Source organism: Puma concolor, chromosome C2, assembly GCF_028749965.1.
Source record: "Puma concolor isolate L17-30 chromosome C2, mPumCon1.1.hap2, whole genome shotgun sequence".
Taxonomy (NCBI): domain Eukaryota; kingdom Metazoa; phylum Chordata; class Mammalia; order Carnivora; family Felidae; genus Puma; species Puma concolor.
The window spans coordinates 57,952,544-58,096,722 of record NC_141675.1 but is presented as its reverse complement, the minus strand read 5'-3'; the positions used below and the strand labels follow the sequence as shown (position 1 = coordinate 58,096,722).

At 35.0% G+C, this 144,179-nt stretch overlaps 1 non-coding gene across 1 annotated transcript; it reads right to left on the bottom strand.

The window, feature by feature from the left end:
• Positions 1-21,554: 21,554 nt before the first annotated feature.
• Positions 21,555-21,768, bottom strand: LOC112850642 (small nucleolar RNA U3). The gene has a single exon (XR_003222731.2). It is a non-coding gene; the product is annotated as a small nucleolar RNA U3 (small nucleolar RNA).
• Between the last annotated feature and the right edge of the window lie 122,411 nt (positions 21,769-144,179).

The following is a 144,179-nucleotide window of genomic DNA, read 5'->3' as shown; positions in this document are numbered from 1 at the left end:
TCAGGTAGTAATTACTGATTACTAGTTTTGGGTGGGTCATTATCTTCCAGCTCTGATTACTTTCTTTTCTTCTAGAAGTTTCTGTCCCAGGAATATCAAGACAGGCCTGTTCTCTGTTCCTAAGAGGTGCTCTAAATTCTGTATCTCTCTCACACTAAGGCAAATTAACTAAATTATTCCAGTCACACAGTATCAATGATTTCTTTCAAAGTCCCCAGGCATAATTATCTCCCTAATTATACAAAACAGAAAGTTTCAAGCTTTTTATAACAATAACAAACACTGACATTTACTGACCTATTTGCCAAAATGATGTTCAACGAGAATATACTTTCTGACTTAATTCTTAATCTGTGAGATAGATGATATTATTAATTTCTCTTATATAGACACTTTAACATATAGTTAACAATTTTTTTAGTCACATATATAAAAAATATCAGAATTGTCATCTAGGGGCGCCTGGGTGGCGTAGTCGGTTAGGCGTCCGACTTCAGCCAGGTCACGATCTCGCGGTCCGGGAGTTCGAGCCCCGCGTCGGGCTCTGGGCTGATGGCTCAGAGCCTGCAGCCTGTTTCCGATTCTGTGTCTCCCTCTCTCTCTGCCCCTCCCCCGTTCATGCTCTGTCTCTCTCTGTCCCAAAAATAAATAAACGTTGAAAAAAAAATTTAAAAAAAAAAGAATTGTCATCTAAATCCAAATATTTTGACTCCAGATTTTGCTTTTTTATCACTATAATGTATTATCTCCCAGCATATTGACTGTTATGCATTATCCTGGTTCCTCTTTAAGACTATCAAACTGATTCTCTTAGCTATGGGCTGTGCTGCCAGTTTTCTGGAAATTGCTCTGGGCTTGAAAGAATCGTTTCACTCAAGGTCATACTACCTTCCCAGAGGCAACTAGTATTCAGTGTCATGCTAGTCTGCCTCATCATAATAAGGGACAACTATAAGGACCATACAAGCTCCAGCTCTGCATGGGGCCAGCTGAGGCACTGAAGCCCAATTTATCCCTCCATCCAACCCCATTTCCTTCTCTTCTTTCCATACCAGTTGATCTGAAGAGCTTCTTAATAAATTTACTGCATGTTAGTCTCAGTCTCAAAGTTGGCTTCCTGGAGAACAGGACTTCCAAAACCCAGGTGATTTAAATAAAGCCAAATTTGTTTAACATAATTTCATACAGACAGAAGGTTTATGGACTAAGGAATGAAAATCTTACTATTAACACATAAATAAATTAAGAATACTTTTAAAGTGCTAACCCTAAGTCAGTTATTAAGTTTGGTGTGGAACATATTTTCTCTAACATAGCCATGAAATAAATAGAGAATCTTCTTGTTTCAAAAGAGGGTAATTAACTTGCATAAGGTTACGGACAGTTATAGGGCTGGATTTGAACCAAAGTCTTTTTACTCCAAAATCTATTATACTTCCTATTGTATTCTTAGACTATAAACTAGCTTGGTAAAGAAAGATGACCATCTGTTCATTAAAGTTAAGTTAAATATATTTAAAGTTCAAATTCAAATGTTCACTTGAATATAGCTAGATTTCATCTGGCGGCACTGTAAACACTTATATGACCACAATTTAAAAAAAAAAGCTATATAGGGTATTTTATTTTGTTAATTTGTTTTCCAGAAATGAGAAAAAATGAGTTCAAAAATCAGACTGTTAATTTCTAATTTGGCAATGCATTCTGTGATGGGTATATTGCTGTACAAATGAGTTGCAGGGGGAGAGAGTTCTTTAACATATTGAAATATAACACTGTAATACCTCATTTTTTTTTTCTCAATTCAGCTCGTGGTCTCTTTTCAGTCAACTATTCTTGAATTTAATCTGCTATTAGCCTTTCTTTCATTAGTAAATACAGTACTAGGTTGGAATTCTGAATGTAAGAACCTCAAGTCAGTGGCTGCTACCAAGCCCTATAGCTCAAACACTTGACAGGGTTTCCAGTGGGGATGCTAACAGCAGTTGGAATAAGTATCATTCCCTATCATTTTCTGCTCTGCAACATCCCCACCATCCTCCCATCCAATTGTGCTTAATTGTCTAAGGATCTCTGGAATGTGTTTAATTAATGTTAACTATTATCATCATTGTCTTCTTTCTCTGCATCATGTAAGCTGCTGCCTTAACACATAATTAGAGATATCCTCAACCTTACTCCATAAAAGTCAGGTTAATTGGGAAAACATTAGTTTCTCTAGGCTAGGTATAATCAAGTCTCTCTTGGGTCAATGGCTAGGAAAAAAAAGGGACTTTTCTAAAAGAGTGTTTCAGCTTATATTAAAGCTGGCTTCTTGAATATTTTATTTATTCTGTGTAAAAATGCAATTAAAATATATATTCAGTTACCATTTTGTCAAGTAAATTCTCCTTTTGAAAAGTAGATACTAAAAGGACCTAAGTGGGAAAGTACATCTACAAGAGCCCCACGCAAGAATATGAAGTCCACCTGAATTGCACTGGCTTACTCGACACAGATAGTATGTTTCTCAAAGCAGTTCAGCACTACCATCATTCGGTATAAAATTAAAGTAGATTTTATATCCATGCTTATTTATCTGTATTCCTATTTAGAATTCTAGCAAAGGATTTGACACAAAGAGCCATTTATTCATTCCATAAGTCTTCAGTGAGCAATCGCACAAAACACTAGAATGCAAAACGTGTCAAATAGGAAGATGCAGCAGATACAGGCACTTTGATTACTCAATTTAGAAGAAACAGTAAAACTTCACAAATGTACATAAGAGAAGATGCTTCATATCGAGAGCCATGGGAAATGTCAATCGCACATGCCACAGGAATACCTAGGAGCTTGATCATGAATCCAGCCTCTTCATTTTTAGATTGGGAGAAAGAATCGGAAAAGGTATGTGGAGTTCCGGAAGCACCCAGTTAATTTAGCGTTTCCAAGTTATTTGAACAAGACTAAACTCTAGGAATCCACTTGTCATTCTATCTTGTAATATGCATGTATTATGAATAATTAAATTTCTTTGCACAGCATATGATAATGGAGAAGCTTCTGTCTCACATGATTGGAGACTGGGCTTAAATTTCACCAACGTGGTCTCTCAACCATCTGTCTTACCTGAAACTAACAGCTTTTCATTGTTTTCCAAAGCCTCAGAGATCAAAGGGAAGCAATTATCTCATTAACCTTATCTTGGGTCAAAGAGAGAGAGAAATGTATACCCATACTGGGGGTAAATATAATCATGGAAAAAAGTAAGTGTCAATAGTAACATTTGTATCAGAGTTTTTACTTTTTTAAAGTTATGATAACGGTATAGCAGAAAGTAACATTTGTATCAGAGTTTTTACTTTTTTAAAGTTATGATAACCGTATAGCAGAAAGAAATTTATTTTCTGAGATCCTGAGTTCTCCCATGTATTAATATAATCATTACTGTATATATTATTGTATTTAGGCTCTATTATTATATATGAGCTAAACAGCTTTTACAAACAGCCACAAAACATCACAAATCAACACAACAGACATGCATTTTTGCTCAGAACTGTCTAAGTAGATTCCTGATCTGTGGGGAGGGGGTCTGGTTGTGGTGTGTGTGCTCTGTTTCTTGAAGGTACTGGAGGACGCAGGCTAGTGCAGGCCCAGCAATCCTGATTAAGTGGCTTCCAGTATAATCCTAAGCATTGCCATTCCAGTCACCTGAGCAGAGGGAACATGGTAGAGCAAAAATAGGATGCTTTAGAGGCAGACATGAAAGTGGCACCGTCACTTTGTTCATTACTCCATAGGCAAACATGTAGTTACACAGCAACACCTAAATGCAAGAGCGTGTGCAAAAGGTAGTAGGTCTATTGGTCAAAGTGAAAGGCTAGAATGGGTCTAAAGGCCAGTTAGCACTCTGTAACCCAATCTGACACTTTCTCTACCAAATGTCCATGTCACCCTTTTCCCCACATACTTAGAACCCACTCAATCCCTCCCAGAGCATGACAGCCTAAACTCCTATATAGTTACTGCATCAGGATCATATTCAGGATCTGTGGTCTAGATGAATCTTCCTATAATCCAGCAATGTAAAAAATCATCAATGAATAACTAAATATCTTTTGTTCCTCCAAGTGTTCACACACAAAACAACTGTGGAGAATAGAACAAACACCTGCATTATAATCTTTCCGTTTGGAACAAGGGAAAAGCAGTGCAATTATCATTCAATAAAAATGAGAAAATCCTCTTGAGATAGCAGTATGAAGACTCCTTTACTAGCAGTGGATCTGTTCTCAGGCGGCGAACTCCCTATATATCATTTTTCCATGGTTCCTGCTTCCAACCTCTGGAAAGTCCTTTCTTAACTATCATCCCCCATGACCACAACTGATTAGGGTTATGGCAAGTATGTCCTCCATGAGTGTGGTGCATTTTAAACAGCATTGTTTTCTATTGCTATAAGTTGGTGGCTCAAGTGGGATTACTCAGCTCATAGAGTCCAATGCTTTCTGAGGCCATACTTATGATTTTCTTCAGTAATATAATTTCCAGTAACCTTTTTATACTTCTGCACTACTGCCTTTCCTCAAATATATCTTTCTATGTTACATCATTATTTTATGTACCATAGTTTACTTAACTCTCTAAATGCTTACTTGATATGCATTGAAATAGACCTTTTAGAAAGAGGAGGGTTATTGTATAGGATGACTTTCACTATCACTAACAGATGTTGATTACAGTAAAGTATTAATAAATTGTTATCATATACTGCATTTAATGTAACAGGCTATAAGAAAGTAGAGGAAAGGGTCTCTATCTGCAGGCAGCCTGATCTAGAATGAAGCGAAGCGTTCCTAAGCTTACTCTTGTATGGAAAAGGAAAGGGCTGTCCATAGGTGCTTTGAAATGACAAAAACTATACTAGTGCCAGTTGTGGGCACCTTCCATTGTTCTGCAAAATCACTGATTTCTGCCAAACACCATGGGCTGAGACTGAGCATCTGAGTATGGGAGACAATCACCCACAATCCTGCAAAGAGAGAGTGAGAGAGAGAAGGAGACAGAGAGAGAGAGAGAGAACCATTGGCTCATTTGTGATCATGTGACATCTGGCATCATGTACTACCATATTGCAAGACATCACTCGTTTATCAAGTTAAAATTTATTAGAAACATTTGATCTTCTTGTGGAACACTCACAGAACAAGTTACAATCCAACGTTTTACTGTACTTCTCAACTCAGAGTCATTGATGGTGATATTTTTCAATACAATTACCATCCTCTATGTCATCAGGAACACTAGAGGAGAAATCTATAAAATAATTTAAAGCTATTGGTACTAGGTTCTTTTTTTTAAACTTTATTTACTCATTTTTGAGAGACAGCACTTGCATGTGTGGGTGGGGCAGAGAGAGAGGGAGAGGGAGAATCTCAAGCAGACTCCACACTGTCAGTACAGAGCCTGACATGGGGCTCAAACTCACATGAGTTTGGGAGGGAGGGAGATCATGACCTGAGCCAACATCAAGAGTCAGATGCTTAACTGACTGAGCCACCCAGGCACCCCAGTACTAGGTTCTCAAACTGGCTTTGCATTTAAGTACTGCTAATCTACTTCCACTCCAGGAGTATTTATTCACCACCTCTCCCTCCCTCTAAAAAAAGCCAAACAACAGCAACGAAAAGCCCAAATATGTTCCTAGAGTTTAAAAGTTTTCTACTGTTTACTTCCAGATGATTTTAGTGATTATAAAACCCCATTGATTTTATGATGAATCTCAATATCAGAGATGGTAAACTATGAAAGAGAAGGACATCTTAGAACCATGAAATAAGATATCTGGTTCCAGGACATTGCCTGTGTTGATAACCACAATACAAATCCTTTGCTACATAATTTGGAAATCTGCTTTATTCACCACCACCCACTTAATGTGGCTATGTTAATACCGTTTGAAACAATAGATTTGTTAGTAGGCAACACCCTTCATCTTTTTTTTTTTTTTTTTTTTTTTGGCAAAAAGACTGATTCTTTGTTAATTGAGAGGTCTTGATCCTTTGTCTTTTTAAATACATTTTAATCCTAGTTCCCACTGTTTATGGTCCAGAAGCACTTGGTTTCTCCAGTACTGTGAATTCATTAATCTATGCTTAGAAATAAGCCATTTTTAAATTTCTGAGACCATTTATTTTTCTGTAATAACTTCCTAAAAGTAGCAAGTAATTATAAAAACAAGTTGTTACTCTAACCTTTTCCAACTCCTTGGCCTAGAGTAGTGGGCTCAGGATCCATCTTTCAAGTTATAACAAGTAACAGTTTTACCAAATGTTTTGCCACAGCATAAAGCAAACAAAGCTTTCAATTTTTCCAATTGGTAATATCCTTCTTTGATTTTAATTGCTAAACTGCTAATTCAATGTCATATATATATATATATATATATATATATATATATATACATATATATATATGACATACATATATATGTGTGTATATATATATATGACATACATATATATGTGTGTATATATATATGACATACATATATGTGTGTGTGTGTGTGTGTGTGTGTATATATTACATATGGCATACATATATATGTGTATATATATACAACATATAGAGAGCATTAGTCCACTACAGGGTACTAATGGGTTTATTACATTGCATTGATTTATTCTTAATAATCAGTTCAGATAATGGCTTGATACAATAAACGTTTACCCTTTGCTCACAAGAGAGTGCAAGGTGGCTTCAGATTACCTGGGCAGGGTACAACGTGAAGGCTGCAGGTAAGGCCCTGCTCCACAGTGATTCAGTGACCCAACATGATAGAGACTCTTATGATATCTAATTTGTAGTTCGAGAGCCACCCTGTGCATTGCCATTCCCTCCAGCTGGATGAGGATAAGAACATGGTGAAGTAGACATGGGAAGTTTTATGGAATTTGCACACATCATTTCTACTCATATTCCACATCTTAGAATTCAGTCAAGTTAGATTATAAGGAAGCCTGTGATATGAAGCCTGTGTTCTTAAGAAGAAAGGAAGAACAAAATTCAATGGACAGCCACCAGTATTTACAAAGCAATACCATTTTGTTCTATATTACTTGAGTCTAAAATTTTTAAAAAATGAGATTAATCGTCCCAGTGTAACTTTTATAGTTGTGATGAGCAAAAGTGGTAACAAATGTCTTAGAGTTTTTTGTAAACCATAAAGCATCAACAAATGTTAGGTATTACTACATAATGACCACATCACAAAGTTATACAGTTGCAAAGAGGTTACAACTCTATTAGTTTGCTTTTGACACCAACATTCTCTGAGAATCTTAAATAGAGCACTCAGTTATATTATTTATTTACTCTTTCAAATCAATGAGATTATCCCTGACAAGGTTTGAAGAAATTTCCTCTATATCAACAACATGTACAAAAACAAAACTATACAACCATATACGCTTTTTTAATTTTGCCAGAAGGGGAGCTACACAAGAATGTTATAATGTTTCCACATGTTTGATAATTTCTTCATCCAGAGGAAAATGGACAAGTACCTATATTTTTCAAATACAGCCTACAAAAGTATTTCCCTCAACACTGGAAACTTTTCAGAGACTGTCAGGCTCTCCTAGAATGGCACCACGCAGACAATACTGACTCTGTGGTCTTTAATTGAAAAATATTTCCCATTGTATTGATTATAATCTTTCAATTAATTTTGAATATCAAACTTCCATTTGACATGATATATTTTAGCAGTCAACATTAAAGGTTCTGAGCTAAGATCTCCTTTACTCACAAAAAATAAAATATTTGTGCATAAATTGAATCAAGAGAGCCCTACCACAAACCCTGAAATCCAGCAATCATCTATAAAACTGACAACTACCTATCCTGCTCACATTGCTTAACAAAATCTCTTGAACCAGTATGGTTCCAAGGCTGAGCTAAGAAGGTGACAATTATCTATTCAGTATTTTTGAAAGAGTCTTCAACACCAGTGAATTGTCACGTAGAAAACAGTAAGTCACGGCATGTACAAAGATTCTTTCTAGCCCAAGCTATATGCATAGCTATATACTTCATGTGATTTAGTGGACCCATAATAGGCCAAAATCCAAGTTTAGCCGCAGTGTCACACATCAATGGTTTCATCTAGTTGTACATTAAAGGTAGATCTAGCAGCTATCATAAACGACTTCGAAATATTAAAATGAATGTTATCTATTTTGAAGTGAACAATGTTATTGATAGAGTCACTGAAGCAATGATTTACTTTTCTAAGAGTAAAACAAATCCATGATATAAAAAATTTCTTTTTTCCAGGGGCTCCTGGGTGGCTCAGTGAGTTAAACCTCTGACTTGGGCTCAGGTCATGATCTCAGTTTGTGAGTTTGAGCCCCACATTGGGCTCTCTGCTGTCAAAGTAGAGCCCACTTTGGATCCTCTGTCCCCCTCTCTTGCCACCCCTCCCCCACTCATGCACATGCTCTCTCTCTCAGAAACAAATAAACATTAAAAAAAAAGCACTTTAAAAAATTCTTTTTTCAAATTTAAGTCAATGTTTTCTTTTACTTGGAAATGTAAAAAGTAATTTTTTGAGATACTTCTATTCAAGGCTTTTATGTTAGTGACAAATTCAAGATTATTTTTTAAGTATTAGTATTTGAAAAATAAGTCATATGTTTACGATGCACTTTACCATGGATACAATTTTAATATAGACATTAGGTGATTTTTTTCTGCTTTTACTAGTAAGAGCTCTGCCACACAAGAATGACTGGGCCTTGTGTGTCTCTTTAATGTCAACATTTATAAGAAAACAAAAGTCTAAGGAACTTTATTATGCTTTCCATTTTTGACATTTTCTCTCTTATACCAGGGATTAATATAAGGAACAGCAAATATGCATACCGTCAAGGAAGCACTACACTTTTTTTTTCAATGTTTATTTATTTTTCAGAGAGACGAGAGTGTGAGCAGGGGAGGGGCAGAGAGAGAGAAAGACACAGAATCCGAAGTAGGTTCCAGGCTCTGAGCTGTCAGCACAGAGCCCAGTGCGGGGCTCAAACCCACGAACCGTGAGATCATGACCTGAGCTGAAGTCAGACGCTTAACCGACTGAACCACCCAGGTGCCGCACTACACTTTCTTTAATTTCTATCAATAGAAACTCTGAGCATAATGTCTCTTGTATGCCACCTCAAAATAGCTTATGGTAAAATAACTTCATAATGTGATATATCCATAGTTATTTTAATGCAGAAAAATTTTTAAAAAGGACTTGAAAGAAAAAGGTTTTTATGACTATTTTACAGAGAAATAAAACTAACACAAACAAAAATTCCATAATTTGTACTCCATATATCAAAGAATATAAAAAAAGAAACTTGTACTTTCTTGGAGAAATTAAGATATTTCTTTAAAATGCCTAAAGTTTAGCAGCAAAAATCTTAAACATTTTAAATATTATTTTGTCCCTTTTATTTTAATGAATAATTAATCTTCCTATATTTAAAACCATCAAAAGTGCAGACATTAAGGAAAGAAAACACTTGAGAACTTTATCAGGCCATTTGAGATTTCTCAGAACGACAATGATCATACAGTTTTTAAAAAGTGCCTCAATCAAATATTTTGTTGTTGCTTTATCAGCTTTTACTTTTAAATGTGGCATTTCTTCAATTGCTAATGTGCTTTTGGCAAATACATACAAATGATTTTCTTTAATGGTATGAGTATTGGGATATTAATACCCTAAAATTAGTTTAAGTATTTCCTTTACAGACTATTATTACTCTTCCATTTAGGGGAACATTTCTTCTCTAGGATTTATAAATGCAACTTATCTTGATGAATCCTTTACATATTATAGAAAAAAAAATGAAAATAAGCATGCTAGGGACTAAATCCCCATCCTTTAGATTTGGGTTAATGATATAAAATATATACTTCATACACCCATGGAAGAAATCATGTCTCTTTTTCTTCCATCTCTAGTAATACAATTTTGGGATCTGTGTATAAAATGTATGTAGTGAGGACATTTATTTTAAACTTATTTAGTAACTTTATCATCAGTTGCCATTCCTGGTCTTGAATCCTTTAGGACCATTACATCCTCTAAAATGGTAATAATTTTGCAACTACTCAATATTTAAATTAATATAAAAAATAAATATGCAGGATGTTTTTATCAGAGTCATTACTATTACCTATTCAAAATATAGACTTTGTATGAATAAGGCAGCTGCATTATAATGGAAAGAACACATAGGTTGAAGTTACAGGGCTTAGGCCTAAATCCCATCTATTCCCTTACTAATTCTAGTAGCTCTGGGCAGTTATATATACTATACCAGGAAAATATGTCAGGAAAACCAATGAACCATGATGTCAGACAAACTCATGTTCAAATTCCATTATTTTTTTCCAACTCGTGAAAAATAATGACTTTGGGAATTTTTATAAACTATGCAGAGTTTCTCTTTCTCTATCTCCAAATGGAGATAATAACATTTGTATTACAGTAGAAATGAATTTAGATAGATAAATGAACTATCAAACACTGGAAGCATGGTGAGCTCTCAGCAGATGCTTCTTCCATCATTCAGTTCTGTTCTAGTCCCTCTTTGAACCTCTGTATGGATCATAAAACTTTTGTAATTTAGAGCATTAAGTTAATTTTCTGCAGAACTTCTAGAATTATAATATATTTTTACAGGATCTGAATATTTTTTATTTGTTTTAAAGAACATTTTACAGGGGCGCCTGGGTGGCTCAGTCGGTTAAGCATCCGACTTCGGCTCAGGTCATGATCTCACAGTCTGTGGGTTCGAGCCCCGCATCAGGCTCTGTGCTGACAGCTCAGAGCCTGGAGCCTGCTTCAGATTCTGTGTCTCCCTCTCTCTCTGCCCCTCCCCTGCTCATGCTCTGTCTCTCTCTGTCGCAAAAATAAATAAAAACATTAAAAAAAATTTTGAAAAAAAAAAGAACATTTTACAGAACAAATCATATGCCTAGTCTGACTGAAAAATGATTCATGTATAAATTTAATGGGTGTTTATTTAGAACCTATCATGTGCCAGGCACCATATTTTGTCCAAAGAAAATAACGATAAACAAGTGAGATACATTCTGCTGTGTTTTGTGGACCTTTAAATGGGACAGGCAAGTAAAAACTGAAACATAAATTACATTTAAGTTGTGATGGGCTATGAAGTGAAGCAAAGAGAGAGAAAGAGAAAGAAACTGTGGGAATAAAAGAATATGTCAAATATGGTTAGATAGGCTTCATAGAAATGCATACTCAGAAACTGTGCTTGGAATGGAGAAGAACCAATGATATAAAGAATGGGGGGAAAGAGCATTGCAGGCAAAAGGAACATCTTATGAAGAAGCCATTGAAGTGAGAAAGGGTTGAGTTTGACAAGCTTAAGGAACTGAAAGAATATCCCTGTACCCGTAGCTTATTATACCAGAAAACACTAAAAGCACAAAATTGAAGGACGAGGAAGAACATACCATCCTGAGACTTATGTATTATTGAAAGATTTATGGATTTATCTTTCAGTGCAATGAGATGCTAGTGAAGGATTTCAGGTGAGTCAATGACATAATGTGATTTGAATTTGAAGATTTACTTACCAATAAATATAGAAAGGTCTGAAGGAAGACAAAAGAGAGAAGAAAGAAAACAGTTGGAATGCTAGTTCACTAGGTCTATTAGTGGCCTAGACCAAGATGTTAGCAGTAGAGACAGAATAAAAAGAATTTGTTTATGGATTAGCAAAAGAGAGGAAGGGAAAGAAAGAAATAAAAGATGATTCCTAGATTCCCACCATGAGACATCTGGATGAATGGTAATGTCATTCATTTCACTCACTGATGTGGGAAATATCGGGTGATGGAGCAGAGGGTATATATTTAGATTGGAAAAGCTAGACACATTAAGTCTAATTCCAAACAGAGATTTCAAATAGATAAATATTTTCCTTGAACATAAAATTTATAGTGACTACCATATTTATAGATTATTCCTAACATACGAGCTAGTGAATTCTTCACATTTCTTATTATATTTCAAAGAAACTATATGAAAAAAAAAAAAAGGTAAGCTGTCTTCAGAGAATGCTTATAATATTCTGGGGCATAAATATTACTTAATTAAAATTTTTATATTAAGGAGTTTAACACAGTATAATGGAATTCCTGAAACTTCTATTTTATACCCATACCTGCCTCTAAATTTGCCTGCAACTTTAATGTTATTTTATCTATATTATTTTTTTAAATTCCTGAATTGATGCTTTTGTACTAAATGTATTACACTTCCTTTCCCTTCCTGTTCTCACATCCTGAGAGGGCATGATTTTTATCTATATCTGCCCATCTGCTTAACTATAGACCCATCTGTCTGTCTGTCTGTCTGTCTGTCTTTATATCCACTTATACACACACACACAAACACACATACACTCTTACAATGTACTATATTATAGTATATATAATTGCATGAACTATGTGATTAGGGCACGTATAGTATTCTCAGTATTCACCGTGCAAAATTTGACATAAAGTGAATATATTTGAGACCTGGACAAAGAAACCCTAAGAATGACAAATACCAAGTTTATCAATACCAGTTAAATCCAATTAGAAAGGTTAGAGAAGTAAGTAACTTGTCCACTGTTATGAAAATTATAGACAAAGGTTATCTCTCTAATTTAATTCTAAAATTGATGGTACTAATCATTATACACTACAGATACTGAATTTAAAGTAATCAGATAAGCTAGATCTGCAGTGATATCTAATTTTCCATTATACTTATATATGCATGTGTATGTATATGTAGACATATACATACATATACTTAAATGTATACATACACACATATATATACATACACTAATGAGACTTATTTGGCAAATACGGGATCAATTTTAGACTCTGACCAAGGAATATAATTACTGACAAATCAAATACTCTATACAGAATATATCCAGTTGGATGTCATACTTGAGTTACTGGTCTGATACTTCCTGGATTAAAATACTATCTTCAAGAGAGTGGGGTGTTTGAACTCTCCATAGGACTTAGTACATAAATTCTCTTCACCATGGAGTACTAAACAGGTCATTAATTAACTTCTTTTCAGGTTATTTTTGTCAGCATTATAAGAAAAACAATTAGCTAAGCATAAACTACAAATGCCAGTAGAGATGGTTTACAGTGTAATAGCAAGAAAGCCAGTGGCATAGAGACAAGCACATTTTCAATGATGGCACTGTGTGGATCCACAGTCACATAAATGTGCTGACAAATCTACACTGAAGTTTTATAAACATGGAAACTAAAATGTCACTGAATTATACACTAATTGTATTTATAATGTTACATTGTAGGAAATAAAATGTGTTCTGAGGAATACAGGCCATATCTTCATGTCTAAGGCATATCACTGATACTATGTCTACCCATAGTCTTTGCACCCTCTTTTCCCTCCCACAGAGGTATTACAGTTTTGTTTATTATACTTATGTTTATTTAATATTCTTTACAATTCTTCTCCCAAACACATTTACTTGAATATAATGCTTTCCCATTTTGTCATTAGTCTGTATTTCATTTTAAGATACATGACACAAAGTTTCTAATTGGAATCTTAGACCCCAATTAATGTGGAAGCCATCTGTTTTAAGCTGGTTAAGTACTGAGAAAGAAAGATAATATTCTCTAAAGTACCTAAGAAAATAGATAAGGTTTAAGGGCTTATCTTTACTTTTTCTTGTAAAGATACATATTAAAGAATGATCATCTCCTTAAGAGATAAAAGGTTAGCTATCATTCTTTGTTAATTGTTAACCATTGCTCTTTTATATGAAGGTTCATTTATAGCTAACTCCATGCATTTGTCTCTTAATTTAGAGTTGTCAAAACACACAGAAGATTCATTATTTTCCATCTGACCAGAAAGCAAGAAGTAACTTTTGAATCTTGTCTGAAGCTTTATAGGTACTAGTATCACAAGGAAGGGAAGGGTTACTAACATTAGCTGAGAGCCTACTTTGTATAGGATACTGTGCTAGAAACTTCTACAGTCATTTTAATAAACCAGTGAAGTGGGATTTTTAATACAAATTTTATGATAAGGAAATCTAGAGTGAGAATGGGAAACTTTCCCAAGATCATACGGTAATATCAGAACATGGTTTCCTGATTTCAAAGCTATTTGGTCCCATAATATTTCACTACTACTCCATGTTTTTATGGCAATTTGTTCAAATAATTCTTTTTTTAAAATTTTTTAATGTTTATTTTTGAGAGGGAGAGAGACAGAGTGTGAGCGAGGGAGGGGCAGAGAGAGAGGGAGACAGAATCTGAAGCAGACTCCAGGCTCGGAGCTGTCAGCCCAGAGCCTGATGCAGGGCTCGAACCCACAAACCATGAGATCATGACCTGAGCTGAAGTCAGATGCTCAACCGACTGAGCCACCCAGGCGCCCCTAAATTATTTCAAACAGTAAGAAGTTAGTCATAAATTATTCATGTTAAAATATACCTTTTATTAATTTACATCCATTACAGGCCTTGTAACTCTCTTTTGTATCCAATGGTCTACTAGTCTTCTAGTACCAAATTTTTGGCTTTCTGAAGAGAGTAGAATCCTGAGTTCCCAAGACAGGGCTACCCCATAGTAATGCTCATTTTTAAAAAGTAAAAGAAGTATTATCATTGTTCAAAAGTAAGGAGTGATGGTAATTAGATATTAAGTTTCACTAGTAAAAACTGTATTCTCAACATTCATAAACAGCACCTGCTTTGACTGTCAGAAACTTAGAAGATAAATTGTACGGTTACATTAGCTCTAACAAAAGTATAATCCTGTGTTACAGGACTATAAAGAATAGCAGCAAAACTGACTATGGATCAAGAAAAGCTTTCTAAAAGGTACTGCTATCTTTATTTAACTAATAAAGAAATCAGAATCAATCACAATTGTTTTGCCCAATGTGACAAAGCTATTGCCAAGTGGAGTCTTCATCTGAGTGTAAGCCTTTACATTCTACACAGTATTGCTCTTTCTCAGTATGTAAAGTCTGAAGATTTTCAGTGCAGGGCATAATTGAAGACCTAAAACCATAGCTATTCCTATACTGGAAGAGAGTGTTGGTTCAAAAAGAATATGCCAGAGTAAATAAACTAAAGCATTAAAACCTCATTAATTAGTTCCCCTGATCAATATCTGTGATAGCTGATGCAAAAATACATTTGCAATTTAACCTCTACATAGTTTATAAAATTATTTTATCTGTATCCTGCTTTATATGATGCCTTGAATAACATTCTGCAGGAATCAGTTGGGTCCTTTGTTCCTGAATTATGGCAAGCTTCCCTGTTCATTGTAAATTCCATTAGCCGTGGTCAGTGGAGAGCCTTGTGTAACTCTAAGTCAATTTACCAGTGCTCCAACAAGGGTCAAAGTCAAATCCCTGGTACTAGATCAAACACTAGAGCTAGCTACTTCTATTCAACACCGATGACACTGTATCTGATCAAAGAGGGTTCATGATCCTAGAGCAACAATGACCTTTCCAAAAGTCCATATTTTTGCAACAACTACCTTTCCAAAAGTCAATCTTTTTGTTTCAATTTCCAGGGATCAAGAGAAAGCTCCAGATTCCCACTTCTATTTCCTAATACTATAAATATCATTAGCACTATCTTCCTTGTCTAACACAAATTGTATTAACTTTTTGGTCCCTATAGATCTAGTCACCACATGAAAGGTCCAAGATTCCAAAGTCATGTCTTCATGTCTTAAATTCTAAACTAATGAATTTATCTAGTTACCTTACCTAAAACCCATCACATCTCTTCACTTTTTAAAATATCCCCAGTGTCCTCTTTGAAATTGCCAAAAGATCATTACCAAAATCTCTACAAATATGGTCTCTTATCTGAACGTTTCTTTCCTGAGTGATCCAGTTTTTATGGAAACCTACTCTCTCCTGAGAACACCAATTTCCCTGTAACCTTTTCAAGTGCCAGTAGGTTTTATCCCTGAGAAACACCCTTCTTCCTATAATCTGTCCTCCACTATACCCCAGACTCTCATTCCTTTGTTTATAACCCTAAATAGAACATCACTGATAACTGCCATCTGTGACACACATCTCATTCTCTTCAACACCTTCTATTTTCCATGTTGACTCCCTGATGATAGGGTGCCAATCCATTGGTTCTGTTACCTATTCACATACGCCAGCCATTTCAATTATTTCACCACTTAGGTAATTTCTTTCCACTGTACTTAAACGCCATAGAGTCATTATAATCCCCCTATTGCATATACCCTGAACTCTCTTAACCCTCTTTCATTTTTTTTTTACCTCAGTAAAAACATAACACTGGTTAAATCTAATTCTCCAGTTACACTACACTTGTACCACTCACAAAAATCAAACTGTTAGCAAAACAATATGTAAAGCAATATAGTAACCTGGATTGGACAGTCATCTGCTTAACATCATCAAATAGTTTACATTCAGATGCAAAGTGAGCAGGAGTAGTATAAGCATAACAGTCAGACATATAATGGAACGCTCGATTGTCAAAGCACTGCAGGCGACAAGAACTTGTGCTCAACCAACCACAATGTCCTCTTTGCTGATTTTAAAATACGTGAGGTATTGTTTCATCTCAGAGCCTTTGAACAGATTTGTCCCACTTTTTATAGTGCTCTTTCCAAGGAGATGGCTCCATTACTACCTCAATTTTTTTTCAAAGGCCACCTCTTTAAAGAGGGCTAGCCTCATTTAAATTTGCAAGTGAACTTCCTAGGGAATTGCAGAATAAATATGGCCTTTAATAGCCCTATGTTTGGGTCCCATTCACCCACATTGCTGAATGCCACTTCAAAGCCATATGACAACAAATCAATTTTTTTAATGGCATTGGATGGCAGTTTCTCATTTGGCACATTTTGTGATATCTGTTTTATGCTTCCATCTTTTTGATAGTTCATATGTATGCAATGTGACACAGTATTCTGTAAAAATGGTAGCAAAATGTCAAGGTGTTAACAGTGTTTAATTTTAGATGGACATAATATAGATGATTATTATTTTATTTTACCCTTTTTCTATGTTATTTAAAATTCAAAAATAATTGCAAAATCTCCTGTGACTATATAAGTGCTCAAACACATTTTGTTAATTTTAAGTCTTGTTTTCTTGTCCTAATTATGTGACATTATTTATGACTAATCTTAAGGAGTCATTTCAACGTTCCAGGAAAACCTTTCCTCACCTATAAAATCACGTGGTTTTAGTGATGCTATCTTGAGTCTCTTCTAGCTCTGATCTCTGACCTTAGGATCTTGCTACAGATACTGCACACAAATGAAAATAAAAATACAAGTGAATAATTTTAAATTTTGAACATGCTTGTTACTAAATGAGATTGACCTCTTCAGATAATAACTTACTGGGGATTTTCTCAATAAGTGTTTTTGACCACTTGGAAGGAATTATTTGAAAGTGATAGAGCTACAATTTCAGGTGTCAGGACTCCAATACTTAGAAGGGTTGGGGAGTAGATGGCTGAGGAAAGAAAGTAATGCATTTCTGTCATTCTTAATTTTACAAAACCAAGCACAAAGTGAATAATAATCCTATATCACAGATTATGCCTATAACACTAGAAAGCTTTAGTTAATACCTGTCAGGAGAGTTACATTCTCCATTCCTCTTTATTAATTGCTCCTGTAGTGAAAGAGAGAAGAGAGGAGAGAGAGAGAGAGAGAGAGAGAGAGAGAGAGAGAAAGTACAAAAATACCACTTTGAAATAAGCCAAAAAAAATAACTTCTCCACATTCAGGTGAGTTTTGTTTACTTATTTCTATGCGTTTTTGTTGTTGTTGTTTTTCCAATCGGCAAAATTTCCAAGGAGACACAAAATTTGAAACTGGTTTCCTGTATTCATTTTCGACTGCTGGTAGCACAGCAACATACATTATCTTAGTTTTGTGAGTCAGAGGTCTGGGCATGGGTTGGCAGGATCCTCTGGTTGGGGCCTCTACAAGGTTGTAATTAAGATGTCAATAGGGCTACATTTCTCATCTAAAAGCTTGATGAGTGAAGAATTCTCTTCTAAACTCATTGAGGTTGTTGGTAGAAGGCATTTCCTTGCCATTATGTGACTGAGGACCCAGTTTTTTACTGACTGTTGGATAAGGGCTGTCCTCAGGTCATAGACACCACCTAGCATTTCTGCCACATGGCCCTCTCCATAACAATTTCACAATCTAACTTTTTGCTTCTTCAAGGCCAACAGGAAAACCTCACACTCCAGTAGGCTAAGGTGAAGTCTTACACAATGTAATGTAATCATAGAAGTGATATCCTATCTTTGCCATTTTCTACTGGCTAAAAATAGGTCATAGATTCCATATGCACTCAAAGGGAGGGATTACACAAGAATCTGACACATTGGCAAATCACCATAGTACATGTTCACTGCAATCTCCCAAGATGCCAGAAACCAGAGTTTTAGTTTGGACGATATTAGAGAATTAAGGAGAGGAGACGAAGACCTTACGGATCATCTAGTCTAAATGCTAATATCTCAGAAATTGGAAAACAGGCTCAAGGAAATAAACAATAGTCTGAAATATCCTGTATTGGGTAGCAGAGCTGAATTGAAATCATAGTTGTCCTGAATCGCCTGTCTGACCCTTAGATAAAGGCAGCGATTAAATTATGTCATTGAATCAAATTATTTTCTATGGTAATGCATCACAAATTTTTCTTTTTTTTTTTATTTATATATGAAATTTATTGTCAAATTGGTTTCCATACAACACCCAGTGCTCATCCCAAAAGGTGCCCTCCTCAATACCCATCACCCACCCTCTCCTCCCTCCCACCCCCCATCAACCCTCAGTTTGCTCTCAGTTCTCAACAGTCTCTTATGCTTTGGCTCTCTCCCACTCTAACCTCTTTTTTTTCCTTCCCCTCCCCCATGGGTTCCTGTTAAGTTTCTCAGGATCCACATAAGAGGCATCACAAATTTTTCAATACATACTACTGATGGAAAAACCAGGTTTCTATATATAGCAATTTACTTCTAACCAAATTTTGGAGTACAGAAAATTAATCGGCAGTCATTTGTATTGCTGAAGGATTTTGTTCTCATATGAACCTGACCAGTGGTCATTTTAGCTATGTACTATTTATCCTACTATTCTGGAACACAAAGCTTAAGCACTGAAAGAAACTATTATTTAATCCTTCCTCATTTGACGCAGATAAACAGATGCTCATTATTTGAATATAATGCTGTAATAAGTACATAAATTTATTCCATGGTTAAGTATATTGCTAAAGGAATTACGGTTTGGGTTTATGCATGTAAAATTTGATTTTTACACCTTTTGAAACAGAAATCACTTACAATTTTCAGTAAACAATGAAGATGATGACTTTAACATTGATATTACTAGCCAAAATATTATCATTTAATTTCTCCAGTGTTCTTTGTTTCTCTCAAAAGCAGTTTGTTTTTACGTCAACTGTTGTGCAATGGGATGAGACAAGGTCACACTGGTAATTTCGTCTGCAAGAAACGCTTTATTCTGCAGTATAACAGAGGAACCAACAGAAAAGTAGCACATGGTAAAATGGACAAGCAATACACAATCCTAAACACAGTCAAATTAAGGTTTCCCTATGTCAATAACCCATATGACTTGCTGAAATTTAGAAATAGCTATAACCTACACTATTGTCTCTACTAAAAAAGGAAACAGGGTCTCGTCTTGTTCACTAGTCATCTGGAGAAGTTCTATGCTCACTAAAGTTCTATGGTAACAATTTTGTCAAATAGTGAAAATGCGCAAAATTTTACCTTTTTTTCTGTATGGTCTATGAGAATTAAATTTATGTTGAAATTCTCCATTCAAGGAATGAATACGTAATATCTTTTGTGTTTTAATTTGCAGACATTGGCATTTTTTAAGGACCAGTAGTGGTCCTTCAATTTTTATCTTCAGAGCTAAGCAAATCTGTCTTTCATTTTTTTTAATAGTTTATGCTATAGTATGATGGGAAAAAAGAAAATCTTAGACAAACATTTCTAAATATGGTAAATGTCCAATATGTCTTTACATTGTTATGCCTTCTTTTTTAAAAAAATGTATCTGTGAAAGTCAATGGTAAGTTATGTTTAATTACTCAAGTACCTGTCTTTACTAGATGTTATTCAGGGTGATTTAACCTGTCACATTTCTTGCCTTCAATTATAGTCTGGAAACACTATTAAAATCCATGCAGCAGATTCAAACAATTCTTATAATAAAATAAAGGAAATTAGCTTGAAAAATGTTAGAGAGATGTCAAAAATAACAGCTATACACTCTAATTTAGGATTTAATGGTAAATTTAGCATGAGTAGAAAGTTTTAAGATTCATTTCACTGGGATTGATTTGAATATTTGAGCACCTTTTTCTCCTTTAGTGGAAATTATTTGTTCCTGAGTACCCTCACAAAAACAATTAGCTAGTGTGATTGCAAAGCATATGTTTACTGGCAGATGTTGAGAATTTAATGCATCGGTCGGTGTAAATAAATAAGGAAAATTATAATTTTATTATAATTCTAAATATGAAAACATTAAATTGAGTTCTATGGCTCATTAATTGTCTTATCAGTTTAATTTGCATATTAAGAATTAAAAATAAAGCCAGGCTATTAAAAGTGGGCTAAAATGAAGTTTTTATATAACAGTTCATATCATTAGAATAAAAATAACAACGGTTTTATTAAAATATCCAAAAGTCAGAATATGCAATTATTCATGAATTTTTAATAGTACCTTTGTATCATAAAAATTGTTTTTCAGCATAATACTGTAAAACATGCATATTCTAGGAAGTAAACTAAAGCATAACAAAGATGTATAAAACAAAACTATTCATTGCCTTCCTGTACCCCACCATCTCAATTTCCAGCCCCTAATTTAACCAACTTTATACCATCTAGTGCATTTTTTTCTGACAACTTTGTTTTCAGATCTTTGTACATGTGTGTGTATACACATACACACACAAACACACAGTACACACACATATAATTTAGAATTTTAGTGGACAACATCATGGACTATTACTATTTCCTCATTCATGAATAAACTCCTTTACCCCTATAATGATTTCTACATTTGTAAAGTCATAAGAGTATATACAATAAAAATATACATGAAAATTAAATTTGATTTAAATAATGTTAAGGTAATATTAACTAAGATTTTTTTTTCAAAATAACTAAGAATGCCTTAGCGTTTATCAGTTCAAGACATAGATTAACATATGAAATTTGATTAGTGAGGAAATTCTTGTGTCATCCTTCCTGTGATTGATTTGTTCTTAGGATCTTGTACAAAAAAGAAGTAGGTAAGAACAAAACACATAAAAAGATACTAGGTATGATTTTGAATTTTTTTAGAAATAGATACAGGTATATAATATTTCTTTTTTTTGTTGCTTTTCTTTTTTCATCACTCAGACCTGGTCCTCTCCCTCTTACTCCCCCAAAGGAGAAGACGAATGATCATCAGTGGTAATTGGCTGTCATGGAAACAACACCCAAAGTCAGTTTCACACTCAGGAGAGAACACTGTACCTCTTCCTTGTAGTTTCGGGTACTCTAAATGTTCAGAAAAGCTTCTCTAGTAACAGACTATGGATATGATCTCTGAAAGTATAGTCTTACAGATATAATAGTTCTAAGTAACTTAGGGAAATGAAATTGAAAACTGTTACTTCAAATTAAGTCACAATTTTAAAATATTTTTCACCAAAAACAAAGTAGCTTGCATTTTATAAAAGTATAACTTTTTAAGTAGATGGTTACCAATTTCAAAGTTCAACTGACTTTCACTAAGAATGATTTTACAGTTGACAGTCATGTTATAGAACTACATGAAAAAGAAACAAAACCATTTCTGAAGTCTATTTTAGACCCAGAGTGCTATAAGTAAGTGGGACTAGTTCTAAAAGTAATGAAAACAGCTTGAACTCTACAGTTTTTTTTCCAAAAGGATGCAATAGTCAATAGTCTAAATTTCATATACAAATGAACTTAAAGAATGAAACCATAAATAAAGAATGAATGTTTTGCTCCCTCTAAAGAGCAATATGTGGATAGATTTGAGGTTTATTTCAAGAAATGTTAGAATTTACTTTTCAGTGGCATGACCAGAAGACACAATAATAATGAATGTAGAAACAAACCTAAAGAAGGGGAGATTGCTGGTGGCAATAAGGAAAACAAAAGGATTGTAGAGAATATAATAATGTCATATTCAGAGAGAGAAAGAGATCCTAAGTAGTGACTAAGTAATCAAAAAGTAACAGATCACAAATATTTTAAGTAGTGCTTTACAGATAAAAGGAAGAGACTGAGTAAATCTTGAGGAGGTGTGATAGATGGCTTTGCCACCAGACAGGTTTCTTTTAGGTGGCTCTTATTTAGCAGTATTGAGCAGAATTGCCTGGCAGTTCCATCCCCTAAGACAGAGTAGCAAGGCCCATTTCAAATTTTCAGAACAGCTGGAAGATCATCAGATGCTCATTCCAATCAAATTAGCTGGAGCTGGAATTGGGATAAATTCTTGTACGGGAAGCAAAAGGAAGATAGTAGAAGAAATGAAAGTAATGCCTTGGTATACATAAGCTTAATGATGATATCAGAATGAATTTTTCCATATTGAATATACATTGCACCTTCTCCAGTTCTTGATTAAGTGGCCATGCATTCATTTGGGCTTCACTATGTTAAATGTACCTGGTGGAGTTTATAATGATCAGTCTAGAATAGTATTTATTTATGTTAGTTTTCTAGTAAATCTTCAGCGTAATTTCAAGTAAGTAATATTAAGCACTATTCAAAGATGGGGTCAGTTAAAACTTTGAGTCAGAACAATTTATGCTAAAATGTTGATGAAAGTCATTAATATATGAAAATATTACTAGAGTTTTATTAATATGTTATCATATTTTAAAATAAATTATCTGTTAAAACATGCAAATAACAATTGAGAACCTATGATATTGAGAATTGACTTTAAAACCAAACCTAACAGAACATAAATAATAATACTAGTGTTATTATTTAAAAAAAAATTACTGAGGGGCTCCTGGGTGGCTCAGTTGTTTAAGCATTGGATTCCTGATTTTGGCTCAGGTCATGATCTAACAGTTTGTGGGTTCCAGCCCTGTGCTGGGCTCTATGCTGGCAGCATGGAACCTGCTTGGGATTCTCTCCCTCTCCCTCTCCCTCTCCCTCTCCCTCTCCCTCTCCCTCTCCCTCTCCCTCTCCCTCTCCCTCTCTCTTGGCTCCTCCCCTGCTTGTGCTCTCTCTCTCTCAAAATAAATAAACATAAACTTAAAAACTTTTTTTTAAAATTAAAAAAATTACTGAACTTGGCTAGACCAGAAAATTTCAGAGAGGAATGATGTGAAAAGGATGCACAAATAGTTTCACTTCTGTTTGTTCTTGAACCAACAAAGGAATTGTACAAAGGTTATTTGAGCATAACCAAGAGCACTGAAGCAGAACTGAAAAATGGAAATCATAAGCAACTGTATTTTTGCTTTCATAGCTCCTTCACAATTGACCTAGTGAATGACAAATCTCTCTTGACTCCAAATAAACACTTCAGGAGTCTTCATAATTATGGTGGTACTTTCAGGTAATCAAAAGTCCTACAATTAGGGGTGCCTGGGTGGATCATTGGGTTGAGCATCCAACTTTGGCTCAGGTCATAATCTCATGGTTTGTGAGTTCCAGTCCCACATTGGGACTGTGCTGTCAGCTCAGAGGCCACTTCAGATCCTCTGTTCTCCTCACTCTCTGCCCCTCCTCAGCTTGTGCTCTCTTAAAAATAAATATAAAAGAAAACATTAAAAAAAAGGGTCCTACAACCACATTAATTAACAAACAGATTCAATATGGCTGGTCTTCAAACAGCAGCAACCTTCACCATTTTTCCTATGGATTTCCAAGGCAAAAGTTTAGCCCTTGTCCACTGAGTTCTCTAATCTCAGGGGATACAAACCAACATTTTTGAGTAGTCTCACTGAAGCCCATCTCTCTTGACTTAGGGGAACACCAGCACCCACTTTTTGAGTGAGGTGGTGTTTACTATGCAACTTTCTCTAAGCTCTCTCAAAAAATCCTTCCTAAAATCCTGAATAGTCTTAACTTTTTTAGTCAGTAGAAGTGACGAGTTCAAGACTCATATTTTTAGGATCTCCTTTTTGAAAGGTCTGCAGATTAGATGGTCAAACATCTCACCTGTACCTTAGTACTTCTACAAACCTTTCCAATTACCATTACATATCAGTAAATTGATGCAGCTGACTTATTTCCTCCTTAATCTCTTTAAACCTTCACCTGCTTCCACCTGCTCCAAACAAAGCAGACCAAAACCATGATGAGCAAGCTGATAAAGAAAGGGAAAGAAAGAAAGGAGAGAGAGAGAAAGAGAGAGAAAGGAAGGAAGGAAGGAAGGAAGGAAGGAAGGAAGGAAGGAAGGAAGGAAGGAAGGAAGGAAGGAAGGAAGGAAGGAAGGAAGGAAGAGAGGGAGGGAGGGAGGGAAGAAAGAAGGAAGGAAGGAGGGAGGGAAGGAAGGCAGGCAAGAAAGCAAGCAAGCAAGAGAGAAAGAGATCACATTCCTTCTTTACCTGTATCAGGCCTGATGAACATTAGTGTGAACTTGAAATGAAATTGGAAGCTGTACCTATTATATAGAAACCGACAAACTAATTTCAGGGTGGAGACTCTATTTTGTGACTAAAATGACCACATAGTTTTTATATTTTATAAATGTCATAAACAAAGTTTTCCTGTCTTTGAAAAAGGTGAATCGTAAGCAAAAAATAGTGATACTTGCCTGAAAGAAAATCATTACTCTTTGGAAATACTTTAATATTTCTTTATAAAATACACTTATTTTTTAATTCTACTTTTTTATTCTTAGTATATATTCTACCTTTTAATGGTACGTATAATGTATCTTTATTTTAGGAGGAAAAAACCAAAAAGTACAAGGAAGGTAAAATGATGAATACAATAAAATAAAATAATAAAATTTCATGTAACCTTATCATCCAATTTCCGCTTAATATTTGATGAGATACCACTTACTGAGTCATGTGCAGGGAAACTAATGCTTTTAGGAAGGTGACACAGTACCTCCTTGCCGTAGTATCCTCCTAATTTGCATTAGGATTTTACTTCATGTAGAATATGAAATTCTCTGTTTACTCATATGTTTACTCTATAGTTATCTATTACAAATACTTAATTTTTTGAATCAATCCTTATTTTTCAATGTTTCAGTGGAATACATTTTGATTTAGTTCATTACCTACATAATAAAAGCATCCTTGCTATCTTTTAACTCTGAATTTTAATAAACCAGATGCAGTGACTAAAAAACACCATTTATTTGTGTAAGTACATTTATGAACATAACAATGAAGGTGTTCTTGCTTTTCAGTCATAAATTATATAAATTATGTTCTGTTCTTTCTCAACTGTTCTGAGGCTTATTTTTTTTTTTCCCTAACAGGTGTGTCTCTAAATAGGGTTCAAGTGGCATTGTATATTCCTCTATGATGGAGTGCTTATTATACTCTATTAAGTATATACTATTAATATAAAATAAGTAATTTAATTAATTTATTTTAATTAAATACATACTATAGATATTATATATATATATAATGAGCTTTTTTCCTCGATAGCTCATTATATATATAATATAAATATATATATAATATAAAAAAGCCCATTATATATATATAAAATATATATAATATAAAAAAGCTCATATATATATATATATATATATATATAATGAGGTTTTTTCCTCAATAGATTGTAGCACCACTGTTTTTGAAGCCTCATCACCTCTTAACCTATTAAATATATAATAGTTTTTAAGAGACTATTTGTTAACTGTTAATCAGGGTTTAACCATGGGAAATATAAATATTCTTTTTTTAAACTGATAATATAGGTTTATATTGGTTTTAACTGGAATTTGTAATTAAAATTCTTTACCCTCATGAATTACATATGAAAAGAAATACGAACTATATTATTAGTTAAGCTTTCTTGAAAGTGATTTTTAAAAGTTAGCAATTTCTTCATTATTTAAGAAAAGTAAAACTGCCCTTGTGATATATCTTTACTAAAGGAAAAAGATGATCTAGCTTTAATTTACTGACTGCTCTCAGTTTTGTGTATGGAGGTATATGGTTAAGTGTATTCACCTCAACTTCAAAGGAAAAAAAAATGTCAGTTCTAAAACAAAGACTTAGTAAGTTGCAAGAAGAGGAATGTGCAACCTGCTGGTGTTGTTATTGTAAGACGAAGGAAAGGGCAAATGGACAACAGGATTTTTGCCTGAAGAAGAATATTTAAATTAACTTGTGCATAACTTGTGCCAAGATAGCAATGAGTGAACAAAAGAGATAAAAATAACATTGTAACCCAGAAGGCAGAAATTTTATGTCCAAATCTACTTGATTATATGTCCTTAGCATAATGATTAAAATGAATTCATTGAAGATTGACAGTGGTAAGCTTCTAATATATCACTATTAAACTTTAACCATTAATTTCAAAGCAATTCTAGTTATAGTTTGAATTAATTTTAATCATATTTTAATACATCTTACTGAGACAGTTGTTGTCTTTGGTAGGTTGAATTATTATTTTAACCTAGATTCTGGAGCATGGAGAAAATACGGAAATATTAAAAGAGTATTAAAAGAGTTCTCTGTTATGAAGGAAATGCTTATTCAATATTTTGAATATGACTACAAATAGCACATGTAGCTTTCTCAGAATGAACTATATTTCTGGGGTTAGTGAATCATTTCTGATCTTATAACAATGATACTGATTAGGTAATAATTACATAGTGCGTGCATTAAAAATGAGAAGACAAATATAGATTGTATGACAAGAAATAACAAGCTATTGAAGCCTAATATTAATTTAAAAAGTTCTTAGTTAATATTAATCATATTTCAAAGACCATACATGTTTGCAGATTTTATCCAAAGTACTATGAAATGTCACTCTACTATATCATATATTACACAAAACATGGAATGTGAAGGTGGTTAAAAGGTCCTAATATGTATCACTAATCAGCAAATTATTTTTCCCTTTTGCTTGAAAACAATCTTAGTTTAGAAGCTTATTAGGAAACTATACCCTCATACTTTTTTTTGTATATCCCTACAACATACTTCTAGTGACCCTATTATCTGTACATCAGCTTGTTTAATAAATTATTTTATGTGCTGTTGATGGTCAATCTATTTCATTCTAATGGCCTCCCATTGCTGCTTCATTAAAATATAGCATTACGGATCCATTATATTCCAATGGCCAGTCATTGATTTCCTTCTTTTATTAAAACCACTCAGCCTCAACAGGAAACCTAATCAGGATGAATCATCTCATCCTCTACAAAATGGGATGGAATATTCCTAAATTTATTTTTGCACGTTGAGAACACTGTGTACCTTTTAATGGACCTAAAGTTAAATGTTTTTCTCTTTATAAAAAAAATATATTTCTTGGTATGAACATATTTTTCCATAATAATGGTTCTCATCTGTCCCTTGTAAAATTGATACTATTCCTAGGGCCAATGAAAACAGATTGTAGCTTTTACTACTGTGTGTAGAATACATTCTAATTCTTGTTCTTGCAGAATATTTACTTCATGGTTTATATATTTAAAGCCAATATTTTGTTTATTTTAACTCAGAATACTCTTCTACTAAATTCTTTTTATATACACACACGTGTAGAGAGAGGAATGTATACACACATACATACATATACTCTAAAGAGTGCTTTATTAATCATCATACAAAGTTCATTGATTCATAACTACCCCTAGCAATCTAAAATTCTAGTTTATGAATGATCAGCTGTAAATTTTTTGATCTAATTTTGGAAATTAACTGTAGCTAGAGTTACTTCATACAGTCTTTACCATTCCTTTAAAATTTTGATCTATTGTGGGGCACCCGGGTGGTTCAGTCGGTTGAGTGTCCGACTTCGGCTCAGGTCACCGTCTCGCGGTCTGTGAGTTCGAGCCTCATGCTGGGCTCTGTGACAGCCCAGAGCCTGGAGCCTGTTTCAGATTCTGTGTCTCCCTCTCTCTGACCCTCCCCCGACCATGTTCTGTCTCTCTCTGTCTCAAAAATAAATAAACGTTAAAAAAAAAAAAAAAAAACTAAAATTTTGATCTATCGCATAAGAAGATAAAAATATATTTGTCTTTTAAGAGAAATAGATGTCCAGATCATATAATCTTAAATGTACAGTGAGTTTTACCTGATATTTTTTTACTATAAATTCGTTATACATAATCAAATATATATTAAACTGTGTGAGGGGCGCCTGGGTGGCTCAGTCGGTTAAGCGTCCGACTTCAGCCCGGGTCACGATCTCGCGGTCCGTGAGTTCGAGCCCCGCGTCGGGCTCTGGGTTGATGGCTCGGAGCCTGGAGCCTGCTTCCGATTCTGTGTTTCCCTCTCTCTCTGCCCCTCCCCCGTTCATGCTCTGTCTCTCTCTGTCTCAAAAATAAATAAACATTAAAAAAAAAAAAAATTAAAAAAATAAAAAAAAAATAAACTGTGTGAAATTATCATACAATAACAGTAACAAAATTCTGAATATTAATAGGTAGATTTTTGCCTCTTTCTCTTTTAGCTATTATAGCATAATCCTAATTTTATCTTCAAATTCTTACTCAAATTCTTTTCCAGATAACTCTGAATCTTGTCATAGTTGGGCCAGTACAAGTCTCCTCACCTCAGGCCATCTTGGGACCAGATGTCTCTACAGAGTTTTTTAAAATTTGCTCAATTTCTCTGTTTAATATCTTAATTTTAATATGACACCAACTCCAATGTGTATGTTTTTTTCCACACTACCAAGTAATTAAATCAATTCTGACACTATCTACCTGGAGACAGTATCTGATCCCACAGGTTAAAGTTTCAGTCTTACAAGACTGGGTATGTAAGAGATATGTTCCTTGGTGGCTCAGTTGGTTTAGTGTCTGACTCCTGGTTTCAGCTCAGGTAATGATCTCACGGTTCTTTAGTTCAAGCCCCACGTCTGGCTCCACACTGACAGTGTAGGGCCTGCTTTGGATTCTCTCTCACTCCCTTTCTCTCTGCCCCTCCTCCACTCATACTCTCTCTCTCTCTCTCTCTCTCTCTCTCTCAAAATAAATAAATAAACTAAAAAAAAAAAAAAAAAAAAAAAGATATGCTCCTTAGTGGAGTAGATTTATTAAATTGGTTTGGAAAAATAAAGACTGTGGACATACCACATCATTTGACAATGTACAGGGAGTTTATATATGTACTGCAACAGAAATACATTTCAGAAAAAAAAAAAAAATCAAAAACTCTAGGAGTGAGTAGCCCCTGAGTTTCTTTGTCAGTGTTCTGAAGTCATCTTACAACTCTTTGAGACAGCCTCCAAATTGTTCCTAAGCCTTCAGTCCTTTACAGATTGTTTCCCCGTGTCCATGTTCCATACGGCAGCCAAAAATTCAGTTATGTTACTCTCCTGCTTAAAATGTTTGCTTGTTTTTAGCTGTTTGTGGACAATGCCAGATTCTTCTCTAATTACCCCCGACTCCCATATGTTTATCTTCTGCTCTAGCAATGCCAAACTAATTTTGAATTCCACAGTGGTAGCTGGCTTGCAGACATCTCAGCTGCTGTTCTTTCCTGTCTAACTTCCCCACCTCTCTAACAAGTGTCTCCTGTACTTGCCATATAACTTACTTGTACTGGAGTACTTAGAGCTTGTTCCTGCTTTTCCATTGCACTAGCTTTTCAAAAAAAATTTTTTAATGTTTATTCATTTTTGAAAGACAGAGCACAAGCAGGGGTGGGGCAGAGAGAGAGGGGGACACAGAATCTGAAGCAGGCTCCAGGCTCTGAGCTGTCAGCACAGCCAGCACAGAGCCCGACACAAGGCTCGAACTCACCAACGGTGACATCATGACCTGAGCTGAAGCTGGATGTTCAACCAACTGAGCCACCCAGGTGCCCCTCTATTGCACTAGCTTTTCAAATCTATGTCTGTCTCAAAGACTGACCTCTCCAGGCTGAGTAAAATTTCTTTCCCCTCTGCCTTTTAGCCCTGAACCAACCCTAGCTGTTTAGCTCCTTTGTTCGATTAGACCATCTTGTTTTTCTGGTATGAAATTTTCTTTTTCTTAATTCTAATGCTGTAAACTTCTCCATAGATATTAAACTTAAATAATAAATAAATAAAGTATTAAGTTGAGCAATATCTTAGCCTGCCACTGACAATACAAGGGTTTTAAAATAGTTTAATTCTGATCTTTTCTCTCCCAATTTAAATAATATTATATCCTAGAGACATTGATCGTCCCATGTATGCATGGGAAATTAGTATATGATAAAGATGGCAATGAAAAAAGTTATGCATTACTGAGAAAAACTCACCAAATGAAATAAAAACAAAATTGATGAGAAAGAAGACAGCAGCCATTGACATTCAAAAGCTAGGTATCCAGGTTGCTAAGAGCTGGCCTTTCACTCAGAGCTTGGTGTTGATGTTACATTGAAAATAAACAATTTAGCAGAATACCAATGTCAGAAAAGGCCATTCTGTGACCATAATGAGTTAAGACAAAAGGAAGACCATGCCATAACCATGTATGAATGTCACCAGCTAGACCCGAAGACCTGACCTTTATTGGTCACCTTCTTGTATCCAGTGACCTTTGTCTCACATTTTTCATTATGCTCTTCTTTCTAGCTTATCTCTTAGGCAAAAGACATGAGGGGCATAGCATCCTGTGATGGAAAACATAACTACCTCTCAAGCAATAACAATTGCCCAAAGAATTCTGGCCAGCCAGAACACCCAGGTCAGTTTGAACTCAACCTGTGACTCATGCCTGCTCAGATGGACCATGGAGTGACCTATGGAATGACCGACAGTTACTTTTAACTCATTATAATACTAAAATCTCCACCCAAGGAGGAACACAAGCCTTATTTATATACCATAAAATGTATGTATTGGTAAGTTTCCTTAGGGCACATGTGCCACCTTATGCCTCCCTCTACACACAATGCCAACTCCCCCCTCCCCCCATCTAAATATTCTTTCTAGCCTTAAATAAAAGAAACCTATTCACCCTTGCTCAAAGAGTCATGGCTTTGGAGGTTATTCCCCAGGATCAAATAAAGTTTTCTTTGTGCGACAATTCACCCGGTGTAGTTTCTACCTGGGACTCACCAAGGAGCAAACTCATTTTGTTTGGTTACATGAACACAGACAACAATGTGTACATTTTTAAAACCATAAAAATTATTGACTTCTTCCCTTCCTGGTTAAAATGAGTGACCTCTGTTTTTTGTTTTGTTTTGTTGTTTCCAATTACAGTTTCACCCTCACTTCATTCTTTATACCTACAAGGTAAGATTCGGTATTAATACCAAATCATAGTATTATCACAACTTCCTGACAGCACACAATCCAAAGCAAAGCCTTGATCCAATTGCACCTTCTCCAAAATTATCTAAAAGTGCCCAAATACTATAGTAAGTCATTTCTAACACCCTTTTACTGAGACACCTCACTATTTTCCATAGCGAGCTATCTCACTGATTTCAGCAACCTAATACTACATACAAAAGGTGAAATCATTTCTGTTACAGTGATCTGTATTTCTGATATTTTCTTCTGTTTATTTCTTAGAATGCCTATCACTCCATTACTCATATCTTGCATGTTATCTACTTTTTTACACTAATGCTTAACATGTTTACCATAGTTATTTTAAATTCCTTTTTTGATAACTTCAGCATTTGTGTCAGGTTTGAGTCTGGTTCAGATTCTTGCTTTGCTTCTTCAGACTGTGTGTTTAATTGCCTTTGTCATGCTTTGCAGTTCTTCATTGTGTTTTAATAAACAAAATTCAACTGAGTAAATATGAAGAACTAATTGAATTTATTCAATGATTCATGAATTGGGCAGCATCCCATCTAGAAAAAAGAAAAGAGCTCTGAAGAGCTGTGCAAATGGAAGATTTTATAGGAAGAAAGGGGTGAGACAAAGAAAGTTATTATTTCAGGAAAGGTCACCTCTCTTTGGGGAAAGCCTGGGGACTGTCAGGAAGATTACCTCACTAGTGTTGTCCAGATTGACTGATTAAAGGTCACATTTTGGAGAGAGGCTGAAACTGCAATTAAGTATTAAGCTTTGGTTTGCTGGTAAGGGGCTTAGCACAAGTGACTCCATTTGGAGAGTGTTGTTTCTTTTCGTAACAGTGGAAAGCCCCACATGATGTATTGGGCAAAAGGAACTGAGGGGAACAGGTCTCTTGTGTGAAGTTTTGTGTAATTAAAGTAATTGGGTTGCGTTTAATGTTTGCTATAGGTGTGTGGGTGGTTTACTTTTTTCCTTTTTTTACCTTCTTCTATCTACTTTAGGCTAAGTACTCCTCCTCAGAGAGAGTCTGCCTTTTACAACTCTTTCAAATGGAGCATTCTTGGTGTGGTGGTAATGTGGCAGCTGGAAGAATTTAACATTCTTTTTTTTTTTTTTTTTTTTTAGTGTTTATTTACTTTTGAGAGACAGAGAGTGCAAGCAGGGGAGGGGCAGAGAGAGGGGGGAGGGGGGGGACAAATGATTCCAAGGGGCTCTGCACTGACAGCAGAGACCCTGATGTGGGGCTTGAATTCATAAACCACAAGATCATGACCTGAGCTGAAGTTGGACCCTTAACCGACTGAGCCACCCAGGAACCCTGGATATTTAACATTCTTATAATTAAATATCCCTGGACTTTGATCTTGGAGTGTTCCTTAGGTTCCTCTTCCTTCATGCCTTTTAGGTGAGACAAGAAGGCTAGAGGGATTGGAATGGACTAACTGCCATTCCCTCAGGTGGGATAAGGCTCTAGTAAAGTCTTTTCCCTAAAGAGTAGGCTTTTGTTATGGAGACCTATGCAGATAATATTTAACAAAGGTTTGTCTTCTCCCTAGTGTGGAGCCCTAGGGGATATTTCTTTGCTCTCTGTGGGAACTGGCTGAGGTGCTAGGAAATAAAACCCAATAAATTGCAAAGGGCCTTGGAAGATGGTGGACCCAGGAGTTTCTCACTCTCATGTTGATCTAAATTCAGCCTCCAGCAAGTCATTGAAATTGTCATTTATGTTTTCATAACAGTTTATGAATCCAGGAGCTTCTGCTCAGGGTGAGCAGATCTTGACGTTCTGGATTTGCCTGTTTCTCCAGATTTTGTGGAGGCTGTTTGACCTGTCTCCCCACTTCTCTGATGGGTCAAAAAAAGTCATTTCTTTTTAGTTTGTTCAGCTTTCTCTTGTTGTAAGGACAAGAATGGCAACCTCAAAGCTTTTTACACAGTAGACCTAAAACTGGAAGTCACATTTGAATACTGTTTAAGCATCCAATTCTCTCTGTCAAATCATCCTTTTTTTTAGAGTCTTTTCTATCTTCTTCAGTTAATTTTAAATAATCAAAATAGGTAACTTAAATGAACTCTGTGCAAATACTTAAATTAGAAATTAAAAAAAAACTTTTTCTTTGTTTTCTTTCTTCAGAAAATGAGCAAAATATTCCAAATTAGGAATAACAATATGATTTAGATTTCTTTCTGAATTATAAATAGGTACAAGTAAAGAAATATTTGTTTTTTCATAGTTCTAATGAAATAATGTGTGTATAAATTTGATGGTAATAATAGCACTTAGTGTATTAACTAATGACTGTATTATAAGTAGCATAGAATGTAATAATTTGCAAAGGAACGTTTTCTTGTTAGATTGGCTACCACCAGGAGTATTTGAGGTGCCTCAGAGAGAACAGAATTAAAAAGAATCTTTTTCAAATAAGTTAAAAATTGTGAACTTTTCTATCAAACTTCAAATTAATGTTTAAATAAATTAAGTAGACAGACATTTCTGAACATTTAAAAATCAAAATTAAGACCCAGAAATAGTGACCCTAATCATAACAAATTATGTTTTTATCATTAAAATATGGAGAGAAAGGTAAATAAGCTAAAACTTTATTTCTCTATATTTTGCCAAAATCAATTTGAAGTAGTTGAAATTTAAATAAAAGCATTTGCAGATACCTCAGGATTATGGCTTTAATAAGCAATATCTAAGACAGTATACAACAAAAATTTCCCTTTTCTTAATGTTTATTTACTTATTTTAAGAGGGAGAAAGAGCACAGGGTGGGGAGGGGAAGTGAGAGAGAGGGAGAGAGAATCCAAAGCAGGATCCTCACTGATAGCCTCATGAACCATGAAATCATGACCTGAGCCAAAATCAAGCATCAGACGCTTAACCAACTGAGCCACCCAGGTGCCCCAACAACAAAAGTTTTCTGTGAATTCAGTAACACATCTAGATTAGTTTGGCTTTTATTACCCCACAACAACAAATACATACATAAAAATAGCATCACATAAACAAGCTTTATTTTTCCCCTTAGTCTACAAGCAATGCTTGCAAATTCTGCATAATATACAGTGGGGGACCAGGACTATAACTGCCAATAATAACAGTTTTTCTTTTCATTTAAACTTAAAACAAATTATTTATTTTCATTTGTTAGCAAATTATTTAAACTTCCTTGTAATTGCTTAATGCTTATTCTACTCATAAGGCCTGGTACACCTCAATAGCTATTCACAATCATTTATTCAAAAAAATGTTTTTAAGCTTCCACTATATGCCAGGCATAGGTGCAGAAAATGCAGTGGTAAATTTAGAGGCAGAAATTCCTGTGCTCACAGCTTACCATTCTAATCAGAAATAACAGAAATACTATGTTAGAGAATAAATACAAAAAAAAAAAAAAAAAAAAAGAAGCATAAACTAAGCAATAGGATTAGGAAATTTTGAGAAGGAGTATAACTTTCTAGATAGGATGGTCAAGAAAGACCTTATTAGCAGCTAACATTTGAATATAGTCCTAAGGGAAGTAGAGAAATGTCATGCAGCACCTAGGCAGAGGGAAAGGAGTTCAAAGTTCCTGAGACAGAAAGTTCTTAGAAGGTCCAGGGATGATTACATATCACTGTGGCTATAGTGGAGGAAAGAAGGGGAAATAGTAGAATAAAATATCTGAGTGGAAAGGGGAAGATAGACCTGTTAGAGCAGTGCTATTCAGTATGTGGACTCCACCTATTTTGGACCATGAACAATTTGTCACTAGTCACAAGGAAATAGACACTAGAAATTGAGAGTAAATACTAAGAAACTTTTATAACAACTTGATAGAGTACTATAGCAATTTTTTCTATTAAAATTAATATTAAAGTATCATATGGTCTTGTTTTCTTCACGTTTCTAATAACACATTTTTACTTATTTTATAAAATTATTGGTCCATCATAGAGTGGAAATAAAAAATAAACAAATAAAAATGACCTTCACCACTAACAATTTGAGAAGTTCTATCTAATCTAGGGCATTACTGAGTGAGATGAGAAGAAAATGGGTTTTGTTTAGAAAAATGGAATGAACTATAATGGTTGCTGTGCTCAAAGTAAACTAGAGGTAGGGGCAGAAGTGGTAAAGTGAAAAAAGAGCCCAAATGGAGAATATAAAAAATTGTAAAATTCTAGGTATTTTAAAAGTACAGTCAACAAGATTTGTTGACAGATTGGAAGGGGTGTACAAAGGAAAGTGAAGAGTCAAGAATAATCTAGTTTTGGGGCTGGGGAAGAGGTGGAATAGAATTGCCATTAATCAAAATGAAAAAGAAGGCAGGATCATCAGAAGAAATATCAGGTGCCTGTTTTTGATATGTTAAGTGTGAGAAACCTACTAAATATTCAAGTAGAATCATCTGAATATGGAGTTTGGTTAAGATTCTGGTGTTCAGGAGAGCTTATCTGAGCTTGAGAAATAAATCTGGCAGTCATTAGCATAAAAATAGTAAGTAAAGCTATGAGACTGGATGAACTCACTTAAACAGTGAGTGTAGATAGAAAAAATCAAAGATGAGCCCTGTGTCATGCTCAATGTTTCTAGATTAGAAGATGGGAAAAACCAATACAGGAGGCTGAAGTACATTGGGAGTGACCAGAGAGGAAGAAGAAAGACTAAATACATATATTGTCAAGGGAAGGAAGTATCTGTAGGAGAACAGAGATTCCTGACTTTAAATTCTGTAAGAAAGGAAATGAGAACTGAGTGGGGGGAGGGACAACATAAGGAAGTGTGAGTAAATCAAATGAAGGGTTTCCTAGAGTCAGGGATTGTTGGTGTTGGGATACAAAAGGCAGAGTATGGGAAAAATCAAAGGTTATATAATTAGGGTTGGAATGTTTCAGGTTGAGAGGAAGGAGGATTTGTAGGTAAAGTTTAGAACAAAGTCAGGATACTATGATGGAGTAAGGGGACTAGGATGGGGAAAAGGACAAGATAATTGCAATGTAGGTTGTTACGGGATTGAAATGACAAGGAATAAGAGAAATTGTCTTCATTAATATTGAAATGACCAATTACTATGACAGGGATGATATGGGAAAAAGAGATGAACTGCCCCTTAAAGTTGTTATTATAAAATAAAACTCAAGACTAGATTTGCATATCACATATCTAAATATATGTAATCTTTTACTTTTTTCCCAGAGGTTCTGAATTTTGTGGTAGTAATTTTGAGGTAGGACTCTAAAATTTGCAATTGAAAAAATAATAACTCTGGATTATGTTGGTGCACTGACAGATAAAGAAACCACTTCCTTATGGTAACCTGATGCTAACACAGACTGTAGATTTCATCAAGTACGATCCTTAAAATTCTTCTTCAAGGACCTAGAAAAATACCAGCTTCAGCTCATTTGATCACTGTTGTTGCAAGCAATGTCTTAACATAATTTCAATTTTATAGGTTAGCCTTAGTACAGGGCAGTTTACATTATGAATTGGTATAACAAATATGTAACTTCATAAGAATCATTCTATAAGTTAAACTAATGTTTGTAATAAATTTTCTTCCTCTTCAAGCATTTATCTTCTATATTATTATCCTATATGAAATTTAAAAGATATTTTAACAATAAGCTTCCAAGAACTTTTACTTTCAATTGTTATTAGTTTTAACTTTTATATTAACTCTACTTTTTCTCCAATTTTAAATCAATTGTAATAGCAATTCAAACTTTTCACCTACTCTCTTTTTGTTTTCTACTTCATCTTTTAAAGTACTTCATCTTTTATAGAATGTTGGGGTGCCTGGGTGGCTCAGTTGGTTAAGCCACCAACTCTTGATTTCAGCTCAGGTCCTGATCTCACAGTCATGAGATTAAGCCCCACATCAGGCTCTGCTCTGAATGCTGAGCCTGCTTGGGATTCTCTCTCCCCCTCCCTGGTTCATGTGTGCCTGTGCACACACATGCATGCTCTAACAAAAGAAATAAATAAACTTAAAAAAGAGTCCATCCTTATAAAATATTATTTATAGAATGTCAAGTACTATTCAAGACAGTGAGGAGATTTTTAAAAATAATATTTGAACATAGGTTCTTCATAATTTAATTGAAATGAGAGGTGTAGAAAGAAACACTTGCAGTGATGGAGTGTGTTTTCTAACCAATGCATGGTAAGGCCATGGGAGAAAACTTCTAACTGCCTGATGATGGCATGAGGGGCTTCCTGGAGGAGACAGTGCTTGCTTTAAAACATTAAGGCTGAGGAGAAATTAATTTCCTATGTATAGATGGATAAGACACATCAGCAGCAAAGTGGAATATAACATGAAAAGGCATAAAAAGCAATAAAACATGCCCCTTTTCTAGAAATTGTAACTATTTAGGTATGGCATAAAATGAGGGGCTTTATAGAGAGACAGCAGAAAAGGAAGCTATAAAAGTAGATAGTTTTAAAGCATGTAGGGCTATTTGAAGAAACTTAGATTTTTCCTTAAGTTTAGTGTGTTTAATCAAGAAAGACTTATGATTTGATTTTTGTTCACATGGGATGAATAACATTTCAGTTAAACACAACCAATAATGTAGGTTCCATACTGTCAAGCTTTTTCAAAGAGTAACCTAGTTAGCACCATTGTGTACTATAGGGAAAACAGCCCATGGTTTCATGGGGAATAAATAGAAATTATGGCTATTTTTGTAGTTTTTTGTATGCCTTGTTTTCCCTATGACACATTTCTTGCCAAGCTTTTTCAAGTGTCACACAAATGCATCAGATTGGCTTATAGGTGACAAATGCTAACAAAGGGCATAAAAATGATTGGACAAAATTCAATACTAAAGAAAGGTCTAGGGGAGCCTGGGTGGCTCAGTCAGTTGAGTGCCCAACTTCGGCTCAGTTCATACAGCTACAGTTTGTGAGTTCCAGCCCCGCATTGGGCTCTGTGCTGACTACTGGGAGCCTGGAGCCTGCTTTGGATTCTGTGTGTGTGTGTCTCTCTCTGCCCCTCCCCTGCTCAAGCTCTGTCTGTCTGTCTCTCTCAAAATAAATAAACATTAAAAAAAATTAAGAAGAAAGAAAGAAAGGTCTAGTTTTAATTCCCATTACATATTCAGAAGCCAGAGGACAGTGTTTTTAATCCTGGAATATAGGGACATTGGTCATTGTGATTTTCAAACCTTCACTAAATTTTAGTAAAGTGTTATGTTCATTAAATCATATATATTTATATATGAATATATTTTTATATGGATATTTATATCTGAACATGAACAAATCTTGTATGTAATATGTGATTAATATATTCATTAAGTCATGTATATATGATTTACATATATACATGACTTATAATACATAATATTAAAATGCTCAAATCTTTAGCATGCTATTAGTTAGCTATTAGTTTAAGGGCAAAAATTACTTCTGAATCTGTGTTGTCAAAATAGAAATTGATACTGTTAATCCGTAAGTAGCAATTAACACAACTCTTTAAATTAACCCTAAGATATGAAATGATGTCTAAATATTTCTAAGGGGTTAATTTTCCTAAGGAAACATATCATATTTAAAGCTTATAAAAAAACAATTTACCCACAGTAACAGTAATATAGCACTACTGTAAGACTATAATAAGAACAGAAAAAAATCTAATTTAGGGAAATGTACTTATAGGCAATGAATAATTTGATCTAAAACAAACAAAACATCTTTGGATAACAATTATTCAATAAAAGGGAACATGTTAAAAAACATAATTTGGCTTTCTAACAGTAGTACTTTTTTCTAGTCCGTAAGTTTGTGTGTGTGCTTACATGTGAGGATCCTGTCAGGTTGAAAGAGAGATATTAGGTAGACTCATATGATACTGGTTCATTGTTGATATTGTGTAGAAAGTGAAATTATCTCAGAATATAGACTATCAGAACTCATGAACTATTTGGTATTGATACAACATCACACATGTTGCTGAAAATGAATTTGTGCTTTTCTCTCCTACCCACCATGTTTTTCTACCACCTTAATACCTCAGTAATGTCCCAAGGATTCTGCTTATACATGTCCTCTACTTCCTAATACATCCTGCTAATTCCTTCTTTTAATATATTTCTTAGTTTCTGATCCACTGTTGTTTCTTCATCCTTCATGCAAATTTGAGCGACTTAGTCACAATTCAAACTAAAGTACTCAACATGCCAGATTTCTAATATGCTTTTACCACCAGTGGACAATACAAACAACTCATTTTATTTTTTCATCATTGATCCCTGTTATAATCAGCTGCAGCTCAATCAGCAAGTCCATGTTAAACAAACAAACAAACAAAAAATTCTGTCCAGTAGTGGGCTGCTGGAAATGTCAACTATGTTTAAAATGAACCCTCTGTTTGTTATTTGGGCTCAGCATTTTCCAAGAGCAAGTGTGCTCAATGTTTTATTTTTCACAGATTCAACTTAGATTTGTATTTTTAAACATTTCTTTAAATTTTTTTTTAAATGTTTATTTATTTTTGACAGAGAGAGAGAGACAGAGCATGAGCGGGGGAGGGGCAGAGAGAGACACAGAATCAGAAGCAGGCTCCAGGCTCTGAGCAAGCTGTCAGCACAGAGCCCGAGGCGGGGCCCGAACCCACAGACTGAGAGATCATGGCCTGAGCCGAAGTCGGACGCTCAACCGACTGAGCCACCCAGGTGCCCCAAGATTTGTATTTTTGCGTTTCTACAAATTCAATGTTATATCACCAAGTATTCTTAAAAGTATGACTTTAATGGATATACAGTAGTTATGTGATTTACACATACTTGCTCTAAAAATTGCTTTGTAGTTGCCCCTTAATTGAGTTTTCTGGTCCATCTTACTATCACCATCACATGTTTCTAATACCCCTACTGTTTTGCAGTGTCGAGGCATGAGTCCCTGGTTCTATTCATTTTCAGAGACTTGATATCATTCTAATCACTGGAGCTCAAGTGACATCTCCTGTCAAAAATAAACAAAACCTGACACTAGTCAGGTACGTCAGGTAAGGACAGATTTTAATCAGTAATAAGTTACTGCAATAGGGAAAAGAGCCCAGCATTAGCTGAACTCAATTTCCCTTTGTACAAAGGTGACTGGGGATTGAAGGAATAAAGAGAGGGTGGGCAGCAGCTCAGTAGAGTCAGGGAAGTGAAAAATTACCAAAATTAGAAGGGGGGTTGATCCATGTAAAACTCTGGGTTTGCTAACTGGTGCTTATTAAGGGTAGGCTCCTATTGTCCCACAGAAGATGAGAGGCAGGGGCCTTATCTTTAGATATTGGCAAGAAGGAATAGTAAATTCCTTTGGTAGTGTTGAGTTTTCTCATTTTAAGGGTGGCTAGAGGTCATCATGAGACCGTGAGCTGTTAGAAATTGTGTTAGTGTTTATAGACCAATGTTAAGTCTAGTTGAGAAGAATGCTCCAGGGAGCCTGGCTAGAGTTTGGTAAAAAAGTGAAGCTCTGTCAGTCCTTTCCCACATAATGTTTTGTCATTTTATGCTTAGACAAAGTTGAGATAAATACCGTTACCACAATTAAAAGAAACCTAAATAATAAATTAATATTTACCTTATACAACAACAGCTTTCCATATACTTGATTAATTACTTGGAGTAATTTTCTAAAAGTAAAATAAATACATCAAAATGTATTTTAAAAAAGTAGCTCGTAATATGTTGTTTCTTTCCAATTAAGGTTCCTACAAGTTATTGATGACCCTGTCTAACTGATGTGATCACAAAGATAATTAATTATAACCAATTAATTTAGGGATTTTTAAGGGTTTAAAAAGTATATCATTGCTATAAATGTGACTATAATTTGTACTTTTTCTTTTTGGTTAGTTAACTGGCACAAAATTTCATTTTTTCTCCTATAAGCTATTTATATTACTTAACCTTATTTCTAGTTAAGGGCAATGTTTTTTTATATGTAAGAACATTATATTTCTATTTTGTACTCTTAATAGTCAACTGCATGATTCTAAATATTATAAACCTTTTAAAAGACTCTTATTATGAACAATTTGAAACATGATAAGACACAGGCACAAAACCATAATTACCTCCCATGTATTCATCACCAAGGACCCATAACTTTGAACCCATAGCCAATTCTGCTCAATATGTACTCCTAACCACTCTACCCTTACATATTATTTTGAAGTAAATTTTATCCATAAATGTTTATAAAGATAAACAAATAATGTATCTTTAAAATATAAATATTTTATAGTTATGAGTCTGTTTCTTGGCTTGCCACTCTCTTTCCCTTTGCTCATTTGTTTTGTTTCTTAAATTCCACATATGAGTGAAATCATATGGTACTTGTCTTTCTCTTATTTCACTTAGCATAATACTCTGAAGCTACATCTATGTCATTGCAGATGGCAAGATTCATTTTTTATGGCTGAATAATATTCCACTGTATGTATATATACCACATCTTCTTTATCCATTCATCAGTTGATGGATACTTGGGCTGTTTCATAATTTGGCTATTGTAGCTAATGCTGCTATAAACATAGGGTGCATGTACCCATTTTAATTAGTATTTTTGTAGTATTTGGGTAAATACCTAGTAGTGCAATTATAGAACAAACTGGTGATTACTGAAGGGGAGGTTGGTGGAGGGATGGGTTAAACGGGTGATGGGGATTAAGGAGTGCACTCTTGATAATCACAGGGTGTTGTACAGAAGTGCTGAATCACTATATTGTACATCTGAAACTAATATTATACTGTATGTTAACTAACTGGAATTTATATAAGAACTCAAAAAAACAAGATAAATATGCATTTTAAAATGTAACTACAATGTCATCTTCAAGCCTAAAAACATTAAAAATTGTTATTTAGTATCATCAAATACTAGCAAGTGTTCAATTTTGCAACAGTTCAAAAATGTCATAAATAGTTTTATATGTTAATTCTGAATCAGAACCCAAATAAGACGTCTGTATTTTGAGTAGTTCATATGTATTTTAAGTCTTTTTTTCATCTATAGCTTCTCTCTCTCTTTCTCTCTCTCTTTAAATATCTTTCTCTTAAATACATACATGTCAAACACACAGCAGTTGCTCAAAATCAAGTTGTTTTCCTATAAAGCCTACAAAGTTTTTTTCCTACAAAGCCTTGCTACTCAAAATATTCTCCAAGGATCAGCAGCACAGAAGACTTTAATTATAACAAATAAGTTGGGAGCTTATTAGAAATGCAGAATTTCAGGCTCACTTGAACCAGTGAACCAGAATCTGCATTTTTGAAAAAAAAAAATGAACAGGTAATTTTTATAGATATTAAATACTACATTTGATATTTCCATCTGCATTTTGCTGGAGAAAATATGAATAATAGGTTGTTGTATCTAATGGCTTCTAATATATATGACATACACTCTGTGTGTATATGTGTGTGTGTGTTTGTAAATGTATATTTCATGGGAGATGCCCTTCCGCAGAAGGCACATAATGTTTGCTTGTGTCTCTTTTAGTAATGGTAATTCTTATATAGATCAATTAGTTCATTAGGGGTTGCAAATGGAAAAGTAATTCTCACATTTACCTCCTGCATTGACCAGTTGGGATACTTCCATAAGAAGAAATTGAATTTCACATACCCTTAGGTTTACTCTGTCACATACTTTGCTGAAAGAAGGCAAGATACATGCTTGATTCTTTTATTGCCCAATTTTGAAAACAATGTTTTTACCATATCATCCACAAACAAGAATCAGTTAGGTGTTTTTGTTTCTTTGCTTTATTGGTGGAATGTTAACACTTGAAATGTAACAAAACTTACTGTTCCTGTATATAAACTCTCCCATCACTATTATACTTTTTAAACTGCCCCAAATAGAAATCACCTATTTTAATCAAATGTTACTTAAATATCCATGTATATTATAGTTAAAACTGAAACTGAAATTAACATATATGATAATTTTGACCAAGAGATAATGGTAGGCCATTCTTTTACCAGGCTAAATGTGAGCATGGAGTCCAGAACTGGAGAAATTAAGAACATACTGAGAACATGATGAGTACAGGAACAGCTTAGTTCCTAAAGGTTTCCAAAACTCTGGTGGGGGTGGGAAGTTCAATTTTGCCCAAGAAGGCAGAACAAGAACTTTTGGACTATATAAATCTTTATTTTTTGTTAGTGAATTTTATCACTTTATTTTTATAGCAAGTATTTACACTCATGTCATCTTAATGCCTTTCAATTTTTATTATTTTTATTCCTTTTTTCTCTCTATTGGTACTTCACCATATGCATCATGTTTTATTTTTAAATATTTTTTATGAGTTGTTTTTATAAAATAATACAGCTTCCTGGGAGGCATTAAAATTATTCCTTTTCTTCACCTTCTCATATAACATATGCACTTCCTTGCTCTTAGTATATATATTTATATATTTTTTTTAAGTTTATTTATTTTTGGGACAGAGAGAGACAGAGCATGAATGGGGGAGGGTCAGAGAGAGGGAGACACAGAATCTGAAACAGGCTCCAGGCTCTGAGCTGTCAGCACAGAGCCCGACGCGGGGCTCGAACTCACGGACTGCGAGATCATGACCTGAGCCAAAGTCGGACGCTCAACCGACTGAGCCACCCGGGCGCCCCATCTCTTAGTATATTTTTGATGGTAGTGTTAAACATTCAATATCATTGAAGCTTTATTTTCCATCTGGTGAATTTACACTTTCAAAATTAATAGTTTCAGAAAATATATTGTACTTTGCTGCCATAGTTTATCCAACAAAGAGTTTCCCAAAATGTACAAGCCACATATAAATAATACTTCATTCATACCCTAAATAATCCTTTAGTTTTAAAGAAATGTGATCATTTATTTGCATAAATGAGCATAAATATATACCTAAAAGACTAAAATTGCCAACAAATGAATTACTCTGATTTTTCATTTGAATTTTATACATTGAAAAAGACTCCAGAATATTCAAAAAAAGAAAGTAAATGAAAAGTCTGCACTGTACAAATATTTACTTTAAATTCAAGAACTGTGTCATTTTCATCCCCAAAGGCAAGGGAATTAAAAGCAAAAATGAACTACTGGGACCTTATGAAGATAAAAAGCTTCTGCACAGCAAAGGAAACAACCAACAAAACTAAAAGGCAACCAATGGAATGGGAAAAGATATTTGCAAATGACATATCGAACAAAGGGCTAGTATCCAAAATCTATAAAGAGCTCAACAAACTCCACACCCAAAAAACAAATAACCCAGTGAAGAAATGGGCAGAAAACATGAATAGACACTTCTCTAAAGAAGACATCCGGATGGCCAACAGGCACATGAAAAGATGGTCAACGTTGCTCCTCATCAGGAAAATACAAATCAAAACACACTCAGATATCACCTCACGCCAGTCAGAGTGGCCAAAATGAACAAATCAGGAGACTACAGATGCTGGAGAGGATGTGGAGAAACGGGAACCCTCTTGCACTGTTGGTGGGAATGCAAACTGGTGCAGCCACTCTGGAAAATAGTGTGGAGGTTCCTCAAAAAATTAAAAATAGACCTACCCTATGATCCAGCAGTAGCACTGCTACGAATTTACCCAAGGGATACAGGAGTACTGATGCATAGGGGCACTTGTACCCCACTGTTTATAGCAGCACTCTCAACAATAGCCAAATTATGGAAAGAGCCTAAATGTCCATCAACTGATGAATGAATAAAGAAATTGTGGTTTATATACACAATGGAGTACTACGTGGCAATGAGAAAGAATGAAATATGGCCCTTTGTAGCAACGTGGATGGAACTGGAGAATGTTATGCTAAGTGAAATAAGCCATACAGAGAAAGACAGATACCATATGTGTTCACTCTTATGTGGATCCTGAGAAACTTAACAGAAACCCATGGGGGAGGGGAAGAAAAAAAAAAAAGAGGTAGAGTGGGAGAGAGCCAAAGTATAAGAGACTCTTAAAAACAGAACAAACTGAGAGTTGATGGGGGGTGGGAGGGTGGGGATGGTGGGTGATGGGTATTGAGGAGGACACCTTTTGGGATGAGCACTGGGTGTTGTATGGAAACCAATTTGACAATAAATTTCATATATTGAAAAAAAAAAGAACTGTGTCATTTTTAGGTCTGTTTTTTATTGGTTATTTTTTTCTCTTTTTCTTGTCTATTTGAATAGCTGGTAATCTTATTGGCAGCCATTTTGTATTAAAATAAAAACTGCATGTTGCCAGGTAATGGGATCTTCCTTCAGAAAGGGATAATCTTATTTTCTCATTGGTGGTCTAAGGAGTTGTGGTGTTGGTGTTGGTGGTATATTACTTTGATCCAATCAGGAATGACTTGACTTGAGGTTGTACTGTCAGTTTTATAAGACTCAATTAACTCTCTTTCACTCCATGGTATTCTACATGCTTGTGTTAGCTTTTGTTCCAAACTATCTTCTCAAGGATGTCTGTATAACAAATAGCCTTGGAAGATAAAGATGCTATTTCTCTCCAAGATAAAAAGCAGAGGTTTTTGCTGTCCACGATAATATTAATATGTTCCCTCAAGGGCAAAAATTAGTCAGGTTTGCTAACAGGTCCCTTGTAAGACTGGCAGGGTTCTGATCTCAAGATTTCTCCCTTGTGACATAAACTCACTGTGTGTACTGCATCCCCAGGATCTGATTTTATATCACGCCAAAGGGCCTTGAAGGCCAGGGAGAACCAATGCCAACATGCTGCCTGCTGTGCTGTGAGTAATAAAGTCCTTTGCTTCTGACTCAATAGTCTCATGTGTTCTGTCAGCACCCGAGAAATTGGGGAAGACTCACTTTTGAGGTGAAGTCTTAGACCCTTCACATTTCTTACCTTGCTAAGTTTAAGGCTTCTGAGGTCTTGTGGGGGATAAGCTTAGGAATGCCCCAGGCTTACACCAATGGGCTAATAAGGCATAAAGGAATACAAAGCCATAGGATGCTCACACCTGAGTTTGGGTAAACAAGATTAAGCGAATAAGGATAGAGAAAGGGGGCTTAGGCCCCCAGACTAGGGAGGTGCAAAGGTACCAGTATAGAACATAGGTATATGAAATAAGCAAGATTAGGTATTTAGGGCGGAAGCACCCCCAATTTAGTACTATAGCAGCTGCCTTCACAGGAAGAAAGGACCAAGTTAGGTAAACAGGTAAATTGGGCTACAGACCTGCTGCACTGCAGGTATAGGAGCCCAGAGTGGAGATGATTTACAAAAGGTGCCTTGTTAACTCTGAGGTTATTTCCCCTACCTGTCCCATCCCCTAGGCTAGCTAAGATAAACAGAGGTGATGCCTCATGTCCCCTGTAAACAAGCCCAACTGCCCGGCGCCCAGATTTTGTTTTGTATTAACCCAAACCCCTAACCCCAAATATCTTCAAGACCCCTTTTCCCTCATGTCCACAAGTTAACGTTCACAGTTTCATTGTCTCTTTGTGCACGTCCATCGCCATGTTTGTAAGCCTTCTGATCCTAATAAAAATGGTGCAAGGACCCTTTTTCTGGGCTCTTGACTTTTCCTGGACATTAGCCATCTCTCGCTTAATCCTGAGTCCCACTCTTTTGCTGGCTAAAGAGAACTTTAGACTTAGAGTCTATGACAGGTCTCAAATGAGAATTTGGCATATATAGTAGACTCCTTTCTCCTGATCTCTAATTTTTATCTTCTTAGCAGTATGAGACTGTAGAAAATGTTGTTCTGCTTTTCATTGACTTTCTGTCTAGTTTCTTAACCTATGACTTTGAGCATCTTAAGAAATCAGTTAATGATTTGAGGGGAAAATCCTACTGAGGAAGGATTCCTCTCTACTCTCTGGATTTTATGACTTTAAGTCTTGTTATCTGAAAAATCTCAAACATGCAATTGTTTATTCTATCACTATGAACTTTCAATCTTCTTGGTTCATCTAATTTTTTAATATTTATTTTATTTTTGAGAGAGAAAGAGAGAGAGAGAGAGAGAGAGAAAGAACATGAGTGGGGAGGGTTAGAGAGAGAGGGAGACACAGAATCCAAAGCAGGCTCCAGGCTCTGAGCTGTCAGCACAGAGCCCAACATAGGGCTTGAACTCATAAACCATGAGATCATGACTTGTGTTGAAGTCACACACTTAACCAACTGAGCCACCCAGGCACCCCTTGGTTTATATATCTTTAAAATTTAATCTGTCTGGATTTTCTGATTTGTACCTTACTCAAAATTAAGCACAATCCCTGAGGAAAGAAGCTACTCACAGAATGTTGGTTTGTATCTCTGCATTTCCTTCTCTCCAGCCTCTAAGGTCTTCAAGTCCTGGTTGCCCCAATAGAGGTTTCTTCAAAGCAAGATTTTTTTTCTTTTTCTTTTTCCTCTGTTCTGTTCTCTTTACCTTTCTCTCTCCCTTGCTCCCTATACTCTGATCTCCCTCTCTTTCTTCTTTATTGCTTTTCTAGTTATCACCAGGAATTTTGTTCTGCCACAAGCTACTTCATTCCAGCCAGGTGGCTAGTTGTATAACAGTGATATAGCTTAGGTATACTTTAATCAAAAAATCATATGAAATGAGCATTTGAGGTACTTTAATCAGTGTGCCTCTGAAGAGCTAACTTGTTATGTCAATATAGTATAGGCAGACTTTAATATCAACAGACTGCTTCACTACAGATTCAACATTTTATAACTATAACAGTGCAAATACAAACCTTTATAAAATTCTACTCAGCTAATCAGGCCCATTGCTGATATTACAAAAAATATGATCTTGCCAATCAATGCAATCAATCATTTCAATTACAGACTTGGATTTAGGAATGGCTGAAGGCTTAAAGTCCATTTTCTCCCATTCAGTATTCTCTATTGGCATTCATGTTCTATTGGCATTCATGTGTACTGTGGATTCCACCTGGTAGGGTGTCCACTACATGGACATAATATGCTAGTGTTTACCGCATCTCTTCTTTTGGCATAGGCAATACACAAAGATGAATCTGGGGAGTTGAGAGTTCCATTCTTGCTGGCTGAAACTTTACCCTCATCTCCTATTACCACTGCTAATCTTTGAGCCACAGTCTTATCCTTAATCGGTTCCCACATTGCCCTTCTATTTTGCATTCTCAGATCTAAGATTTCCTTGCCTTTTGCTGCTACAGCTCCCTGGGAAACATCCAGTTCTTAATTCTGAGCAGTTTTTTATGCTTTATTTGGGCACATGTGGACATTTCAAGTCTTCACCCTATCCTGTAGGAGCTGAGGGAACATTTGGAAAAATGAAGTAAGGTTGGGTATATGATTTCCTCTCTCTACCTAAGATACTATTGTGGTAACCCCATTTGGGATGATTAATCTGAAGTTGCTTCCTGTCATAAATTCAAGTCAGTAATGGGAAATAAATCTCTGCACAGTTTCAGAATTATCTGGAGGTTTGTTTTAATTCTCTTTGGTTTGTTTTCTAAAAAGACGTCAGGGATTTCTATTTGTTCTCTTCTCCCAATCATATTAGATTTCAGAATAGGTTCTTGCTCTGTCACTATAGGGCAGAAAAACTGTTTATGTCATTACATTCTTTATGTTACTCTATGTTGTATGATATAAAGTTTGTGCTTCAATGCCTTCAAGCTTTGATTTGGATATACAAGGCCAAGTTTTTGATTTTCAGGTTGCTTTTTCTCTGTCATTGTGGTGTATTATAAACATAACTGAAAAATGGATAATTCATAAAAGTGCTTCTTATTTGAATTTATAATCTCTCAATTTAAAAAATGATTCCAATATTCAACTAACTGCTTTCTTTTGGACCATATCTGCCCTCTCCCAAAACGATAAATGCTATTCTGACTTGGTAGTGAGCTGTGGTACACCAAAATTTCTGTTCCACAGGAAGGCCAACAGAAAACAGCATTCATAAAGTCCACCAGGACTGTGCTGGTGAGATGGATGGTATCATTGCTAGAAAGACTGATGTTTTCTCTCTGTTGGTCATGGCTCATGGTAAGTAAGGCCATGAATATCAATGAGATTCAAGAGGCCCCATATTAATAGGACCCAAGTGGTAATACTGAACCATCAGAATTCAGGAGATCATAACTACCATAATCAAGTGTACAGCCAAGAGGGATTGATCCAAAGTAAGGTGTGGAGCTGGTTAATACGGCATGGTGTCTTAGAGGTAAAAGAATAGCACAGGCAAGAAGATTCTGAGAGAATGATGGAGTAGGAAGCACCAAGAATTTGTCTCTCCACCTAGACAACAATTGCACTGGCAGAATCTGTTTGCTGTAACTATATAGGGTCTCTGAAGTTTATCAAAGGCTTGCAACTTCCAGCAGGAGATTTGGGCAGTACATTAATTACAGTGATTAATTTCAGTCAATTCAGTTCTTTGTTCCACAACAGTTACCCATCCCCCAACACCCAGATCCATAGCAGGCAGCCTTGCATACATTCCTGGAGCAGCTTTCACACTGCCTACAAAGAACCAGGGTGGGCACTGAGGATATTTTCCTCCAAAAATAAAAAATCTGTACTCTGATTGCTAATTACCTCTTCTGATCAGAGATGCAGACACAGAAGCAGACACCCAGAGTCCTGAATCTAGTAAGTCTACTATGAATTGGCCAGGATTCTGGCAAAATTTCAGTTTACAGTAGGCTTAATAAATCCATGGACACACACAGTGGTCATTTCCCCAAACTGTGACATATATTTGGAATTGATATATAAGAATGTTGGAGTTATATTCACATGAGGCCCCTTATTTAATGAGGGGAAGACCTATCACAGTGGGGAAGACCAAGTGGAAGTCTCTAAAAAGCAGACACTCATACTCTCACTTGTTCTTTATCTCTCTGTCTCTCTGTCTGTTTCTCTCTCGTACATGCAACACACAGACACACACACACATAGCCAAGATAGTAAACCAGAAGTAGTACTGTTTTCTAGGGTAGATTAGGCTTAAACAACAACAACAACAACAACAACAACAACAACAACAACAATAAAGGCTTAAATAATAAGAGTGGTAGTCTCTATGATATCTGCATTTCATCTGCCAGAATGGCCCCTGCAGAAATAAGATGAATCCTATAGAATGACTGTAGATTATGGCAGAATCATCCAAATAGTGATTCTAATATCAACTGGTACCATTGCAAGAGTAGACTAATAGAGCCAACAGTGCATATTTCATGGCCATCAATTTGGCAAATGAATTTTTTCTCATTTCAACTAGAAAAGAGAATCAGAAACAGTACATTCGGATAGGTTGGACAACAATACTGATAGTTTTTCCTGAGGACTATGTTAATTCTCTTGCCTTCCATCAAAATGTAATTTAAAGAGGTCTGGATCACCTGGATATCCAAGACTGCACTGATACACTGACTGGGAAGGACAAGTAAGACCTGGTAAGGACACTGGATACCTTGGTAAGATACATGTGCTCCAGGAAATAGAAGATAAACCCAACAAAGATTCAGAAACTTGATGTATCTGTGAAACATTTGGGAGTCCAATCTTCAGAAGCAGGACAGGTATTAGATATCCAAAATAAAATAAAAGATACATTTCTGTACCTTGAAACACCTACCACAAAACACGAAGGAGTAACTGGTAGGCTTCACTCTATTCTGAAGGCATCACATTCAACACCTAGAACATAAACCACAGAAGGCTGCCAGCTTTAAGTAGGGGTGGAGAGCAAGGGGTCCTGCAGCATATCCTACTTTCTAATAATAGTTCTCTTCCTTGTCTCACAAATATTGTTGAAAATACAGATCTAATCTCTTCCTTTATATAGTATTCAAAACAAATGTAAATTGTTTATGTCTTTTCAAGACCTGGCTCTCATATATCTCCCCAGGATTATCTCTTAACTATTCTCAATTCCTATCCAGTACCTGTGAACAAACCACACTCACACACTCTCTGCCCATGTTCAGCTATTCTTGATTTTCTTCATATGACATGTTGCTTACGAGAGGACTAGTGCTTCTATTCGCAACTCATTTTCACTGATATTCCCATTCCCCACTCTTCTGAAAAATTCCCTATGCTGTATTCCGAGGTCAAATTTAGGTCACTTCTTTCTTGGTAAATTTTTCTAACACGTCTTCTAACACTTCCCCTCTTCCTTTACTCAGAACTCAATTCAGTTAGCTTATTCCTCCCATATATCTCATTAAATATGCCCGAAGCATTGATCATGCACTGTTAATCGGTTCTTTATATTTTTGACTTTTTCTCAAGATTATAAGATCCCTTGAAGGTAAAGACAATGACTTAGCCACCATATATTTCCAGCACTTCTGATGGTGCTTGCTACCTGGGAGAAACAGTATTACTTACTGAATGAATGAATCCTAAATTATACCTTAACTTTTTCTAACATTTTCTGTTGAAATTCTTTCTTTTACAAAATTGCCTTCACCTTAACCTCTTTTCAGAACCTATTATCTCCGTACCTTAATTGAAAGTGTGTTTTACATCAAGGACACCACTCCCTTAAAAGGCACTCTAATGAAGGGTGCATTTTTAACCACATGCTACAGGGCGCTGGCATATTCTAAACATTGTACTCATTTTCCTCCACTTTTTAGATAAGAGTTATTCTACCTGTTGGCACACCTCTTCACCTGTAAATCTTAAAGCATATTGCTAAATAACTTCTACTTCTATAACAAAATAGATTTTGACTGATCTGTAAGTTACAACCTCCCATTCAGCAAAGACGAATCTTCCTATAACTGTAAATGTAACGGCAATTCCAATGTCCGTACGAATGACATATCAAAGAGCCTAACCTCATATTTCACTGATTCAACTCAAATGACTTTAATTTACATCCCATTTTACCTATGTCTCCTGATGTCCATTTCTCACAATCCAGGTGTATTCCATATCATAAGTATTAATTTGAAGATCAGCATCTCTGATTTTAATCCCCTATTCTTTCATATTCCTACTTCCAGGAACTCTACTCCTTGATCTCATTATGTTCTTGACTTTTTTTTCCTTTCCATTTGAACCTGGTTGATCAAGATTCCTTTTAGATTCATTAATTTTGGTAGCAAGCCTGAAGTCATAATGAATAACTGCATTAGTCAGGAATTCTCATTTGAAATATCAGCTATTGACAACAGATCATTTAAACCAAAGCAGGAACTCTGAATTATCTGTAGGTAGCTCACAAAGGAGAGCTACCTGGAGAAGCAGGTTCCATTGGCTATATATTCATGACCACAGCCAACATTATCCCACAGGCATGCTCCATTGATGACTCCTCTGGCAGCACTAATAGCTACCAGATAAATGGCAGGTACCACAAACAGAGCTTAAATGCACGCTAAATAACACTAATGACATTTCTGTCATTATGTGCCATAGAGTTTTTCAATACTTCTGCACCACAAAAGTGTTTCCATTGTCTCCTAGCAAATTTTGTCAGCAAAATCAAAATGAAAATCCAGGACAGGTATATCCAACTGGATGGGAATAGGTGGTTGTTCATGCCGTATAAAAAAGGAAGTCAGGAATACTGAGTAATAACTGATTTCAGCTTGCACAGTGTGAGCTGGATTTCATCTCTCATCAAAACTCACAAATTGCTCACCCAGTAGAATATGTCCAAAAAGGCCACCTGCCAGTTTCAATTTCCAACTCAACGGAATCTCTTTTGTGTTCTTTAGTGAAATCATTTTGCCCTTCAGCTTAAAACTTCCCAAGTAGTGAAGACCCCAAACTTGGAGGCACTTTTTTTACAAGTTGAAAATTTTAATGAAATGATAATACATATCTTTTCCTCCTCTTCACTTTAATTTTCTAGCAGTGAACTTAGTTCACACTTTTTAACCCATGTTTAAAGATCTTTGTAAGTAATTCTCTAATCTCTTTGCTTCCAAGTACTTATACACCTTTTTAAACCATTTGATATCACCCATGAATTATCACTGACCACCAGCATTAGGATAGGATACAATATGCTAAAGACAAAACAATCTTACTGCCTCAATTACTCAACAAAGCAAATGTTTCCTTTTCATTCCTGTTGTAGGTACACAGTTTGGTAAGTGGAGAGATCAGAAGGGGCTCTGCTCTGAAAATCACTTAGAACTACACATGATGGAACTTTCCCAGTCTTGCAGCTGCATCATTTGGAAATGAGTCTTGCTCAGTTTCTAAGCAGGGGAAGAAAAAGCTGAAGGGCAATGCTGACATTTACTACTTTCTCTTATAATCCCTGTAGCCAGATGTCATCATATCATGTAATCCTAACTACCTAACTACAAGAAATTTTAAAATAGACAAAAATGCTTAGAAAGCACCGATTTATTATAAGATTTATTCTCTTAGACAAAGAAAAGTACCTCTCAAAATTTAGCTGCTGATAAGATTCTCATTTCTGTGATGCTTCAGAAGAATCCATTCATAGGTGAATGTCATAGCAGTTCAGTTTCTATTGGTGCCAGTTTATCTTGAAGAGCCATCTCTTCTTAAGGGTTAACTTTTTCTCTTAAGACAACTGGTCATGGGAAATTTCTTACAAGGAAGTGACAACACTAACAAAACAGGCACACAGGGAATGTGAAACACCTGCTGGTGAATTTATTTGTGTTATTGTGGCCCATGGGGGAATTCCTTGACATTCCAAAGAACACTGGAGCTCAGTGACTTCTCTAAGCTGGCTGCTCTCTGAACTATGCTGAAACAGAGTTCCCACCCTCTGGCATAAATAAAACTTGGGAAAGAATCTAAGCTATCTGCTCTGTCAGTTCTCTATGTCCTAAAAGCCTCTGGGCCCTTGAGATTCTGCCATGTTCACTGAAATCAGGAGACTTTATTTATTGTAGCATATTCTCCCAAGATTCCCACTCTATAGAAAAGAAGCCAAAAAAAACCAAAAAACAAAAACTAAAACAAAAACAAAAACAAAACAACACTGTTTTAAGATATCAGTGCTCTATTTATCAAAATATCTCTTCATGCTATGGGAATGGAGTATTTTCAGGACATCTTTAGATGTCCTGCCTGGATCCTGGACAGAATTATGGAATTGGTGTTTGTGTCCCACATGATATACCCATACTGATGTGCCCAACTACCTCACTCATTGAATTTATTCCTCAATATTATTTCAAGGAATTTTATGGATAAGAGTAAGAGACCTGAAACCTATATGTAAATTTTGGTTCTGCTGCCTACTGTATCAATTTCCCTGTCTTTCTTTTCCCCACCTGTGTAATAAATGATAATCCTATTTTCCTCGTATAGATGTAGTAAATAAATGAAATAATCCATATGTAACACTTAAAACTTTGCCTGGAATATACCAAAAAATCAATAAAAATAAAAATTAATATTCACATTTATTTATCATAAGCCACTATTGAGCCCATGATTTATGCAAACAACTGAGGAAAAAATTAGTAAGACTTCAAATTGCCTGTTACTTGTTGTATTAATCCCTCAGACACAAGCTGGATTCCCCCCCCCCCCATTACACACCTGGAATTTGGTTTGAATGTCAACACTGATGATGATACACAAGTACCAGAAAGAGTTTACTTATATAATAAGGCTTTGGGAGAGGAGAAGAGGCTCTTAAGCAGGTCCATAAATGGCTGGAGAGAGCACAGTGGTAATTGGTTTGGGGTTTTATGGTGATTAGGCAATGAGGTTGTAATGAGGTTCCCTCACATGACTAGGATTTGTTTGGCTTAAACATCCTGCCAGTGCCACGGAGGAAGCATCTGGGCTTTCTTATCAGTACTCCCACAAGTAAGGCAAGAGTGAAACTGGAAAGGGTGAGGATTGAAGTCTGTCAACAGTCAAACATCAAAAACAAAGTCAGACTCTTCACAATATTAGCACAATGAATTTAGGACTTTGTGTAAGTATACCAGGATCAATAAATTTTCACCAAAATACATGTTCTCCACAGCTTATCACTATTATATATTTCTTGTATGATTTATTAAGTACCTATATTGTCTCAGGTACTGTGCTCTTAAAGAAATTCAACAGAGTAACACATATAACAGACATGGAAGCCAAGGTGTAAAGAAATAGAAACATTTGCCCAAACTACTAATACCTAACAGAGTCAACGACAAAAGATGAATGTGGAATAAAGGGGTCTGTCAGATTTCAAAGTCTCTAAACTTGTCATTGCTACATACTGTTTTTCTGATGATCATGCTACACACTACAAGATTATGATATTATAATCCAAAAGAAAATAAATAAGTGGCTATGACAGTCCAAAATTATTGAGATTAGTAAAGAGAACCAAAAGGTAACATTTTTATTTGCATTCAAGTTTGAATGAAAATAATAATTCTTAACCAAATCCTAGTAATAATAGTGATCACTTTGGTTGGCATATTAGGGAATTTACATTTAAATCCTTATGTGTTGAGTTAGGAAAAGCCCTTATCACCACCAGAGAGAAACCAATGCATACATAACATGAACCTTCAACATCATATCAATTCTCTTATAGATGGTTATGTTTCAAATATTTAATATAAGTATCACATACTTATTTAAGAGTGTTACATTTTTTTCCTCTAGCAGAGTTATTTTTTTCAAGATTCAGCTTTCTGCACTCTATGCTAGAAATTTAATCTAAAGTAAAATACATCAAATAAAAAACCATCCAAATGTATCTTATTTAAAATTAAATGTTCTTTTATTATAGGAAAAAAATCATAACCCCTAAATTGTCAAAACTCTTCTTCTAAAATTGTTTAATATATTATAGTGGCAATGATATGCAACTAATAATAATGAAACTCCATAAAAGGGATCTCTGAATTCATGAATTGCCCAGTGGAATCTATCATTTTGATAGGATTCTAGGAATAGTTTCTAAAGTAATTTCACACTATGATGCACAGTTTCTTACCAAGTTTGTAAATTGCCTTATAAGACAATATAATGAAGAAGGAAACATAAACAGCTAAATCATTTATAAAGACTGAGAAGGTATTTTAGTCAGTGCTTAACAACATATATGATTGTTGTTTAAATGTAACAAAGATGGAAATAACCTCAACATTGGGGTCAACTGATGGTATGAATTCCGAACAATATGCTTTCTCTTTCTTTGTATCCCAAATATTGAATGTATTGTTTTGAATTTAAACATTTCAAGCACAATTCTACAAAGATTTATCACTTCTTTTTTGTGTAGGTCATGATTTGAACTAAGTTTTCATGCCTAAAAAAAACACATCTAAAATAGTATTGATTTAGTGTTATCAACCTGTGACCTTAACCTGTTTTTCATTCTACTTCAAATTATATTTAATTTTAAACAAAGGAGAACACACAAGTTTATAAGTATTATTCCTTTTTACTTGTATTATAATAAAAACCTATATATGTACAATTTAGTTCCCTGATTGTTATAAACTCTCCAGAAATACTATTTTATTAGAATATGAAAACACACACTATGATCCCATTGCATAAGGATAACATTTATGTGTAATGAAAAACAACTATTTTTATTCTGCCAGAACAGGATTCTTGACATTATTTTGAAAATTCATAAAATAGAGGTCTACCTATCTTTTATCATTTGCATATTATGAGGCTTTATATGAAGCTGTATTTGATAAATTTGTAGTCAATTATAAATTGAGGAAATATATGAATAAGGATTATAAAAACATTTAAAAAACATATGTTTTCAGAGATACCCTGAAGTAATTTATTTGCTGGTTTAATAATATAAATTAATCTGGAGGCAAAAGTTTTGCTGAGTAGTTTCTGCTAAGAGGTAAAAAAAAAAAAAAAAAAAGTATTATATTTAAAGAAATTAGGATATATATTCATTTACTTTGACACTAAAACCTTTAAGCAGATTAGAACGGATATTTACAAGAACAAATGATTAACTTCAATCATATTTACTGATTTAACATATAGAATTTTTAAGCTTTTACTCAAGCTATTTGGCTCATATCAGATTTGATATAGTAATTATATATTTAAAAAATAATTTCTAACATTCCAAGAGATTTGAGATATTAAATAATTGCTTCAGTAACTTCTTAAAAAAAAGAGAGAAAACACTGATCCAAAATTAATGAGAGTATTAATAGCTACAAAAATACCTAGCTAAATTTAGTTTACAAGGCACTTATTTCTACCTTAGTTTAGTTCAAAATTTTTGTTTTTTATTAATTATAAATGTGAAAAGATAAGGTCCTAATTCTTTCTCTACACTACCAACGATCTCACAGAGGCAACTTCTCTGACTTTTCTCAACCTCATGTCTTCAATCTGTAAACTTGGTTTATTGAAGCAAATAATATCTAAGTTCATTTTAAGGTTTAAATTGTGTAATTTAGTTACCAAACTATGAATTTAATAGAGTTTTATTAATAAGTTTTAAGACTACTTTCCTAAAGACCAAAATATGTAGACTATATTTATTTAATGTTTAATAATTATATTTATTAAAATTTTTTTAAATAAAACTTCCTGAAGAAACAGAACAAATGAGATCTAAAAAAAAAATCCTTTGGTTCGAAATGGCAGCCATTTGCAAAACAGCAAGCATATTTTGCATGTTTTCTAGGAGAGTGTATAAGTGTATATAAGCCAAAGTTTGGAATGGGGTCAATTTAATACAGCTTCTCTCCCTCATTGGTCATTAATTATTTCATCCAGGAAGAACTGTTTACTGTCACCACTCACTGTGCTTGACTCTGAAGATAAAAGAGGAAAGAGCAGGAAAATATAATCAAGATAAGAAATACGGTCACAATGTCACTCTTGGGAATTGTAGCAAATCAGTGGAAAGAACTTTACCTAATAGATGAGCTAAACTTCCTTCAGATGTGGCGTAATATTATGTCAGGATAATCCCAGAACATGTGAATATGTTCTGTGACACGCAGCAAAAGTGAATTGGTTGCAAATGTAATTAAGGTTGTTAATCAGGTGACACTAAAAATCGTGAAATTATCCTGGACTCTCTGGGTGGGCCCAATGGAATCCCCCTAAAAATGGGATCAGGAGGTAGAATAAGAGTCAGAGTCAGAGTAATGCAATGTAAAAAGACTTGACCAACTGTTGCTGGCTCTGAAAATAGAAAGGGGACATGGACCAAGGAATATAAATGACCTCTAGAACTATAAAAAGCAAGGAAGAAATTCTTCCTTAGAGTCTCCAGAAGGAAAGGGCCCTGCCAATTTCCTGATTTTGCCCATTAGGACTCATTTCAGATTACTGACCTAGTCTAGAACTGCAAGATACTAAACTTTGTTGTTTTTTTGCAAGTGAGTTTTTGGTAATTTGTTACAATAGCTATAGAAAACTAGATATACGTGGGATACTGTCAACAGATATATAAAACATGTGCATATGGCTTTCAGATTGAGCAATGGGCAGCTGCTGGTCAAACTTCAAAGAGCATGAAAGAAAAGATCTAGATTCTGTAGAGGTAGAGATGTCAAGAAAATTTTCTAGTGAGGACATAGATGGAAGTGAGGAGTATGCTAGAGAAAACACATAATGCCTTAAAAAATACTTGAACCATCATGAACAGACTGTTGGTAGAAGTATGGATGTTAAAGTTCTGCTGGTGAGAGATAAGAAGGAATTGAGGAACATGCTGTCGGGAATTGGAGGCAAGAAGATCCTTGTTACACAGTGGCAGAATACTTAGCAGAATTGTGTCTTGTATTTATGCTGAAAGAACTTATAAAATGATGAAACTGGACATTTAGCTGAGAAGACTTTCAAGCATAGTGATGAAGGTAACCTAGTTTTTTCTTTAGGTTCATAGCATATTTCCAGTGGAAAGAGATAAATTGAGAAAGAAATGTTAAACAAAGAGAAAATAAGGCTTGATGAGTAGGAAAATTCTCATTTTATCTAGATTATAAGAGACTAAAATTAAGATATTCACTGTCTGGAGGCCACTTTCCATACAAAAGTCCATTCATGTGGCTGGAAAATCTTTGCTAATACCTTAGAAAGATAAAAGATGAAAATATTCAGTCATTGAAAAAGCTCTTGGAAAAGACTAAGCATGTGACTGAGATATCCTCTCAACCATCTCAGCAGAAGCCAAAATATAAATGGGATTATCTAGGAGCATAACGTCTAATGGAGTGAATTTCTGTGACAACATAAAAACCCCCTGAGATTCCTGAGAATGTTATATAAGCAAAAATACTTCCAATTTTAACTGAAAAGTACAGAGATAGGACACAATGAAAGAAGGTGGTCAGACATACAAAATTCTGCAGTCAAGAATATGCGGATAAAACTCAATTGCAAACATGTGCTACCTCTTATAGAAAAGGTAGGATAACTTAGAAGATGGAGCCTATCACCCAGAGTTTGTAGCCACAAGACACCAAGGGTCATTCTCTGGCCTTAAAACTAAATGAAGTTTCCCTAGCTGGATTTCAAATTGCTTGGGATAGTTGACTCCTTTTTGCCTTCCATTTTCTCATTAATTTTTTTAAATGTTTATTTATTTATTCTGAGAAACAGAGAGAGAGAGAATAAGTGGGAGAGGAGCAGAGAAGAGGAGAGACAGAATCCCAAGCAGACTCTGCACCATCAATGCAGAGCCTGATGTGGGGCTCGAACTCACCAACTATGAGATCATGACCTGAGCAGAGATAGTGTCAGACGCTTAACTGACTGCACCACACAGGCACCCCATTTTCTCATTTTTTTGAACAGGAATGTTTATAACTGATTCCTATGCTTGTTCCACCAATACATAGTCTCACCCATATCTGATTTAGATGATGAAATTTGAGATTTTTGAGCTGATAAATTTAGATGAGATTTGGGACTTAGAGTTACTACTGTAAAGGGATGAGATCTTTGGGAATATTGGAATGAGGTGAACATATTTTGCCTATGGGAAGGATGTGAATCTTTGGAGGCCAGGAGGCAGACTGTGGTAGAAAAAATAATTGTCTCAGAAATGTTCACATCCAACTCCTCAGAATCTGTGAAATGGTAAAGGGGATCTAAGAATTGTGTGCAATTAAGGTTGCTGATCAGCTGACCTTAAGATAGGAAAATTATTCTGAGCCAAGAAATGCTGCCAGCCTCTAAAATTTGGGAAAGGCAAAGAAATACATTCTCACCTAGAGCCTCTAGAAAGGCACGTAGCCCAGCTGACATCTTTATTTTGGCCTAATGAGATGTATTTCTTATTTCTGCCCCACCCCTTGATTTCTGTTGTTTGAAGAAGGTAGTTGGTGGTAATTTGTTACAACAGTCATAGAATCCTAGTATAACATTTTACCCCAAACAAAATTTCTTCAAGAAGTTAAAACTATAGTCCTTTACTTTCTTAAAATGAATAATTTAAAGTATAATTTATCATAATATGTATGGTTCAGAAATCAACTTCATTCATTCACCATTATATACTTCTCTACCTCCTCAATTTTTTGGTGTCAAATTCAAACACAACATTTTTTCTGTAGTTGTTTCAGATATAAACCATCAAAACTATTTTTTTAAATATTATTTACTGTCAAGTTGGCTAACATACAGTGTATACAGTGTGCTCTTGGTTTTGGGGGTAGATTCCCGTGATTCATCAGTTACACACAACACCCAGTGCTCATCCCAACAAGTGCCCTCCTCAATGCCCATCACCCACTTTCTCCTCCCCCTTGCCCCCCCATCAATGCTCAGCTTGTTCTCTGTATTTAAGAATCTCTTATGATAAACCATAGAAACTATTAACTATACATTAATCATCTTAAATTTTGTTAAATGGTTTATAGACTGGTGAACTGGTTTATCTGTGACATGAGCTTCCATAGAGAAAAAGTAAAAGGCTGATACTAGGAATGAACTAAGTTTACTATTACTTTATGTTTAAGGAGATATCAAAAAGGTAAGATTAATAAAGCAGAGAAATAAAGAAGCAGAACCTTTTTATAAGCCTACTAAGTTTTACAAATAGCACCAGGTTCTCTGTGTACTCTAAGTAAACATGCTACATTCCTACCAAAAGAAACTTTCAGCTTAACGAAAATAGCAAATAAAAACCCAACTACGCATAATACAAAAAAGACTATAGTTAATGATATAAGAAAAATGTCAATAAAGGGCTTTGGAGACACAAAGAAATGAGGGATAACTACTTAGAACTTAGAGATTTAGGAATTTATGCTAAGTTTCCATAGGTCATTTAGTTTCTATAATTACATATAGATATATGGGAAAGAACTCTTTTTAAAACAATAGATAAAAGTGTTATTTTAAAAAATATCATTTGGAAGTACTAGATTATTCCATACATTATAAAATAACTTAAATATTTAGAATACCCTCCTCCACATCCCCATTCTCATTTTTTTTTTTTTTTGCATTATTAACTGCTGCATCTTTCAAGGTGCTATCAATTAAGTTTTCATCTCTAACAGGAAGCTTTCCCAGAACCTTTGTGGATAACCGTTAGAACCCAATCGACCAATGAAACGCCCTTCCTGGGATATGGCCTATGAACTTCATCCTGGACTACCTTGCATGGGATTCGCGGCTATCCCTTAAACATTAATTTGTAAAGCTCAGGAACAAAATAGTGTCAGAACAGCTCACTTAAGGACAGATAAAAACAGTCCAACACTGCTGTTTATTTTTGGAACTCTCGAATACTTCATTGCTGCTATAAGCATCATTAATATCACCATCTAGTGAAAGACTAATTTTGGTTTTAGCTGTATTGTAGATAACCAAGAATCAGAAGGAGGGAAAGACATCAGAAGTTACACAACTACATTGCCGAGACCAAGACCTTTACCCTCCTCTCCTCTTTCCTTTTCTTCTTTTACATACCAACATTCTCAGGCAAGTGGGACTTCCAGATTTCATCATTCGCCAGGAAGTAGATGGAACCTGGCCTTGGCACCAGGCCCCTAGCTGACTGTCAGTGGCTTATTACAGTGGGGACATGTTTACTATCTTTGCCCTGCCTCATTAAATTTCATTTGAGTAAAGTTCATATACAATAAAATACATAGATTTTAGATATAATTTGGTTACATTTGACAAATATAGATATCTTTGTATCAAAAATCTTCATCAACCCTAGAAAGCATTTTCTGTTTTCTTCTAGAATTTTTTTCTATTTAAATATAAACTTTTACATTCAAGACTTTGGCCCATCTTGAATTAACTTTTACATATTGTGCGATCAAGGAGTCAAAGTTATTTTTTTTCCATATACTTAACTAATTTGTTCTAAAAATTTCTGTTCTGCATTGGATTACCTTGAGAACTTGTTGAAAATCAGTTGACCAAATAAGTATGGGTCTTTTCCTCTATTGTATAATCTGTTCCATTGACATTGTTGTATTTCCATGGGTCAAAACCTACCTTAAAAACTTTATTAATATAATTTTATAGAAATAAACTCAATAACCTGAGTCCTCCATTATTCCTTGTTCTTTTTGTTGTTGTTTTTCAAGATTTTATAAACTTTATATAGATCCTTGGGCTTTCTATGATTTTTTTTAGCCATCTTTGACATTTCTACCAAAAAACAAAAAGGTTCTTGAGATTTTGATTGAAGTTGTTTTACATATATATATATATATATATATATATATATATATATATATATATGGAAAACTGGCTCTAAGTAATCTTGAGTCTTTGAACCTATGACTATATCTATTCATGACTATATGACTATATCTGCAATGTATCTATCCATTTAATTCTTCTTTAATTTTCTTTAACATTGTTTTGTAGTTTATTATGAAGCAGTCTTACACATCTTTTATTGAATTTATTCCTAAGAACAATATTTTAATGCTATAATTAATGGTATTTTTTTCTAAATTTAATTCCTGATTTATTTGGAAATATAAGACTACAATCATTTTTTCCAGTTTCATTAAGATATAATTGGCATACAATACTATGTAAGTTTAAGGTGTACAACATAATGATTTGTACCTTTTCACCAATTACCTAACTCTCTCAACACCCTCCCCTTGCCTCTGTTAACCACAAATCTGATTCGTTTTCATGAGGTTTTTTTTTTAGATTCCATATAAGTGAGGTCATATAGTATTGCCTTTTTTAATATGACTTATCTGACTTAATTTTACTTAGCATAATGCCTTTTTTAAAGTTTATGTATTTATTTTGAGAAAGAGAGAGAAAGCACACAAGAACAGGGAGGGGCAGAGACAGAGGGAGAGAGAGAATCCTAAGCAGGCTCCACTCTGGCAATGAAGAGTCTTATGTGGGGCTCGATAACATGAACTGTTAGATCATAACCTGAGCTGAAATCAAGAGTCAGATGCTTAACTGACTGAGCCACCCAGGTGCCACAGTATAATGCCTTTAGGGTCCATCTGTGTTCTTGCAAATAGCAGGATTTCCTTCTTTTTTATGGCTGAATTCCATTATGTCGGGTGTGTGTGTGTGTGTGTGTGTGTGTGTGTGTGTGCGCGCGCGCATGCATCACATTTTCTTTACCCATACACTTGCCAATAGATATATAAGTTGTTTCCATGTCTTGGAAACTGTAAATAATACTGTGATGAACATGGGAGTGTGGATATCTCTTTGGGATAGTAACTTCATTTTCTTTAGATATATGGGTATAACCCATAAGCAGGATTGCTGAATCATATGGTAGTCCTATTTTTAATTTTTTGAGGAAACTCCATACTGTTCTGCATCAATTCATATTCTTACCAACAAAGTACAGGGCTCTCTTTTCTCTCCATTCTTACCAGCATTTATTATTTCTTATCTTTTTGATGATAGCCATTCTAAGAGATAAGAGGTGATAGCTTATTGTATTTTTGATTAATGATGTTGAGTACCTGCTGGTCATTTGAAATACACAAACACACACACGTGTGTGTGTGTGTGTGTGTGTGTGTATCTTTGCTCTACTGAGTTATATGGATTCCTTGCATATTTTGGATATTAATCCCTTATCAGATGTGTGGTTTTCTCCCATTCTGTAGGTTGCCTTTTCATACTGTTGATTTTTCTTTTAGTGTGCAGAAGCTTTTTAGTTTGATGTAGTCCCACTGGTTTAATTTTTATTTTGTTGCTTGTGTTTTAGATATCATATCAAAAAAATTACTGTTAATACCCATGTCAAGATTTTCCTATGCTTTCTTCTAAAAGTTTTGTGGTTTCTGGTCTTAAATTTTAAGTTTTTAATCTACCTTGGGTTAATTTTTGTGAGTGGTGTAAGATGAGGGTCAAGTTTAATTTTTTCATGTGCAAATATCTAAATTCCCAGCACTATTTATTGAAAAGACTGTCTCTATTGAGTATTCTTGGCTCCTTTGTCAAATATTAATTGACCAAATGTGCAGGGGTTTATTTATGGGCTCTCAATTCTGTTCCATTGGTCTGTGTGTCTTTTTCTCTCTTTTTTTTTTAATGCCAATATCATACTATTTTGGTTAAAACAGCTTTGAAATGTAGTCTGAAAGCAGAAAGTGTAATGCCTCTAGCCTCATTCTTCCTTCTCAAGATAGTTTTGGCTATTTGGGATCTTTTGTGGTTCCATATGAATTTTTGGGTTGTTTGTTCTACTTCAGTAAAAATATGCCACTGGAATCTTGACAGGGACTGCACTGAATCTATAGATGACTCCGGGTAGTATGGACATTTTAACAATATTAATTCTTCCAATCCATGAAAACAAAATACTTTCCATTTATTTGTGTCTTCTTCAATTTCGTTCAGCATTGTCTCATAGTTTCTAGTGTAGAGGTCTTTTACGTCCTTGATAAAAGATGTTCGTAAATATGTTACTATTTTTGATGCTACTTTAAATAAGACTGTTATCTCTGTTTCCCTGTTTTGCAGTGTTTCCAGTGTCACTGCATAGATTCACATGTTTTCCTGATTCCAGATGTAGGTTGTTAATATTGCATAGAGATCCTACTTTGTGCTGAAATGGTTTGTCTAAGGAGTAAATTTTACTTCCCTAGAGAGAACTGGTCTTCTGTAGAGCTCCAGGGAAACCTGCTACAGCCTGGTGCTTGAGGCAGTTAACTCAAGTAGAATACTGATATGGTAACTCAGCCTCCTTCTTCACTACATTATAGGCCGCAGCAATAAGAATTCAACCTTAGCTTTTATTTTTTATTTTTTTATTTAAAAAAATTTGTTTTCAATGTTTCGTTATCTTTGAGAGACAGAGCATGAATAGGGAAGGGGCAGAGAGAGAGGGAGAAACAGAATTCAAAGCAGGCTCCAGGTTGTGAGCTGTCAGCACAGAGCATGACAGGGGGCTGGAACCCACGAATCGTGAGATCATGACCTGATCCAAAGTTGGATGCCCAACCAACTGAGCCACCAAGGTGACCCAACCTTAGCTTTTAAATTATAGCAAGGAAGGGGCTGGTGTTCTCCAGCCATGCATACTGAGCGCAGGAAAGCATAGCTGGAGGACAAAGACCTGCCTGCTAAACTGCTGCAGATAACACCAGTAGTAGGTAAATGCTTCCTCCCCTCCAATGCAATTTTAAAGCCCTGCAATTAAAGGGCCAGTATACCTTCCCTGGATTCTAAAGTCTGATCCTGCCACATGGTTGTGCACTGTTTGAGATGTTGAAACATTACACTTCTGCCACTGTCTACACTTTTCCACTGATAAACTTAGGTCTAACCAGCCTTCTGAGTGGGCTACTTAGTCACTCGTTGCCATTTGCTTGATAAGAACTTTGCTTCCTATACTGGAATATCCCTTTAATTTCAGAAAGTTGAATAAAAGTGATGTATATTTGGTTAAGTTTTTCATTTCCCCTACCCCCAGTCTTATATAATATTGATGGTACATGCTAAAACAGACGGCATAACACAGAGAAATAGAATGTAATGCAATATTTCAAATAATTAAAAAAATGCACTCATCCTTATCATCAAAAAGAACCCAATAACATTCATAGGGCATCTACTCTATGTATCAAGTGAATCTCTGAGGTAATCGTGTCCATTGTTTAAGAGAAAGTGTTTTAAACATAATTGCTTTTTTCCATGAGAGAATCATAAATGATACCTGACAGTCTATGGTAACCACTCAGTTTTACACTTTTGAGTATGATTTTATCACATTTTGAAAGAATATTTGTCCTGAATATAGAACCCATTTTTCCTTCTAATGGCCATTTTTGCTTGCAAAGTTAGTCATCACATTTCTTTAAGGAAAATTATTGTTTCACGTTCCTTTCTTATACCCTAATGCTTGATAGAAACTAAAATGTCAAGAATATTACAAAACTACCTCATACTTGCTTTAGCTCTACAGTTAGCTATTCACAAATTATGATTATACCAGTCATAAAAATCCTCCATGTTTATTATATAAACTCTTAAATGTATAGTAAGGTGGGCACAGCTTCTGCTCTTATAGTGCAGGTTTATTCTGTGCCTGTGGATAAACAGAACCTACCTATACCAAGACCTATCATTTAATCAGGCTAATAGCATAGGGGCCCATTCTACTTTTACTATCAAAAAATATCAGAAAACATAACATAGTTGTAACAATAACTGAGTCAGTTTTACTTTCCTATTTAAAGATGTTTCTTGTCATTAAAAGATATAAAAAAAATTGTGGAGAAATAGGCAATAGAAAGCAAAGGGTAATTATGTAGAACTCTGAATAACTAATACAATAAGCCAATAGATTCTATATGAATATATTGTCATGTATAAGAATTTAGAAGGTGAGAGTAAAATTTAACATCTAAATAAAAATATTTGTGGCTGCTGTGGATGTGCTGGTGAGTGGGGTCAGCTGCTAGTGTTGCTGGCTAAGAGGCTTGGCCACAACTATTGCAGGTGTGCTGTGGTGTGCACACACACATGCACATGTGTGCCTCCAACGGAACATTACCCAGCCATAGAAAAGAATGAAATCTTGCCATTAGCAACAAGATGAATGGACGTAAAGGGTATTATGCTAAGTGACATAAGCCAGACAAAGACAAATATGGTATGATTTCACTTATATGTGGAATCTAAAAATAGAACCAATAAACAAACAAGGTAATGAAAAAACAAAGACTCATAAATACAAAGAACAAACTGGTGGTTGCTAGAGAAAGGAATATGGGGGGGTGGGCAAAAAAAGGGAAAGGGATTAGAGGTACAAACTTCTTATTAAAAATAAGTCATTGAAGGGGGGGGTGCCTGTGTGGCTCATTTGGTTAAGGGACCAACTGTTGATTTCAGCTCAGGTCATGATCTCACAGTTGTGGGCTCAAACCCTGCCCCAGGCTCCGCACTGAGCATGGAGCCTACTGGGGATTCTCTCTCTCTCTCTTTCTCTCTCTCTCCCTCTCTCTTTCTCTCTCTCCCACTCGCTCTTGTGCATGCATGCTCTCTTTCTTTCTCTCAAAATAAATAAACTTAAAAAATAAATAAAAATAAGCAGTTGGGGTGAAAAGTATAGCATAGGAAATACAGCCAATAATATTATACTACCTATGTTTGATGACAGATGGCAACTACACTTATCATGGTGAGCATTTCATAATTTATATAATTGTCCATTCACTATGTCGCATGCCTGAAACTATGTTGTACAATATAATATTGTATGTCAATTATGCTTCAATTTTAAAAACAAACCCACTATAAAAAACTTAACAGTAACGTTCATAGCTGCATTATTCATAATAGCCAAAAGGTGAAAACAGCCCAATATGCACTAACTAATGAATGGATACTTAAAGTGGTGTATTCATACAATAGAATATTATTTGGCAATAAATATGAACGAAGCAGTGCACATGCTACAATATAGATGAACATTAAAAAGATCATGCTCACTGAAAGGAGCTAGACAAAAAGGCAACATAGTATGATTTCATTTATATGAAATGTCCAGAACAGGGAAATCCATAGTGTCCAGAATAAGGACATCCATAGTGACAAAAAGTAAATTAGTGGTTGCCTAGAGCTGGAAAGGGACTTTGGAGGGAATGGTAAGTCACTACTAATAGGTATGAGGTTTCTTTTTTGGGATGATGACAATGTTCTAAAAAGTATTTAATTTAAAATATAATAAATAAATTAAGATGGTACTACTCCACATCTCACTACATCTCATAAATATATATTCTTACCAAATTTACTGCTTCTTTTTTTCTACAGAGACTTCAGTGGGGTTAGTTAGGTTAAGATGTATGCATACACAGATGTATACATTTCCCATGGTACTCAGGTAACACAAATCACCCAGACTCACAGATCAAGTATTTGGCACTCTCCAAACAGGAAAGCCCCTTGCCCTTATCTGCCTCTTCCCAGCCCCAGGAAGATTGATTTTAAATTAATAAAGAATTACAATTTACTGCTCAGCTTTTATAATTCCCAAACTTTAAAGCACATATACATATGACCAAAGGTTTTGTGATTGTGACCTTTCTGGAAACACAGCTGGTATTTAACTACATAGTGAGTCTAAAAGCATACAGGTTAATTTGTACTATTTCCTTTTGCACTGGTTTATAGATGGCCTGACCTACAGGGCACATTGAATTAAAGGTTGTTTACATTTCTTGTTTTATTTTATTAATTAAGTTATATTCAAACTTTCTTAAAATACTAGTTAAAAAACCCCATGGCTTGGTCTTTCTGGTGACCAGCCCCATCCAGCAGCCTACTCAGAGTCACAAGGGATATTCTTATCACACAGAAAATTACAAGGGTTTGAGGAGCTCTGTGCCAGGAACTAGGGGAGGACACCAATATATTTTCTATTCTCTCACATAGGTACAATAAATTCTCAGTATATCATGAGAATGGGATAATAATACCATAATAACAATGTCACATAAATACTTTAGTGCTTTGCTAAAAAAAAGACACTTAGCTATAAAATAGGTGGGGCGCCTGGGTGGCGCAGTCGGTTAAGCATCCGACTTCAGCCAGGTCACGATCTCACGGTCCGTGAGTTCGAGCCCCGCGTCAGGCTCTGGGCTGATGGCTCGGAGCCTGGAGCCTGTTTCCGATTCTGTGTCTCCCTCTCTCTCTGCCCCTCCCCCGTTCATGCTCTGTCTCTCTCTGTCCCAAAAATAAATAAAAAAAAAAAAAAATAGGAATGTGTTCTTACTCATTAGTTACAGTATTCATTAGTGATATTCAGATCTATTTGTGCTTGTGAAAGCCTTTGAATGGAACAACTAGAAGCAGAGCACAAAGATTCATCCACTTGGCTAGAACTTTTGTCCATCACTGAACTCCTAGAACATGTCGGAACCCAGATGGACCACAACACATAGATACAGATAGTAATTTAGAACTCTTGAATAGTAAAGATTCTAATGAATCACTAAGTTTACATTTAGTTTACCACCACATTTTACCTAATGAAAGCAGTAAAGATAATCCAATATTCTTAAACTATGCATCTCAATATTTTTAAAATGTGTTGAACAGGTATGAGTGATTATACACCTGCAAACAACTATTTTTAACTACCTCTTTCATCTTCCCTAGTCCTAGGAGCTATTGTACATCATTGCACCCAAACAATTGGCTAACACCTGTAAGAGGGGTGGTGGGGCTGGTTCTACTATTTTCTAAGCGTAATTTGACAAATGAGATGAACAGATATAAGGAAAGATGTGACCAGTGGACCATTTCTACTGCAGTCCATCCCTTCCTATATTTAATATTATTTACTTGTGATGATTCTTAATTTAAGGCATTACTCTGACTGCTAAGTGAGATATTAGCTCTAAATAGGAATACGCATGACCTGCAACATATTGTTTCTTGTTGCAGCACGTTTTTGTAAATATGAAAGTAAACAAGCATATTCGTAAAGATTCTTGGATGTGGATCCTAAATTCTTGTTCATTCAATCTTGAGAACTGTAGAGAATTAAGTATAAATTTGGAAACCGTCACAGTTTTAAGTTAGATTCTCAGGGTGACCAAATATTGAATCAGTAGTTTATAACTAATATGTGTATCCTTTTTTTGTGTGAAATTGCTTAAACTTATTTTTTTTCTAGACATTTGTTCATTTTAGGAATACATAATCCTGCTCATCCTGAAGACCCTCACAATTGTCCTAGGACAATTCCTTCTGGCCTCATGTCCTTGTTTCCATGATTCGCCACTTCCCAAATATGAACTGCAAGGCTGAAATCAAAGAAGTATGCACATAATTTGGATTGGGTACTGACCTTAAAAGATACCTAATATGACTAAAGTAGGAAAAATGAAACTGTGGAGATGGGAGATATTCCAAGCAAAAGACACACACCATCAAGGAAGAATCTTAAACAGTAATGAGTTTGGTTACATGGGGGGATATATTTTATTAATAAACATAGGGTTTATGTTGATGATTAGTGAGAAATAATACAAAGGTATGCATGATGCAAAATCAGGTTGATTTTGAAATAGAACTTTAGATTATGCTATGGAAAGAAAAACACAAAGGCTCTGAAAGGAAGTGGAGGGGATTGCTTGATGCAGGGGTGAAACTGAAGGCTAAGACTGCAAATATTAAGTCACTTCTCTAAGGTGCTGCAATTATTCTGTGCTGCACACCCCTTTATTCTATCCCATGGGGAAGAATATGGATGTAGTAAGAATACAGGCTGTATTAAACAATCCAGAGTGGAATATTTCTTCCAATGCTGGAGATTTTTTTTTCAATTTTGGGGGGCCAATTTGTTGACTCATAGCTTCCTCAGTAAAATAGGATTATTCTATGTATTCTTATTATTGTATTTGGATTAAGTTAATAATACTTAAAATTCACTAATAAGAGCTAGGTACATAAACAAATTTCCATGATGATAAGTTGTTATCTTTCCTGAGACTTAGGTATTTTGCTAAATATTGTCATAATATCGTAAACTTTATTTGAGACCTTTGTGCTTCCCCAAAAAGCATTCATTTACTCATTCATGCATTCATTTCAGCCTCAATAAATGAATAAATATGTAATATATGGCATCTCACTTTAATAGCACCCAGTAATAGAAACATTTATGATAGTAAGAAAATAAATAATTTATTGTAGTATGTGTTACTTTTGACAATAAATTTTTTCTTCAAACTGGATACTGGAATTAGAAAACTCTAAAATCCTGAAGGTTTTAAAGGTAAGGTACATATTACTTACCTTTGAAACTTTAGCATTTACCATATTTGGTTCTCAGTTTAAAAAAAAAAAACTGTTGAATAAATGAATGATTGCATGAATGAAATAATGGTTTGGTTGTCTGCTCTGAATGGTTTAGACTTAATAGGAATGGATAAACCAGAGTAGGAAAGAAAAAGAAAGAGAAAGTTTAGAACTGCTAACCTGTATTTGCCTCCATTATCCTCTTTGTTTATTTTTTTTATAGTTTTTTTAATGCTTATTTATTTTTGAGAGAGAGACAGACAGACAGAGCATGAGTGGGGAAGGGGCAGAGAGAGAGAGAGAGAGAGAGAGAGAGAGAGAGAGAGAGAAGGAGACACAGAATCCGGAGCACTCTCCAGGCTCTGAGCTCTCAGCACAGAGTCCTACGCGGGACTGGAACCCACAAACTGTGAAATCATGACCTGAGCTGAAGTCAGACGCTGAACCGACTGAGCCACCCAGGTGCCTCTATGTTATTTTTTAAGTAAATAAACTTAATATCATGTAACACTAAGGTTTCAGATGGTATATTAAAACAAGTATGAACATGGTAAGGTTCTGAGTTTGTGCACAGTGTCTTCCAGTCAAATAAAACTTGGTTCTTGGTTATTTTAAAACTTAAATTCATTCAGGCTGCCTGTTATTCCGGCACAAATGTGGCAAGAAGGTGTTCTTAGTGACCCACCACATTTGATATTGCCCAGGTTCAAAGACAAAAGATGCATCTTAGACCTCATAATGGGATATGACTAGCTAATCAGATTGTAGATATTCTAGTTCGATCACTCAGGTACAAGGTGGTACGTTGCTTTTATTACCTAGTTTGCCTTTTGGTGCAGACCAAACATCTTCCCAGTTTATCCATATTTCTCTGGTGGATCAACAACAAAAAATTAAAACAGGATATACTGATCTTAACTTCTTTTTAAAGATGCTTGTTCAGAAGTCATACCAGACCCTAAATATGAATCCATAGTAAACAAACCCATTCAAAGTACAAATTTTAATATACCCAAATCTATTTCGTGACTCAGTCTCAGCTGATGTGGTAGTGGAGAGAGTGGCAGTTTCAAAGGGCCCAAAGCCCTTTAGCCTGTGGTCCTGACTGGGGAGAGAAATCAATATTACAAAAGGCATTCAGGTGTTGACTGTATGGTCACCAGTAGCCTTAGGTGTTCTGCTATCTGGCCATACAATTCTCATAAGATGTAAGCTTAGAGATACTAGTTCTAAGGGGGGGACTGAAAAAAATATGTTTTATATTTTGATCTTGAGAGTTAAAGGCCATGTCTCAAACAAGTGTCTAGGTGAGCACTACATTATTTTCCACATTCAGAAGTTTTAAATACACTTACAACTCTTGGAGTGCCTGGGTGGCTCCGTTGGTCAAGCGTGTGAGTCTTGATTTTGGTTCAGGTCATGATTTCATGGTCGTGAGATCTAGCCCTGCATAGGGCTCTGCACTGAGCATGGAGTCTGCTTAGGATTCTCTCTCTCTCCCTCTGTCCCTCCCTCTCTCTCGTCTCTCCCTCAAATAAAATTAAAAAAAAATTAAATATACTTATAATTCCCAAAATAATTTCTTAAGGCCAGAATGCTATGGAGAACCAGATACATACACATGACCTCCATATTTGCATGTGTTACAAATATCTGAAATTTGGGCAGAACAGCATGGAAGTTTTTTTTGCATCTTGCATCCATGAAATGCAGCCAGATAAACACTAAACCATCCTGCACACCTAGAAAACTGATTTGAGGATTAACACAACAATTTGCACAACCTGAACTACAGAACTCAGCAGGCACACAGTGCAGAGAGGTGAACTGGGGGGAGAGAAAAGCCATGGGAAGGGAGCTATTTTTGCTAGAGGAGAGAGGACGGAGATGGAGGGGAGAGTATAGAAAAGCACCCCCCTCAAAATAAAAGCAGCTGGAGAGAAAGTGGAAAAGTGGCAACAAGCAGAGGGACTGAACTATCTGAAATTTAATTTGTTCAAAATTGAGCTCTGCTTTCTAAATCTCACATTGTATCTGCTGCTCTGTCCATGCTTCTCATGTCAGCAAGTGGCTTCTCTATGTCAAATGTTAAATACTCTTAAGTCAAATGTTTAAATGTTGGAGATGCGTGAGCAAGAGGAGTTAGCAGAGATGAATACCAATTGACTGAATGTTCAGTGTTATCTACAAAATATATCTCTGTTATTTGATCCTTCTCCATTTCCTTTGTTCCATCCTTTAAAAATGAAACTTTTCATCTGGCCTCCACTGAGGCTTCCCTGCTAACATCTCTAGTCCCTATTTTGCCTTCAGATGACCACCATCTCCAGTCTATTTTGTCATACTGGTATTTCCAAAAGCTAAATCACATCATGCCACTTACGAAGTTAGATTTTTTCAACTAGTTCTTACTGCTCTTAGATTAAGATCCAAATCCCTGACTAGACATGGAAGAAATAAGGAAAGAAGAGAAAAAAGAATGGATGGATGGATGGATGGAGAAAAGAAGAAAGGGCTTACATGATTTTGACTTTAGTGACCAAATCATCCCATTTTCTGCCCATCTCACTTGTACTCATTATGTTTAAGCCACATTAGTTTTACCCAGTTTCTTCTGGGCTTGCAACTACATTATTTTCTAGATTTAGAATGCTGTTTATTACCCTTCTCTTCAATTGATTTACTTTTATATCAGAATATTTAGCTTCCTAAGAAAGAACTACTCGCCTTCCCAAATCTTATTTCTTTACATGATGTCAAAGTATCACGTCTACTTTTTTTTTCACAGAACTTATCACAATTATATTCTATGTCAAGTGCATGATTATTTGCTTAGGCTCGTTTCTCAGCCAAGATTGTAATTTGTATGAGGACAGGAACTTTGTATGTTTACCTTTCCTTATTCCAAATTTTTACTGATGCCCCATGCATAGGAGACTTTGAATACAAATGATCATTGCCTTGTTTAGTAAAGACGCCAGTGAGGGAGTGAGGAGAGAGAGGGAATTGGATAAAGGTGGTCAAAAGGTACAAACTTCCAGTTACAAGATAAATAAGCACTAGGGATGTAATGTACAGCATGACGGCTATAGCAACCATTGTGTAGGATACAGAAAGTTGGTAGGAGAGCAAATCCTAAGAGTTCTCATTGTAATCAGAACATGTTTTTCTTTTTTTTTTTAATTTCTTTTCTTTTTATTGTATCTATATGAGAAGGCAGATGTCAGCTGAACCTATTGTAATCATTTCACAAACTTAACACTGATGTATGTCAATTATTTCCCAATAAAACAGGAAAAAAAAACCCCAGGATTTTCTTGTAAAAAAAAAAAAAAAAGATACCACTGAATGGAATCACAATGATTGGCAGCAATGAGGTTAAAAGTAGCAGGGGAGAGAATTCCAGACCCAAGCTGATTTTTCTATCTATAAACCACGAGATAGGTAACAAATGCTGGTATCCGTTACCACACAGCAAAGTTTCTCAAACGATTACCAGGGAATGTTTTAACATGTCACAGAGGACTACACTCTAAAGACAGATTAAGCAATGACTACCCTGTAAAGAAAAATCTAAATGTCAAACCGATGTACAACATATGATATCTTACAACATGTTCCTCACATTCTGGTCCCTATACCACCTGGACCAGCACCACCTGCAATGCTTGATAAAAATATAGATATTTGTGTTCCATCACAAACTTATTTGAGAACTGACAAATTAGAAAATGCGTATGTAGCTAGCACATAACTCTAAACCCCTCACTACTTGTCCCACAAAAGACTGGAAATGACATCAATGACAAAAAAGAAAACTACTGAAGCTCCTTTAGAGAATGCTATCATGCCTTAAGTGGGAGTACTGTAGTAGAAGAGACTATAAAATATTGATGGACTATTGACTGGAGGTGGCAGAGAAGGGTAAAAGCTAATTATCTGAAGGCACAGAGAAAGTGCCTGTCTCCATGTCATAGAAAAGAGTTTCAACAGTGACAACACTAATCAGTAACCAGCTGACATGCCTTTTCCTTTTTACCATATTAGAATTATATTCATTTCAGTTTCAGAGAGACAAGAGAAAAACTTTTTTTCTCCTTTCATAATTATGTTTTCTAGAGCAAGGAAAGTACACTTGAGCTAGGAGATTTAAAATATAGATCTTGCGGGGCACCTGGGTGGCTTGGTCGGTTAAGCATCTGACTTCGATTCAGGTCATCTCCTAGTTCTTGAGTTGGAGCCCCGCGTCCAGCTCTATGCTAACAGCTCAGAGCCTGGAGCCTGCTTCAGATTCTGTGTGTGTGTGTGTGTGTGTGTGTCTGCCCCTCCCCTGGTCCCTCTCTCTCTCTCTCTCTCAAAAATAAATAACCATTCAAAAAATAAAATAAATTGGGGTGCCTGGGTGGCTCAGTCGGTTGAGCGTCCGACTTCAGCTCAGGTCATGATCTCGCAGTTCGTGGGTTGGAGCCCTGCATCCGGTTCTGTGCTGACAGCTCAGAGCCTGGAGCTTGTTTAGGATTCTGTGTCTCCCTCTCTGTCCCTCCCCCGCTTGTGCTCTGTCTCTGTCTCAAAAATAAATAAACATTTAAAAAGTTAAAAAAATAAATATACATCTTGTGATCATGAAAGGCCATGGTACTGTGGCTACATTCATGAAACAGTGAAATAGTTTGAGCTGTTTTGGGTTCTCTTGGGTTAGGTCTAAATTCCAAATTATTACTAAGCTTCACCCATCCAAATATTGTTCAAGACAGAAAATATGTTCATAAAATTTCAACATTTCCATTTTAGGCTCCTGCACTCAGTAGCTGAGTCTTGCTGGAGAAAATTACATTGCAGTAAAAAACTGGTGGCATGACAAATTTATGGCTTCCAACTTTAAGTAGAATCCTAGAGTGCTCAGCAATCTATTTTCATGATATTACACCTCAACAAATAAAAACAAGAGAAATATCTACAATAGTCAAATTATAGAAACAGTCCAAGTGTCCATTGGCTGATGAATGGATAAAGAAGATGTGATTATATATATTTATATTGGACTATTACTGAGGCATAAAAAAGAGTGAAATCTTGAAAAAAAATAAAATCTTGCCATTTTTAACAATGTGGATGGAGGTAGAGAGTATTTTGCTAAGTGAAATAAATAAGTCAGTCAGAGAAAGGCAAATACCATATGATTTCACTCATATGTGAAATTTAAGAAACAAAACAAATGAGCAAAGAGGGCAAAAAAAGAGAGAGACAGAGGCATACCAAGAAACAGACTCTTAATTATAGAGAACAAACTGACAGTTACTGGACAGGAGATGGGTGGTGGGAATGGGTTCAACAAGGATGGAGATTAAGGAGTGCACTTGTGATGAGCACGCAGTATTACACGAAGTGTTGAAGCACTATGTTATATATGTCAAACTAATATTACACTGTATATTAACTAATTGGAATTTAAATAAAAACTTAAAAAAAAGAGAATTGTCCACACACGTTTTTTTTTTAAATAGGACCAGGTGCAGCATGCTGGTCTTGATTGGAGAGACTTGACAGGATGCTAATTACCAAACAGTGGGCTTTGTCAACACCTTGCTCCAACAAAATAATACTGATTGAGGAGTCAAAGATTTGGAAGCAGCACTTTCCCAATTTACGTTGAATCTTCCTTTAAGAACCACTGTCTAGATAAAATCTAAACTAAAATTTTTCTAAGTATTGATACTCAAACAATATTTTTGATACAACAAATATATTTTTTAATGTTTATTTATTTATTTTTAGAAAGAGAGAGAGAGAAAGAGAGAGAGAGTGTGCACACACAAGTGGGGGAGAGGCAGAGAGAGAGGGAGACAGAGAATCCAAAGCAGGTTCTGTGCTGTCAGCTCAACGCCAGAAGTGGGGCTCGAACTCACGAATCCCAAGATCATGACCTGAGCTGAAATCAAGAGTCCAACACAACAGACTGAGCCACCCAGGCACCCAATTCAGCAGATATTTTTAACACAACTTTTCTGTTGTGGGGATACTGATTTCCAAGTTCCTAAAAAGGAACTGAGGTAAAATCCATGTCTTGACTATTTTAGAGGATCTTTTGAATGGTTTATGACTGCCTTGCTGTTTGAATATTGGCAAAGGGATAAATAATAAATTAACCTAAAAAAATTAAAAAAATAAAAACAAGATATATATAGGAAAATAAACACAAAAGAAGTGTTTTCATGTCCACAGTACTCTTTGTGAAAGTTCTTTTATCTACTTCCCTTAACCTAAAGAATTTCTCTTTTTCTTTCAAGATCAAGCTCAAATATTATATATTCCTTAACTTTATCTTGACTCTACCCATCTTTTCTCTCCTTTAAAGTCATAGTTGAACTTTTTTTACATGTGTTCATAACATATTCTACATATTTCTACTTACATTTTAAACTGATATATTTAATGAGAGCTTATAATCTTTTTTACTAGTATTTGAGATCTCAAGACCATGGGCACATGTATGAGTCATGTTTCTGTCTTCATTGCCTTATGTTGTGAAACCCAGAAGTTTTTGGCTCTGTATCCTGATGGAATAAAGATTTTGTAAATATTCTGAATATGCATGAAATATTCAATATGAGTACACCAACGCAAGTTTGAGTAATGTTGTAATTGTAAAGAAAATAAAATGAGGTGAGATTAAAAAATTATATAGACAGTCTGGATACTTAATTATGTTTACACCTCACTCTCCTATCTCCTATGATTTTCTGATTTAAGGCATTTTGGTATCTATGATGAAGCTTTAATAAAAGAGGGCTAGGGGCACCTGGGTAGCTCAGTCGGTTGAGTGTCCAACTTCGGCTCAGGTCATGATCTCACAGTTTGTGGGTTTGAGCCCCATGTTGGGATCTGCACTGACAACTCATAGCCTGGAGCCTGCTTTGAATTCTGTGTCTCCCTCCCTCTCTGCCCCTCCTCTGCTCTCTGTCTCTCAAAAACAAAAACAAATAAACATTCAAAAATTAAAAAAAAAAAAAAAGAGGGCTATACTTTATGAGGCAAATTTCTGGTATATCTCTGAATTGAGCACTAACATAATAAGAAAAATATATTATTTGTAGGTAATTATCTCTTAAAGTTCATTTCATAAAACAGTCCAAGATGCATGCCTGGTAGATTCAAGTCTTCTTAAATTTCTTTACAATAGAATTTGAAATAAATTATGAATTAAACTGACATTTTCATCATAATTTGAGTTGTGTTTTACATGATCTTTTTTAGGGGTTAATCGTGAAAATAATGAAAGTGTAATAACATGCATGAAAATTTCATCAGCAGAAAATATAGGTCAAAATATGTTGGCAGGATGCCCAGTGTTTAAAGAATCAAAGATTGTGATTTACTTACTAATATTATCAGCCCAAATCCAGGATTATATCATTGATTTTTAAAGAGAAAATTTGCATTCTAGATTATCCACTATATTTTTACTAAAGTCACTATCATGAGAACAGAATTTAAGAAAAGTAAAATGACTGAGCATACTATATGACTCCATTTATATCAAATTAACAATACTGAAGACACGCCTATATAATTTTCCCTAACTCATGACATTTATATGATCTGTTCTTTAAAATATGTGTCCATGACACAAAAACATACACACAGATATACACACATACACATTAGATATATAGAGAGAAACTCAACAACACTTACTAGTATGTTTCATTAACTTTTGTTCATGTAAACTTCCTAATTCTTCATAAAAATTGACCTCTTTTCTTCAGTTAGAAAAACGTCAGGACTTTTATTAAGTTACAAATGCATGTTGTTTTTATCCCATTTTATTAATTATTTAGCATAAAGAAAGCTGACTCCTATCTCTTTGATAATTTTCTTTGCCTTTCTCTGAATTGTTTCAAGAAATAACTCCTATTCAGTTCTACAGTTTCATGGCTTGTTCCCTTTCTAAAATCCAAATTTTACTAAGCGGAGTTTCCAGAGATGGATAATTCGCTTGTCTAGCACTTGAGTCAGCCTGTTTTACCATTCCAGATACAGTGGTATTACCTGTAGGCAAATGTCACAGAGTGAAAGAATAATATTTTTAAGGAAAACTAGGAAAAAAAAAGGAAAGACAACTATGAGCAAAAGCATGTCCAGAGGAGAGTTATTGCTGTCACTGGACAAAAGGAAAAATTATTTTCCTTTGATTCATGGATAAAGGGGAGCCAGAGGAGAGTGACATAATCAGAATATTTAGCAAGAAATAATTTGGGAATGCCTTTTTAGATGATTGATTTGGGAGCAGGGAACGGGATTAGTATGCATAAGGAACAACTGATCAAGGTCTAGATTATCTTGTGTAATGGAAGAAAAATAACAATTCGCTAGATTTTAATTAGGAGAGCACATCGTACTAGTTCACATACATTATCAAATAACACCTCTTTACCATCCTGGCCCCAGGCCAGTCACTATATGATTCTAAATCCATGTTGAGTTGAGTGTTTAGAGAAGTCTTGATGTAGATTTTTTAATATTGCTTAAGAATATGACAAAGAAGAATGTGCTTGGAAGTACACTTTGGAAAGACACTTTCCGAGCACTGGGGAGAAATAATTTCAGAACACTTTTGTGAAGTTACACTGAAGGAATTTTTGACATACTGATATAGGTATAAAACTGTCAAACTGCTCTAGGCAGTTTTGAGGCTGCATTTATTTTCTATATTCATAGTATTCTAACAGACTTTTCCTAATTTTCTGCCTTCCCATGTCACTTTGTCATTTTTTTTTCATAACAGTTACTATTACGGAGATATTCTGTTTACCAATATAACCCAAGCATATAAAAAATACTTAGGATATGATAGTTGCTTTATAAATATTGTTGAACAAATGAACAGTTTTTAGCAATAACTTTTACTTTAGAATTCTGTTAAAATATAAAGTATTTCTTGTGTCTTGTCACCATAGAAAACCTTTGCTGACTCTAGAACCCATCATAGAAATTATTTTAAATTACTTCCTAATTAATGAAGCAAAGGGGTCAATAAAAAAAAACAATTCTATTGCCTCTTAAATGTATGCATTTCATGTTAATTACATATATTCTTTTATTCCATCAGGGATATGTTGTAATTAGTATTTAAGCAAGGGACCCTCAATCTATTAGCGGCCTTACTTCCTAGAAAACCTAATACACATCTTATTCCTGTAAGTGAGTCATCCGCAAATGCTTGGATCTCTCAAGTAGTTGCCTCCCTCAGGGGAGAAGATGACTGAAGAAAAAAACGATGTACAGGACACTAAAGGAAACTATGAAGAGCAACCAAGGAAAATCGGTGCAATCTTTTGTTTTAAAATATTAAGGAATCCTCAACAATCACAAGATATGCAAGAAAACAAAAGAAAGAAATAAATTCATGCCAGAGGAAAACAGATAATTCAGAAAAAAAAGACCACAATTCAAAAATAAATAAAATTCCTTCTCTGTGAAAGTTTAATTTCCAGAGTACATAACAAAATGGACAGTAGAATTTTGTTTTCTATTTTAAGTAGGCTTTCAGCCCAATGGCTGAGCCCAATGTGGAACTTGAACTCATGACCCTGAGATCAAGACCTGAGCTGAGATCTAGTGTCTGATGCTTAACTGATGGAGCCACCCAGGCACCCCTGAACAGCAAGCTATTTTAATTTGATTCTCCCTTGGGTACTACATTTCCTGGTTCTTCTAATAGTTCTCTGAATTTCTAGGCTGGATGGATCCTCTAAATATCATTTTTTCTCTTGGTTTCTCTATTTTTAAAAAAAATAATTATGCTTTAACTTACACATTTTTCTTGGTTGTACCTTGCAGCCCTCAGTAGATTGCACTGTTGCACGTTTAAACAATTAAAATTTTTTTTAACTTCTAATAACGCTTTATTGTTCCCTGGTTGCTCACATATTCCACATAGTTTTGTTTTTCTGTTTATGCATGAGATATTTATGTTGTTTTTCCTCTAAACATTCCCGGACTTTAATTTCTTTTTCCTCTAATTATATTTCTCCTAGCATTATTTTTAAAAAATGATCTTGTCTTTATTTAGCTTGATTTTAGTTCTCATTTTTCTGATGATCTTGATGGGCTATTAATATATTAGGGACTACATAGACTTTCTTCAGTGGTTCAGGGGAGTTTCCTCATCTACTATGGATATTGGTGTCTTTGCCAATCCTCTTCTCTGAAGAGAAAATCTGTAAAATTTAGTGAATAGGAGAAGTGTTCTGGTTGGTAGGATTTGGTATAGTATTTCAAAAAGGGAAGTAAAGGACTTACTTTCAAGTGCCAGAAACTCCTTTCCCCTCAGCAATTCTCATCAACACACCTTTGCCCCAACAACACAATTTCACCTTCTCTGGAATTTAGCCTAGCTCTCTGAAATCAATAATTTGATTGGTATAGGTTTTACATAGCAAAACTTTATATTAAACTCCACCTGACTCCGAGCCTACACTGCAGACCTTGATCTTGAATCTCTACAAAATCACACCTGTCACATCAGCCATGTCTTCAGTTGTATACTTTATACTCTTCAGCTCCAATTCTCTCATATCTATTTGGGATTTTAACTAACCACATGCTTTATCTCACAATATGCTTCCATTGCTTTTCTGACTCTCAGAATCCAGTAAAGTCTCATCTGCTATGGAATTCTATTCTTCCTCTAGTCAGAGTTGTGTTCTATGTTTTTGAATACATACATATATATATATATATATATATATATGTATATATATATATACACATATATATGTATATATATACACACACACATATTCAAATATACTATATATAAATATTAAATATATATATATATATAGTAATTCCAATAAGATAATAGGAGAAAGAAGAAACGAATCTATGTTCTTTATTCAACACCATTATTATTTGGAGGACTTAGCCATAGAAATAAATGAGAACCATTCCTTCTATCAACAATTTTAAAAAGATTAACTAATTTTATATTAGGATATGAATACTAAAAAATCTAACTATTAATAAGTGTTCAGATACAAAGAAAAAAATTATAAGGGCAAGTGGAAAGAGACAAGAACACTATAAAATTATACAGTAGAATTAAGACAGCAATAATAAAAAATTAAAATAGATATCATGGTCTAACCAAATCTGTAGATTTTTCACTGTTTTCCTTAGAAAAGATTTAAGGGGCGCATGGGTGGCTCAGTCAATTGGGCATCCAACTTCCGCTCAGGTCATGATCATGCAGTTTGTGAGTTTGGGCCTCGCCTCGGGCTCTGTGCTGACAGCTCAGAGTCTGGAGCCGGCTTTAGATTCTGTGTCTCCTGTCTCTGCCCCTCCCATGCTCATGCTCTATCTTTCTGTCTCTCAATAATAAATAAATGTTAAAAAAGTTTTTTAGAAAAGAAAAGAAGACTTAAAAGTATACATTAGCAGGGCACCTGGGTGGCTCAGTTGGTTAAGCATCTGACTCTTGATTTCAGTTCAGATCATGCTCTCGTGGTTCATGGGTTTGAGCCCTGCATTGGGCTCTGTGCTGACAGTGTGGAGCCTGCTTGGGATCCTCTCTCTCCTCTCTCTGCCCCTCCCCTCCATGTGCTCTCTCTCTCAAAATAAATAAATAAACTTAACAAAAATGTTAAAGTATATATTAGGGCTTCATTGGACATTAATTTAGAGTTCTTATTATTAAGTTATGATTAAGACTAGATATATTTTCATTTGTCTCATTCTAGATTGTTAATAGTTTGTTTCTAATTTAAATCATTTGATACCTTTGTCAAGTCTTGAATCAAACAATTCCTTAAAGACTAGACTTAGACAATGTAGATCAGGTGGTTCCTTTCAGAACCTTAAAGGATTTTTACTAATAGAATGGAAACATAGGAAAGAGGTATTCCTTATAGAATGATGTATTAACAAGGCTTAATTCTACCTTGGTATGTAGCACATTACAGAAATATCTTGCAAAATTTCCTGTAAAGGTTTAGTATGGAGTTAGCCACCATTTGTTAATTAACTCACTCATTCAATTTTAATGAGTTAACAGTTAAGAAAAGAACATTTGCTTAAACATATAATGGAAACTCTCATGGTAATTTGATTTTTAATTAGTTTTACTACATTAATGAATACAACTAACCTCTTTTTAAAATATTTTTAATATTATAGATAGATTACAAGCTATATTTCATGTTACTTTAAAAGAGATTTACTACAGTTGAAATATTAAATATTGAATAAAGTAGTGAATCAAGGAGTTGAGTCAGTAATCAAAAAGTGCTTAGAAGGTAAGAAATCATAGCAATGAATGTAAGTCCTCTTTAATAACAGACATAAAAAGGATGCTTATGTGCCTAAGATGATTCCTGATTGGTGATTAGGTGTTACCTAGTTTAGGAAGTACTTGATGGGACGGGGTGGGGGTGGGGGGCATATTCAGAGGAAATCACTGGTAAGAGGAAGAGAGATGAGTGAAAATGACCAATTTAGGTAAATGCATTTAGACAAATTTCATGTAGGAGCTTAAAATGTTTCTGAGATTGTTATGGAAGTGAGAGGGAGAGGGAAAAACCAAAAGCTGAATGTCCAGAGAGGTAAAGAAGAAAAAAGTTCACAAAAGGATTTTGTATGCTATATTGATTTTACAGCAGTTCAAGATAGCAGTTTGTCCTAAAGGCAACTGAGAGCCTATTAAATAATTTTTTAAAAACATGTCAATATTTAAATAATATTTAAAAATATACTGTGAATATATTATCAACAAATTTGGAGAGAACCACACTTGAAGGATTACCAGTTCTGTGACTCAGTATACAACAAATGAGAGATAAAATCAGATAAAACAAAGATAATGGCAGTGAGCTGGAAAAACAAAAACAAAGCCAAAAACAAACAAAAAAACTTGAGAAATATCAAAGAAGAAAAATCAGTAGGCCCTAATGGTTGATTCAGTAAAAGGGGTGGGGAGAGGTAGTAGTGGGGACTAGATAACAAATTGAGTCTGAAATATCTGCACTGGCAAAACTAGTCACCAAGGCAAATAGGAAGGGAACAAAGTTCATGACAAAGTTCACCACTATGGACTAAACATTGGTTCCATCTAGAGGACAATTACAAGCAGCATCTTTAGCAGGTGAGCCCCACCTATATCATCTGATCCAAGTGTACATGAGCTAAACAAATACTATTATATGCTGCTGAGTTTGTTGGAAGTTTGTTATACAGAGAGACTGATACAAATCATTTGGGGATTTTTTTTCCATATTAAAACAAAATACCACATAAAAATGGCAATGTTTCAGGATTTTAGGTTTCCCACTAAAACAAGAGAATATATTTCCCTGTGTATATTATCTTTCAAAATCTGTCCTTTTATGTAGAAAATTTAAGTTTCCTCAAGTCTTTCTTAATCCTACCAACATACTTAACTATGAGAGTTGCAGCTCAAGACTAGCATTGAGTGGGTCAAATAAAAGAGGAAACATAAACAAAATAAAACAGCCTATGTTTAGACATATAGCATCTATCCAACTGTATTAAAAAAAGAATATTGAACTGAGTCACAAGGATCTTCGCTCAAAATCACATGAATAAGTCTACAAACCTTAGAGAGTCCCTTGGGGCACCATACTATGAGATCTATTATAGAAAGTGACAGAAACAGATCTTTACAAGAAAAACAACTAAGAAAAAAAAGAGGTCTAAATTTACATCATGTTGCTACTTTTCTTTTTCCTTATAAAAATTCTTATGAGACATAGTGATACAGATTCAGGCACCCAGTAATTGTCAGCAAATAATCACTGCATATTTGATAATACAAAGAGAGAGAGAGAGAGAGAGAGAGAGAGCAAGCAAGAGTGAGAGAAGTCACATCAAGGTATATGTTAAAAAAAATATTACATTAAACAAGAAACAAAAAAAATAGTAACGGAAAAAATATAAATGTCAAGGATAAACGCAAGTCATGCCATTGCTGTATGTTTAGTTTATTGTAGAGAGATAATGCATTTTAAACTGTACATGATATATAATTGAAGCTGGAATAGTTATGCAATTAAGATGGCTTGCTGCCTTCTATTATAATCCCCACCCACTAGAGAGATGACAGATGGGTAATTTTAAGCTTTTAGCTGCAGAGAGGGAATGGGCTTATTGCTTCATCTGTCAGGTAAGGCATTTTGCAGTCATCTTCAACTTCATTAAAGCTTCCCCATCTTAGAAGAAATACATTTCAATATGGAAAATAGGTTGTTTGGGGATATTTATGCTTCACCTCTCTCATTGCTTCAGCTGTCCTATGTCAAATTTGTACTCAGAACTCTTCTACAAAGTCAATGATAAATTTGGCAGTATTCCTACAACCCTCAAAAACAAGATAATTAGGCCTGGAACTTCAATCAGGTTTCCATATCTAAACATTTTCTTTTCTTCCAAGCTGACCCTAAACAAAATACAAATTAATGTTTTCACCCTCTTTTTCCTTTCATAACTGACAATGAATCTTGCCTTCTCTAATATTATATCATTTGCTAGTTGATTGTACTACAAGTTTAGAACAGTACACTGGGCACTGAATGCATTTATAATGTTGTGGTCCTATTCTTCAGAGCATGCCAATTTTATACAAATTAAATTTAAAGCAGAATTCATTATAAGCTACCCCATTTTATTTTTAATATTCTTTATATTGGAAAGCACTGAGAAAATGACAAGTGATTTTAAATAATTTTTATTTTTTTTTAATTTTTTTTTTATTTTAAATTTTTTTTTTAACGTTTATTTATTTTTTTGGGACAGAGAGAGACAGAGCATGAACAGGGGAGGGGCAGAGAGAGAGGGAGACACAGAATCAGAAACAGGCTCCAGGCTCTGAGCCATCAGCCCAGAGCCCGACGCGGGGCTCGAACTCACGGACCGCGAGATCGTGACCTGGCTGAAGTCGGACGCTTAACCGACTGCGCCACCCAGGCGCCCCGATTTTAAATAATTTTTAAAGGGTGAGCCATATCATATGGATATGAAAATAATAAATGGTAGAAGAATATTTAAGAAGAGCTAGGGGAAGAAAATTCCTACCACTATCATATGCCATCAGTTTCAATTATTCTGTTAGAAAATTGAATAAATCATATGAAAAGTACAAGATAGTTTGTTTGCTTCTTTGTTTAAGAGAAATTAGCTATGGACTATGCTTATAGTCATCAGTTGTAATTAAAGCAGGTGAGAGAATCTTGGTGAGAACAGTGTTATATACATCTAAATATACCAAGGCATTATGTGCTTGTTATTTAATGAACTACAAATTTTAAATTCACCAAATGATACTAAAATGATTAGAGTTTACCTCTTAAATTATAAGCATAGCATGAGACATGAAAGAATCCTTAAGATTTTTTTTTCAGATATAAGATATAGTACACTTGTTAAGCTAATCCTGACAACAGGAAGACATTCACCAAGCTAAGAATTGTCCTGTGAACTCAAATCCCGACCACCAAAAAGGATGAAAAAACATTTTTTTTCAATTTTATAAATCACGTAATTTCTATTTCTACATATATCAGCTACTCAATTGAGTAAACTCAATTGTTTGCACATAAGTGTGTGTGTGTGTGTGTGTGTGTGTGTCTAGAATTTAACACAATAAACACTGTATTTCTAGCATTCATAGCTTGGGATATGTAACAGCCAATTTGTTTCTTTCCCTCAGCTACAACAACACATTTCCATTTAATTAAACTCTCAAATATTGCTTGATTTCACATTAGAATTGTGATGTTTGCTAAATGAATAAATGGATTTGCTGGCATCTAACATTACAATATATTGCAGACTGAGTTCCCTTTTGGCAAAAATCCCTGGAATTTCAAGCCCTTTATTCATATATTTAAATGCAAGATTGCTGATTTAAATAAAGAGCAAAAATGAAATGGACAGCAGTCTTGTTCCACTTTTTTATTTCATTTAAATAAGATATAACATGACTTTCCAAGTTCCAACTGCCATTGTAGCACTTTCAATGGGAAAACAACATAGGCCTATGCAAAATCAAAGCTGGACTTTTTACATTTTAGAAAAGTTATTGTGAATCCATATTTTTAGGTTTTGAAGTTTATTATCTGTACTTAGCATTACAATTATTATATTTGAAAAAACGTGTGCCAGAAATGGAATACTCACTAAAAATTATTTACATGTTGCAATCTATCATACATTTGTAGGCTATTTTTAAATTTATTATTATACTATGAATATAGCAAGTCTAACATTTTTATTTTATTTTTTAAGTTTATTTATTTATTTTTGAGAAAGACAGAGAGAATGTGAGTGGTGGCAGCATCAGAGAAAGAGAGAGAGAGAGAGAGAGAGAGAGAGAGAGAGAGAGAATCTTAGGTAGGCTCCACACAGCCAGCGTAGAGCCAGACGTGGGGCTTGAACTCACTAAATTGTGAGATTATGACCTGAGCCGAAATCAAGAGTCAGACATTTAACTGACTGACCTACTCAGGTGCCCCAAGCCTGACATTTTTAAAAGAGAAAATTCTTGGCCTATCTATGGATAAAGAAAAGCAAAAATAAAAAGCATTGAGCAACGCATTTAACCATAAAACAAAGACAATTTCTTTTCTCAAATGAATTGGAAAGTAGAGATGAAACCAAAAACCTGATAGTATTTTCCTGAATTTAATTTGATAAATTTAACTTTAGTAACACTTGATGAAGAATGTTATATAATTTAATTATTCTGTAATACTTCACATGAAAAATAAAAAGAATAAAAACAAGACTTTTCATGAGCTTAGACTGGGAACAGACTCACCAGATCCATAAGCATCAGGAGATGTGCATTAAATGCAGTTTAGTTTGAAACATCAAGGGAGTGGAGGATACTCTGCTGTCTTTACAGTAAGGTTTGGTAAAGAATGAAGGGAGGTGGTTTCAAAGGATCAACACTTCCATTCATTTTGGAGGAGGAATACAAGAGGTGCGCTCAGAATGTAGAAAGAGTACACAACAAGAAAACTATAAACCTGTTTCATCTACCAATAATCCCAGGTTTTAGAAGTAGCAGTGGTTCATGTAAAAATGAGACAAGAAAAAAAAATTTCAACTCATATATATTTATTTATATATAAACACAAATATATATAAATTATTGAAAGTTTAGAGAAATATTTCTATACATTATATGTTTTATATATTTACACATACGTAGTAAATATACACCCAATATATTTTAAGTATACAGTTACTGTGTAATTATAGAGTATATATTCACGCACATACATATATACACATAGTTTGCTTTCTCTAACTTGGTATACTCATCAGAAAAACATCTAAAGGTTATTAAGGCTCAGAAATTAAGGGGAAAAATACACACTGAAAAATAAACAAATAGTTCAGATATTAGTCTAACCATAAACACTGAAATAAATTCCTTTAGAAAAATTGTACAATCTCAACTAGAGGGTTTTCTTTGAATAATGAAGGCCATATCTTTACAATCTGGTGAACCATTGGTAGGGCAGGAATTCAAACAGAAAAAGGTTGGAAAAACACTTCCAAAATCAGATACCCACAGCTGTTAATCTATAATCATCCTTCTCAGAGAACCAAGGAGATTAATAGAAAATGTTCTTTTGTAATTTTCTAGAGACCACCAAATGACTTCCTAACAAAACAGGGAAATAATTCCACCTACAGTGTTTTTTGTTGCCTGATAGACACAAACTGGCCAAGTAAACAGCAATTGCCTAAGAGCCAGAACAAAATTCAAATGACCAGTAATTTCACATTTCTACTAAAGAAGAAAAAATGTAGGGACATAAAAGAAAAGGGACATATTTTTAAACATAAATTGATATAAAATCAGAAAACACTAAAATTCAGTATGATTATCATGCAAGAAAACAAAAAACACAAACTATGTAATATAAAGGATAGAATCTAAAAATGAGTTAATTAAAGAAGTGTGAAAAAATAAATTTAAGGAAAAAAATAATGTTATTGCTTAACTTAAAATGTAGTAAGTGACAGAAAATATTACATTTATACTTTTCTTATTTCAAGTAATCATCATGAAAAAAATTCAAAATATTATGGTGCGTTAAGAAACAATAGAGGTGGGGTGCCTGGGTGGCTCAGTTGGGTAAGCGTCTGACCTTGGCTCAGGCCATGATCTCAGTTTGTGCGTTTGAGCCCTGTGTCAGGCTCTTTGCTGACAGAGCGGAGCCTGGGGCCTACTTTGTTTTTTTTTTTTTTTTTTTTTTTTTTTTTAAATTTTTTTTTTTTCAACGTTTATTTATTTTTGGGACAGAGAGAGACAGAGCATGAACGGGGGAAGGGCAGAGAGAGAGGGAGACACAGAATTGGAAACAGGCTCCAGGCTCTGAGCCATCAGCCCAGAGCCCGATGCGGGGCTCGAACTCACGGACCGCGAGATCATGACCTGGCTGAAGTCGGACACTTAACCGACTGCGCCACCCAGGCGCCGCCTGGGGCCTACTTTGAGTTCTGTGTCTCCCTCCCTCTCTGTCCTTCTCCTACTTATGCTCTTCCTTTGTCTCTCTCTCTCTCTCTCTCTTTCAAATATAAATAAACATTTAAAAAAAAATTTTAAAAAAAGAAACAATAGAGGATAACAGATTGAATGACTAGCTAATGGGGATGCTACAAACAGTCCTATCTATCCATGACAGGATTTTATATGGGATGGATCTCTCCCACCAAAAACAACTGTGACATCTATATAATATGTAGGAATGCATCATTAAAGGAATTTCAGAGAAATCAGCAGAGGAAAAATTTGAGAGATTGCCACTGAAAAGATAATGAAATCACAAGCAAATGAATATCACCTTACCATAACATTTTTCCTGAAGCCATTGATCAATTGCTTCTGTGGCAAATAGGCCTTGGCAGATTACTGCAGCCACACTAGGCTGAAGAAACAGAAGCTGAAGATTGGAGTAGTTAAAGTGGCTAGAAACAGGGGGAAAAGTCTGAAGAAAAGAGAAAATCATGGGAGTGATCACAAAAATCCATATGCAATCTCCCTTTGAAGAAACTGTCTGCAACTGATGTCATCATATACAGGAAAGACTCTGATAAGTCACGCATAAAGCAGAAGCAAGACAGGTTAAAAAGCTGAGATTTTAGCAGATATTCACTGCCAAGGAGCTAAGAAGTTGGAGTTTAGTGCCACTGTGGAACGGTTGTGGTAAATACTCTTTTAGGCTTTTAGGTGAGACTCCAGAAGTCATCCAACTAGGAAGAAAAGAATACTAAAACATCAATACTGACAAAGCATAAAAATAAACATTTTATAGAAATAAGATAACCTAATTCTGTCCTATATTCTTGACAGAATAGAATTTAAACCTTATGGGAGGAAAAATAAAAACATAGTCTAAATTTCCTACAAATGTTAATGTGTGATGTCTAATATCTGATTAAAAAATACTTCATAAGGTATATGTAAAGCAAAACCAATTGATTAAAGATAAAATATAAAAACTTACTATGGAAAAGAGATATAGAAGTGACTTGGATTTTGGCAAATCAGACCAAAATTTTCAGAGTCAAAATTATAAAATAGTTATGATAATTATGTTCAAGCAAATTAAGCAAAGTATGAAAAAAATTAAGACAGTTTAAACCATTCCAAATTATTTAATGAAGATATTAAAAAGAAAAGTGCTATAATTGAAATTAATAACTTAATAGATGAGTTTAATAATAGAATAGACATAAAAGAAAAAATAATGAACTAGAAAGCAGGTAAGTAGAAAGAATTAAAGCCAGAGAGGGAAAGAAAAGAATGCAAAAATACAGAAATTATCATCAAGGACATATGAATATGGTGCCAAAATTTAACCATAATTGTGATTCAAGTTCAAGAGGAAAGGAAAGAGAAAATAGGTTAGAAAAAATATTAGAAGAAACATTGACTAAAAGTTTTCAAATTGACAAATAATATTGAACCTTATAAATTTTTCTATAATATTAAAGCTCTACAAAACCCACAAAAATTAAGTATACAGAAAATCATACTTAGGTACATTATGGTAAAACTATGCAAAAAAAAAAAAATAATAAAAGACCAAAAAAAATTAAAGACAACCGAAAATAAAATGCATTATTTTCAAGGAAGCAACAAAATGTTCACAGATTTTTTAAGAGAAATCATGGAAGCCAAAGAAAATGGGATAAAATCTTTTAAAATGCTGAAAGATTCTCAACAGCACTCATCATCAAGAAAATGCAAATGAAAACTACAATGAGATATCACCTCACACCTGTCAGAATGGTTAAAATCAAAAACACAAGAAAACAGCAGGTGTTGGTGAGGATGTGGAATAAAAAAGAAATCTCTTCTCTCTGGGCCAGCCACTACGGAAAACAGTATGGAAGTTCCTCAAAAAAGTTAAAAATAGAACTGCCCTGGGATCCAGTAATCACACTACTGGGTATTTACCCAAAATATACCAAAACACGAACTCAAAGGGATACATGCCTCTCTATGATTATTGCCCATTATTTAAGACAACAGCCAAATTATGAAAGCAGCTCAAGTGTCCATTGATAGATGAATGGATAAAGAAGATGTGGTATATATATCTATATATCTATATCTATATCTATATCTATATCTATATCTATATCTATATCTATACCTATATCTATATCTATATCTATATCTATATCTATATCTATATCTATATCTATATCTATATCTATATATAACATTCCATTATATATATAATGGAATGTTATTCAGCCATAAAAAAATGAAATTTTGCCATTTGCAATAACATGGATGGAGCTACAAAGTATAATGCTGAGCGAAATAAGTCAGTCAGAGGAAGAAAAATACCATATTGTTTCACTTATACATATAAGTTAAGAAACAAAACAAATGAGCAAAGGGGGGAAAAAGACACAAACCAAGAAACAGGCTATTAACTATAGAGAACAAACCGAAAGTTAACAGCAGAGAAGAGTGTGAGGGGATGGATGAAATAGGCAATGAGGATTAAGGAGGGCACTTGTGATGAACACTGGGTAATGTATAGAATTGTTGAATCACTGTATTGCATGTCTGAAACTAATATAACACTATATGTTAACTAATCTGGAATTGAAGTTTTTAAAAATATGAAATAAACTAAAATTAAATTAAATTAACTTAAATTAAATTAAAAAATAAAATAAAATATTGAAAGAAAAAAAATGCCAACTCAGAATGCTAAAACAGGTAAATTATTCTTCATAATAATGGTGAAATAAAGATATTTTTATTTTTATTTTTTATTTTATTTTTTTTTTAATTTTTTTTTTCAACGTTTATTTATTTTTGGGACAGAGAGAGAGACAGAGCATGAACGGGGGAGGGGCAGAGAGAGAGGGAGACACAGAATCGGAAACAGGCTCCAGGCTCCGAGCCATCAGCCCAGAGCCCGACGCGGGGCTCGAACTCACGGACCGCGAGATCGTGACCTGGCTGAAGTCGGATGCTTAACCGACTGCGCCACCCAGGCGCCCCTAAAGATATTTTTAGACAGACAAAAGCTGAGAGAGTTCAGAGCCAACATATCTGCCCTAAAAGAAGAAAAATAATATCAGATGTGACTGGAAATAAAACAAAGGATGAAGAGGATTGACTGTGTAAATAATCTAATCACAAATACTCATCATTTAAATGATTATTATGATGATATTATTATGATTTTGGGTCCAAAGTATGTGTAGAGGTTACACACATGAAAATAATAGCACAAAAAATTGGAACAGGTATAGTATTAAATATATGTAAGGTTTCACATATTTATAGAAATGGTAAAAATAATTTTTAAAAAATCATCAAATATTTGGTAATTAAGCACTTTAAAAACTCCTAATTTAAATATAAAGATTCCTAATGGAAATCAGAAAAATTATGACCTGAAAGTCAATGAAAATGGGACTCTCAAAACGTGTAAATTGTAACTAAAGTTGGAATTCGATAAATATTTATACATTTAAATGTATGTATTAAAAAAAAACAATGATCTACGCTTTCATGTTGTATGACTAGAAATAATAACCAAAAAGTAAAGCCAAAGACTAGACAGAAGAAAATAATAAAATTCAGTGAGACACCCAGCTACAAATGTTGGTAAAAGTCAATATATTGCCCAAAGGTAGCTTATAATCAATTAGAAATCATTCAGAAGAAAACCCTTAATTGAAACATAAGCCTCACCTACTTAGAATGAACTTCATCATGGAAATAAATTTTCTGACGAAAACACAATTTTAAATGAAAAAATGTGTTGAACTTGAAAAACACTATTCTATTTTGTAATTACGTCAATTATTTCAAATTTAAGAGAAAATTGGATCATGGGCTATTGGGGCCATAGCGTGCTCTCTGCTGCATCTGGAGGTAGGGAGACCTGGTCTTCTTGACCATACCTACCTCACAACACAAGGCTGGGAGGTATGAGTACTACCACTAGCAGCCTTCCTCTCCCAAGAGAAACCTTAGCTTAAGACTGGGATCCAGGGGTTGCCTGGGTGGCTCAGTGGGTTAAGCCTCCAACTTCAGCTCAGGTCATGATCCCATGGGGCTCGGTTTGTGATCTCATGGTTTGTGGGTTTGAGCCCTGCACTGGGCTCTGTGCTGACAGCTCAGAGCCTGAAGCCGGCTTCAGTCTGTGTCTCCCTCTCTCTCTACCCTCCCCGGCTCACACTCTGTCTCTCTCTGTCTCTCAAAAGTAAATAAACATTGGAAAAAAAAAAAAAAAAAAAAAAAAAAGACTGGGACCCAGGAAGATAGATCCTGCACCTGCCTAGAGTTGAACATACTGCATAAAGTTTTTGTAACTAGGAGCTTGTGGGAGTGGGTAGAATAAGGTAGGAGGTTGTAATTAAAATATCACACACTCCGGGCGCCTGGGTGGCTCAGTCGGTTGAGCGTCCGGACTTCGGCTCAGGTCATGATCTCACGGTCTGTGAGTTCAAGCCCCGCGTCGGGCTCTGTGCTGACAGATCAGAGCCTGGAGCCTGCTTCAGATTCTGTGTCTCCCTCTCTCTCTTCCCCTCCCCTACTCATGCTCTGTCTCTCTCTGTCTCAAAAATAAAAATAAAAACATTTAAAAATAAAATAAAATATCACACACTCTTGCTCTTACAACAAAAGCAGATTTTCTTAGATGAAGAATTCTCGATTTGCTGTATGCCCTTAGGACAAATTACAGAGAATATAAATATTTTTAAAAACATAATTTTCACAGCTAAACTGTGTTGCTCAGGACAAGATCCACTAAATTCCTTACCCACGCATTCTGGAAGCCACCCGTTAAAATATATTCTAAAACTCCATTATGGCACTTGTATATAAATACTTGAAACAGGAAGAACAATGAACAAAATAGAAAAGTAGAATTAGATTCAATAATGCATGAGTTTTGGATGTGATAATGATAAGTCAGTGAAAAGTTTATTAAAAATTGTTTTTGGTAACTCATTAAAATAAAAACAATTCTAGTTTGTCTTTACCTTATTTACTCACATAAATTCCAGATTAGAATCTTGGCTCCAGTGATTTAAGCCACTGTCACTACTGGATTAAAAAGAAAACAACCAGAATACTACATTGAGAAATTCTCCCTTGTTTCATCTTCTTTTGTCTGTTGATTCAGTGAAAGTCTTTAAGCTTCTAGGCTAAGGCAGAGCCTTTAGTTAGGAGTCTGAGTTTCTAGATGTCTGCATGGAGCAGAGTCCTCCAGACAGTTTACAAAGAACTGTAATGTGAGCAATAAGTAAGTTGTTGTTGTATTGAGCAACTAACACAGAGAAGCAAGACAATTTATAATTCATCCAAAGGCAACAGTGATGTTCAACATCCATAGGCAGCAGCTACAATGCCCATGATCACGTGACCTCTGAGGTACACCTTTGCCTGCAGTTTTGACTTCCTAACTTTCCCTTGTTTGTGGATTTTTTCTATGAAATTTTTGAGATACATATTTTCTACATAAATTTTTGTCTAAGTTACAAAGAGATGATTTCTATGGTTTACATTTAAAAATCATTTTTTATTTTACTTTTTTATTAAAACATTTTTTAAGTTTATTTATTCATTTTGAGAGAGACAGAGAGAGCACAAGCAGGGGATGGGCAGAGGGAGAAAGGGAATCCCAAGCAAGCTTTGTGCTGCCAGTGCAGAACCCGAAGCGGGGCTCAAACTTCTAAAATGTGAGATCATGATCTGAGCCGAAATCAAGAGTTGGATGTCCAACTGACCAAGCCACTCAGACACCCCTACATTTAAAAATCTTAACAGTGATATCTTTTTTAATTTAAAAGCATTTTTATAAATCAGTAAGGAAGAATAGATGATTTGACAAAACCCATTATAGAGTATATGTATTAAGTCCCTTTGATGTTCAATTCCCTTCAAGGTGGAGGAGAAACAAGAGGAAATATAAAAATTATTAGAATGAAAATGAAAAGAAAATATTATGTCAAAGTAGTGAATTCCAAAAATCAAGCAATACTCAAATATGATAAAGTTTCATCACAGAGATGAGAATAAGAAAATAATTAGTTTGAATTTGACAAGAAAACATCATTAGTAAACATTTTGAGATGATTTTTTATGAAGACACAGGATCTAGTAAAGAATTAGCCATATTTTGGTTATAAAATAAAAAAAAGGAATAGTCAGTAGATTCTAAATGATAGGAAGATAACATCAAATGCAAATCTACTGTAATAAGAGATTACTGAAATTTTATATCCTTTCCTATGCTTGCATAAGATCTGATGGCAGCTGGACAGGCTCTACATATTTTTTTTAATATATATATCTATATATATATCTCTATCTATCTATCTATCTATATATATATATATCTATATATATATATATATATATATATATATATATATATATATATATATATATATATATTTTGACAGAGAGAAAAAGACAAAGCCTGAACCGGGGAGGGGCAGAGAGAGAGGGAGACACAGAATCTGAAGCAAGCTCCAGGCTCTAACCTGTCAGCACAGAGCCCGACATGGGGCTCAAACTCACAAACTTGTGATATCATGAACTGAGCCAAAGTTGGACACAACCGACTGTTAAGAGTAATAAATATTTCTGGAAAAGTTGATGTCACTAAAAAGAATGGAAGAAAAATCAGGTGAGCCTCCCCTAGAAACACCTCATTATCACACACACACAAAAGGTTTTAGTTTTCTATGGATAAAGAGGTTACTGGTTAGGAAAAGATAACAGTCAACATCAATAATGAGCACTGTAGATCTAGAAATCCTTGGCTACTTAAAAAAAATTTTTAATTTTGGGGCGCCTGGGTGGCGCAGTCGGTTAAGCGTCCGACTTCAGCCAGGTCACGATCTCACGGTCCGTGAGTTCGAGCCCCGCGTCAGGCTCTGGGCTGATGGCTCGGAGCCTGGAGCCTGTTTCCGATGCTGTGTCTCCCTCTCTCTCTGCCCTTCCCCCGTTCATGCTCTGTTTCTCTCTGTCCCAAAAATAAATAAAAAACGTTGAAAAAAAAAAATTAAAAAAAAAAAAATTTTAATTTAATAATCACACTAGACACTAGTTTTGTACAACTTCTGTGATCCAAAGAGAAGATACCGAGGTCTAAGGAGGGGAAAGATCTATGAAAAATTCACACCATGGTAGAGGATCTGGGTTCAAAATCAGGCAAAGCTAGAGTTCTCTTATTTAGAGATTCAATGTAGATAACAATATTATAAAAGGAAATATGTAAATATTATCTCAAAATTTGAGCTAGCAATTATCTGTGAGTACAAAGTTTTATTTGGTTAAAAAAAAAAAAAAAAAAAAAAAAAAAAAAAAAAAAAAAAAAAAAAAAAAACTCCAGGAGCTTCTGAGGCTGTAGTAATTTTCTGATCTTGACCTGGAAAGTGATTAGGTGGTTGCTCATTTTCCACTTATTTATTACATTAGGTATTTTTACTTTATGCATTTTTCCTCTGCATGTCATATTCAACAACACAAAGTAAAATATGATTTGGGGGACCTTATTATGATGTTATTGGGTGGTCATTAAAGGGTTTGCTTTGTAAGAAAGATTACTTTGACTGCAGCATGAAGACTGGAGAGAGGAAGGGGTAAACAGGAAAGAAAGCAGACACTACTGCAATGCTAAGAAAGATCCAATTTATAGGAAGATTCAAAAGAGATTTTGGAAATGTAAGTGATGAATCCCTAAACTGTACTATGGAAACCAATATTATACTATATGTTAACTAACTAGAATTTAAAGAAAAACTTAAAAAATAACAAATGAAAGAGATTTTAGAAATGGAATTTGTAGAAGCAATGATTTAATCAGGTGTGTGAGTTACTGAGAAGAGCAAAGAAAATTTTGAGAAAGTAGGCTTAAATTAGGTCCCTCCTTGTTCCTAGGAGGAGAACAGATTGAAACATTGTGGCAGGGGAAGTTCAAGTGTCTGCAATATTTCCTGGATGCTCAGGGTGTGCCTTGAAAAAAAGAATAGAAAATTTCAATGAAGAGATATATTTGGGCAGTGTGCAAGTGACAAATGAAGCCAAAGAGAACAGAGGAGATAATCTAAGAAGATAATATGAGAATATAAAAGGATATAATACAAATTGCTTTGCATATGGACGTTTAAAGAATCTAGATGAAAAGGAGACCACAAAGTTAATTGATAAAACAGAATGAAAAGGAGAATATCAGAGAAGCGTGGTGATATCCAGGATCACTTCAAGGTATTGCCTCACTAAAATATAGGTAGGTATATGATAGATGGAAGGGTGGACAGACAGATTGACAAATAGGTAGAATTACAAGTGTTACTGAGAGTTAGATGGAAAAGAAAAGAAGCCATGGTTCCTTTTGCCATCACTGCAAAGAATTGCAAGACAGCCAAAGGGAAGTAAAGCAGAAGGAAGTTTTACTAATGGACACTCAAAGGGAGGAGTGGGCCAGTCAAAGGAGACAATCTGTTGGCCAGAAACTCCGGGGTGTGGGCTTAATATCAATTATTTTTCTTTTGCGCAGATCCTAGGGTCGCATCATTTGAGTGACTGGCCTGAGTTATATAATATTAGTCATACTGTCTTGATTAGCAGCAGCTAGAGGGATGGAATGGGGTGGTTCCTGGGTGGCCCTTGGTTGGGGCTCTCCATCAGGATATCTAAGATCCATCCTCCTGTAGCTCATGCCTAACTTCCTGCCTGACAGTGCATAGTTATGAAGACAGATGTGCAGGAACTGTAGAAAACCTATTCTGATCTTCCAGCTTTCCTAGCTTCATTGTTTACTATTCATTTACAGATATATTTTAATAGGGCCAGCAAATGTGATTCATTTTCTGGGCTCTTGCTATTCCTATTACCTAAAATAATCATCCTCACTTATTCCATACCATTAAATTCTAACTATATGGTAAAATTTTACATAATGGTACATACTTTTGAAAATATTATCTGATCCTAAAATGATTTACTTATTATATTTCTTGGAATTTACCCATATTTGTTCTTATCTCACTATACTATACATAGTAATAACTTCATCAATTCCCATCAACAAGGAAGTCTGCAGTGTGAGAGTAGAAACCTTCCTTGTCTTAATTTTATATCACTGGCACACACTAGGTATTTAAGAGTCATAGAGATTTGCCTCCCTCTCTGTTTTTATCTTATGTTTTATTTCCTTTCCTATGTTCATCTGTTGTGTTTCTTAAATTACACATATGAATTAAATCATATATTTGTCTTCTCTGACTTACTTCACTTAACATAATACACTCCAGTTATATCCATGTTGTTGCAAATGGCAAGATTTCATTCTTTTTGATAGCTGAGTAATATTCTATTATATATATGTATCCCACCTCTTCTTTATCCATTCATCAGTTGATGGACATGGACATTTGGGCTCTTTCCATATTTTGGCTAGTGTTTATAGCATTGGTATAAATATTAGGATGCATGTGCCCCTTCGAATCAACATTTTTGTATCCTTTGGATAAATACCTAGTAGTGTAATGGCTGGGTTGTAGGGTAGTTCTACAACCCTAGTAGTGTAATGGCTGGGTTGTAGGGTAGTTATATTTTTAATGTTTTGAGGAACTCTATACTATTTTCCAGGGTGGCTGCACCAGTCTGTATTCCCACCAGCAGTGCAAAAGAGATCCTTTTTGTCTGCATCCTCGCCAATATCTGTCGTTGCCTGATTGTTAATGTTAGCCATTCTGACTGGTGTGAGGTGGGATCTCATTGTGGTTTTGATTCGTATTTCCCTGAGGATGAGTGATGTGGAGCATATTTTCATGTATCTGTTGGCCATCTGGATGTCTTCTTTGGAAAAGTGTCTATTCATGTTTTCTGCCCATTTCTTCATTGGATTAATTGTTTTTTGGGTGCTGAGTTTAAGTTTTTACAGATTTTGGATACTAACCCTTTATCTGATATGTCATTTGCAAATATCTTCTCCTTTCCATCCATTGTCTTTTAGTTTTGCTGAATGTTTCCATGGCTGTGCAGAAGCTTTTTATGTTGATGAGGCCCTACTAGTTCATTTTTGCTTTTATTTTCCTTGTCTAAGGAGACATGTCTAGTAAAGATATTATTAGGCATTAATTGGGATATGCTTTGGTACAGGTAGAAGCTACTGGCTGCCAAATTTCATAGCACCAGCCTGGTAAAACATTTCTGAGTTTCTAATAGCATATTAAATAACATCTAATATAGCAGATTTCAAGAATGCATGGAGATAAGAAAAAATAATATACAAATCCAAAAACATCAGTAGAAGTAGAAAGTTGGCTTTACAAATGTTATTTACATAATATGTTATTTATATAATGTTTCACATGTTTTCTTTTTTCATTAAAAAAGTTTTTTTAATGTTTATTTATTTGAGAGAGAGAGAGAGAGACAGAGAGACAGAGAGAGGGCTCAAATGAAAGAAGGGCAGAGAGAGAGGGAGACACAGAATCTGAAGCAGGCTCCAGGCTCTGAGCTGTCAGCACAGAGCCCAATGCAGCGCCTGAACCCACAAACTTAGAGATCATGACCTGAGCTGAAATCAGATGCTTAACTGATTGAGCCACCCAGGTGCCCCACATTTTTTCTAAAAAAATAATAAATAAAAATCATGAATCTTTCCAATCCCACTCTTATGCATTAACGAATGTATTTTAAAAATCATACTTTTACATAGCATAGTGAAATTGCCATCAAGTATAAAGATACATTTCTTAAAAAATCCACAGGCAAAAGGGAGATTAGCTACAAAGGAAAGCCAATTAGTCTGACAAGAGGTATCCTCAAAGGCATATGTAAAAATCATAGTCAACGTAGTTTTCTATACCCAGATAAACTATATTTTGAAATAAAGGTGAATGTATGAATAATAATTGAAGTTCGATGGTACGTGTCAATTTATGATTCGTTAGAAATGTTTGAATATTAAAATAAAAAAAATTAAACAATAAAAAAGAAATAAATAATTTTCAGATATTAAATAGTAAAAGGGTTTCCTACTCACCAACTCTACCATGGTACTTACATTAGCAAGAAGCTAACTAACTTCAAGGAAGTGATGGGATGAATTAAATATGACTACAAGCATTAAGAGCAAAAGAATGCAACACTTTTTTTTTTAAAATTAAAAATATTGCTGGAAATTTTATGTGAGAAGATATAGTGAGAAAATTTAAGTAAAGTGCACTAAGCCATATCTTGTTGAGAAAGTGCATAAATCTATCAAATAATTATATTTTGTTTAAAATTTATAGTTACATGTATGTGAAAAATATATAAAACACAAACCATAATCTCTAAATCAATAGGGATGATACAAATGTAAGAAACAAAATTTCATCAGTCAAAATAGGAAAGTAATGAGGAAAACATGAAGCAAAAATAAATCATTGCATGGCAAACAACAGCACACACCTAAGCAAACAAACATGCAGTTTTAAATATATAACGTAGCAGAATAAATATTTTCAAATACTAGACATTTTTAAAAATGTTCAAATTTAGTGGCCTTCTTCAAATAACTGGAAATAGCAGAGTAAATTCAGGATAGGGTAGAGTAGGCTAGGCAATAGATTATAAATATATATTAGGTTATAAATATATACTTATAATCTATACCTCTTACAATGTAAGCTTCATGAAAATAAAAGAGTTGTTCATGTTTCATGTTCGTGAAAATAAAAGAGTTACATCATTAGTGTGTTGAACAATGTGTATACAGTCCAAGTACTCAAAAGATATTTTGGGGGGCTCCTGGGTGGCTCAGTCACTTAAATGTTCGACTCTTGATTCTGGCTCAGGTCATGATCTCACAGTTTGTGGGATCGGGCCCTGTGTTGAGCCCTGCGCTGACAGCACGGAGCCTGCTTGGGACTCTCTCTCTCTCTTTCTCCCTCTCTCTGCCCCTCCTCTGCTTGTGTGCCTGCACTCTCCCTCCCTCTCTCTCAAAATAAATAAATAAACTTAAAAGAAATTTATTTTAAAAAATCATTAAAATTTTTTTGATGTTTCTTTATTTTTGAGACAGAGACAGAGAGAGAGTATGAGCCAGGGAGGGGCAGAGAAGGAGGAATTCACAGAATCCGAAGCAGGCTCCAGGCTCTGAACTTTCAGCACAGAGCAAGACGTGGGGTTCGAATCCATTAACCATGAGATCATGACCTGAGCCAAAGTTGGATGCTTAACCAACTGAGCCACCCAAGCACCCCTAAAATTTTTTTTGAAAAAGAGAAAAGAAAAAAATCCAAATGGATGCTTTCATGGAAATTAATGTTGATATGGTGATACATTCCTAAAACAGCAGAAGGACTGAGCTGTGGTAAACAAAATACAAAACGAAAACACTAACAAAATACTGTACCAAATCACAAATTTTAAGTCATCTTTTTAAATTTTGTTAAAATTTTAACTTTTAGCTGTTTTGAATTTACATAGTTAAATATTTTATTCCTTTATTTAATCAATTTTCCATTATAGGACAAGCTGAGAAATGTCTTTTTCTCTACTATTTTATTGATTTTTACTTATGTTTTTATTAGATTTCTCATAGTTTCTCTTTATTCTCTAAATCTTTGTCTCATCTGTAATTTGGCATAACAGTCAATTTTTACTATTTGGGTAACAAATCTTTGGACTGTTGCTTAATAAAAATTCCTTCTTTAAAATTTATTTGAAATACCACCTTCATTATATACTACTTTGTTCCTTATATTTTAGATTGTCTTGATTTTTCTTTTGCCTTTCCCGTGTTTTCTTTAACATCAACCAGTTAAAGTCTCAACATGTTTGCTTCCTATGGATTAAATTTTTTTACACGGAACAGGAGTCCAAATTTAAGATAAAAATATTTGCAGCATAAATGACAGTATATTATTGACATCCATAGTGTATAAAGGGAAAAAAAAGTGAAAATACAAATGGAGTGGGTACCACAAATCTCATAGTCAATCTACAATGAAAACTGCCGATGGCCAATAAATATGAAAATATTCAAAGCCAAATAAATAAAAGTTGAAAGATAAGGACTACATCTCTTTATTCTTACCAGTGTAGTGAAGATTAGAATAATTGATGCAATGCTCAGTGTTGGGCCTGTAGTGGAGAAACATACGCTGTCAAATAATGTTGGGAAAAATGGATTTAACAAACCTGGAGGACAATTTGACACTACCTAATAAAAGTCTTTATTGTTTTGACTTGTCCCATTAGTTTCACTTGAAGGACCTCATCATATTTGCAAGAATATGACTAAAGATGCTCATCTTGATTTTGCTATTTATACCAACATTAATTCATTGTAAAAGAAAAAGGTATCATAATAATGAGGTACAGTGTTGAAGCCCATTTTTCATTTTAAAAGCAATTATGTATGATGTGGTGTGTGTCTATATGTGTGTGTATATATTTCAAAGTGTAAATAAATAGCAAGTGATTTCTCTGACAGATTAAAATTATATGTTTTCATTGTTAGGCTTCTTTATGAATTACTCTATAAGAATATATGTACTTCAAGCATGTTAAATATTTTAAAGAATTTTTAAAACATATTTATTTAGCATCTACAATTCCAGCTCCTATCTTTCTTACTTACCTTTCTATCATACTTATAGGCAACTGGAACTCAGTTTGTTATTTATTGAGAAGAACCAAAAATAACCGACCACATCTAAATTTTGAACGTGAATAATGAAGAGTTCGATGACATTCATATCAAATGGTCAAGTGTGTCAGATTGAATTCATAAAAGTGTTTTGATATTGATCTATCTAGTTTCAGCACATCTTTTTGGGGTAGATTTCTTTTAGACTACGTGGAGATAATTAGGAGAGTCTGTTTAATGTACACGGTTAGAAAATGACAATGAATCTTTTGAATCTAATAGAAGCCTTGATTTTTAAGTAATAATTGAATAGTAACATAATTTCAGACCAAACTGTAAAATAATAATTACTTACTAATAATTTAAATTTTTTAAAATATTTATTGTTGAGAGAGAGAGAGAGAGAGAGATAGAGCATGAGTGGGAGAAGGGGCAGAGAGACAGGGAGACAGAGAATCTGAAGCAGGCTCCAGGCTCTGAGCTGTCAGCACAGAGCCCAACACGGGGTTTAAACCTAAGAAACATGAGATCATGACCTGAGCTGAAGTCAGACGCTTAACCGACTGAGCCACCCAGGGGACCTGAATTTTAAAATATAATGAACTTTTCCTCTTCGGTGATCAAAAACATAATTTGAAGATTAACAGATTCTATCTATCTTGAAGAAAAACTAAATGAGAATCATTAAAATATGCATATGTAATAGAGGAAATGCAATTTTAAAACATTTAAGAATTTATATCAAGACTATTATAAAAATTAAAAAAAAAAGGGGGGTGGCACCTGCGTGGCTCAGTTGGTTAAGCGTCTGACTTTGGCTCTGGTCATGATCTCACAGTTTGTGAGTTCGAACCCTGCATCGGGCTCTGTGCTGACAGCTCAGAGCCTGGAGCTGCATCGTATTCTGTGTCTGCTTCTCTCTCTGCCCCTCCCCCACTTGTGCTCTGTCTCTCTCTGCCTATCAAAAATAAATAAATGCTAAATTTTTTTTAAAAAGACTTATATACACTATTTATTCCCCTACTACAATAATGCTAAAGTCAACACCTGTCCCAATTTGTCTTCAAAAGGTACTTCTTCTTGCATATGCAAAATTACAATAATGTATTAATGTTTGTGAGCTACCTACAAATGATAATATATCTTGGTTATTTTGCTATTTTTTTCCTGTGGCTGCACATGAAACTAGACAAGAATGGACCGCCTTTTCCCTGCTATCTGCTTTTTTGAATTGCCTGAGGCAAACATCATCAATTTCAAGACAATAAGAGATTCCACTGAGCTACAAAGTGATTTGAAATTCATGAATGTGCAAGTTTTGTGTACCAGAGGTCATTGTTCCACCCACCAAATGGACAGAATCAGCAATTTCAAGCTACCTGTTCTGAAGAATTATAGATTCAAAAAAGTCTATATGTTGCCATTTAAAATTAATGATGGTTCTCCCCTTGTGAGGACAGGATTATTTTCGAAGTTTTTTTCTTAAGTATCAGAATTGCTTTCATAGAAAATAAAAGCTTTTATTTTGGTTTAGTTGATGTATAAAACAATTCTAATTTATTTTCATTAGTATGATAATTTGCAACATGTGGACAAAGTAAATATATTTACTAGTTATTCTCACAACTGAAATCAGAAAATACACAGAAAGCTGTTTGGTGAATATGAAATAGGAAGAAAACTAGTTTGATTGTTTTAATTTTCTGTTGCATCTTGATGAGAAGGTAAAGAACACTGATTCTGGAATCATCTTGTAACCACTTTCCAAGATTTGGGGAAGGAAACTGGACAAAATTATCTAAGTTATGGCTGAGATGTGATTGCATGCCAAAACAAGCTATGCCACCTGAAGTGAGAAGGTGGCTGATGAAAAACAAAACAGAAAAGTATGGGAGCAGAAGAACAGATATAAATAGGTAAAAGAAAAAATGAAAATAACCTTTATTATAGAATGTAATATTTAATGTTTATCATTTTAAATTAAAAGAAATACCAAAGCCTTTGGTATGCACTGCAGTTCAACTTCCATTTACACGTGAAAGGGGGTGCTACACAATAGTAAAGAGATGAAAATGAAACATATTTTAAAAAATACAAATTCAGATTCTATATTAAATAAAGGTATACCTCTCCCTATGTGATGGTCAAATACTACTTAATATTCATTTAAGTCTTCACCAATGAATTTTTCTAATCCTTTACAATTCCAAAGCAATTCTTTGAGAATGATCAAGTTCATCTTAAGAAATTGTTGGGATGAGCACTGGGTGTTGTATGTAAATGATGAATCATGAGACTCTACCCTGAAGCCAAGAACACACTGTATACACTGTGTATGTTAGCTAACTTGACAATAAATTATATTTAAAAAATAAATAAATACACAAATAAATCAAATACTTTCCTTAATAGCACCATGCACACGTGTGCGCACGCACACACACACACACACAGAAATGAAAATTACCTACAATTTTTTTTTTTTTTTTTTTTTTTTTTAAACGTTTATTTATTTTTTTGGGACAGAGAGAGACAGAGCATGAACGGGGGAGGGGCAGAGAGAGAGGGAGACACAGAATCAGAAACAGGCTCCAGGCTCTGAGCCATCAGCCCAGAGCCCGACGCGGGGCTCAAACTCACGGACCGCGAGATCGTGACCTGGCTGAAGTCGGACGCTTAACCGACTGCGCCACCCAGGCGCCCCAAAATTACCTACAATTTTATTAGACTTAGGCAACAACACCAGCAACACAGCACACCAGAAACATCATACATGAGATTCTAATGCAAATTTTTATCTTTCTTGCTTAAAACAAACAAACACATACAAGTAGCAGAAATCCTCCCCCAGATAAGGGAGGTGAGCAATATTTTTGTGAACCCAGTGATTCCTTTCTGCTCTGCATCGCCCTAAGACTTGCAGATCTCTTCCTCCTTGTTCTCTGCTAGGCTGGGCTGGACAACAGGCTCCTCCTTATACTTACTCCCCCAGACCCAGTTTGATTTCTTTCTTGTTCAAAGATTATGTTTTATTTGTAACTTTATCAACGAGAAAAATGAAATGTTGTTTCATTCCAATGTGCTGTTGGTAATGTTGCCTGCTTTACACGCAAATTCTTCAAATGGCTTCTCTGTGTGCTTGGTAGATGTTGTGGTTTTACTTTTATGATGAGAATGCTGTAAACCTCTTCACTTGAGGTCTCCACTGAGAACACGTTTTCTCCCATTAGACAGAAATATACCCAACATGATAACATTAAAAGAGTTGCTCAATTTTCATCTCCAGAGTCTTCCCTCCATCTTCACAGCAGCTCAGATTCTGTTCCCCTTGAGCCCATGTCACATGGTGTTATGAATAGTCAGAATTGTATAATGTGCCTGCACATTAATCCTGGCTCCACCTCTTACTTGCTCACAACCTTGGGCAAAGTATTTAATCTCTGGGACTTTCTTTCTTCTTGTTTAAAACAGATAATTATAGTACCTGCTTCATGAATTTTTTTAAGAAAAATATGAATTAATGCTTGGAAAAAGTTTAGAACTATGCTGGCACAAGTAAGGTATCATTGGCTCTTTCTTGTACACGTCCATATAGCACAATGGTCAATCTAGGCAATTATTTACATTAAAAAAACAGTGATAATATAAAAAAGGTATTATAATTACTTAAGCTGCCATTGTAGTTTAAACATGTTTTAATACATAAAACTTTGCAGAAATCACATGTTTTATTTAGATAACTAGGTGTCAGCCTCAAATTTCTTCAAACGTAATGGGACTAAATTTACTTTGTAAATTTACTCTATAAATTTCATAGGGGAGAAAAACTGTCACTTCATGGAATCTTATAAATGACAAATTTCAAATCTCAATATTACCAACTCTATCACTACAACTCCAAGATCGACATATTTTTAAACATTTGAAATAACACAGTGTATAAATCAACTCAGGACAGGCAAAGTGACAGTGCCTCTGGAGTTCACTGCCTGTCTTCCTTTGGTAATGAGGCCGACTGATAATTCTTCTATGCTCTAAATAACTAAACTTCACTAATGTGAACCCAGGTCTATAAATTACATTTTATATGTAGCTGACTAGTAAGCAAATTTGATTTCATGCAAATATTTTGAAGTGGATTAGTTGATGGAGAAGCCACATCTGAATGCTAATAGCATGCCTCTATATATACACAGGATAAAAACTCCTTCAATTCACAGGAAAGTGTCAGCATTAATAAAGCAATGTCATGCTATACCTCCCCCATAGCTGGCCTATATTGACATGAAAAATTATAATGATAGAAATATAGAACTTTTCAGATATAAATAACCTTACTGTGTTATGAAATTTTTATCAGGAAGGGCTAACTAGAGAGAAGGAAGAAATCAACAGCAAAGAATATTATTGCCATCTATTGACAATGGGTTTTATGATAAAAGGTAAAATCTATTTTCATTATATAATTTTGAACGTCCTATTTATTAAATAATGGCATAACACTGTGCAGAAAAATAATTCTGATTTAGAAGGTATGTATTTGGAGGTTATAAACGGGTGTTGACACCATTCTAAAGGTTTCTTAGGATGTTATTTCCACACTAGTACATAACCATAATTTCAACATTTTGTAGCATAACTGATAGAGGTGTTTTTTTTTTTTTATTTATATATGAAATTTATTGTCAAATCGGTTTCCATACAACACCCAGTGCTCATCCCAAAAGGTGCCCTCCTCAGTACCCATCACCCACCCTCTCCTCCCTCCCACCCCCCATCAACCCTTAGTTTGTTCTCAGTTCTCAACAGTCTCTTATGCTTTGGCTCTCTCCCACTCTAACCTCTTTTTTTTTTTTTTTTGTTCCCCTCCCCCATGGGTTTCTCTTAAGTTTCTCAGGATCCACATAAGAGTGAAACCATATGGTATCTGTCTTTCTCTGTATGGCTTATTTCACTTAGCATCACACTCTCCAGTTCCATCCACGTTGCTACAAAAGGCCATATTTCACTTTTTCTCATTGCCACGTAGTACTCCATTGTGTATATAAACCACAATTTCTTTATCCATTCATCAGTTGATGGACATTTAGGCTCTTTCCATAATTTGGCTATTGTTGACAGTGCTGCTATGAACATTGGGGTACAAGTGCCCCTATGCATCAGTACTCCTGTGTCCCTTGGATAAATTCCTAGCAGTGCTATTGCTGGGTCATAGGGTAGGTCTATTTTTAATTTTCTGAGGAACCTCCACACTGCTTTCCAGAGCGGCTGCACCAATTTGCATTCCCACCAACAGTGCAAGAGGGTTCCCGTTTCTCCACATCCTCTCCAGCATCTATAGTCTCCTGATTTGTTCATTTTGGCCACTCTGACTGGCGTGAGGTGATATCTGAGTGTGGTTTTGATTTGTATTTCCCTGATAAGGAGCGACGCTGAACATCTTTTCATGTGCCTGTTGGCCATCCGGATGTCTTCTTTAGAGAAGTGTCTATTCATGTTTTCTGCCCATTTCTTCACTGGGTTATTTGCTTTTCGGGTGTGGAGTTTGGTGAGCTCTTTATAGATTTTGGATACTAGCCCTTTGTCCGATATGTCATTTGCAAATATCTTTTCCCATTCCGTTGGTTGCCTTTTAGTTTTGTTGGTTGTTTCCTTTGCTGTGCAGAAGCTTTTTATCTTCATAAGGTCCCAGTAATTCACTTTTGCTTTTAATTCCCTTGCCTTTGGGGATGTGTCGAGGAAGAGATTGCTACGGCTGAGGTCAGAGAGGTCTTTTCCTGCTTTCTCCTCTAAGGTTTTGATGGTTTCCTGTCTCACATTCAGGTCCTTTATCCATTTTGAGTTTATTTTTGTGAATGGTGTGAGAAAGTGGTCTAGTTTCAACCTTCTGCATGTTGCTGTCCAGTTCTCCCAGCACCATTTGTTGAAGAGACTGTCTTTTTTCCATTGGATGTTCTTTCCTGCTTTGTCAAAGATGAGTTGGCCGTACGTTTGTGGGTCTAGTTCCGGGGTTTCTATTCTATTCCATTGGTCTATGTGTCTGTTTTGGTGCCAATACCATGCTGTCTTGATGATGACAGCTTTGTAGTAGAGGCTAAAGTCTGGGATGGTGATGCCTCCTGCTTTGGTCTTCTTCTTCAAAATTACTTTGGCTATTCGGGGCCTTTTGTGGTTCCATATGAATTTTAGGATTGCTTGTTCTAGTTTCGAGAAGAATGCTGGTGCAATTTTGATTGGGATTGCATTGAATGTGTAGATAGCTTTGGGTAGTATTGACATTTTGACAATATTTATTCTTCCAGTCCATGAGCAGGGAATGTCTTTCCATTTCTTTAAATCTTCTTCAATTACCTTCATAAGCTTTCTATAGTTTTCAGCATACAGATCCTTTACATCTTTGGTTAGATTGATTCCTAGGTATTTTATGCTTCTTGGTGCAATTGTGAATGGGATCAGTTTCTTTATTTGTCTTTCTGTTGCTTCATTGTTAGTGTATAAGAATGCAACTGATTTCTGTACATTGATTTTGTATCCTGCAACTTTGCTGAATTCATGTATCAGTTCTAGCAGACTTTTGGTGGAGTCTATCGGATTTTCCATGTATAATATCATGTCATCTGCAAAGAGCGAAAGCTTGACTTCATCTTTGCCAATTTTGACGCCTTTGATTTCCTTTTGTTGTCTGATTGCTGATGCTAGAACTTCCAGCACTATGTTAAACAACAGCGGTGAGAGTGGGCATCCCTGTCGTGTTCCTGATCTCAGGGAAAAAGCTCTCAGTTTTTCCCCGTTGAGGATGATGTTAGCTGTGGGCTTTTCATAAATGGCTTTTATGATCTTTAAGTATGTTCCTTCTATCCCGACTTTCTCAAGAGTTTTTATTAAGAAAGGGTGCTGGATATTGTCAAAGGCCTTTTCTGCATCGATTGACAGGATCATATGGTTCTTCTCTTTTTTTTTGTTAATGTGATGTATCACGTTGATTGATTTGCGAATGTTGAACCAGCCCTGCATCCCAGGAATGAATCCCACTTGATCATGGTGAATAATTCTTTTTATATGCCGTTGAATTCGATTTGCTAGTATCTTATTGAGAATTTTTGCATCCATATTCATCAGGGATATTGGCCTGTAGTTCTCTTTTTTTACTGGGTCTCTGTCTGGTTTAGGAATCAAAGTAATACTGGCTTCATAGAATGAGTCTGGAAGTTTTCCTTCCCTTTCTATTTCTTGGAATAGCTTGAGAAGGATAGGTATTATCTCTGCTTTAAACGTCTGGTAGAACTCTCCTGGGAAGCCATCTGGTCCTGGACTCTTATTTGTTGGGAGATTTTTGATAACCGATTCAATTTCTTCTCTGGTTATGGGTCTGTTCAAGCTTTCTATTTCCTCCTGATTGAGTTTTGGAAGAGTGTGGGTGTTCAGGAATTTGTCCATTTCTTCCAGGTTGTCCAATTTGTTGGCATATAATTTTTCATAGTATTCCCTGATAATTGTTTGTATCTCTGAGGGATTGGTTGTAATCATTCCATTTTCATTCATGATTTTATCTATTTGGGTCATCTCCCTTTTCTTTTTGAGAAGCCTGGCTAGAGGTTTGTCAATTTTGTTTATTTTTTCAAAAAACCAACTCTTGGTTTCATTGATCTGCTCTACAGTTTTTTTAGATTCTGTATTGTTTATTTCTGCTCTGATCTTTATTATTTCTCTTCTTCTGCTGGGTTTAGGCTGCCTTTGCTGTTCTGCTTCTATTTCCTTTAGGTGTGCTGTTAGATTTTGTATTTGGGATTTTTCTTGTTTCTTGAGATAGGCCTGGATTGCAATGTATTTTCCTCTCAGGACTGCCTTCGCTGCGTCCCAAAGCATTTGGATTGTTGTATTTTCATTTTCGTTTTTTTCCATATATTTTTTAATTTCTTCTCTAATTGCCTGGTTGACCCACTCATTCGTTAGTAGGGTGTTCTTTAACCTCCATGCTTTTGGAGGTTTTCCAGACTTTTTTCTGTGGTTGATTTCAAGCTTCATAGCATTATGGTCTGAAAGTATGCATGGTATGATTTCAATTCTTGTAAACTTATGAAGGGCTGTTTTGTGACCCAGTATATGATCTATCTTGGAGAACGTTCCATGTGCACTCGAGAAGAAAGTATATTCTGTTGCTTTGGGATGCAGAGTTCTAAATATATCTGTCAAGTCCATCTGATCCAATGTCTCATTCAGGGCCCTTGTTTCTTTATTGATCGTGTGTCTAGATGATCTATCCATTTCTGTAAGTGGGGTGTTAAAGTCCCCTGCAATTACCACATTCTTATCAATAAGGTTGCTTGTGTTTATGAGTAATTGTTTTATATATTTGGGCGCTCCGGTATTCGGCGCATAGACATTTATAATTGTTAGCTCTTCCTGATGGATAGACCCTGTCACTATTATATAATGTCCTTCTTCATCTCTTGTTACAGCCTTTAATTTAAAGTCTAGTTCGTCTGATAGAAGTATGGCTACTCCAGCTTTCTTTTGGCTTCCAGTAGCATGATAAATAGTTCTCCATCCCCTCACTCTCAATCTAAAGGTGTCCTCAGGTCTAAAATGAGTCTCTTGTAGACAGCAAATAGATGGGTCTTGTTTTTTTATCCATTCTGATACCCTATGTCTTTTGGTTGGCGCATTTAATCCATTTACATTCAGTGTTATTATAGAAAGATGTGGGTTTAGAGTCATTGTGATGTATGTTTTATGCTTGTAGTGATGTCTCTGGTACTTTGTCTCACAGGGTCCCCCTTAGGATCTCTTGGAGGGCTGGTTTAGTGGTGACAAATTCCTTCAGTTTTTGTTTGTTTGGGAAGACCTTTATCTCTCCTTCTATTCTAAATGACAGACTTGCTGGATAAAGGATTCTCGGCTGCATATTTTTTCTGTCTAGCACACTGAAAATCTCATGCCAATTCTTTCTGGCCTGCCAAGTTTCAAAAGAGAGATCAGTCACGAGTCTTATAGGTCTCCCTTTATATGTGAGGGCACGTTTACCCCTTGCTGCTTTCAGAATTTTCTCTTTATCCTTGTATTTTGCCAGTTTCACTATGATATGTCGTGCAGAAGATCGATTCAAGTTACGTCTGAAGGGAGTTCTCTGTGCCTCTTGGATTTCAATACCTTTTTCCTTCCCCAGTTCAGGGAAGTTCTCAGCTATTATTTCTTCAAGTACCCCTTCAGCCCCTTTCCCTCTCTCTTCCTCCTCTGGGATACCAATGATGCGTATATTATTTCTTTTTAGTGTATCACTTAGTTCTCTAATTTTCCCCTCATATTCCTGGATTTTTTTATCCCTCTTTTTCTCAGCTTCCTCTTTTTCCATAACTTTATCTTCTAGTTCACCTATTCTCTCCTCTGCCTCTTCAATCCGAGCCGTGGTGGTTTCCATTTTGTTATGCATTTCGTTTAAAGCGTTTTTCAGCTCCTCGTGACTGTTCCTTAGTCCCTTGATCTCTGTAGCAAGAGATTCTCTGCTGTCAGCTATACTGTTTTCAAGCCCAGCGATTAATTTGATGACTATTATTCTAAATTCACTTTCTGTTATATTATTTAAATCCTTTTTGATCAGCTCATTAGCTGTTGTTATTTCCTGGAGATTCTTCTGAGGGGAATTCTTCCGCTTGGTCATTTTGGATAGTCCCTGGCGTGGTGAGGACCTGCAGGGCACTTCCCCTGTGCTGTGGTGTATAACTGGAGTTGGTGGGCGGAGCCGCAGTCAGACCTGATGTCTGCCTCCAGCCCACCGCTGGGGCCACAGTCAGACTGGTGCGTGCCTTCTCTTCCCCTCTCCTAGGGCGGGATTCACTGTGGGGTGGGGTGGTCTGTCTGGGCTACTTGCACACTGCCAGGCTTGTGATGCTGGGGATCTGGCGTCTTAGCTGGGGTGGGTAGGCAAGGTGCACAGGGGCAGGAGGGGCAGGCTTAGCTTGCTTCTCCTTAGGTGATCCACTTCAGGAGGGGCCCTGTGGCAGTAGGAGGGAGTCAGATCCGCTGCCGGAGGTTTGGCTCCGCAGAAGCGCAGAGTTGGGTGTTTGCGCGGAGCGAGCAAGTTCCCTGGCAGGAACTGGTTCTCTTTGGGATTTTGGCTGGGGGATGGGTGGGGAAGATGGCGCTGGCGAGCGCCTTTGTTCCCCACCAAACTGAGCTCTGTCGTCCGGGGGCTCAGCAGCTCTCCTTCCCTTTGTCCTCCAGCCTTCCCGCTTTCTGAGCAGAGCTGTTAACTTATGACTTGCCAGACGCTAAGTCGCGTTTGCTGTCGGAACACAGTCCGTCCGGCCCCTCCGCTTTTTGCAAGCCAGACTCGGGGGCTCTGCTTGGCAGGCGAGCCGCCCCTCTGCCCCGGCTCCCTCCCGCCAGTCTGTGGAGCGCGCACCGCCTCGCCGCCCTTCCTACCCTCTTCCGTGGGCCTCTCGTCTGCGCTTGGCTCCGGCGACTCCGTTCTGCTAATCCTCTGGTGGTTTTCTGGGTTATTTAGGCTGGTGTAGGTGGAATCTAAGTGATCAGCAGGACGCGCGGTGAGCCCAGCGTCCTCCTAAGCCGCCATCTTCCCTCAACTCCCTCCTGATAGAGGTGTTTAAAAGGGGCTGGCATTTTCTGTTGAGGGTTAATTTTCACATCCCCAAACACTGATTATAATAATTCCTTTCTCAGAATAGTTACTAGGGAGGAAATGGTAGTTCAATATTTGTTGAATTCCCAAGATGTCTCTGTCTGTCTTAGAAACTAAGTGATTTGATTTTAATTAAATGCTATAAAGCATGTGTGCTTGCCTCTCTGAACAGGTCAAATAATTTGACACAAAGGATTACAAAAACTCAGACTAACAAGGGGTCTTTCAGGAAATTCGGGCCAGTGCCATGTGTTAATCTCCTTAATCTTCCCCAAAATAATCTGCCATATCCATGAGAAATATTTTAAATATGTGCAAGTCTCTTATCTTTGCATTGGCAGGGCCTTCATTTGCCACTGTGATCAGCTCCAGTGTCTAGTCTTTTCATCCTGACACATTTTGATAACTACTTCATTAATTTCAATCAACTCAAATGTCTACCTGTAAAATACATACATCCCCATAAACAAAATTATAAAGTGGAACAAAAGGGAGAGCTAGGGCAATAAATTAGCTTTAAACATAAAATCTGACTTTCACTCGGTCTACTTGACTATCTTAAAACCCTGGGCACGCAGCTTTGACCATATTTTCTGCTCTACAGAACTAAGACAGAATACGATGCTCTAGGATCATTGCTTCTTCCAAACATGTACACGTAAGGACAAAGAAATAGCTTTATCCAATTATTCAATCTCATTATATATTTCTAGAATAACAAGAGAAAATAATGACATCCATTGAATTATTTTAACATAGAGTGGCTGTTACCCAGAACATTGGACTGAAACCCTTTCATAATACATATGTGTATATTGCCTTCTTCTCATACTTCAATTTTAAAGATAATGCTGGCTTCCTATACATTGTGATGTATCCTATTATGCTGTTATGGGAGCTGTAATTGTTAGCTTAGGTAGAGTGATAAGTAATTGTGGAAACAGATGATGATTGTAAGCCATTCTAAACCTATTACAGCAAAGCCATTTAAAGTAAACTCTAGCAGCAAGATTAGATTCCTCTCAGACCTAGGCTAAGATCAAAGACAAAGGCAGGCAATTGAAATTGTACCTATTTCGTGACTGGATGTGTATAAATTATAAGCTACAAAAAAAGTTTCACAGTGGTAGAAGAGGGTTTTTGTTCTTTTTATGACATCTTGTAAAACAGTTCAGTTAATATTTTTCCTTATATGAAATTCTGAATATTTTTATAAGACTTGGTTAAAGCCTTAATCAAATAAAGTTAAATAAAAATGCAAAAATCAGTTTTTCTGTGGTAGCAGTTCTGATCTCCATGAAAATAAAGCACATAGATATATCTGTGTGTGTATGTGTGTATGTGTGTGTGCATTTATCTGGTACCCATTTCTTCCTAGAAATAAAAAGAGCAGGTTTTTAATGAGGTCCTCATCAAAAGGAAAAGGAATATATTGCCTAATTCATCACATTAAATCTAGTATGGGAAATTATATAGGATACATATGAATATACAATGTACAACTTTTAAAGACAGCGTTTGAGTATCAGCAATGTGCCAGGTACTATATTAAGTATAAAAAGATATGCTAAGATTTTAAAAAGAAAGGAAATAAAGCTCAGAAATATTGAGTAACTGATCAAAAACAGCTTTAAAAGAGAAGCCCATACTCAACCAAAGTCAATTAATTCCAAATTTCTATGCTCTTAACTGCTAGTCTATTCTGGGCATGAGGTATTTCAAATAAGAAGCACATAACCAGAGTTAAGCAACATATTATTTGTAACAAGTAGGAGTCAAGGGCAGATTCTTGGAGGGAGTGACATTTAATATCTGCATAGAGGCCAAGAAAAGCCACAGACAATGGAAGGAGCAGTCCTAAGCAGAAGGAACTTAGTGAGTGATGGTATAGAGTTCATACCTGGCATGTCTGTTCAGAAAGCTCAATGACCAATTTTAGGCAATTTGAGTTGATATGCAACTGTAATCATAGGCATATATGCACAAATGGCTTGGCCAAATTGTGGAAACTCTGAATAATTTGACTAGAAGACTGGATTTTCTTCTGTAGACAAAGAAAGTGTACTAAATATGTTTAAATTTCAGTTAAAATTGCTGTGGGAAAGGGGTGCCTGGGTGGTTCAGTAGGTTAAGCGCCCAACCCCTGGTTTCAGCTCAGGTCATGATCTCACAGTTCATGGGTTCAAGCCCCACATTGGGCTCATGCTTGGTATTCTCTCTATTTTTCTCTCTGCCCTTCCCCCACTCGTGTGTGTGTGTGTGTGTGTGTGTGTGTGTGTGTGTGTGTGTGCGCGCGCGTGTGTGTGTGTGTGTGTGTGTGTGCATGTCTCTCAAAATACTTAAATACAGACTTTAAAAGATTGCTTTGGGAAGTCAGCAATATGTAGGATGGTTCTTGAGAATACCTACATAAAAACTTAAATCTACTTAAAACCTGTGTAGACATGACTCATTAGCTCCTTTCAAATCATTATTAGATTAGTTGACCATGATTATTATATCATTAACAATTTGAGGGTGGGATGTGTGTGGAGGGGGGAAGGAGGGCTGGAAGTGCTAAAAATGGAATCTGGAGTGGTTTTTTGGTTAAAGAACTTGAAAGACTTAGGCCCAGTGATTTTTATCATGTTTTCTCCCACTCAAAATCAGCACATCACCATGATTCTTAGAGTTCTACTCTTTTCCCAGAGAAAACACCCTAATCACTTCAAGAAAAAACATCATGATAGGTGGAATCATGATTGTCCATGGTACTAGTCAAGGATATGACAGCTATTCTTTCAAAAGATTCGTGGTTTTATTTATTTATTTATTTTTATGTTTATTTATTCTTGAGACAGAGACAGAGCATGAACAGGGGAGGGTCAGAGAAAGAGGGAGACACAGAATCTGAAACAGGCTCCAGGCTCTGAGCTGTCAGCACAGAGCCCAACGTGGGGCTCGAATCCACGAACTGTGAGATCATGACCTGAGCCAAAGTCAGACGCTTAACCGACTGAGCCAACCAGGTGCCCCAAAGAGATTCATGGTTTTAATTAGATACACAATGAGTAAAGAATATTTGTGGCTGTTGCTAGAGTTCAAAGAAGGAAGGAAGGAAGGAAAGAGAGAAGAAAGAAAGAAAGAAAGAAAGAAAGAAAGAAAGAAAGAAAGAAGAAAAAAGCAAAGCAAAGCAAAGCAAAGCAAAGCAAAGAAAAGAAAAGAAAAGTTACCTGCTATTACTCTCCAGCTTGCTCACTCTCAGCTTATCTGCTCTTCCTCAAGGACCTTAGCACTCACCGTTCCCTCTGCATTGAATGCTTTTCTCCCAGGCGGCTCTTTTTCACTTTATTAGAGAGGATAACCAATAATCTGTCATTCCCTATTGCTTGGTATTATTTTTTTATTTATCTATGGACTGTCTTCCCTACAAATACCTAAATATTAGATGACATATATACCGGGGTTACTATGTGCCAGACATTGTTCTAAGCATTTTATTTAGAATAAGTAACTCATTCAACTATATAAAAGATATATAATTATTCCCATATTACCAATGAGGTAACTAAACTACAAGGAGACTACATAACTTGCTGAAAGCTACACAGTTAAAATTATAAAGAAGTTGGTATTTCAACCCACATAAGTGGTTCCAAAATTTATGTTCTCAACTACCACACTTTGCCGTCTTATGTAAGTGCTATGAATGAAAGAACTTGATCTATTTTATTCACTACTAAACTCCCCCTAATGAGAACAGTCACTGACACATAAGTTACAGTTTTTTTCAGAATGTGTGCATGAATGAGAAAGTTAGTATTACACTAGGAAAAATGTGCGAGATCTCTTGTATAGAAAGCTTGTGATAGATTGGGATATCAAAAATGAATGCATAAAAACCAAGGCTAAGACACCAATCTATTCACAAGGGGCAAAGGGCCTCCCTAATTTCACTGTTAAAAGAAAACAGAAGTTGATAACAGAATCTTCAATACATAAGTCTGTATTTATGATTTCTTCTATATACATATTTTATCAGTTCAACTTTTGTGTATAGTTAAATTTTCAGTATTTTTTTTTAATCTCAGAAATAAATATTCAGCCCTAAAAAAATCAATCTGATATTTTAAGGAGAGGTATGTGGGCAAGGACAAACCCAAAATATTTAAGGTCATATTTACCCTGCTCATAAGATACATTTTATTTATATAGTTTACAAAATATTATCTGTTTCTGATCAATCTGAGACCTCTTTGACTATAGGTAGATATTGCATTTTTTAGTTTATAGTATAAAACAATTTTGCACCCCAAAACACTCCACATCTTTTACTTTCAAGTGAAATTGCATTAAAATTTATCATATATATGATATAAATATATATGATATATATATCCCACATGACATTACTTTTTGCCTTACAAGATTCATATTTGGGGAAAATAACCAAAGAAAACAGAGGTACCAAATACACTTTTTTTTTTTTGAGAGAGAGAGAGAGAGCACCGGCGCACGAGTTGGGAAGGGGAAGAGAGAGAGGGAGACAGAGGATCTGAAGTGGGCTGTGTGTGGATAGCAGGGAGCCCGAAGAGGGCCTCAAACTCACGAACTGGGAGACCATGATTTGCCTAAAGTCAGACAACTACCCTACTGAGCCATCCAGACCCCCCACATTAAATACTTTTTGTTAAATATCATGAGAGTCTGTAGCTAAGAAAATGATATTTTTAAGGGATAGATGTCACATAGGAGTCAATTTACTGAGTCTTATTTCAACTAATTAGATTACTCTTAACTCGGACCTACTGAGCCCATTGAGAATGGAAATTTATGTTTATATACAGAGTTTGTGTCCTTAAACCTGGAACTTTTATCTAAAGCTGAAAGTTACAATCTTTTTGCAACAAAGATTTAAGGCATTAAATAACTATAGAATATAGAATCTATAGAATCTATAGAGTATATGGTTACATTTTTTTTTTATTAACATAAAACTTTCAGATAACTGCACAATTATCAGGTACTTCCTTCACAAGGGAATGGTTCCTGCAGGAAGCTCTCTTCTATAATAGACTTTCTGAGAACCTTAGGTTTTGAAATATAGAGGGGACCTTAAAGATAAGGCTTCACTTTTTCATATATAGAGGAAATTTTACTGTTTAGGTACTAGGTTTAAGAGGAAAGCATATTATTTAAGGATCCTGGTGATAGAAACATATGAGTGGAGTCACCAAGATCAATATAAGTAGTAAGTGAAATAATGCCATAAAAACTAAGATAGAGAAACTATTTCTAAAAAGATATTATCAGCTACAGAGCTAACGTATTAAAGTTGTGTGACTACAGCTGGCTGGCATTTGGGAATTGGGTGAAGATAGTAAACTATAGTTAGAAGAGGCACTTTAAGAATAACATTTTCCAAACTGCATATTTTAATATATGTCTCCTCTTCTTCCTTATAGGGAACAAAAGCTCTTTGAAAATTCAGACTGCATACCATGCTCACAGTGAAATATCTAATTTAGAACAAAGGATATGTTTTAAACAAAAATACAACACTTCTTTTTTGAGCTGTTCTTGCTTAACGGGATGTCCCTACCGTTAAAAACAATAGCAGTTTCTGATTACTATGTATATGTGCAAGTAAGGTTTAAGAATATACTGAAATAATTCAGTAAAGATTTTGGTGTCTTTCATTTTGTTTGTCTCAGCAATAACTTAAAATTTATGATAGGAAAAAATGTAATATCAAAAATTTACGGAAGGGTTAGGAGAAAAAGTTTCCTGAGTTCTTTCCCTGACTCTAAACTAATTTACCATTTGATTTCCTGCTAAGAACTTTGCATTTTGGGACCAAAGGGCTTTTCATCTTCTAAATGGGTGTACATTAAAAGAAAAACAGGGGCGCCTAGGTGGCTCAGTCGGTTGAGCGTCCGACTTCGGCTCAGGTCACGATCTTGTGGTCCGTGAGTTCAAGCCCTGCGTCGGGCTCTGGGCTGATGGCTCAGAGCCTGAAGCCTGCTTCTGATTCTGTGTCTCCCTCTCTCTGCCCCTCCCCTGTTCATGCTCTGTCTCTCTCTATCTCAAAAATAAATAAACGTTAAAAAAAAAAGAAAAACAAAAACAACAAAATATTTCAAGGGGCTGTTGTAGAAATTAAACTATTAAAAGTTAAAGTGGTTAAAAGTGTTTACTCCTATTTTATTGCATATTTTTACATATTTCCAAGCATTCCTTGTAATCTATCTGCATCTTTTGAAATAACATCTCTGAAATATCTTTCCCTATTAGTCCATTTGTTACTTTTATCACACCTTTGGCAATTCTGCTCCCCAGTAATTCTCTGGGCGAACACATTTCCCTTTTCAGTTAGTTTTCTACTTTACAAATTAAAAGAATGAATAAATCATATCAAGCCTTTGCTTAAGATGTGCCCATGATTCCTTCTTCCACAAAATGAACTGTGAATAACTCATTACAACAATCAATTCATTCCATATATGATTCCAGCTTCTCCTTTAGTCAGTACATTTCATTTTTATTGATGTCAGGATGCAAAAAGAAACTAGCAGCAAGGACACTCACACTGGGGTGAGCAAGGGAGCTGCTGACCTACAAAGGGGCTCTAACAGATGTAATCTTGAGGCTTCATTAATACCTGATGGTGACAACATCTCTGTGTGCTTGAAACACAAAGAGATTATTGTTCTCAGTTTTTAATTTTGATGGGGGATGGGAAGGAGGGGAGGGGAGGTGATGGGTACTGAGGAGGGCACCTGTTGGGATGAGCACTGGGTGTTGTATGGAAACCAATTTGACAATAAATTTCATATTAAAAAAATAAAGAATTCTGAGATTAAAAAAAAAAAAAAGAAACACAAAGAGAACCTCCTCCCTCTCATGATAATCCAATGGGATAATCTCTCAACCGCATGAGATCTGTAATTTCCAACTCAGTTCTTTCATCCAAGCTATGTTCTCTACAAGAAATGCCCTTTGAATTATCCCAGTATCAAGAAAGAGAAAGGAAGATGAGAAGTTGTTTCCCCATGAGTCATTTGCAAAGCCTCCCATTTAGAATTAATTTCCTATTTGTAATTCCTTACCACTTTGTTTTATGAAAGTTACTATTGTCTTACATTCTGACTATCCAGTGTTTATTATGTTTGTCTTTCATCTCATATTAAGAGAAATCTAAAGCAGGGCCCATGTTTTATTCATCCTTTGATCTCACATAATACCTGAAACTGTGTCACTTTATGACATAAACAACATACATTTTGTTCAATTATTTGGAAGGCAGAGTAAACAAACTTCTACACAGAATTGCTATGTAGAAGTCTTAGACCAAAATAAGTTTTATACTTATGTAGGAAATTTTACTTTCTGACTTTGCTCTTGTAGTATTATTTATTTTCCATTCATTTTAGAAGTCTCACAATAATCTTTGTATTTTTTATTAATTTTTCTGGAAGCTAGAATTACTGATTTATACATTTAAGTCATTTTCAGCTCATGAGCTTTTTTTCCATTAAATTTTGCTACATATACTCTGAACTTCTTGAATATTAATTATTCATATATTTATTGTGTCTAGAACCCATATCCTTCAGGCCCAAATCTTCCAATGTCACTGTCATTGTTTATCACAGCTTATGGCACATGGTGAGTGCTCAAACAGTAGAACAAATGAATGAATTGTATACAATTAAGACATTTTGAAATTTTTAAAGAAAGGGAACAGATTGAAGGAGAGAAAAGTTATTCCTAAAAATATTTATGATGGTGCCATTGATTCAGTTTTCTCAGAAAAAGGCAGGAAACATTAATTTTAAATGATTCACCTTTCAAATTATTTAAAACAATAAAAAATGTATATTTCTAAAATACCCAACATTATTCAAGCAAAAACACTCAATGTTTCTAAAATTGCTCAATCTATGTTACCACAAGTTGGCATAATCATTTATTGGAAAGTAGAACAATTTATGGCTCTTAGTACCGTTAAGAAGTTTCACTAAAAGGAGACTCATTCCAATATAAATTATTAAGGTATTTATCACTCTTACCATCTATCAGCTATTGTAGCAGCTAACTTGAAATGAATTGGCTTTTCTCTACTTTGTTACTAGAAGCCAGAAAAGTATCGCATCGTAAATATTACCATTATTAAAACCCCCACTGGCAGTATCAGCAGGGAGAGCCTGAAGAGGCCAGAGGACTCAAAAATGACTCACTCCAAGAGAAACTGCTCCTATTTAGGCATGTAGACAAATACGAAGTCAGGATACTGCTACGGGCCATGGCAAATTCCGAAGTACTTACGGTTATTTGGCAGTGCGACGTGATACACCGATAATGCATTCTGAAAGATCATTGAAAACACAGGGTATATCAGTTACCTATTGCTGCATAACAAACTACCCCAAACCTTACTGACTTAAAATAAGAGCGCTTAAGCTGCCCTGATTTTGTGGATTGGAAATTTGAATTGGACTCAGCCAATTTTTTTTTTTTTTTTTTTTTGCTGATAACATCTGGCTGGAGATCCTGTCTGTCTATTGTTCGGTGGATCCTTGGTGTCAGGGACCCCAGCTGCAACTGCTTCTCTGTGACTTATGCACCCTGAATCTCATCTTCCACTAGGTGTCTGAGGCTCCCTCAAAGGGAGCTTAAAGAGCAACATAGGATTAATCCCAATGCACAAAGGATACTGTTTTATTGACTAAAGTAAGTCTCATATCTAGGCCAGAGTCAATGTTGGAAGGGGCTATATTATTCCATGTACACAGGAAGATGTGATCCATTGGTCAGTACCGTAACAATCTACCACTTATGGTAAGTCATAAGTGAACTCTGGGCATAGCCTAGAAAATAATTCTAATTATTTTATATCATATCTTTTGAAAAACAAATTTACACTGACATCATTGCAGAAGATTTGCCAGAAAGGCGAACTTTTTTTAAAAAGCATAGTTTATATTTATATTTGAAATTATATTCTGCAGATTTCTTTAGCGAAACAGTCTTTAAATAGGACAGAGTCTTTGAATCACATATCAGAATTTAATCACAATCTATTGACATTTATTTCAGAAAACAGTAATGATCAGATACAAACATTTACAAGTAAATGCCTCAAAAATAAATGGTTCAATTTTGGTTAATTTTTGCCAGACTTACTAAAAAAGGTTATTTATTTAAGACAAATAATCTCAACAATAAATTTAGGATTAATTTTTCCGTGGGGCTAAAGCAAAATATCAAAATGTTAGATAAATACCACTAAATACCTGAAATCTGACTAAAAGCTTGTTTTCTGTAGTTTCAAAGAAGTACTGTATACCTCAGGTAGACTTGCCAGATAAAATACAGGATGTACATTTAAACTTGAATATAAGATAAATAATGAATATTTTTTTTACTATTAGATTCTCTCCTATATTACCATATTAACAGTGCATCCTGTATTTTTATTTGTTAAATCTGACAACCCTTACAGCTAATGTTAGTTTTAAAAGGTTTCATTCATCATTTTCTAAAGAGATGATGTAATGAAAAATCATTAGTCAAGATACTTGATAAAGGGGTACTCACAATGAGAAAATCAGACATCTTTATGTTTCAGAACTCCATTAATTGTGTTTTGATGGGCATGAGACCACAGAGACAGACATGTATGTAAATAAGATTCCTGTTGGATAATATGTCTTCTAGGCAGGGCTGATCTGTTCATACCACAAGTGATTTTTTTGATAACTGCAGGTAAATCTTCTAAATGCCTTGTATCTACTGATATTTTACATATTTATGGTTATGAAAACCATCTAGAAATTTTATAATATTATCTCATTTTAAAATGCAAATTTACTTGAGATGTTAAAGTCCTTAATAATCAACTCACATATCTGTCTAAGAAATAGAGTGTTTGAAGTTAAAATGGTATCATAAAATATGATTTTTTTAGGAATATGTAATCTTCCTCTAGTAGATAAATGATCACAGGAGACAGGAAAGGAAATGAAGGATTAGATCTGTCTCATCAATCATATTATAACTAGAAAGCGCTAAGTGTTTAAATCCCAAAATATCTTTTCCTCTTTCTTTCTCTCTCCACCCCATATGTACATATACTAGAATATATATTAAACATACATCACCTGTATATTATTAAAATAGCAGCAATGCAGAGTAATTAATCCTTTGTAAGATGAATAGCAAGAAGGAAATTTTTACGTGACCATATTGGTGATTATTTTTTATAATACAGGAAGGAGTTGCATTTAGATTATATAATAAGCTTACATTGCATTGTATATTTGACCTGAATTCCCTCAGACAAAAACAAAAACAAAAAACAAAATCCACAAAGAAAAACCATAATCACTTGCAGTGCATTCTTCCTCAGGCCTGTCTCAGAGATTCAAAAAAGTACTCCTTAATAAATTTGAAATATACCATAGACTTCTTTACTAAAATATAAACCTTTTGAAATGTCTTAGCTCAAGCCACCTTGACAAAATACCATAGTCTGGGTGGCTTAAACAACAGAACATATTTTCTCACAGTTCTATGGGTTGTTAAGTCTAAGATCAGAGTGCCAGCATGGTCACCTTTTGATATCAACTCTTTTGGGTTTGGAGATGGCTAACTTCTTGTTGTGTCCTCACACGGCAGAGAAAGAGCAAGCTCTCAACTACCTGTACTTTACTGTCTTTACTTTTATATGGACACTGATGCCACAAGAGCAGGGACCACTCTCATGATCTCATCTAACTCTAATTATCTCTCAAAAGCCCATCTCCAAATATCATCACATTGGAGAACAGGGTTTCAGCTTATGAATTTTGTAAAGACATAAACATTAAATCCATAACAAAATGTTGCTCCTTCTAGAATCCTATTTTACAAAAAAACATATATCTTCACTTATTCATTCATATTCTTATAAGCATTCCATGTACATAATACACTGCATGATTAATACTAGATTTACTGTTAAATTAGGTTTTTGCTTTTGAATTTTACTTGCAAGGGAGAAAAAATTAAATTGTGGTAAAATTTATGATGGTAGAATTTATGATGTAGGCTTATCCCTACAGTGAACAACCTCAATAGAGAGAAAGTAATTATTTCCATATAACCTCAAGAAAACAGTTGAGATGTATTGGTTTGATTTAGGTTGAAATTTGAACTAATCTCTTTGTCTACGGGAGAATTGTGCAGTGATGGTCAAGGACTAGGTCATATATCTACTCTTGGCACAAAAGGATGAGTTATTTTCACCTAAAACAAATGGGGAACAACTATTCTATTATCAGAAGAAAGTAATAGTTTGAGTGGTTAGAACAGAGATGTTCCATATATGGGATAATATCAGATTTTTATTTAGTCATCTTAAATTCCCCAAAACTTAGTAAATAAGCTTAATTCTTTACTGATTTCTCTTTTCCTCTCAATATATTATATAATATTTAATATTATTGACTTTTTGGACTTACATGTGTACTAATTCCTTCCTTTAAAATATATTTACTATGACAAATGGGAAACTCCGTGGAAAAAATAAAAGTGAAATGTTTATAATTATCAGAAAACAGGAGAAAAAAAGAATCCTTTATATGCCATTTGATTGATGGAATCACAGCAACATGTCAGAAAGCAAAATAAAACCACCCATAAAGGTACTCTTAGTCAAGAATATAGAAAGAGGGCACTTATTTATCTGGATGCTTTGAAGACTCGAGCAGAAAATGTTTAGTATCCTATGAGTTCCATGCTATGATTATTTCTAGCATTTGGGACTGAAAAATGTAAGTTTCCAACTTTCGTTTTTACCACTAGAAAATGCTATCAAGTTAGTAAGGATACACATCACTTTATACATCAAATCTCTACCTGGAAATGGAAGATTTTTAATTTAGGAATCTGAGATTTTCTTTCCAGGGCTAACATTATGCAGTTTTACTTCTGGTGCTATCCAGAGATGGTAGGATTAAAAATTCTTTATAAACCTGACACTAGCAAAAACTGAGAAAGTAAAGAATTGAGGAACTGTTGTTAGATATTCATACTGTGCCGAGAACTTTCAGATGCAATTGTTACTGTAGGGGTGACAGTTATAAAGTTGTTCTTGTTTCTTTCTATCCTTATGCTCTATGAAATGAATTCAAGTCATGGTTTTCAGAGCTAAAATAATTTTAATTAGAAACTCACCACACCATAGTAAATAGTACACTAAAATCCTTCTGTTCTCTTTATTTTGATATCTTAAAAGGAATCAAAAATAATGAGACCTATTTTCATAATTGAATTACCACATTGGATAATTGGACATCTGTCAAATTAATTTCAAAAATAAATTTGGATGTGAGGAAGAAAGAGGATGGCCAAATCCTTTGAAAATCTACACAGAGACTCAGAATTACAGGCTATGTCTCACTTGCTAATCTATTGATACAGATATCTACATAAAGATGATCATTATCTACTCCATTTATCCATGGTCACTATATGACTATAAGACTGAAGATAGCAACCAAAATCAAGATAACACAAATCAAATTGCTTTCCCATTAAGTTAAATAATAAGGATACATAAAAGAATATATTTTTGTGGTTTTTGATTTTTTAATTTTATATATAGAGAGAGCATGAGGGGGATGAGAGGGGCAGAAGGAGAGAGAGAAAATCCTAAGCAGGCTCCACGCTTAGCACAGACCATGACACAGGATTCCATCCCACAACCCTGTGATCATGACCTGAACCCAAATCAAGTGTTGGATGTTCAACCAACTGAGCCACACAGGTACCACTAAAATATATTTTTATTTATAATGTGTGTGAGCCATATAGAATACAGACAGAAATTTTTATTTGTTAGTCTATGCATGTATTCTGTCACTTAAATGATTTAGAATATACTTTAGATGCTGACTATACATATTCAAATTTTGACTCTTCTGCTTGCTAATTATAAAATGGGCAATTTATTTAACTTCTTGCTTCAGTTTTCTCATCTGTGAAAATAGAGATGATAATAATAGCACCTCCCCTAGTATAGCTGACATGAGAATTAAATGAAATAACAGAAGTAATGCTGTGAGGTCAATGGCTCAAACATAGTAAATATTGTATATATCACCATTATCATTATTTTTATCAGTGGTAGTGATAGCATCATCATCATCATCATCATCATCATCATCACCATCATCCTCCAGTTTAACCATGAGGGATTAAATATGGTACAGTGTTTGAGGGCATATGCTTTTGAATCAGACTACCTTGTTTTCTGATACCTCTATGTAACATATGTGATCTTGATAAAATTACTGAATCTCTCTAAGCCTCAGCTTCTTCCTGAAGTAAATACTTTTAATCATTACTGAGAACTGCTATTACAAGTACAAAAAAAATTTCCTTTCTTTTGCAGTCTTTCTCAACTTTGCCATGCTGTATTTTGATTGTTTTTTAATATTTTTCAAAGTAAAGAGAAATTAAAAACTTAGGCTATTCGCATGAGCATAAATCTATTTATATTATATAACATAATATAAATTATACATAATTATATAAATATATAATTATAAAAATATATAAATTATGTAAAATATATATCTTTATATTGTACCATGTCAGTTTCAAATGAAAGTATCAGAGCATTGTACACATATATGGAATCATCAAAATTACGCAATCCATATTTCATCATTCATCTCCACAGGGTGCCTTGAGTTGACTAGAATGAACAAACACAAGCTAGATTCAGGAAGTTGGAAAGGAGGAATAGTGGTCCCTCTAGGCAGTGAGGCGGCCTGATGAAGAGTGTTTTTATGCACAAGATATTCATGGGAAAGTCTAGACCCATGGGAGTAGGCATGGGGAGGCACACACACATGCTTTGTGCGAAGGTTGCCAAGTTCATCTTCTACCAATCACTGCTGACTAATAAAGCCTTTTCCCTGCCAAGGTGGGGTAGTGAGTCAGTCATCTCTCCTTCCTACAGGCCCCATGCAAGAACACACAATAGATGAGTGACCCCCAAGAATATTGCAACCTCTGTGTTGGAACACAATAGGTGCCTAGGTATCTGGGTGAATGATGGCTGGCTGAGATAGAACCACTGCTACTATGCATCCTCTCCAGCCTTGGGGAATGTGTGAACCCAACCCTGGCCCTCACAGAGCTAGAGCCCAGGCTGAAGACCAAAAGTGTCAGTGTTTAGGTGGAGCTTTGGAACTGGGAAGCTGGGTGGTCCTGTGACAGTAAGGAGTGAAGGAATAGGCAGTTAAGAATCCTTCACAGGGAGACAAAGGATATGGAAAGGGTCCACACATTAGCCTAAGTTCCAAGACCCCATCCCATGCTCCAGGGTTTTATCATATCTTATTACAATATACAAACTCTAAAATAAAATTAACGTATACAAATCAATTTATGTTACACACTAATTAACAAACGCAAGGATAATATCAGGATCATCTAATAGAGGCAGAAAAAGCATTTTACAAAGTTCAATATACTTTTATGATTAAAACAAAAACTTATCAACAAATGAGGTATAGAAGGAATTTGTCTCAATATAATAAAGTCCATGTAAGTAAAGTCCACAGCTCACATCATATTCAATGGTAGGATACTAAAAGCTTTTCCTCTAAGATCAAAACAAGGCAAGAATGCCCATTCTCACCACTTCTATTCAACAGAATACTAGTCAGACCAGTAATACTGGTCAGACCTAGTCAGACCAGTAACATGCAATCTCTCTCTCTCTCTCTCTCTCTCTCTCTCTCACACACACACACACACACACACACACACACACACAAAAGAAAGAAATAAAAGGCATGTAAAGGAAAAAGTAAAGTTATCTCTGCTTGCATACAGTATGATTTTATGTGTAGGAAACCCTAGAAACTCCATTAAAAAGTTGTTGGGACTAATAAATTCAGTGTAGTGACAGGATATAATTTTAAAAGTCAGTTGCATTTCTATATACTAACAATGAGGTATCTGAAAGAATAGTTATTATTTAGTTAAAAAAAAAAAACAATTCCAGGGGTACCTGGGTGGCTCAGTTGATTAAACATCTGACTCTTGATTTTGGCTCAGGTCATGATCTCATGGTTTCTACAATTGAGCCCCATGCTGGGCTCTGCATTGGCAGTGTGGTTCTCTCTCTCCCTCTCTCTCTACCCTTCCCCTGCTCTCTCTCTGTCTTTCTCTCTCTCTCAAAATAAACATAAACAAATTCCATTTACAGTAGCATCAAAAAGAATAAAATGCTTAAAAATAAATAAATAAATAAATAAATAAATAAATAATGAATTAAAAGACTTGAACAGTGAAAACTACACAACAGTGATAAAAAAATTAAAAATGGAAAAAACATCCCATGTTCATGGATTGCAAGATTTAATAATATTAAAATATTCATGCCACTCATAACAGCTTCGGTCTGTGCCTGTGAGTTCCAGCTTGCTTGTGATGCCCACTTCCTGGTGTCCCTCTCTGTGGATTTCAGACTTGCTTATCCAGCCCCAACAATTTTGCAAACCAATTCCTTATAATAATTTTTTAATATCTATAAAAATATCCATACTACTTAAACCAATATACAGGTACAAAGAACCCCTTATCAAAATCCCAATGGCATTTTTTGGGCGCCTGGGTGGCTCATTTGGTTAAGTGTCTGACTTCAGCTCAGGTCACGATCTCATGGTTCATGAATTCGAGTACTGCATCAGATCCTTTGTCTTCCTTTCTCTCTCTGCTTCTCTCTCTCTCTCTCTCTCTCTCTCTTTGTCTCTCTCTCCAACATAAATATTAAAAAATATTTTTAAAAGTCCCAATGGCATTTTTTTATAGAAATAGAAAAAAACAATGCTAAAATTCATATGAAACCACAAGACTCAGAATAGCCAAAGCAATCTGAAGAAAGAAGTACAAAGGTGAAAGCATCACATTTCTTGATTTAAAAATGTATTGCAAAGATATAGTAATCAAGATAGTATGATACTAGCATAGAAACAGACATATAGACCAATGGAACAGAATAGAAAACCCAGAAATAAATCCACACATGTAGATTCAACTGACATAAGTGTCAAAATGCACAATTAGGAAAGGAGAGTCTTTTTAATAAATGGTGTTGGGAAAACTGAATATCCAATGGGAAATAATGAAACTGGACCTTTATTTTATACCATATAAAAACAACTCAAAGTGGATTAAATATTTAAAAATATGACCTAACTGTAAAATGCCTACAAGAAAACTTAGGGGAAAAGCTTTATAACTTTGGTTTGGGCAATGATTTCTTATATAGGATACCAAAAACACAAGTAACAAAAACACAATAAGGTAAATGGGACTGCATCAAACTAAAAAGCTTCTGCACATAGTAGGAAACCATCAACAAAGTGCAAAGGCAACCTACAGAATGGGACAATATATTTGCACACCATAAATCTGATGAGATAAATATTGAAAAAAGTATGAAACTCCTATAATTCATTAGCAAAAGTAAAAAGAAATAAATTACCCAATTAATTAAAAAATGAGCAAAGAAGCTGAATAGGTATCTCTCAAAAGAAAACATAAAAATGGCAAACAGGCATATGAAAAGATGTTCATCATCCCTAAACAGGGGAATGCAAATAAAACGATAATGAAATATCACCTCATATTTGTTAAGGTGGCTATCTTAAAAAAAAAAAAAAAAAAACTACAAGTGTCCATGAAGATGTGGAGAAATTGGAACCGCTTGTACACTGTATATGGGAATGTAAAATGATTCAGCCATTATGAAAAATGGACTGCAAGTTCCTAAAAAAAATAAAAAATAGAATTAGCATAAGATCCAGCATCCTACTTCTAAGTATATATCCAAAATAATTGACATTAATACTTTGAAATGATATGTGTGTTTCCCTGTTACCTGCAGCATTATTCCCAAGAATGGGAGATATGGAAACAACCTAAATGTCCGTTAACAGATGAATGGATGAAAAAAATATAATATTTACATACAATATTTAATAATAGTGGAATATTCACCTTAAGAAAAGAAACAAATCTTATCATGTACTACAACATGTATGGGCTTTGAGGACATTATCTAAGTGAAACAGGCTAGTCACGGAAGGACAATTACTGTATAATTACACCTAAAAGAATTATCTAAACTAGTCAAACTCATGGAAACAGAGTGTAGAATGGCAGTTGCTAAGAGTTGGAGAAAGGAGGAAACAGGGAGTTGATGTTCAACTTCTTGACATAATGCAAGATGAATACATTCTAGAGATCTGTTGTGAAATACTATGTACAATATAGTATACTGTGCACTTAAAATTTAAGAGGGTAGATCTCATATTATGTGTTCTTATCACAAGTTTTTTTATTTTATTTTTTATTTATTTTTTTAACATTTATTTATTTTTGGGACAGAGAGAGACAGAGCATGAACGGGGGAGGGGCAGAGAGAGAGGGAGACACAGAATTGGAAACAGGCTCCAGGCTCTGAGCCATCAGCCCAGAGCCCGACGCGGGGCTCGAACTCACGGACCGCGAGATCGTGACCTGGCTGAAGTCGGATGCTTAACCGACTGCGCCACCCAGGCGCCCCATTATCACAAGTTTTTTTAAAAGGCATACATGTGACAGATACAGTGAAGTCTGGTGGCTTCACTTGCTCCTGAATGAAATGAAGTAACAGTAAGATTTTATTCATAGGAGTAATTTTGAATATTAGGAAATAAATAACTTGATAATAGTACTGAGAATGTGTTGGAGAATTAGAAAGATGTAGGCATGGGTAGTAATTTAAGTAAAAGAAAATCTCAGAACTTAATTTTAAACAGTATTACAAGAAAAAAACTAAGGGAGGCAGACTTGATAGCTAATTCAGTTGTTGATATGCCTTGATGATTGATTAGAAAAGAAAGGAGGGATGATATTTTACAACAATCCTATTTTAGTAACTGTACAAAATGTTGGCACCGTTTACTGCAGTAGGTAATTAAAAAAAAATGTTTATGTCTGGGAGAGAGAATGATGAAACAGTTTTTGGCATGTTAATTGTGAGATGTCCATGAACACCAAATTGTAGTTGGTAAATTTTAATTGGACATTTGAATCTGGAACCCAGGTGTGAGATTTAGACAAATGGTATAGATGTGAGTGTCATCAGCATATAGGTTATAGTCAGTTATTTGACTGCATAGGATGAGCAGGGGAAAGCAACATGGCCAGACCTTGAGGAATGCCAGCATTTATGGAATGGAAATGGAAAAAAAGAGTTAAGAATACTGAGAAAAAGTGTACAGAAGAAAAGGGGATTGTTTTAGAAAGACGGGAAGAAAGAGCTTCATAGTAAAGGAAATAGTGAACTATTCCTGCTACGGAGAAATCAATCAAAATGCTAAAATTATCTATTTATTTTAGTAAGAAGTTACTTTTTTACTTTTTTTTTTTACTTGTCACTTTCCTAGAGTGGGCATTTTCAACACAGGTGGCTGTGAAAATTAGATTGTAGGGAGAGAGAGTGCAAACTACTTTCTGCAAAAGTTTGTGGGGGTGTGAATGAGGGTGATGACTGAAAGGTAATGAAGGATACAGTAAGAATGTTTTTAAGATGAAATGAATGTATAAGGTTAGAAGAGTCGTGAAGAAGGGTAATTAATCCATTGGATTCTTTGGGGAAAAGGAAGATTATATACAAAACTTTGGAGCAAAGTTGGGAAAGTGGGTGAAAATACAGATAAACATATACACATAAGGACTGCGGACCAGAAAATTTAAGCATGATAGATTTGATATAAAAGTTGATTAAACAGTTTTTGTTAGTTGATTAAACTCTAAAGGAAACAGACACTGAAATGAATTTTTGCTTGCACACTTTGCAACAACACCTATGAGGGAGTGGGGGAAACAATTCATCTGCAATGAAGTTGCTGTAACAGGCTCCTCAGAGGATTCAAGGGCAAATTTCTGAAACTCACGTGGTCCTTCAGAGCCGGCTTGAATCAAGACAAGAAGCCTGTCCTATGGCACCAGGCATCAGACAAGGACCACCTTAAGAGAGAAGGCGTGACCCTGGGTACGAAGGTTCCTTTTAAGAAGGAAATTCCTAGAGTGGCACTCAGCTGTAAGCCATCAGCAGACAATACTGGCAGCTGAGGGAATGTGTCTTAGTCTTGAATGTGGTTCTATGTGGTACATAACTCATGACAGAGATGTAAAATAATTCTGAAATTTCTGGGTCAATATAACTATTGACTACCTAAATTTATTTATTTTTTCCTAAGCCTCATTAAAATGAAGAGAAAAACATGCTAAGAAGATCAGAAACCCATCTCCACTACTGTCAAGGGAGAAATAGATTATACTTGGGGACTCACACAACTATTTTAGGATCCCGGATGGCTCAAAAATTAATGCCTGGGCCTTTAAAAACTGACTATAATCACAAAATAGAAGTCAGCTTTTAACATAATCTGGCCAGAATTTCACATTTTTTGTAGAATAGGTACAAAGTTACAATATGTCTCTAAGAACACCTCAGGGATTTTTTTTTTTTAACCTGAACAAAGAAGTAATAAAGATAAAACCTGAGAATAATAAAATAAAATAGAATAAAAATGAGTTACTTATGAAATTTCCATGTGCAAAAATCTTTAACAAAAATACAGACTTCTGGGTAATGAGATTATGAAAGAAAAATGTTGAAGGAGAAGGAGAAAAAGGAAAAAAAAAAGAAAGGAGAAGGAGGATACAAAGTATATGAACCCTCCTCCCAACCCTCCCATTGGACCTCTCCCTGCAATGGGCATCTCAGGATAGTAATCTCTGAGAGAAGGGGGAAAAAATAAGGAGATCTCCCTAAGACTGTCCCAGCTCAATTCTTGGAGAAAATTTCCAGGCAGAAATGCAGGGACAGAATATGCAGATGGAACCTGCTGATTTCCCTAAGTTGAGAAGACAAGCAGTATAGAGTTCAGGAAGACAAAGTGGTTACAATTCATGAGGCAGAATGCCAGAGAAGAGAGACTTAACGCACAGAGGGAGTTCCTAAAATATGCAGAGGATTTTTCTCATAATTTCATCTAAGTATTGATTGACAACTACTTATGAGGAGTCATCTCGTAACAAGAGAAAGACTATTGGAAAGAAACAGGCAGAACAATCACTAGAGAGCACATAGAGCCGAGAATAGTTCATGTTCTGAGCAACTAGAGTAGAAAGTTCTAAAACATAAACTACCAAGTAAAATCCTTAGTGGTGGGACCAAATTAACCATAGATTAACGGCTGTTTTGGGATCATCCAACAAAGCTTAAAGGCAAGCATCAAAAGCATCAAATTGTTTTCAAGTAACTAAGTAAATTCTAGAACAAAATTCAAAAATATTTAAGAGAACACAAAAGCTCTTAGATCTAATAACATAAAATTTATAATGTCTGATATTCAATCAAAACTTACCCGTCATATACAGAAGCATGGAAATATGAATATTAATAAGAAAAAAATAAATAGAAACATGCCAAGAATGACTAACATAATAGATTTAATAATACTAGTAGCAATAAAATAAGAATGATGAAAATGAATTGCCATTGAGTATTTTTTTTTTAATTTTTTTTTTTTTCAACATTTATTTATTTTTGGGACAGAGAGAGACAGAGCATGAACGGGCGAGGGGCAGAGAGAGAGGGAGACACAGAATCGGAAACAGGCTCCAGGCTCTGAGCCATCAGCCCAGAGCCCGACGCGGGGCTCGAACTCACAGACCGCGAGATTGTGACCTGGCTGAAGTCGGACGCTTAACCGACTGCGCCACCCAGGCGCCCCGCCATTGAGTATTAAACATGTGCCAGCATTGGGCCAAGTGATTATTATCCATCACTCAGTATAATCATTTAAAAAATAAAAGACCCTTCTAGAACACAATTATTTTCGCATTTTAAGTGGTGTAGAAAATCCGGCAAACAACACACAGGTACAGCATGGCTGAAATGAGACTAACTCTCAAGTTTAGCTGATTGAAATGTCTAGTATATGCTCTAAACTACTTACCTATATTATTTTATTGTCATTTAAAGTTACAGAGCTATTCATTAATATTGAATACTTTCTAAAGTAATTTACATAAGTGAAAGTAAATAATAGTATTTTACAGGGTCTGTCATCATTCTGTAATGTTTAAAGATGTATTTGAAAATTTAGTTTCACTAAATTCAAAGTAAGTACTTCAAATATTCAATTATAACTTTATAGAGCAAATTAATGAGCAAGATCTTTTGTATTTAAATATATTTTTCAAAATATTCAAAAGAATACAATTAACCATATATAATTAGTTGATGCAGACTCATAGCAGGTATCACATGTGAATATGAAGATATGTTAATAGCACTTTAAGAAAATCCTTATTATTCAATCTTGACTTCACCTCTCCAAAATGTATCTTGCTTCTTTTGCTAGACTTTACAACTTCCAATGGTTTCTCTGGGAATAACACCTGGAAATTAGCCTTCTCCATTTGCATCCCAAAGCCAATACTATCAAAATGTCAAGATTATCAAGATTACATTTTGAATTCTGGCATTGCTAACAATTTGGCCAGAGGTCAAAATATATGAACAAATAATAAATTTACAAACTTTATGACTCATTAGGAAAAACCTGTGAATAGTAAGATGTGATATTGAAAAGCTAAAAGTCACACAATTCTTATACTGAAAGAACTTAAACTGAGGACAAAGAACAAGCAAGAATATAAGGATACCATAATTAATATCAGTGGTTTTTGAACCATCTATATGGTCAAAAAAGCTACACATTCACAAATACATGTTATATTATATACTCATAGAAACAAAAATGGAATAAAACATTAGATGGTAAAGCTTAACTGATGTTACGATTATTCAACTGTTTGAATAGCTGAATTTTACATTATATATATATATATATATATACATGATATAAAAAAGTTTTAAGAACATTATTTTCACTTAGTTTTATTTAAAATATCACAAGAAGTACTAGAAATATCTAGTTATGAAAGAAAATATGTAGTATATGACAAATTCTATTTAAAAAATATTAAGGTTTATTTATTTTTGAGAGAGAGAGAGAGTACAATTGGGGGAGGAGCAGAGAGAGAGGGAGACAAAGAATCTGAAGCAGGCTCCAGGCTCCCAGCTGTCAGCACAGACCCCAAAGTGTGGCTCAAACTCACAAACCACAAGATCATGACCTGAGCTGATGTCGGACGTTTAACTGACTAAGCCACCCAGGTGCCCCATTATCTGATAAATTTGTAACACCAATCTAGGTTCATTTATAAATTCTAACCCATGTATCATTTGGGTCACTTTAAAACTCTCCAGTCATCTCACTTGTGTAATTTAAATAGTTTTATTAAAAATTCAATATACATATTTGGGTTTCAACTGATACATAATCTAAAAGATATTAATAAAATAGAATTGTGGATTAGGGGGAGATAATAATGATTAGAAGACAGTAACTGCATATAATTTAGTCTAGGCATATGTTTTAATTTCCTAGAAGACCATGCATTTACTTTCAACTTTAGTGAAAAGGAAATTTGTTTCCAATAAAAACAAGTGAGATTATTTCCCTAGTAGAAATCATTGATGAATCATTAAATACTGAAGACAACTTTCTAAGAGGAGGATTCACATGTTAATAGTCTTTAAAAATTGTTTTTCAAAGAAATAAGACTGCATTTATATAATTGTATAGACTATTCTAAATTTGGAGATAGTTGATACAAATTAGGAAATTTATTTTCATTGCTTAATTTTGTTTTAGTACTGAAAGTGCTAAATAACTTATTTCCCTCAAATGCAGATGTAGTTTTCTTTTTTTAAAAAAAATGTTATTTATTTATTTTGAGAGAGAGAGAATGAGCGGGAGAGGGGCAGAAACAGAGGAAGAGAGAGAATCCCAAGCAGGCTCCACGCTGATTATGAGCATGGAGCCCAATGCAGGGCTTGATCTCATGACTGACAGATCATGACCTGAACCAAAATCAAGAGTCAGGCACTTAACTAACTGAGCCACCCAGGCACCCCAAATATCATCTTAAAGTTTAACAAACAGCATGAAGCATTGACACATTCATCTTTCTGAGCCTTACTAACGGTAGGCAACTGACTTCCGATTGTATGATATTAAAAAGAAAAAGAAAAGATAAAGACTTTTAAGGATAAGAGGTTAAAATTTAGTAGTGAAGAGAGTAAGTTTGTCACCGCCTCAAAAAAGCAAAACTAAAACCAAAACAAACACCAACATCAACAATCATCTTTATTATTAAAAAAGACTATCTTTATTTCTTAATCGTTATTGTTTGCTTAATGAAAACTTTCTCAGCATATAGGCATTAACGTAGACATTATCATTCATTTCTGTATGAAGCAACACACAAAAGAGGCCACGTTTACAATAAACTTTATAAGCCTTACAGTTTGAACACAAATCTACCTAGCAACCCAGATATAGCATGTAAAATTTCTATCCTTGATTAAAGGATAAGAGCTGAGTGTGTATGGATAAATTTAAAAACCTCAATACTGAGCTGAACAGGTATTTAAGTTTGAGACTAAGTATTAGCATCAAATATATCTCACCAGACTACATTTTCAGTTTTCAAGAGTCACTGGAGACTATTAACTTCCTGGAAGCTCACCAGAATCTGGTATATATTCTGCAAAACAAGACCAACAAAAATTAAATGCTACAGCCTTCTTAAATCAGAATTTAGATTACTATTTACTCCTATTACTTAAATGTATTTTACTGAGGTCATTTTTGGACTGAGTTTTGGACAGTTGAGGGAATTGTTTTGAGGAAGGGGAAGAGAAAAAAAAATATTTCAGTTAGGGGCATAACATAAATAAAGTTCATGATGAAGTATAGGCCATGCATTAAAATCATAGAATAAACCAGACTAGCACAAAAACAGCTCTGGTGAAGAGAAACAGGAGATAAGCTTGGATGGCTTCCAAACTGTTACTCTTCCTCCCTCATGCAAAAGTCCTTGTTCAGCTCCTATTCAAAATACCACCTTGTAATTCCTCCACTTCTCTCCTTTATCCTTTATTCTAGAAATTCCTGGCCATTCAACCTAATTTCTGTGGAGTTTGGCTCAGTTAGAATGGTCATATAAGTTATATTCAAATTAGTAAAATTTGAGAGTTAAAGGGAATGTTACTAATAACTACGTCATGACATAGGTAGGAGCCAGGTTGTTTTAGGTACGAGTACATATGGACTCTTACCTTGGGTGTCATCAAAACTGGCCCACCAAATTGGCTTCAACCATATTGTCTTCCATATTCAAACATATATGACAATAGATATTACTTTGTATCTTGCCATCATTCAAAGCAGCCTCACACCCAAAACTTTAATCTACAATATAATGATACCTGCCATCTCCTATACATCTGATCTCTCACTCCCATTCTATCTGCTGTCTGAACAGATTAAATCTGACAATCACTATAACTACTTTCCCTTATTGTAATTCCTTCCTCAGAGTCACACTGTTCCTTGTCCAACAATAGTAGGTCACTCAGAGTCTCCATACCTTTTTACCCAAACCCCCTCTTCCTCTTAGATGTCCACCTTTAAAATACAAACCCTCTATTTTGGCTCATCCCTACCCCTTGGCTTCACTGCTGTAACATAGTTCTAAATATGTATGGTACATTTTCTGGTAATGAGCTCTGGATAAATTGATCTCTTTTACTCTTTATATTATTTTCATTGTCTCACATATTAGACTTCAAATTCCAAAGCAAGGATATGTAAATGATATGTGTGTGTGTGTGTGTGTGTGTGTGTATACACATATATGTGTATGTGTATGTATATATATATATATTAATTTGTGTGTATACATATATATTTATTTATAAACATTCATAATTTAGGCCAATGCACAATAGACATTTCATAAAAATATTTACAGGCTCCTTTAAGCTCATATATTCTTTAAAGCAAATACTGGATATGCTGAATGAAAATCAGATAAAGTATGCAAAACCACCAAACACTCACATTTATTCAGTACTGACTCTCTTATTAGTCCCTAAGCACAGATTATCTAATCAATCAAATATACATTCCCACTCTAAAATTCTGAATCCCAGTCTAGAACCTCAAATTCTCTAAAGAATCCATTCCATCATTTTGAAACACCTTTTTCTTTGCCTGACCCAGTTGGTCTTTGGATTTACTGTTACTGTAAACGCAGTGAATAGAAAAGATGATCTAGTGGATGTGTGTGTGTGTGTGTGTGTGTGTGTGTGTGTGTGTGGTATGTGTGAAAAGGAGAAAGAAGATTGTAATTATTTGATCTCATTGATCAACAAATAATTGTTTTAGGTATTGCGACTATCACTATAAGAATAGCCATGTCATGTTATTTTTTCTTTAAAACAATTCTCAGAGAGAAGCACTATAAGTTCTTCTGAAACAACAGAGAAATTTTTAGGCTTAAATGGGCTATTAAACTTTTTACGTGTTAAGTGAAAGTGACTCCTTTTTAAAAATTAACTTTTGTTTCTTTGTTTTTTGAGAAAGAGAGCACATGCGAGTGTGAGCAGGGAAGGGGCAGAAGGAGAGACAGACTCTTAAGCAGGCTCCACACCCAGGCAGAGCCGATGTGGAGCTTCACCTTACAACCTTGAGATCATGACATGAACTGAAATCAAGAGTCGCATGTTTGACTGACGGAGCCACCCATGTGCCCCCAAAATAAACTTTTAATTTTAGAATAATTTTAAATTTTCAGAAAATTTGCAAAGTTTTTTCCTATACATCCCGTACCTAATTGTCCCTATATCAACATCTTATATTTGTATGGTACATTTGTCACAGTTAACAAATCAAAAGTGAAACATTATTATTAACTGAAGTTCACATTTTATTTAATTTTTTTTTTAGGTTTTTACTTAATGCTCTTTTTTAAAGTTTATTTATTTATTTTGAGATAGAGAGAGTACAGGTATGTGTGGGGCAGAGAGAGAGAGGGAAGAGAGAAGCCGAAGTAGGCTCTGTGCTGTCAGTGCATAGCCCAACACGGGGCTCCGACTGGCAAACTATGAGATCATGACCTGAGCTGAAACCAAGAGGTGGACACTTAACTGACTGAGCCACCCAAGTGCCCCATTAGTTCCAAGTTCCCCAATGGATACTACATCTCATATACTTTATTATTTTATTTCATTAAAATTTTTTTTTTGCCTAAGGAACTGAATATTTTATTTATTTATTATTTATTTATGTTATTTTTTAAAATTAAATATAATTTATTGTCAAATTGGTTTCCATACAACACCCAGTGCTCATCCCAACAGGTGCCCTCCTCAATGCCCATCACCCACTTTCATCTCTCCCCCCTACCCCAATTGCACCAGCATTCTTCTCAAAGCTAGAACAAACAATCCTAAAATTTGTATGAAACCACAAAAGACCCCCAATAGCCAAAGTAATATTGAAGAAGAAAACCAAAGCAGGAGGCATTATATCTCATTTAGTTGTGATGTCTCCTTAAGCTCCTCTTGGCCATGACTTTGTCCCCAGTTTACCTCAGTTTTGATCACCTTGAAAAATTTGAAACTGTTAATCAGATATTTTGTGAAATATCTCACAATTGGGGTCTATCTGATGTTTTATCATAAGTAGACTCCAGTTATAGGTTTTGGGAAAACAACAGAAGCAAAGTGCCATTTTTATCACCACATGCTATCAATCACACATCACCACATGCTATCAGTTTGACTTACACTCTTGCCATCGACCTTCCTCACCTGGGGAATATTTGTGATATTTCTCCACTGTAAAGTTACTGTGATTTCCCCCATTCCATACATGATTTCCACACAAAGGAATCACCCTATACTATACAATACTCCTCATTTAAACTATGGGGAGTAGTGCTCTGTCCCATGGAGAGGTGGCTGCATAAATTATTTGGATACATGAATTGTATACCCTGAGTAGCTACATAAATTATTTGAAATTCTTCCGCATGGGAAATTTGTAAAACATCCCCAACTTACATATTCAATTATTTTTATATGAATGTGGACACATATATTTTGCGTTATAATCTAATACTACTTTATTTTGTTGCTCAAATTGTTTTGGCCACTGGGGACTCTTTCAGTTGCCTCCTGTGTTCTTCTGACATATTTTGCATTTTTGTTTGTTTTTTGTTTTTTTGTTTTAGCAGATACTTATTTTCTGGAACTTCAAGAAGGCCCAGACTCTCCTATTGTATATTTCCTACCACACTCCAGCCTATAATAATCAATTTACAAAAAAAATCCAAATAAACAAAAAACAAAAACAAAAAAACAAAAAAAAATCCAAACAAACAAACAAACAAAAAACCAACCCAAACAAACCCTGGTTCTTTTCACTGGTACTCATTGCTTGTTGGTAGGGGTTGCTTCTAGGCCTTGTCAAAAGACAGAACAAGGAAATACAGTGTATGTACTAACCAGTAGATACATATGAAATTATAAGTATCTATACATACTTCTATATTAACTTTTTCTCTATTAAGGTAAACATGATGTCTCCATCTCTAATCTAGTACTACCTGAGCAATTCTATCCTCCCCTCTTTGTTTAGAAACTGTCACTTCAACAGTGATAAACAGTGCTTCCAACATCTATCATCCATTTATTTGATTGTTCTATTCCAGTAAACATGAGTAGCAGTGTTGTAAGTGGTATTCCATATACCATAAGAAACAATTTTATCAAGTAGAGTATAGCACGTACGTGCATTTTCTTTTGCCTTTAGTCTTAAACAATACTCATTCTTTTCTTTTTTTTCTTAAAGTTTTTATTTAAATTCCAGTTAGTTAACACAGTGTAATATTAGTTTCAGGTGTAGAATTTAGTGATTCATCACTTCCATACAACACCTGGTATTCATCACAAGTACCCTTCTTAATGCCCATCACCCATTTAACCCATCCTGCCACCGACCTCACCTCCAGTAACCCTCAGTTTGATCTCTATAGTTGAGACTCTGGTTAGAGTCTCTCTTTCTTTATTTCCACCTCTGTCCATCTGTTTTATTTCTTAAATTCCACATATGAGTAAAATCATATAATGTCCATTCGTTTCTGAAGTTACTTGGTTCAGCACCTTTTCTCCTTAATAAGTTAGTAAGCTTATTTCGTACATTTTACAGTTAGGGATACCTTTGTAAAGACTACATTCATCCTGTGCCCTTGAGTTCCTCTTTTTTTTTTAATTCTTATACATTAGAGTTCACTCTTTGTACTATGAATTTCAAAAAATACTTAGTGTCATGTATCCACCTTTACAGTTTTGTAAGAATAGCTTTATTGCTCTCAAATATCCTTTGTGTGCTACTTTTCAACCCATCATACTCCTCAAAGTCCTGGCACCCATTGGTCTATCAAGAAGAATACACAAATCAAACAGGAATTCAGCTATAAATAAAATTATTTTCTGATGGAAAACTCTTTTCCCAAAAACTAAGACAATCTGAAGTATGTATATATCCACTTATGTTAGAAAGTAATATTAAAGAATCTCATTTGATGTCTATTTGCATATACATTTTTAAACTTTGTTTGAAGGCGATTATTTTCATTTATTTAATCACCATTTGAAATGAATGTCTTAATTTAATCCTAACCTTAGGAAACAAGTAATTTCATGTTCAAATTAACCCAAATTTCACCCATTATATTGATCATGTTAGTGTTATTAGCAAATTCAATTGTGTATTATAAAAATAAGTCATTTTAATTACAGAGGTTAATGTAGTGAGTGTAAGCATCCTAGATAAAAACCTTCAATTGTTCAGTTCAATGTATGATGGTCTATATTGGTTTTGTGTGCATCCATCTATGTAATTCCTGTTCCATTTTTACAGAGATAATCAGATTTTCCACACATCATCAGGAAAATAAGTCCTTAAGGATATTTTGATTTAACAGTAAAGCATTTGATTTAACAATACAATTCCTTCCAATTCAGCGAGTATTGATTAAAACTCTCCTATGATCCCAGAATATCACCAGATGCTATGTCGCCTGGTGATATAAAAGTATAAGATAATCTAAAGGAAAAACAAAACACTTGGTTAGAAAAAAGGCATGAACATATCTATCCATCCATCCATCTAATTACATACGTATATTTACATTTATTCTTTCTCTTTTTCAATACATTCCCTTTACATTAATAAATGAATAACTTGAATCCATCACATTATTCCCATTCTGAAAATTCTACAATGCTTTTATTACCAGTAAGTTAAAGTCTATATACAATAAGCCTATTATATTTTAAATCTTATCTCCAATTACTCTCAGATACTTAACTCTTATTTTTACTAAACTGGTCTTCTTGTTGACTAACAAACACTGTGAATTAACTTTTTTAATCTTTTTACATTGTACAAAAAAAGTTTGACTACATACTTAAATAGTGCATTGGACAATAATTTTGGAGGGTTTCACTGAGGGCACATCCACTTGAATCCAAATAATTACATATGACTTCAGGAACAGTTCAAACAGTGGTTGAACTCTCAAGGATGGGTAGAAGAACAGTAGCAATTGACATGTTGCAAACCGACATTT